Source organism: Cyprinus carpio, chromosome A1, assembly GCF_018340385.1.
Source record: "Cyprinus carpio isolate SPL01 chromosome A1, ASM1834038v1, whole genome shotgun sequence".
NCBI classification, from domain to species: Eukaryota; Metazoa; Chordata; class Actinopteri; order Cypriniformes; family Cyprinidae; genus Cyprinus; species Cyprinus carpio.
This window is the reverse complement of record NC_056572.1, coordinates 5258772-5390085: the sequence shown is the minus strand read 5'-3', so window position 1 is coordinate 5390085 and position 131314 is coordinate 5258772. Positions and strand designations below refer to the sequence as shown.

The 131314-nt window shown below is 36.0% G+C and overlaps 10 protein-coding genes and 1 pseudogene across 26 annotated transcripts; 9 read left to right on the top strand and 2 right to left on the bottom strand.

The window, feature by feature from the left end:
- The first annotated feature begins 9749 nt into the window (after nt 1-9749).
- On the top strand, nt 9750-21963 carry LOC109068102 (dihydropyrimidinase-related protein 1-like). 3 transcript variants are annotated; one of them, XM_042722521.1, is made up of 15 exons: nt 10371-10548; nt 12965-13026; nt 13134-13222; nt 14289-14473; nt 15117-15281; nt 16140-16201; nt 16310-16391; nt 16479-16546; nt 16661-16781; nt 17334-17490; nt 18647-18788; nt 18857-19027; nt 19288-19467; nt 20135-20300; nt 20435-21963. In XM_042722521.1, exons 1-15 carry the CDS (start codon nt 10524-10526, stop codon nt 20524-20526), a joined length of 1767 nt encoding a protein of 588 aa, XP_042578455.1. In that variant the 5' UTR covers nt 10371-10523; the 3' UTR covers nt 20527-21963. The 3 variants fall into 3 exon arrangements, with proteins under 3 accessions (XP_042578412.1, XP_042578455.1, XP_042578516.1); XM_042722478.1 differs by lacking the exon at nt 12965-13026 and having other exon boundaries at nt 9750-10548; XM_042722582.1 differs by lacking the exons at nt 10371-10548; nt 12965-13026 and adding an exon at nt 11380-12273.
- Nucleotides 21964-22510: 547 nt separating this feature from the next.
- LOC122137050 lies at nt 22511-26828 on the top strand (annotated as a pseudogene).
- Nucleotides 26829-29741: 2913 nt separating this feature from the next.
- LOC109084847 (D(1B) dopamine receptor) lies at nt 29742-31473 on the top strand. Its single transcript, XM_042758691.1, has one exon. The coding sequence runs from the start codon at nt 30157-30159 to the stop codon at nt 31336-31338; it is 1182 nt and encodes a 393-aa protein (XP_042614625.1). The 5' UTR covers nt 29742-30156; the 3' UTR covers nt 31339-31473.
- Nucleotides 31474-35451: 3978 nt separating this feature from the next.
- On the top strand, nt 35452-46857 carry LOC109091060 (pre-mRNA 3'-end-processing factor FIP1-like). Of its 5 annotated transcripts, none has more exons than XM_042722137.1 (17): nt 35452-35752; nt 36023-36080; nt 36703-36796; nt 37769-37875; nt 38849-38913; nt 39038-39145; nt 39225-39355; nt 40065-40180; nt 40360-40413; nt 41705-41804; nt 41909-42056; nt 44114-44140; nt 44306-44357; nt 44770-44825; nt 44987-45167; nt 45421-45567; nt 46517-46857. In XM_042722137.1, the coding sequence occupies exons 1-17, from the start codon at nt 35674-35676 to the stop codon at nt 46656-46658; spliced, it is 1665 nt and encodes a 554-aa protein (XP_042578071.1). In that variant the 5' UTR covers nt 35452-35673; the 3' UTR covers nt 46659-46857. The 5 variants fall into 5 exon arrangements, with proteins under 5 accessions (XP_042578071.1, XP_042577990.1, XP_042577912.1 ...); XM_042722056.1 differs by having other exon boundaries at nt 44767-44825; nt 46520-46857; XM_042721978.1 differs by having other exon boundaries at nt 44767-44825.
- A 759-nt stretch (nt 46858-47616) lies between these two features.
- On the top strand, nt 47617-51905 carry LOC109095415 (cysteine-rich hydrophobic domain-containing protein 2-like). The gene is made up of 6 exons (XM_019109127.2): nt 47617-47914; nt 48822-48876; nt 49226-49381; nt 50194-50250; nt 50334-50393; nt 50506-51905. Exons 1-6 carry the CDS (start codon nt 47781-47783, stop codon nt 50554-50556), a joined length of 513 nt encoding a protein of 170 aa, XP_018964672.1. The 5' UTR covers nt 47617-47780; the 3' UTR covers nt 50557-51905.
- Nucleotides 51906-58447: 6542 nt separating this feature from the next.
- LOC109095406 (recombining binding protein suppressor of hairless) lies at nt 58448-67228 on the top strand. Of its 2 annotated transcripts, none has more exons than XM_019109117.2 (11): nt 58448-58558; nt 59298-59336; nt 59436-59531; nt 60036-60201; nt 60309-60483; nt 60574-60711; nt 61368-61480; nt 61700-61840; nt 62071-62226; nt 62329-62432; nt 63221-67228. In XM_019109117.2, exons 1-11 carry the CDS (start codon nt 58539-58541, stop codon nt 63564-63566), a joined length of 1494 nt encoding a protein of 497 aa, XP_018964662.1. In that variant the 5' UTR covers nt 58448-58538; the 3' UTR covers nt 63567-67228. The 2 variants fall into 2 exon arrangements, with proteins under 2 accessions (XP_018964662.1, XP_042577723.1); XM_042721789.1 differs by lacking the exon at nt 58448-58558 and adding an exon at nt 58564-58617.
- Nucleotides 67229-69546: 2318 nt separating this feature from the next.
- LOC109079371 (stromal interaction molecule 2-like) lies at nt 69547-82924 on the top strand. The gene is made up of 16 exons (XM_042721374.1): nt 69547-70292; nt 70589-70719; nt 72638-72752; nt 72854-72965; nt 73313-73428; nt 73946-74123; nt 74988-75165; nt 75248-75409; nt 75781-75881; nt 76080-76318; nt 77337-77523; nt 77759-81345; nt 81428-81805; nt 82156-82305; nt 82498-82535; nt 82661-82924. The coding sequence occupies exons 1-12, from the start codon at nt 70184-70186 to the stop codon at nt 79065-79067; spliced, it is 2937 nt and encodes a 978-aa protein (XP_042577308.1). The 5' UTR covers nt 69547-70183; the 3' UTR covers nt 79068-81345; nt 81428-81805; nt 82156-82305; nt 82498-82535; nt 82661-82924.
- A 134-nt stretch (nt 82925-83058) lies between these two features.
- Nucleotides 83059-89111, bottom strand: LOC122134481 (piggyBac transposable element-derived protein 4-like). 6 transcript variants are annotated; one of them, XM_042721501.1, is made up of 5 exons: nt 89001-89059; nt 88793-88840; nt 88490-88662; nt 86158-87375; nt 83059-84388 (listed from the first exon to the last, which is right to left on the bottom strand). In XM_042721501.1, exons 3-5 carry the CDS (start codon nt 88642-88644, stop codon nt 83854-83856), a joined length of 1908 nt encoding a protein of 635 aa, XP_042577435.1. In that variant the 5' UTR covers nt 88645-88662; nt 88793-88840; nt 89001-89059; the 3' UTR covers nt 83059-83853. The 6 variants fall into 6 exon arrangements, with proteins under 6 accessions (XP_042577435.1, XP_042577500.1, XP_042577356.1 ...); XM_042721566.1 differs by having other exon boundaries at nt 88490-88659; nt 89001-89052; XM_042721422.1 differs by lacking the exon at nt 88793-88840 and having other exon boundaries at nt 89001-89111.
- Nucleotides 89112-90180: 1069 nt separating this feature from the next.
- Nucleotides 90181-99408, bottom strand: LOC109095492 (piggyBac transposable element-derived protein 4-like). 4 transcript variants are annotated; one of them, XM_042721120.1, is made up of 7 exons: nt 99081-99408; nt 93113-93190; nt 92946-93029; nt 92338-92528; nt 92149-92193; nt 90802-92070; nt 90181-90686 (listed from the first exon to the last, which is right to left on the bottom strand). In XM_042721120.1, the coding sequence occupies exons 1-7, from the start codon at nt 99354-99356 to the stop codon at nt 90455-90457; spliced, it is 2175 nt and encodes a 724-aa protein (XP_042577054.1). In that variant the 5' UTR covers nt 99357-99408; the 3' UTR covers nt 90181-90454. The 4 variants fall into 4 exon arrangements, with proteins under 4 accessions (XP_042577054.1, XP_042577126.1, XP_042577198.1 ...); XM_042721192.1 differs by having other exon boundaries at nt 90802-92043; nt 99081-99407; XM_042721264.1 differs by lacking the exon at nt 92149-92193 and having other exon boundaries at nt 90802-92043.
- Nucleotides 99409-114308: 14900 nt separating this feature from the next.
- On the top strand, nt 114309-116908 carry LOC122145073. 2 transcript variants are annotated; one of them, XM_042757090.1, is made up of 5 exons: nt 114309-114490; nt 114583-114972; nt 115736-115897; nt 116491-116534; nt 116643-116908. In XM_042757090.1, exons 1-5 carry the CDS (start codon nt 114454-114456, stop codon nt 116754-116756), a joined length of 747 nt encoding a protein of 248 aa, XP_042613024.1. In that variant the 5' UTR covers nt 114309-114453; the 3' UTR covers nt 116757-116908. The 2 variants fall into 2 exon arrangements, with proteins under 2 accessions (XP_042613024.1, XP_042613566.1); XM_042757632.1 differs by having other exon boundaries at nt 114311-114490; nt 114586-114972.
- A 3815-nt stretch (nt 116909-120723) lies between these two features.
- On the top strand, nt 120724-123762 carry LOC109108666. Its single transcript, XM_042755253.1, has 5 exons — nt 120724-120779; nt 120882-121268; nt 122143-122298; nt 122536-122576; nt 122875-123762. The coding sequence occupies exons 1-5, from the start codon at nt 120743-120745 to the stop codon at nt 122992-122994; spliced, it is 741 nt and encodes a 246-aa protein (XP_042611187.1). The 5' UTR covers nt 120724-120742; the 3' UTR covers nt 122995-123762.
- The last annotated feature ends 7552 nt before the right edge of the window (nt 123763-131314 follow it).

The window sequence follows — 131314 nt, the reverse complement described above, 5'->3', positions numbered from 1 at the left end:
TGTAACAAACAGTGACATCATCAGAGTGTGACAAAGTGTGAGCTGTTTGTGAGAGTGTATGTAGATTTTTATCAGTGATCTAGGCTCAAAATATTACGTAAAACAAAACAAAAAAAGGTTATTTGAACTAACAAATAATAGATAAGAAGGCTCATGTTCACAGAAACATTTCATTTGATAAATATTTTGAATACTAAACAAGTATTCCATGCTTTCTTATTCATGACAAAAATAAATAAATGTTTGAAACAAAAATGTGAATAAAGATCAGTTGCCCATGGATCGTAATCATAAATGAGTTGTAAAGGTCAGACTGAATTTCTGAAGGTCAGAAACTTCTTAGATCAGATCTGGTGGTTACAGGATCTGGTGGTTTAGGATAAAAAGCAAGGAAGATACTGCATATCGCTTAACTCAAAATGTGAAACGAAACCCTAACAATCTTGGGCACAAGGACAAAAAGGGCCGGTTCACATAGAGCACCTTTTTTTTTTTCACTGTGCTGCTTTTTAATAATTTTTGTGTGTAAACATGCGAGATAGACGTCTTTGATCGTCGGGTCACATCTTAATGCTTTTTCTTGTGTAATTTTCTCCTGTTCGTGAAAGCAGAGAATGTTAATTTGAGCAAAGCTTGCTAAAAAAACAAAACATGGTTAAATATGGAATGAGGGCAATTGAAAAACACTCAATGGATAATACTTAAATTATTCAAATGTAACATTTGTAAAAGATAACAGAAATTAATTTTGGAATACCTATTTCTTTACAGACAGTTTACATTAACTTTTAGCATTTTGTAAATAGAAGTCTCATGAACTGGTCAAAAGTTTAGAATAATTACGAGCCTTTAATCCATTCTTCAGTGTCACATGATAATAACTGACCAACAAATCAGCATATTAGAATGATTTCTGAAAGATCATGTGACTGAAGACTGGAGAAATTATGCTGAAATTTTTTGCCATCACAGGAATAAGGTTAAAAATAATTTATAATATACTGAAATAGAAAACAGTTATTGTAAATGTTAATAATATTTGACAACATAACTGTTTATACTATATTTTTAATCTAACAAATGCAGCATACAGGTGCATCTCAATAAATTAGAATGTTGTGGAAAGTTAATATATTTCAGTAATTCAACTCAAATTGTGAAACTCGTGTATTAAATAAATTCAATGCACACAGACTGAAGTAGTTTACGTCTTTGGTTCTTTTAATTGAGATGATTTTGGCTCATATTTAACAAAAACCCACCAATTCACTATCTCAACAAATTAGAATACTTCATAAGACCAATAAAAAAATATATATTTTTTTTTTAAAAAAACATTTTTAGTGAATTGTTGGCCTTCTGGAAAGTATGTTCATTTACTGTACATGTACTCAATACTTGGTAGGGGCTCCTTTTGCTTTTATTACTGTCTTGCTTGTGCTTGACATGTAGGAGATCAGTTTGTGGCACTGCTGAGGTGGTATGGAAGCCCAGGTTTCTTTGACAGTGACCTTCAGCTCATCTGCATTGGCGTGGTCTCTTGTTTCTCATTTTCCTCTTGACAATACCCCATATATTCTCTGGGGTTCAGGTCTGTGAGTTTGCTGGCAAGTCAAGCACACCAACACCATGGTCATTTAACCAACTTTTGGTGCTTTTGGCAGTGTGAGCAGGTGCCAAATCCTGCTGGAAAATGAAATCAGCATCTTTAAAAAGCTGATCAGCAGAAGGAAGCATGAAGTGCTCAAAAATGTCTTGGTAAACGGGTGCAGTGACTTTGGTTTTCAAAAAACACAATGGACCAACACCAGCAGATCACATTGCACTCCAAATCATCACAGACAGTGGAAACTTAACACTGGACTTCAAGCAACTTGGGCCATGAGCTTCTCCACCCTTCCTCCAGACTCTAGGACCTTGGATTCCAAATTAAATACAACACTTGCTCTCATCTGAAAAGAGGACTTTGGACCACTGGGCAACAGTCCAGTTCTTCTTCTCCTTAGCCCAGGTAATGAGGGCAGCTGTGGCCTAATGGTTAGAGATTTGGACTTGTAACTAGAAGGTCGCAAGTTTGAGTCTCGGTGCTGGCAGGAGTTGTAGGTGGGAGGGAGTGAATGAACAGCGCTCTCTTCCACCCTCAATACCCATGGCTGAAGTGCTTTAGCTGCCCACTGCTCCGGGTGTGTGTTCACTTCTCACTGCTGTGTGTGTGCACTTGGATGGGTTAAATGCAGAGCACCAATTTCGAGTATGGGTTACCACACTTGACAAATGTCACGACTTTCACTTTCACTAATACGCCTCTGATGTTGTCTGTGGTTCAGGAGTGGCTTAACTGTAGCTAAATTCCTTGGCACGTTGGTGTGTGGTGGCTCTTGATGCCTTGACCCCAGCCTCAGTCCATTCCTAGTAAAGTTCACTCAAATTCTTGAATCAGTTTTGCTTGACAATCCTCATAAGGCTGTGGTTCTCTCGGATGGTTGTGCATCTTTTTCTTCCACACTTGTTCCTTCAACTCAACTTTCTGTTAGCATGCTTGGATACAGCACTCTGTGAACACCCAGCTTCTTTGGCAATGAATGTTTGTGGCTTAAGCTCCTTGTGAAGGGTGACAATGATTGTCTTCTGGACAACTGTCAGATCAGCAGTCTTCCCCATGATGTGTAGCCTAAGTGAACCAAACTGAGAGACCATTTTGAATGCTCAGGAAACCTTTGCAGGTCTTTTGAGTTGATTAGCTGACTGGCATGTCACCATATTCTAATTTGTTGAGATGGAATGGTGAATAATTGGATAGTGAATTGGTGGGTTTTTGTTAAATATGAGACAAAATCATCACAATTAAAAGAACCAAAGACTCACTGAATTTATTTAATACACGAGTTTCACAATTTGAGTTGAATTACTGAAATAAATGAACTTTCTAATTTATTGAGATGCACCTGTACATGTGTGCTGTCCTACAAATCCTTTGGTAGGAGATTTTTTGAATGTAATTGATTCTTTTAATCTTATACAGCATGTGCATAAACCCACTCATGATCATGGTCATATTTTAGACTTGGTTTTGTCTTTTGGTCTATCTACTGATGATGTTGAAACATCAGATCAAGTTTTTCACTTGATGCATTATATTCCATATGTTTGCCTTTTTTGGACTCAGTTGCTCCACTGCAGGTTAAAAAAGGTAGATCCAGACCTGAGCCCTGGCTAAATGACGTGACTTGGGGGTTGAGGAAAACTTGTAGAAAATTTTAACGAAAATGGAATAAAGACAGGTTACAGATATCTTTTGAAATGTTACAGGAGTCTTTAGCCAACTATCAGAATGCTGTTAAGATGGCTAAGAAAAATTATTTTGCAGAAAAAAATACAAAAAACAGTGGTAAGCCGCAAGTTCTATTTAATGTAATAAATTCTGCACTTAATCCAAAATCTGATTTGTTTTCTGACCCTCCAATTATTACTTGTGGGGCCTTTTTGGATTATTTTGTTCAAAAGATTTCCAATATCAGATCTTCGATCAAACCTGGTTTATTTTACCCTTCAGTTGTTCGCCTACCATCTGTTGGTTTTGACCATTTTGAACTTATTTCTCTGAAATCGTTAGCTAACCTAATCAGCCAGCTGAAACCAACTGATTGTGCACTTGATATCATTCCAGCAAGGTTAGTGAAACAGGCATTTGATGTTCTTGGCCCCAGTATTTTATCTATAATAATAGCCTTTTAACAGGAGTAGTCCCTAATCAGTTTAAACATGCTGTTGTTCAGCCACTTTTTAAAAAAAAAAAACACATTTGGATCCTGCTGTTGTATCAAATTATCGGCCAATCTCAAAGTTACCTGTTCTATCAAAGGTTTTAGAGAAGGTGGCTTTTAATCAGTTACATACTTTTTTGCTACAAAAAGACATTTAGGGCTCACCATAGTACTGAGTCGACTTTGATCAGGGTTTTAAGCGATTTATTGACTGCAGTTGACTCAGGGTCCTCAGCAGTTCTTGTTTTATTAGATCTTAGTGCCGCATTCGATACTATTGACCATGAGATTTAACTCTCACGGCCTGAGAAGGTGGTGGGAATCCATGGTATAGTGCTTAAATGGTTTAAGACCTTTCTTTCAAACTGATCTTTTTCTGTAAATGTTGGTCAAGATTATTCACAACCTGTTCCTTTACTTTGTGGGGTTCCACAGGGGTCCATTCTCGGCCCGATTCTGTTTTCTTCGTATGTTACCCCTTGGATCAATTTTTCATAAGCATGGAATCTCATTTCACTTCTATGCAGATGACATGCAAGTGTATCTTCCTTTGCAAAAGAATAGTAAAAAGCAAATAGAATCTTTGCTGGACTGTTTACAAGAAATTAAGCTATGGCTGTCCTTACATTTTTTTAATCTGAATGAAGACAAAACTGAAGTTGTGTGGTTTGGAGCTCCAAATAATTTATCTGATTCGAGCAGTTTAGCCCCTTTTTGTAAGTCAGCAGTGCAAATTTTAGGAGTTCTTTTTTGATAGTGATCTCAAGTTTGAGAAACATATTCTTGTTTTTATCACTTGAGATTAATAGCCAAGGTGAAACTATTTTTGTCCATAACTCATGCCTTTATGTTCACAAGGTTAGATTACTGCAACTCATTATATGTTGGCATAAATAAATCATTGCTTAACCGCTTACAGCTGGTCCAAAATGCTGCAGCGAGGCTTTTGACAGGTTCTCGTAAGAGAGATCATACTACTCCTGTTCTGAGTTCTTTACAATGGTTACTGATCCCCTATAGAATTAATTTTAAAATTTTGTTTTTTGTCTATAAATCATTGCATAGTAGGGCTCCACTGTACTTGGTGGAACTGATTAAGAAATATGAGCCAAAACAGTCTCTAAGGTCAGCTGACCAGCTGACCCATGATTCCTAGAACTAAACGGCGAAGTGGAGATTGAGCTTTTGTAGCGATAGCTCCAAAACTCTGGAATGAATTATAATTTTCTCTCAGATCAGCTCACATATTAAGTGTTTTTAAACACAAAAATTTCCTTGCATTAGCATTTAATGCGGTATAGACATTTCTCTGTATATTCAAATTGTGGAGTTTATTTCACTGTCATTTTATTGTGGTGTATGTTTTTGAGACTTATGTGTTTACTTATTGTACAGCACTTCAGTCAATGGTCTGTTGTGTAAAAGTGACCAATAAATAAATAAAAAGAAAAGAAAAGAAAGGCGAACAGGGAGAGGAAATAGGTCACACAAGTGCGGATAAGGCCAATGGTGGTGGAGTATGCAGAAGAACCATGGAGAACTCGCACCACACAAAGCAAACCAGGTACGTCACCAGGAAGCAGTATGTCCCTTTAAATCCCCTCACGTGTGCCATACTAGAAATTTCAAAAAAGAGGTCTGGTTAGTCATATTAAAACACCGATATCAAAATATATAATAATATATAGTAATTTGGTTGCGATATTGGCTTCTGCTAGATAAAATTATCTTTAAGCCATCTCTTGGTTTTGTCGAAATTTCAAGAATTAATTGTCATAGTCCTGATGTCTTTTAAGATTTCTTTTGGTTTTGTCTTGGTTTTGTGGATTTTTTGTCATAGTCCTGATAGCATTAGCAAGATTTGAAAATTACTGTTTGAAGAAGATTTGGCCACTGTTTCTCCTATTTGTTTTTTTTTTTTTTTTTTAATTTTTTGTTTTTTTTTTAATTGTGTGTGTTTTATTTGGACATTTTTCTTTGTACAATTTTTTATTTTTTTTTTAAATGTGTGTGAAATTCTCCGCTAATCCTTTACATTCCATAAAAATAAATACATGTACATTATAAAATTTAAGCCTATGCGATTAATATAGAATAATTATCCATTATCATTATTTAAATTAGCATAAAACCATGTAAATGTATTTACTTATGCTTTTCCTTAATAAGTCAATCTGGGTTGTGTGCTATTCTACGCTGCGTGCTCCAGTTTGGGAGTATTTATATACCTTATTATTGTACCCTCCTTAAATTATAGAATTTTTATTGCATTTGAAATAAACATAAAGTATTTACACTTATGTTCATGAAACATGGTCTAAATTGAATAAATAAAAACTGTTACGCCCCATAACAAATAAGCTTTCACCTGTTAAAATGAGTTAAAAATTAAATGAAACTATTAGCAACATTAAAAAATGTTTATATAATATATATAATATATATATAATAGCCCTATTTACCTGAAGAACAAGTAGATAATATAGATAGATAGAGCACACACAATATATTGCATCTCCTCGAGGGACATTTGATCAAAATATGTCCCTTGTTTCAGTGGCCATCACCCAAGAATCGAAAAATACTGCTGGTGCAAAAACATAAAGATTAAAGCCAAAGAAATGAATGCCCTTCGTGAGTAAGCTGACCTGGCTGACATTCTCCAGCATCTCAGACATGGCTATTTTCTTCTTTCTGTCAGGATTGAGTTTCCAATACATCGACATGGCTGCTCTCCTCACTGCCTGTTCGAATGTAGTTTCTGAGGATAGCCTTCTCACTTCCTGTGCATTCTCTGGTGTGATGCCAGCCAGTAGTGAATTAGAGAAGAATCCATTTGGGATTATTATGAACAATTTATAAATTACCATTAAAACAAATCTTCAGATTACATTGACATAATTTGCATTTAAAAGGGCATTCTCATAACTTCACTAGAGTTCCTTGTTTTCTTAACTTCCCCTCACCTTTCTTTTGGATCCAGCATTTCTGAAGCAGTTTGGCTGCATCCCTCTGACATTGTTTTGCTGCCTTCATGAACCATTACAGCTGTACGGTCATTTGTCTCTGTGTCTTTTTCTTCTGCCAGTTTAAGGCATTGTTTACCATACAGCAAACATTAACAATACACATTAAAATAATAAACCACAAGATGTTTTCATTCTGTCCTTTTCATGAGCTTTACATTTCTGAAATTTCTCAAATGACATTTATAAATACCCCAAAATCATAAATCTTGTGCATAATACTACATGAAATCTACATTGCCCATCAGCCCCTGCATCATTTTGACGAATATTAGGCATCTGGGATGCCTAATATCCCAGAGGCTCAAAGCCAGACTGAGTTTCATATAACCATATCTAATCTTAGCCCGAACGCTAAACCCTGATTATTAAACCATGGTAAGAGGTTTACAGTTTGCCTTTAACAACACAATAACAGATTAGTGCAAAATAATTAACAGAAAGTGAACTGTGCTGAGATCTCCATTCTCTGTAATGCTTTATTTACTTGAGGCTAATTTTAACAGAAAGTGATTTTTGATGAGATGTAAGTTGTATTTATTGATTTATTTTCTTGGGTCGTATTTTAATGTATGTCTCTACAGGATGTATGTCAACTGAGTCCAAATATGCAGACGCATTTGTTCTGACTGTGAGTGTATTTGTGAGAATATGTACATGCAGAAGCAATTGAGTTATACTGCCAGAAAACTGAAAATAGACACTCAAAGCCTTGCCAAAAAGGACACACTTTTAAGGTAGACAGAAACACTAGAATTTAATCTGTATATAATGAAGATTTTTTTTGTTTTAAATCTTATAGCTACATTATAAACACTTGTGTTATTATATAGGTAGAGGGAGGATTGATTCAGAGAGAGTGAATTCAATATAGTTTAAGTTCCAAATTCACAACCATAATGTTCAGTCAAGGCCTTTGAAGAAAGCAATCCAATTGCAGAACAAGATTCAGTCCACTTTTATATTTTACATAAGGTATGAGATATAATATCTTTGCTTGTTATTAGTTTATATGGTCATAATTAGTTATAAATTATATTTTTTCATAATAAATTGTCAACATTTTATAACCATTTTTACATTGCTGTATCATTTCATACTATGACAATATTCATAATTTTAATATTATTTCAAATATTACATATATGTTTTCATGCACTCACTCTGCTTTTTGCTCTAGGGTCTCCAGCTTCAGCTTTCTCCAGAAGCTCCTCAAAAGGTTGATCTTCATCCATATCATCTAGGAGAGTTACAGTCATAATTATGTTAGCACTGTCACAAAGTCTCTTCAATGAATCATGGTGAATCATGTGGTCCTAGTAGTTTGATCATAATTAATGTTGATTAAAGGAAACAGCAGCTTGAGTGTGCTTGTATCTAACAAGATATTTTAATTAACATATATAGATTCCTGCCAACTGGGTTGTTAACTTGATTCTTTGTCATTGATTTAATTTTATGGCCTCGATATAGTCAGTAGGTTCTTAATTGCACCTGAATGAATCTTCAGAGTTGATGTCTTCCATTACCTTCTGACGCTATTGGCCGAAACCAAGCCACAAAAGCAAAACCAGACCATGAGTAAATAAATATGCCTTATATTTTTGAATGAAGATGGGCTCCTCAGAAGCACATTGGTTTGTGATAAAAATAGGATTTATGCTCTTGGTGAAAATAAAGCTAGCACACACTAGCATGTGTCACTAGCCCGGACTGAATGTATATCAAGAAATTACAATTTAATATGGTACTATCAAAAATATCAAACATAATAAGGTCAAATTAAATTAGTATCTTGAGTTGTAGAAGGGGTGGATTTAGGTGGTTGGTCTGGGCTGCCAGAACTGGAGAGAGGCGGACCAGCCGTCTCAGTTTCTGGATTGGATCTGGTTGATGGAATAGGAGGGTTGAGATGTTTGTGAGTTACACTATTCTCCTTGAGAGTCTAAGGAGATGGTGATGGGTTGGCACTAAAGTCCATCTCACCTAAAAGATAGCAAACATAAAGTGCATAGACATAATGTCTACAGGGAGCACCAGTTTTTCTTCACTTATTCTCATTTATATGTTCTTTATGTGATATAATTATGTGTTCTTTAACAATTGGTTAACCTACTTCATAGCATGGTTTTGAAATCTAAACTGTACTACATACACCACGCAATTTTATAGAGTATACAGTGCATATATACCTTCCAGTGAAAAACTTGATTTCTAACTCATACATATGTATGCTTTCTAACACATTTAATTAACCTATATAAATAACCAAATTCATAACATGGTTTTGACATGTTAACTGTATTTTTGTATACATTTTAATAACCTACTACATATACCAAATAAATGTGTGTACACAATATGAACAATATGTTTTGACAGACTCAAGAGATTTGCAATTGTTAAAACCCACCTACCGCCAGAGAACGGAGCTTCCATTGGATAATTTATGTGCCAATCAAAGAAATCTGCTCTCTGATTGGATACAAATCGACCAGTGAATGGTATTGCTCAAAGGATTGTCATCATCGCACTTAATTTGGATTCGCATGACAAAACACATAAGTCTTGCATTGGCGAAAGAAAAGCGGGTAAACTTAGAATACAGCAAAATAATTTCGGTCCTTTTTCTTTATCATGATAAAATCATGAAGGAGTTGCAGTTGAATATTGTTCCAGTTGAATAAGCTGAATAATAATAGCTTTTTGCTCGCTCAGTGGTGTAGGCCTGCTCACAGAAGACGCAGTTTGCAGTGTTGTTGCGGGACGCTCGTGCAGTTCTGAAAAACAGCTCCATATGTTCATTATAACAATTTATACCCCGTGCTATTTGTGAGACAGAAGGAGACAGCATAGGAACCAACGCTAGACTGAACATTCCAGTAGTGCGCATTTTGATTCGTCTCAGTGACTCGAATCTTTTGAATCTATTCTGTTTACTAAAGATTCGTTCACTGAGTGGCAGGAACATGTTGTACTTGGTTCACCAAGTTCCATGCGTTTACCCAGACTGATAGTTTTATGCAAGTCGGTGCAGCTGACTGCAGTGTTTTTGCGCATCTTTCGGATGGTGGATGGCAGGCACTTCATTGCCCAAATACACAGAGTAAACAGAAAAAAACATTTGATATAGGACTAAATTAAAACAAGTAACTAAATTGGCTTTTACCAGTGTTGAAAGGTAACTGGATATGAGGATGCAATATTATTCGGACTAGCTCATAATAAAGCGCGTATTAGGCTATATCACTGCCCTCCTGTCTGGAAAGTAGATCGCAGCATCATTTGCATTATCAGTCTGCAAGCTGCGACCCTCGCATCCCCAGGCAAACCAAGGCTGACCTGGATTTCTGCACTGGCATCTCGTTACATCATTGTATTAGAGCATCGTTTCCGTCCTGTGAGTGATGTCGGACTGTAGGCGACAGTGGAACCGGGAGGATGAGCTCCCTGTGTACCTGGCTAAACCCATCTCGACTGGACCCAGCCAGCGTCACAAGTCTCACGGAATGTTCAGCTCCGTCGAGGGCGCGTATGATAGCAAGACTATCGATTTCGACCAGTACGCCGTAGGGAGGAAGGAGAACAGGAGCTCACGCAGCAGTAGCAGGGAACGCATTGTGGATGGGGATTTTGAAGCCTATGAGATCAGCGGCGGGACCTTCATCAGCTCCCCGGGTGAGAGAGACGACGGGCGTCCGGGTGTCGAAATTACGGATCAGACTGAAAAGGAATGTGGTTATCAAAACAACGGGAAGGTGGGCTTGAATTTTATGCTTGACGATACAGGAATTTTTCAGCGGATTTGAACCTTAAACAATGCAAGCACAAGGTTTTAATTTGCTTATAAAAGATAAACAACATAGATTTTATGTTAAGCATAAAATAAACACTGCATGGTAGGCTATTGGTTACTAATTTTATATAAAATAGGCTACGAAATTAAAAACCGTATGTATGGTAAAATGAGGTAAAGTAAGTTACCTTACTATATAGATGGGAAAAAATATAAAATTTAACATGAAATCCAGTGCTGTAGCCCTAATTGTACTATAGCCTAATAAGAAAACAAACAAACAAACAAAACAAATCAAACTTTAACGTATTGTAAAATGTGAAAATAAAAAACATATATCCTAGTTAACTGTAGGTTGCCTTTATGGTAATATATATTTATGTATATATATATATTATATATATATATATATATATATATATATATATATATATATATATATATATATATATATATTTATATATATATATATATATATATATATATATATATATATATATATATATATATAAAATCCAATAATGTATTTTTTCTATAATAAGAAAACAAACAACAAAAAACCTTAGATTTAGCTAAAGCAGTAAAAATTTCGAATTATCTACTTCATAGAGAGAAAAATGTAAAATGTTACATTAATGTTTTTCTAAGTAAAAAGTTACAAATTATGTTATAATTTATGGGCCATTCCCATTTCAGAGTTTCCCGTAGACCATCAAATTTTTCTTTCTTTTTTTCCACGCATAAATAGCATTTTCTGATATTTATTCAATGACTATAGCATTATTTTACTGTATTTTACATTGTTTTCACGTTTGTCTCTTCAACGATATTTTGGCCAGTTTTTTTATTAACTTTCGGATATAGTGTGACTTTTTATTGGCTTATTATTAAAAGTTAATTTCACAAACAGATAATATCAGCTCACTCAAATAGGTTGGTTTATACCCAGTTAACAAATTTATGAAAAAAGTAAGAACATTTAAAAAAAGAAAAAAAAAAAGAAAAAGTTTTCCAGGTTGTGGTAGGGGTTTGTTGGAATGTTCTAAAAGCGAGATAATTTCCTTTTTTAGTGGAACGCTATTTTAAGGTTAGCTATAACTACAACGTTTCTGCAACGTTTTCAACTTAATTTTTTTTATTAATTTAACATTATTGATAACCAATAATGCAAAAGTGTCTACTTTCCTTAATGTTAATAGAACGGTATTTATTATTTTTTTAGAATTTAGAAATTGGAATTTTGAAACGACCATTCAGACTTTAAATTAAATATAGCCTATCGTAGAAGAAAAGCAAATTTAACGAAACTATTAGTAAACCATTCTTAACCCATAACACCGACATTCTCGTCACCGATTTTCGCCCGTTCTCCCTCTCTCTGTTCCATGTGAGGGGGGCGCTCCAACAAACACAAATCACGTCTTCGAACAGGCGAACAGATACACACTCAGTACTCACATACACTCAAACACACACACACACACACACACACACACACACACACACACACACACACACACCCCTCGGGAGAGGCGCTCGCTTGTGCAGCACTAACGGAGCGCTAGCTCGTTAAGTTGGTTGGTGGCACAAAGAAGCGGATGACTGCTCATTTTTCATCTCCTCAAATTATAAAGGAGAGATGTCTGGGACGGGCTACCAAGGGAAGAAGAACATCCCGCATTTGACGGTAAGATACCGGCTGCGAGTCGACCCTGCTGCTACCCGGTAAATCCTGCGCATGGGGGAAAAGAGAAGGGATTAAATTCTTAGCAAGCCAACAAAGCAGAGGCCGCTTAGAAGAGCACTGAAATCAGCCGACGGAAAGTTGCTACAATGTGGCAAAGCCTCATTGCTACAATGCTGCTATATTGTGGCAAAGCCAGGCACACATCCCTGCTGTGCATCAAGCGACGAATGCTCCAATTGCATTTAAAATAGATACGGGAATAAATAATAAATCAATGCATGAATACAGTAGCTTTGATTGGCGCGTTTCATTTGACCAAAGGCGAGTGCATCCGTGGCGGACGAGACGCAACAGTGTCTGTCGCCAAGAGCAGAAATTTGAATAAAGAGACTTTTTAAATGCCAGTGTACACATTAAGACAAAGAACAGGAGGAATATGTTCCCTATGTGCTGTATTTTTGCGTGTAGTTATGAGTAATGGATTAGAACGATCCTAATCCTTGATCTGTGTCTGGTTGACATCTAGGGATAGCGCATATATTGAGGTTTTTTTATTTGAATATGCAGCCTAAACCAGCTGAGGAAAGCGCCGTGGTACAGTATGTGCCTTCCTGACAACTGGATGATGTGAGGTTACCATGGGAACCTAACATCTTTCCACATTACCACATGTGCTCTTCTCTGTTCATAGAACCCCACCCATTCACAGAGTGTGAGGCTGAAACTGTGCAGAAGGCTCTTTTATCAGTGGTTGTAAGAGCACTTCACTGAATTGTAAATATAGTAGGTAAAATAAGGTTGAAACTGGTGTTGGAATCACTTATTTTCTTGCTCTCTCTCTTTCTCTTTCTCGTCCTCAGAATGAACGGCTGGTGATTAAAGGTGGAAGAGTGGTTAATGATGATCAGTCACAATATGCTGACGTTTATGTTGAAGATGGAATTATTAAGTAAGACATCATGCACAAGCAAATGCACAATTTTTCCAAAGCACAATGCACTTTTTCATTAGCAATTGCATATCGTTAATATAAATATGAATGATGCATGCATGAAACCTGCTCATCGATCACAGTCACATATAAAAAAAATCTTAAATGGCTCTATGCAGCATCTTATAAAATATATAAATTTATCTTAATGGTGGTGGGATGTTATTTTAAGGTTAGCACAATGTATCTGAAACTTAATTTTATTAACAACTCACCATCCTAAAAATGTTAATATGAGACATTCCAATAATGTAAAAATGTCTAGTTTGCTGAATGTTAAAGGAATATTATTTTCAAAGAATTAATTAATAATTAGAAATCAGAAATAATTGTGTGTTTAGTACATAGTATTACTTTAGTAACATTGGTTTTTTTTATACTGTATTTATATATATATATATATATATATATATATCAGTATATGTTGACATTTATGTTGATTTAATTAAGATTGACTTAATATTATGCACAAGCAAGTGAACATATTATTTTTCAAAGCACAGTGCAATTTTTCACTAGCAATGGCATATCATTAATATGAATATCAATGATACATGAAAAAAATAATTGATATATATACCTTATGATTGGAGTTTTGAGACTTTCTGATTCCAAGGACCCCCAAATATCATGATTGCCAGGGACCCTTTTATAAATGCAGCTATATGTTTTCTTGCACAAATAACCATTAATACTGATTAGATAATTAGTTTGAAGTAAAAAATAAAAAAAAAGGTTAAAAAAATAAAATAAAATAAAATAAAACTGTGTCTTGTCAGTAGAATGTAATAATGTGTAATTGCATTGTATTTCATAACATAGTTTATTTGGCAAAATATGACATTCTCCTGTGGCATCAGGCCTTAAAAATCTCTTTATAACTCTTTATGATGTTTTAATTAAAAACCTACATTTTAATCTTTTGTGTAATATAGTACATTTGTAGTATGTATTTGGTCCCATGAATATTTTTTCCTTCCTTGGCCCTCTCTGCGCTTTATTGAACCCTCTCTCTCTCCTACAGACAGGTTGGGGAGAACCTGATTGTGCCGGGAGGAGTGAAGGTGATTGAGGCTAATGGGTGTATGGTGATTCCTGGAGGTATTGATGTGAACACCTGTCTTCATAAGCCTTACCTAGGCACTCCACCTGTGGATGACTTCTACCAGGGCACCAAAGCTGCTCTGGCAGGAGGAACTACTATGATCAGTAAGTCTGGAGGAATTGTTATTCAAAAAAATAAAAGTTTAGGAAGTTTTTTCTAAAAAAAAAAAAAGGACATAAAATTACATTTGATCTCAAGATTGTCTCATTTGGGCAAAGATTCAAGTATGCAACCTTATTTTACCTACTATATTTGCAAGTATGTTGAATATTTAGGATGCAGTGCCAGCTTCCCTAGCAAGGAGGACAAATAGGCTGGACTAGGACTCACTTGCATCTCCCTTCGAGAGCAAAGCAGTGTCCCAAATATGTCTGTTGTTGCTACAAGGACGTGCCCTAGGAATGCATTTCCTGCATGTCAGCTACAGTCAGATTTTGTTTCTTCTAGTAGTCTGAGACAATAGGTTTTTATGGTTACAGTAGTTAATTTTCTTTAAACAATGAATCAGAACTATTAGCTGTTGTGAGTGACATAATTTCCACCCACAAAGAGTGAAAGGAGTTTTTGTGCATGTGAAAAAGTCTTTGAGGAACACACAGAGATTAATGAGTAATCAAAGACTAAAGCAGCATGCAAACTAACAGCATCTTCAATAGAAAATAATAGAAATGACTTAACAGAGTCTTCAAAAACCAACCAAAAAAACTCAAAACCAGTTTGAGCAGAATCCGACATCTTCTATTTCAGTTGACCATGTGACTCCACAGCCTGGTGAGAGTCTATTAGAGGCCTTTGAGAAGTGGCAGGAAGTGGCTGATAAGAAGTCCTGCTGTGATTATTCACTTCATTTGGATATCCCACATTGGCATGAAGGTGTGAAGGAGGAGCTGGAACAACTGGTACAGGAAAAAGGTGAACACATATTTAAATTTGTAATCACATATTTGAAATTCACTTGAAGTGCTAATGGTTAATACACTTATTGCTCAAACGTTTGGGGTCAGTGAGTAAATAAAAAAATAATAATACTTGTATTCAGTAAGGACACATTAAACTAGCCGAAGTGTCAGTAAAGCCATTTATAAAGTTATACAAATTATTTACATTTAGTCATTTAGCAGACACTTTTATCCAAAGCGACTTACAAATGGAAGCAATCAAAATCAACAAGAGAGCAATGATATGCAAGTGCTATAACAAGTCTCAGTTAGCTTAATGCAGTACACGTAGCAAGGGTTCTTTTGAACTTTTTATTTATCAAAGAGTCCTGAAAAATGTATCAGTTGTTTCTGGAAAAAACATTAAGCAGTACAACTGTTTTCAACATTGATATGATAATAATGTTTCTTGAGCACCAAATCAGCATATTAGAATGCTTTCTGAAGGATCATGTGACATTGAAGACTGGAGTGATGGCTGCTGAAAATTCAGCTTTGCCATCACAGAAATAAATTGCATTTTAAATTCTATTGAAAATGGAAAACAGTTATTTTAATTTGTATGTCACAATATTACAGTTTTACTATATTTTTGATCAAATAAATGCAGCATTGGTGAGCAGAAGAGACTTCTTTCAAAAACATGAAAAATCATACCGAACCCAAACTTTTTAATAGTAGTTTATATATACAGAAAAGCTAACTAAGACTGAGTGAAGGTCAGTAAAATAATCAATGGATTAAGAGTCATTGAAAATTTTACCAATCCCAAACTTTTGAACGGTACTGTATATCTTTGGAAATACATGTTAATGTTCTCTTCTTTCGGCAGGAATCAACTCTTTCCAAGTGTACATGGCTTACAAAGGGTTATTTCAAATGCCTGACTCTCAGGTTAGTTGATGTTGCCATTTGCAACATTGCAATCTACTGTATGCTTCCATCTATAGAAAGTTCTGTACTATAATATCATAAAATCTGATCTCTCTTTCTCCCCTATAGTTGTATGAAGCATTCTCATTCCTTAAGGAGCTGGGGGCAGTGGTTCTGGTTCATGCAGAGAATGGAGACCTGATAGCACAGGTTGACTAATGAGCAAATGCCATACAGTATTCCAAAATATTTAGGTGCCATTTACTGTTTTTTCATGTTCACAAAATTTGTGTTCAAGAACAAAGCAAAATCTTGGGAATGGGTATCACCGGTCCAGAGGGCCACCCACTGAGCCGTCCAGAGGAGGTGGGATCAATAAACAAACTGGCGAATTAATTACAAGTTTAACTGAGTAACTGTTTCTCTGGCCACTTTCAATGGCGTGAGGTGTCCTGATGTAATTGGTTGTCTGTTTCACAGCTGGAGGCAGAGGCTGTTTTCCGTGCCATCACCCTTGGCAACCGAGTCAACTGCCCTGTCTACATCACCAAAGTGATGAGTAAAAGTGCAGCTGATACTGTGGCCACTGCACGGAAGAAAGGTGATTACAAATTGTGAAATATTGTTGAATGCTGAGTTAATATTTTAATATTTTTTAAAGAAGCCTCATATGTTCACCCAGGCTGCATATACTTAATCAAAAATACAGTAAAAACAGTAAAATTGTGAAATATTATTATTATTATTCTATTTTAATATATTCTTAATATATAATTTATTGCTGTGATGGTAAAGCTGAATATTCTGCGTCATTACTTCAGTCTTCAGTCTCACATGATCAAAAATCATTCTAATATGATTTGCAGCTCAAGAATATTTTTTTTTTAATTAGCAATGTATGTTCTTATATTATTAATAATGATTTTTTTTAGCATTCTAGAAAGTTGAGAATAACATAATTTATTTTATTAAATTTTTTAATGTAAGTCTTTACTGTTACTTTTGGACAATTTAATGCATTCTTGCTGAAAAAAAGTATTAACTTCTTTAAAAAAAAAAATCTTACTGACCTTAAACTTTTGAATGGTAGTATACATTTTTTTTAAATTAATCCATAAATTTGTACGGATTCTTTTCATTGCACTGGCTTTAGGCTCTGTTGTTTTTGGGGAGCCAATCACAGCCAGCTTGGCAACAGATGGATCACACTATTGGAGCAAAAACTGGGCAAAAGCAGCAGCCTATGTGACCTCTCCACCCCTCAGCCCTGACCCGACGACACCTGACCACCTTCACTCTCTACTGTCCTGGTAAGAAATGTTGAGTTATTTCTACATTTTTAGACATCTGTGACATTGGCATCATTCGTGTAGATGCAGTGTAACAGTGGAGACTTTGGGAAAGTGGCACTATCTACCCATTTTTTATCTACTCTCTCAATTACTTTGGCTCTCTGCTACGCCCAGACCACAGACACACCTTTTCCTGGCCCCATTTCTAAAAATAGATCAGGCTTTCATCTCATGTTGCCATGGTTACAGAGCACCCTCGTCCTCTCTCCCCCCACACACAAACAAACACACACACACACACACACACACACACACACACACACACACACACACACACACACACACACACACACACACACACACACACACACACACACACACACACACACACACACACACATAACTTGTAGATCTGCATGCTGTTAGAGTATGAGAGAGATGTCATTATGTTGACATCCACAGCCACACATACTTCGACATGCACACACACACTCACAGGCATAGGGATTTACACACACACACACACACACTGTCGCACAGAGGCAGACTGACACAGCTGGAGAGAGGACATTTATTTTTAGCTTAGATACATTAGATGGGTCCAAAGGATGAGAGGAAATTCTAGAAAAAGATCAAAGATCAAGTATTAGATTATATGCATTACGTGAAGACAAATAACAGTCACACATATCCATAAGGATTATAGATGCATACATCCATTTGGATTGCACATATTTAATTGAAGCTGACAAATTCAGTTGGGCCTGGTTGTATGGTTAACCCACATGAAGAAACCATTTCAGTTTCACAGAAACCACTGTACACTGATGAAAGTCACATGATGAATCAAAGCTCATCACAAGTATTTACCTCATTACAAAGCTGACGAGGTAAATACTAATATGTAAAATGTTCACAGTGTCATTCAAACAAATACTAAACACCATCATGGCAACATGCATGACACTAAAATAATGTAATAAACACTAATTTAATGTTTAATGCCTCTAATGCCTCAGACTTTTGAACAGTGTACAGTTCTATGACACATTATGCAACTCATAAAGAAAAGTAAGATCACACAGAACATCACAGCTAGCTCTATAGGGCAGATCATGTTCTGTTTGGAGCTGCTACACCTGTAGTTACATTTCTCTTAATCTTCTATCTTCAGTGGGGATCTGCAGGTCGTGGGTAGTGGACATTGTGCTTATAGCACCTCTCAAAAGGCCATAGGGAAGGACAACTTTACTCTTATACCAGAGGGAACCAATGGAGTGGAGGAGAGAATGGGTTTCGTTTGGGACAAAGCTGTGGTAAGTGCATCTGCATGTATGCTTATATGGACTGAGGTACAAGTTACCACTCAATTTGTTCCCTACAGGCTATGGGGAAGATGGATGAAAACCAGTTTGTTGCAGTTACAAGCACTAATGCAGCCAAAATCTTCAACCTGTACCCTCGTAAGGGTCGGATAGCAGTGGGTTCAGATGCTGACATTGTTATCTGGGACCCTGACAAGATCAAGACCATCACAGCCAAAGCACAGCAGTCGGTGAGGATTACAAAGCTCTGCAAGATACTCTGGGTGGCTGTTATTTAGTTATACATACATTTAATACTGCATTTATACATCTGTAATAGGTTGTTGAATTGTTCTGATCTTTTTCTAAAAAAAATAATACATTTGCAAAACTACATTTTTCCTAAATCTTAAAAGCTTTCAAAATTTTAATGGTGATTTTGTTTATACTTGAAAAAACACTGGAAAATTGGTTTTCTTCTAGTAGTACATCTCTCTTCTTCTATTTCTAGGCTCTGGAGTATAATATTTTTGAGGGGATGGAGTGTCACGGTGGTCCAGTGTATGTGGTCAGTCAGGGTAGGATTGTGTTTGAGGAAGGGAAGCTCCAGGTTCAGCAGGGGACTGGACGTTTCATCTCCCGCAAACCCTTCCCTGACGTCGCCTACCAGCGCATTAAGTACCGCAACAAGGTATGACTCTTAATCCACTGATTATTTTACTGACCTCCACTCAGTCTTAGTAAGCTTTTCTGTATAAATAAATTACTATTAAAAAGTTTGGGTTCGGTATGATTTTCTCTTATGCTCACCAAGGCTGCATTTATTTGATCCAAAACACTGTAAAAATAGTAAAATTTTCTGTTTTAATATACTTTCAAATGTAATTTAGCCTGTGATGGCAAAGCTGAATTTTCAGCATCATTTGGCCAGTCTTCAGTGTCACATGATCCTGCAGAAATCATTTTTAATATGGTGATAATGTTCTTTAAGAAACATTTTTTATTATTAATATCAATTTTGAAAACCATTGTGCTGCTTCATATTTTTGTGGAAACAGTGATACGTTTTATTTTCAGGATTTTTGCTAAATAGGAAGTTCAAAAGAACAGCATTTATTTGAAACAGAAATCATATTATAAATGTCTTTATGGACTTTTAATCAATTTAATGCATTCTTGCTAAATAAAAGTATACATTTCTTTGTTTTTTTTAATCAATGTAGTAGCATATTGGCTCAGTATTTGCATTCTAAGCATTCATCTGATAAATGATAATGTCATAATGAACTAGATGTGTTGTGATATGGTGTAAAGACTGTTATAAAAAAAAGCACCTGTCCTGTAACTGTTTTTGGCAGATGATGTGCAAGCAGGGAGTTTCTCGTGGGATGTATGATGGTCCAGTATATGATGTCCCAGCAACACCCAAATACATAACCCCAGCACCCTCCGCCAAGACCTCGCCCACTACACACCAGCCTCCACCAATCAGAAACTTGCATCAGTCTAACTTCAGCCTATCAGGTAAGATGGGATCAGACTATTAGAACGTAATATATTCCCTAAGAAAATAATATTCAGGAATTCCTTTGAATAATGTATCATGTTATTAGTATTTTACAGCAAGTATATTTTTATGATTATTTCAATACTATTAGGGGCTCAAATCGACGACAACATTCCTCGGCGCTCTGGCCACCGCATTGTAGCACCCCCTGGTGGTCGTTCCAACATCACCAGCCTTGGTTAAGCCTCTGCAGCTCCCATGTGATTTTGAGAGAGAGAGAGAGAGAGTGTTTGTGTGAGTGTGTGTGTGTGTGTGTGTGTGTGTGTGTGTGCGTGTGTATTATTATAGTTCTATCTGTTGACAAATCATCAGTATTCTCCTCTCATAGGGCCATGCTATTAACAGATTTTTGTGAAACGCATGCATGTCAAAATATCACTGTACCTTACCTGTGCAGTAAATGTCCCATCCACAGTGAATATTACTGTGTGCATTGTGCACACTAGTCTCACTACTAAAACATACCTATATAAATATCTATAGATAGCTAGACAATCACTAGAAAATACTTTATATCTGTAACAAATTTTAGAAAATGTAGCATTTAAACAATGCTAATATAACTACTCAGATTTTTGAGTTATTATACCCTTATTCTGCTGATGTGACCCAAGTGTTTGTGACAATGTTGAAAACGTCCTACTTTGAAGCCCTGTGAAACCAGTCACTGGTCATTCCAAAAACAAAAAATGGTGCTCCTCATGCTGGACAATTTACAGAACTAAAGATAACTTATGTTAGTGATGATAAGGGACAAGTGCTAGAATGCAGGTCTGAGATCAGTTTTGGCATAGATGTACCACTAATAAGTACATTTTAATGCTGAGTGACGACCTGCTCTCACAAGCACTCTCATGTTCTCTGTGCAATGAAATGTTTTTAATTCTGTGTTATCAGTCTGTTTGTGGTTAAGAATGGGGGTGGATTGCATGATCTCACTTTTAGATGTTGGTGTTATTCACATCTGACCTTTTGATTCTTATTCTCTCTTTATACTTTAAGGATAATTTTATCTAATTAAAATGTGCTTTACAAGAAAACTTTGTTATATCACTTTTTGTTTTAATTCTGCATTTAGTAAAATGGCTTCATTGCATTTTAGCTCCTCCATGCTCTTGACTGAGTAGATTTTGCTTATTACAAAATAAGATGTTGACTAGAGATGGTTTTCATATTACCTCAGTAGCACAAATGCAAAATCAAAGAATGCAATTATATGCAAGCTGCAAGATTTGTTTATTTGTCTGCAACACCCTCATATGTGACACAAGATGCATTCAGAAAGAGCTGAAGATTTTTAATTTCATCTGCCTGTTTTTTTCCTTCTATTGTGAGATTTTTACAGTATTGCTCCACACTAGCCTAGTCACTGTGTACGATAAAAGTCTTAATACTAAACTTCCACTGGATAAATGGTAATCGCTCTTGTTTTGGACCAATACAAGGGCAATTCCAAGCCTGCTGTGTTATTTCCCATACCCCATTGTGATTGCCTATGGTATATATAGTGTTTATGAACAATGCCATTTTTGTTTTTGTAGGCTGATATCCACTAATGCACTTAGCGACTGTTGACAATGATGTTCACTTTGCTATGCTGAAATAAAGTTCATAAATTGATGTCACTGTTTGTTTCACTTGTGTGAGATTGCCTTTTTCTGAATTAACCATATCTGACAGACATGAACAAAGAAACCTGGGGTTGATTTATTTCTCACAATATTTTGTATTTTAGTCAGTTTCTGGAGACACGTCTTGCCAACAAATAAATATTGAAAATTTCACCAGTACTGTCCAGAAAATAAAAATGCAACTTCACCACCTGTAAAAACAAAGCTTGCTTGGATGGAGACAGACAGAGCAAAAGTCACATCTGGAAAAAAAAATAAAAATAAAATAATAAAATGGATAAAAAGATGAAAAAAGACAAAGACTAAAGACAACCAAGTGAGATTCTAATGAAGATACAAAAAAATAAGCAAACAGTATTCCACCACCTGCAAAGCGAAAAAAAAAAAAGGATTGTGTTGCAGAGGGACTATTTGCGGTGTAGGCCGGGGTGAAACCCGGAATGTTTGTTTTTTATTTTGCTTCCCCCCGGTCCTAGTTAAGTTGTTGCACACCGGATGTTTTGGTATGTGTTGTTGCCGTTTTGCAAGCCAGTTTCTGTTTTTGCTGCTGAGTTTAGTAAAGACGATAAACAGCAATGTCTGCGTGCATCTTTAAATACTCGGGTTATCACACTGGCGACGAGGATTAAAACCGATAATAACCAAGCCAATGTTCCAGTAAGTCAGCCGGTTCTACAGCGAAGAAGTTGGCAAATAATTAAACACAAGCTATGGCTGCTACTGTCGGCTCGCTCAGTGAGTTTTCCGAGAAGGATGGTGACTGGGTGGAATATGTCGAGAGACTGGAGCACTTTTTCCTGGCTAATGACATTGTGGATGAGGAGAAACAACGATCAATCCTCCTGAGTGTGTGCGGGGCTAAAACGTACAGATTGATCCGAAATCTTGCAACGCCGCAGAAACCGGGAGAGATAGGGTTCAAAGAAATTGTGGAGATGGTGCAAAATCACCTCAATCCCAAGCCCTCGGTGATTGTGCAGCGCTTCAAGTTTCACACGCATTCACGCAAGTCAGGAGTGACAGTGGCGGAGTTTGTGGCGGAACTGAGGCAGCTATCTGAGCACTGTGAGTTCAGGGCAGTGCTGGAGGACATGTTGCGGGACAGGTTAGTCTGTGGAATTAACGATGACGTCATTCAGCGCCGCTTATTGGGTGAAGCCACACTGACTTTTAAAAAGGCTTTGGACATTGCCCTAGCCATGGAGACGGCGGCAAACAACACGATGGACATAAAAAATGCAGGGGGAGGGACGCTATCAGATACTGCCCATTTTGTAGCAAAAGAAAGCAAAAGTAGTTCAGGAAGACCCACAGAGTGTTATCGTTGTGGGGGTCCGCATTTTGCGAATGACTGTGGCTTTAAAGACGCTGTTTGCCATAATTGCCAGAAAAGGGGGCATATTGCAAAAAAGTGCAGGGGTGCTAAAAATAAACAGACAAAAGGATGGGGGAAAAGCACCTAAGCCCAACACACATCACCTGCAGAGTGAGGATTTTGAGGAGCAGTGCTCATTCAACATGTTTAATATCCGTGGCCAGCCCCGGGCTCAGCCCATCTATGCAACAGTTAAGGTGAATGGCAAAGAGCTGAACATGGAAGTGGACACTGGGGCCTCAGCTTCAGTAATCAGTCAAACCACATTCAACAGGTTGTGGAGCTCAGGGGGTGCACCTGCAATGGAAGAGACAAGTATTAGGCTCAGAACGTACACGGGTGAGTGCATCCCACTCGCGGGGGCTATCAAGGTGGACATTGTATATCAAGAACAGCAGGCCGCGGTGACACTGCTTGTGGTCGAGGGGGAGGGACCGAGCTTGTTGGGGCGGGATCTCCTCCAGAAAATTCACCTGAATTGGGGACAGATCTGGGGTGAAATCAAACATACCACTGTGGTACAGGACATCATAGGGAAATATGCTGATGTCTTTAAAGAGGAATTGGGTACCCTCCGAGGGACCACAGTTAAACTGTGTGTGGAACCCAAAGCACAACCGCGTTTCTTCAAACCACGAACAGTACCATATGCCATGAAAGCTAAGGTTGAGGCGGAGTTGGAAAGGCTACAAAGGGCAGGGGTGATTGAGCCTGTGGAGTTTTCTGACTGGGCAGCCCCAATAGTGCCAGTGGTGAAGGAGGACGGGGAAGTGCGCATATGTGGGGATTACAAAATGACCATTAATCAGGCCTCACAGCTCGACACCTACCCCCTACCGCGAGTGGAGGACCTATTTGCTACACTAGCAGGTGGAAAAACATTCACTAAACTAGACATGAGTCACGCATATCAACAACTTTTGCTAGATGAAGACTCTAAGCAATATGTGACTATAAACACTCACAAGGGCCTATTCAAGTATAACCGCCTGGTGTTTGGCGTTGCCTCAAGCCCGGCTATTTTCCAACGCACCATGGACAATCTGTTTCAGAACATTCCCCAGGTTGCCGTCTACCTGGATGACATTCTCGTCACAGGTAAAACAGAAGAGGAACACTTGCAAAACCTTGACCTGGTGTTAAAGAGAATGTCTGAGGCTGGGCTGCGTCTGAAATGCAGTAAGTGTGTTTTTCAAGCTCCAAGTGTCACATATCTGGGCCATCGGATTTCAGCTCAGGGCTTGTCTCCAGTCGAAGACAAAGTGAGAGCAATTAAGGAAGCCCCAACACCAAAGGACATTGCAGAGCTTAGGTCGTTTCTGGGTCTAGTGAACTATTATGGGAAGTTTTTACCAGACCTCTCGAGCGTGCTGGCCCCACTCTACCAGCTGCTACACAAAGGCTGTGTGTGGAGATGGCAGCAGGATCAGGACAACGCTTTCCAGCACGTAAAGGGACTGTTACACTCAACACGACTGCTGGTACATTTTGACCCAGACAAGGAGGTCATTCTATCGTGTGATGCCTCCCCGTATGGACTGGGGGCAGTTCTTTCGCACCGCATGGAGGATGGAAGTGAAAAGCCTATCAGCTATGTGTCACGTACTCTTACTGCAGCAGAAAAGGGGTACTCGCAATTAGAGAAGGAGGGCCTGGCGGTTGTTTTTGCAGTAAAGCGTTTCCACCACTACCTGTTTTGGTCGCCCTTTTACCATCTTCACAGACCATAAGCCTCGAATGGGTCTGTTCAGTGAGACAAAGGGCATTCCACCCATGGCCTCAGCAAGAATACAGCGCTGGGCATTAACCCTGTCAGCATACCAGTATAGCATAGAGTACAAGGCGGGTAGGGACAATGCAAATGCTGATGCTTTTAGCCGTCTGCCTCTCCCAGACACACCACACCACACAGGCTTTCCCCCAGAGACTGTTTTTTTCTGATGGACAGACTGTCACAGGCTCCAGTGACAGCAAAGCAAATAAAGCTGTGGACTGAAAGAGACCCAGTGTTGTCGCAGGTGAAGAGGTGGGTGATGCAGGGGTGGCCTGACACTGTGGAACAGGAGGGGTTCAAACCTTACGTCAAGCGCAAACTTGAATTAAGTGTCCTTGATGGCTGTCTCCTCTGGGGTTCCAGAGTGATTGTCCCACCTCCAGGGCGGGCTCAAGTGATGACGACGAGCTACATGAAGCCCACCCCGGGGTTTCCCGTATGAAAAGTCTCGCCAGATCATTTGTGTGGTGGCCTGGGATGGACTGTGCTTTAGAAGAGAAAAGGTGAAGGTATGTTCTCAGTGTCAAAGCAACCTGAAGATGCCAGCGGCAGCGCCACTACACCCATGGCAGTGGCCCAGCTGTCCGTGGTCCAGACTTCACCTGGATTTTGCTGGCCCATTTATGGGTCGGATGTTTTTAGTGCTAGTGGATGCACACTCCAAGTGGCTCGAGGCACATATCATGTCAAATATTACTGCACCTACTACTACAGACACACTGAGAAGCATTTTCGCAACACATGGACTGCCAGACACAATTGTGACAGACAACGGGGCCCACTTTCACCAGTGAGGTTTTCAAGGAGTTTATGGATAGAAACGGGATTCGTCATGTCTGCACGGCCCCCTATCATCCCGCGTCCAACGGCTTGGCAGAGCGGGCTGTGGAGACTTTCAAAGAGGGGCTGTGGAAGAGATGTCAGGACAATCGCTGGAAACCAAGCTCGCACGCTTCCTGTTTCAATACAGGATTACTCCACACACAACTACGGGAGTGTCTCCAGCTGAGATGTTGCTGGGGAGGAGACCAAAGTCTCATCTGGACCTCCTCCAGCCAGACATCAGAGCGAGGGGTTGCCAGGTATCAGGAGGAGCAAAAAGCAAGGCGGGACCAACATGCCAAGGAGAGACATTTTCACCCAGGGGACAGAGTGTATGTCAAGAACTTTGCCATAGGTTCACCCTGGTTGCCAGGGGTAATCCACCGCCAGACAGGGCCAAGTATCTTTTGTTGTGGAATTATGTGATGGTAGGCAGGTGCGCAGGGCACCAAGATCACTTGCGGGTCCGCCATGATGGGGGAGGGAAGAGTTCTCACGGGGTTTCATGCAAAGTCAGTGGGGGCGGCTCTGCAGAGGCCGTGCCAATAGCTCCAGGGCACGCGGAAGTGTCACATGAGGGCCTGTCTGAGCCCTCAGAGGAGGCACCTGATGAATTGTCGGAGCGGGCAGCTACGGCTGACCCTGCTCAGAGCCTACCTGGGGGACCAGAGCCTGCCTCCAGTGCGGAGGACACCATTCCTGAGCTTAGGAGATCTAAGAGACAACACAAGCCTCCAAACAGACTGACATGTTGAGCTACAGATACACAAAGATTAAATATACCATATAAAAGAGTGTTGTTTGTTTAACAAAAATTTGATGTTCATATTGCTACCAATGTTTCTCCTGGTAAAGAGGCACTTATCTTACAGTGTGTGTATTAATGTTTTATGTTTTGCACTTTAAGAGGGAGAAGTGCTGCAGAGGGACTATTTGTGGTGTAGGCCGGGGTGAAACCCGGAATGTTTGTTTGTTATTTTGCTTCCCCCCGGTCCTAGTTAAGTTGTTGCACACCGGATGTTTTGGTATGTGTTGTTGCCGTTTTGCAAGCCAGTTTCTGTATTTGCTGCTGAGTTTAGTAAAGACGATAAACAGCAATGTCTGCGTGCATCTTTAAATACTCGGGTTATCACAGATTGTAAAGGAGCCCGCATGCAGCGACAAAATCATTCGGCAGTCCTCTGTTAGTCAGCTGGAAAGGGACCTTTCCTGTCCCTTCCAAAAAACAGGGCCAAAAAGACTGACAGACTAACTAACTTTCATCTGACTAGCTGTTCAAAGTAAAACTTTCACTCGACTTTTTTCACCTGTAGCTACATGTGTTCACCACTAGATGTCCTACTAGCACTAGTAACTATTATATGCTTGTCGGAAGATTACCATTTAAAGGCTTTGGGTTGGTTTTTAAGGTAACACTTTATTTTAAAGACCAAATCTCATTACTAGTTAGTTGCTTATTAGTATGCATATTAACATATTGGCTGTTTATTACTACTCATTAGACACATATTAATGACTTATTCTTCATGACCATATTCTAGATCCTTTAACCGGACCCCACCTAGGTATTTTGAACTAGGTATGAACTTATTGCAGTCCAAATTCAAAATACTGGAGAGGGTTTTTTTAGAATGTTTTTTTTTAGACTTTTTTGACTCATAGTCAGGTTTGAAGATTGATGGTTGTAAGATTGATGAGAGTAATTGGAGATGGATGATTTGTAGTTTGATGTGTTTTAATGTAACTGGCAACCCGGGGTGCCGAAATACAATTGGGTAGACTGGCAGTGGGCGGGTTTCACAAACCAAAACAATGACAGACGTTCCGGCCTGGAACACACATTTTCAAAGGTGAATAAATGACTGTAGCTTGTTTTTCAGATAAACAAGTATGTTAACTTAGCATGTTTCTTAAATATCTGCAAACATATTATGGTATTTTTATGCTTTAGTAGAGTTAAAAACTTACATACAGCACCTTTAATATTACATTCAATACAATCAATATTACATTATTACATTCAGTACAATACTGGTTATTTCCTTCATCCCTTAGCAATTTTATTTGTAGGCCTACATTATGCTGGCAATTGGCCACCCAACTCTTTACTAAAACATTCACTTTGTTGTTTTGCCGTGTGAAAAAGTCCACATAAATGCATTGATTCAGGGTTTGCAGGATGACTAATGATTATTCTAATTAATATATTATTATTATTATTATTAATACAATTTATAATAGTATAATTATTAATAAAATAATAAAAGTTATTTAAAATTGTAAAAAAAAAAAAAATGAAAAAAATATATTTATTGCTATAATTATAGTAAAAAATATTGGTGGAAATATCTTATATGAGCCAAAAAGACTAGAACCACTGCTCTACACAGATGTTATTTAAATAGTAATATTGTGGTTTATATTACATGAATTGGTTTAAAATATCAAATACTGTTAAGGAGAATTAATGTTAATTAATTTCGTCCCCTTTTAATCCTTCAGGCCCTGCACAGGTGTGGCATAAGTCAATGCACATAGCAAAAAATTAATTAAATTTGTACAAAATTTTTAGTAGATTCAAAGTTAGTTCCTCTCAAGTTCTGACAGCTCTCCTGAGTAACAGGGGCAGTCACATTTACCTTTGCTCAACGAAATTTCACAGGCGAAATCCAGTTCCCCACACAGTTCCCCAGGCAGATTCACTCATGTCACAAATTCGCCACGCTGATCAACAAAAAGCTGCTTGGTTTGAAAGTGTCTTCTGTGTGATTAGAGCTTCATACATCGCTATGCTATTGAAAATGGAAAACTGGCCTTTTTTGCATGTGAAATTTTGCTGAAATATCCCTAATGTGACACTTAATGGGTGTACTGTAGGTCATCACCTTTAAGGAACAGTTCACCTAAAAATGAAAATGTACTCACCTTCAGGCCGTCCAAGATGAAGATGAGTTTGTTTGTTCCTCAGAACAGACTTGGAGAAATTTAGCATTACATCAGTTTCTCACCAGAGGATCATCTGCTGTGAATGGATGCCTTGTTTGAAAGAAGCAAAAACATTAAGGTGTTTTAACTTAAATCTGTTGCTTCTGGACAAAATATTAATCCATTATCCATAATAACGCTTCTACCAGTGAAAAAGTCCATCCCCTGTTGTCAATGCTGGGTAGTAACATAATGTTACGTAATCAGATTCCAAAAATGTAGAACTTGTAATTAAATTATACCAAATGTTCATAATCAGATTAGTTACTTTTTTATGACATGATTACATATCTGATATCATGATGCCAGGATTCACAAACTTTTTTGTCATTCAAACCCTTTGACCTAAAATATTTACTGAGATTTAATGTTAATATGTCAACACATTTGCTTGTTTACAGTTTTATGTCATTTAATGGTCACATTGGCATGCAGGTACACAAAATATTTCAAATGTAAAAATGTAGGTAATAAATTTGAAGGTCATTTAATTAAGGTAATCTAAAAGTAATCCAAAATAGTCAGAATACATGACCTAAAATGAGTAATCTAAATTACATTACTGACTACAATTTTCATCATGCAATTTGTAAACAATAACAGACTACAATGTGTAAGTAATACCCAGCACTGCCTGTTGTCCACCGACATATTTGTTTGAGACTGTTTTGGACTGTTTTTGCTTTGTGGATTACTGTGATGTGATGTGTGGTCTATCATTCTGACGGCACCCATTCACTGTAGAGGATCCATTGGTGAGCAAGTGATGAAAAACTAAATTTCTCCAAATGTGCTCCCGTGAAGAAACAGACTCATCTTCATCTTAGATAGATTAAATTCTCAGCAAAATTTTCATTTTTGGTTGAACAATGGCTTTAATTGAAATCATGTTCCAATAATATTTGACAACCAAAACATGTATTGTCTGTGTAATGTTGTATTTAGATGGCATTAACGCATTTTCAAGTGTCAAATACGTTTTGGGGACACTGTATGTCTACTGAGTAAAATGGGCAAAAGAGGGCGTTTCTACAGCAGTGTGAATGTGACCTGCAAAGGAACCTGACACGAGACGCTTCAGATTGTCGTTCAATCATGTGAACATCTCAGCGAGGGTCTTAAGAAACAACGAGGGCAACTATAAGATCAAGTAGAGGGGATTGCTTTGGGAGGAAGTATGGACGGACTATACAGTATTTTGGCATGTTTTTGTGACACTTAAAGACATGTACAACTTCACATCCCTGAGCGCTCATGGAGAGCCAGCGGTTCGCATTTTCCTGGGTTTCGCTCTTTCTCTCCTCGTGCTGTGGACGTTATTGGGGAATTTCACTGTTTGCGCAGCGGTTTTGCGGTTCCGTCACCTGAGAGGAAAAGTCACCAATATCTTTATCGTGTCTCTGGCGATGTCGGACTTGTTGGTGGCTGTCCTCGTGATGCCGTGGAAAGCGGCCACGGAGGTGACCGGACACTGGGCGTTTGGCTCTTTCTGCGAGTGCTGGGTGGCTTTTGACATTATGTGCTCCACAGCTTCCATCCTCAACCTGTGCGTAATCAGCCTGGATCGATACTGGGCTATTTCAAACCCGTTTCAATACGAGAGGAAGATGAACCGTAGACTCGCCCTCGTTATGGTCAGCGTAACGTGGATCGTATCGGTGGCTATATCATTCGTGCCCGTGCAGCTGAACTGGCACAGGGCAGACCTGGGCACGGTAACCACAAATAACTGGACCACCAGGGAAATGTGTGACTCGAGTCTAAGCAGAACGTATGCCGTTTCCTCCTCTCTAATAAGTTTTTACATTCCCGTAGCAGTGATGCTGATCACATACACGCGCATCTACCGCATTGCTCAGGTTCAAATCAAGAGCATCTCTTCGCTGGAGCGCGCAGCGGAGCGCGCACAGAACTGCAGGGCAGGTGCGCGCACCTGTCCTCTCCAACACCGCGCGATCAGAGAAACCAAACTGTTCAAAACTCTGTCCGTGATTATGGGGGTGTTTGTGTGCTGCTGGTTTCCGTTCTTCGTCCTCAACTGTGCGATTCCTTTCTGCCACGAGCCAAATTGTGTCAGTGAAGCAACTTTTAACGTGTTCGTGTGGTTCGGCTGGTGCAATTCATCGCTCAACCCGATCATATATGCTTTTAACTCTGATTTCAGAGATGCTTTTGCTCGACTTCTGTGCTGCCATGGCCTGTGCACCAAAACACCTCTTGATATTCAGTGCAAGGATCCAGTGTCCACCAATAATCAGGGCAGCTCTGTTAACACTATGGAGATCGGTTATGTCAGTTTGGAAAGGGTGGACAACGAAATGCAACGTCCACTGGTGGAGATACATATGTTTGGAGATGAGAGCAAGGTTCAGCACACAAACTCAGAAGAAGCATGTCAGAATAAATGACTTTAGTGTTAATCTTAAGAGTAGAGGAGACTGGGATAGTTATCACAATTAATATTTCTCTAAGGTTTTATTTTGAAAGTCAATTTCTGTGTACCTTAATGTTTTATCAAGCTTAGGAAACAAGATACAGTTCCAGTTTCTATGGAGGCATGTTGTGACAATAAGAACCTACTGTTTATTGACCGATTTGAAGGAAATGTCTTAGTTTAAAATGTCTAAATAAAAATGTTATTTTCAAATTTCAACATATATTTAAACTAAAATGACTTTATTTGTTTAGCAATTTGTAAACATTACAACAATCCAACACTCTTGTAACATGTAAAATTATAAGAAGATCATTTTTAGCTAATAGGCATTCACATTTAGTGATTTTATGAAAGTAAAATTTATAAAGAACATGGGACAATTTGCCCCAACCTTCTGTTGAACGTAATTCAGCAACAATGAATGAAAAATGTAATTTTTTTGATGGTTGTTAAACTTAAATTAAATTAAAACTTATTGCTTACTCTCATGTTGTTCCAAACCTCTGTGGAACATAAAAGACAACGAAATGTCTCTATTTTGTTTCCCCAATCACTGGAAGTCAATGGCAACCAACTGTTTGGTAACCAGTATTCTTTAAAATAGAGGTTGAGTTAAAGATGACAAAATATTCATTTTTGGGTGAACTACCCCATTAAGATGTATTTATATCAATGCTTTTTGACATTGTTAAAAGAAAAGAAGCGAAAAGGGTGGCTTGTACCTTGTGTGTTTATGAACACACCAGAATAACCTCTTGAAACTATGTTTCACCGACTTACATGAAAAATGGAAGAAGATGATTTCATTGTGTTCACTTTTTACAGTTATAGTTTGGAGGATAGAATACATATAAAGATATATATACATATAAGATTAAATTATAAAATTAGCTGCCTGAAACCAATGGGATTTCAACATCAAAACCTTCAAGTTGCTTAGCTATAAACCTTGTGACAACTTCCCATGTCTCCTCACAGCCTAAAGTTTTGTTTACTTATTTGCATACATTTGAAGATGATTCTAAAGTATCAATGTTTATATGTGTCACAGGGTTATATCTGAGGTTTTATTAGATTTGATGTTTTAATGGTTTGGGTGTCAATTAGCTTGACGACCATTAGGCACGAGTGCACATGGTTACTTCCTCTCATAAATAATTAGTTGGCTGCAATCTCCACTCAAGGAATGTTACATTTCAGTATGCAAGGGCTTTCGGACTATGTATGGCATGGTATACTTGATGCGGAGTGCAGAGGGTGCAGAGGGTTTTGCGTGTTGATTCATGTCACCTTCATCAGGGTCTGGTAGATAAAGATTATAGAAAAGTGCACAACAATCATGTATAATAGGTTGATCATCTTGACTTTGTTATAGGTTTGTTAAATTTTTCCTCCAATGAAACATACTACTCATGATTCTTCTTTATTTTTTTTTTACAATTATTAATTGCAAGCAAATTGTAAGCACCAAAAGTCATCTAACACAGGTTTTTCTAGTAAAACTTCCACACAGCAACATTTCCTGGAAGTTGGGAGTCTTTTAATAAGGACACATTGGGCTGGAGTGTATTCACAACAGGCGTGTTACGTATGTAATTAATTCACAATGAGAGGTTTCAGTTGGCTCACAGCAATGAATAAAACATGGGAAGGCAATCCCTAATCCCTTAAGAACCTTAAACAAACTAAAAAAAAGTATTTTCACAGATGTAATTTTTATTGATACAAATGGCAAATGGCAAGTGCTGAATTACTAATATTTATAAGCTGATGCAAACTAGTGTAAATATATTATTTGTTTGTAAAATCCCTGCTCAGATTTGTCGCTGATTGAAGAGGTGTTTAAAATTGATGGCCCTTGTAACTAAAAATACTTAGCAGCATGTCCTTGAAGTCTTCATTCTTGAAGCACATCCAGCCCCTGAGGCTTGCTTTAATTTTGGAATCCACAGGGATGTTTGACTATTGAAATTGTTAAAATGAGCTATGATATAGCTGCTAAGAACAAGTACATTCCTCTTTTTACCTCAACTCAGATCTTCTTAATTTCTTTCTGTGGCTGGGGAGTCTGATGGGTAAATGTGCCAGTGGGTGTAACATTTAAAATCCTGATAAAATCCCACATTCACAGAGGTCCCAAATATTTGGACACTTAAGTCACACTTGAAATGTATAAATGTCATTGCAACAGATAAGGTGAGCATACATCCCAGACATGTCCTGAGCAGGATGTCTAAACTGCCTAAAATGTCTTATAAGATTTGGGTTTGTCATGCTCTCTACAATCCTTATACATTATGTATATGCATTCGATTATGTACAATATCTGCGCACAGTTGTTTGAACCTTTCAATCATTACATTCAGCAATTATGAAAACAATAGAAAAACAAAGCATAAACCCAAACATTTTAGGCAAGTTAGAAATTCTAGCTAGGATCTGTCCAGGAAAAAAGAGCACATAATAAATTATGTAAATAAATAAATAATATTAGAAAGAAAAATGGCACAACCACAATTTAACAAGTGAAATATTTTGCACAAAGGATTTTGATATGTTTATATAATGAAACAACAGATTTACTAATTAAGATAAAAATATTTGGACACTTTCTGGTTATCAAAGATTAGTGGATCATGTTCATAGTTAATGTGATGAGCTACACCTGTGTGAACTTTAGGAGAGCTGACTTCATTTATCACTATAAATAACCCTGGGACAAACTTGTTAATATAATTTAAAAAATGGCTAAGTAAAGCAGTTAGTTCTGAGAAAAACTCTAGCATTATTTGCTTGCAGAGGTTGATTTTATAAGCAAGTCTAGCCTAAATATACAAATACTTCTTGAGGCCATTGCATATGCTTACTTAATGAAGAAGAAATAGTATCTTTCTGTCCGTGTGCTTGGTCATCAAACACTCACAGTAATGCTAGCCTGCACACAGAGTTTCCTGTAACTGGTCAAAGTGGTTAATGTGCACACATTGTGTTAGGAGAGCAGTCACCGAGGGACGAAACTAACAACACAGGAATTAATGAAGTGTGCATTGCTAAATATATATATATATATATATATATATATATATATATATATATATATATATATATATATATATATATATATATATATATATATAGTTAAAATGAAGTAAAGGTAATATTAATCAATTATGCAGACAATTAAGACTTGAGCCAAGTAAATAAATATTAGTTTTGTTTTGTAATAATTTGCAAACACAAATAACATTAATTATAGTTTAATTAAAATAGACTAGGTTTCATCAGTGTGTAACATTTTCTTTTATTTTTATATTTATACTTAAATGCTAATTTAAAGGCAAGAGAGTGTGTAAAAGAAGACTAGTTAAATATTTTCTAATTTGGCAGTTAGAATGTGTATGTGTGTGTGTGTGTGTGTGTGTGTGTGTGTGTGTGTGTGAGAGAGAGAGAGAGAGAGAGAGAGAGAGAGAGAAATTTGGATATTCCATTGTTGTTTATTGAAAACACACATGACCTAAATTGTACAAGGAATTTGTTGAAATAAAACTATTGCTGAAAATGCATTTGATCTGAAAATGTTATTTTACGAATCTGTACATCAGGATTAATATGGTATAATGGCAGGTTAAAGAATCACGCTGTGTAAGCCATCTGTTGACATCTAGCGGCTGACGTGCACAAAAAGCCTATATTAGACTATTTACGTGTATCTTTAGCATGTGTTTATGGGAGATATATGCATATGTAATAACTTTTATTCAATAACTTTGTACTTGGACCAAGGTGCCAGACCAAAATTTGATTAATATCAATAATTCATACATAATTATTAATTTATTTTATCAGTTAACGTCTGGACACAAGAATCAATGTATTATTATTATTATTATTATTATTATTATTATTATTATTATTAGAAATTAAAACAATAACCCTTTGTCTAGATTCCAGTTCTGCACACATTTCGAAGATTCGGTTTTAATTCCAGGCATCTGAGCATAAGAATAAAATAATAACAACAATAATAATAATAATTTTCAAACCACATGTACGACAAAGTGAAAGACTTTTAATTTGTATAGCCATGAACCGGAACTGATGTCCTCAAGTCTGCAAGAACATCCTACAGAGGTTGTAGGAAGTGTGGATTTCTCCGTAAACATCATTCAATAAGTTTGTTTTCTATATTCGTATGTGTGTTTGTGGTTTCCCACCGAAATATCCGTGCGCTCTTTCGAGGTTGGTGGGTTTTAATCTGACCGTGTCTTTGGCTGCTTGGAGCGCATTGTAGAGCCCAGAGGAGAAGATGTCTTCGGAGGAGGCGGATAAACCCACCGCCGCTGATGCGAGTGCGGGAGACGAGGAGGAGGAATGGCTGTACGGGGGTCAGTGAGCGCCAAATCTATTCTGCGCTACTGTACTTTACTAATGAACACTAACGACTCGGGAGAAATGCGCTTATTAATGTACAGCACTATATATTGGTGTGATGAATAATGAATGGGCCTTTATCCTGCAGTGTAATGCAAATATAAAATAACAATATTTTGTCATCAGCAGTATTTTGCGAACAGCCCCTTTTAACAAATTTCATAACAATAGAAATTGGGTACTCATAATCAGTTTGTCACCAATGCATAATGTATTTGTTACAGATGAAGGTGAAAGTAAAGAAACTGAAGAAGAAGAGGCCAAACTGACAGCAGCCATCAGGTGAGAAGTCAAGTTTTTACTGTTAGTGGTGTAGACCAGGAGTTATCAGTTTTTTAGACGCTACAGACCCCCAGATATGATGAAACTTGTACGACAGACCTGAAGCTTAAAATTTAAAAGGCGTCTATATAGTTTCTTGTATAAAGACCACAATTATACTAGCATTTATAGTATGTTAAGATATTATTTTGAAGATGCTTAGTTTCTATTTTTTCTGTTAGTTATCATACTGTACCGCAGATGTATTTATTTATTCACTCATTTACTTATTTTAATCGAATTGTATTTATGAATATAAAACTTATTTATTCATTTTTCCCTATTATTTTTCTCTAAACATTTGATGTGAAGTATTGAATAAAAGTTCCAAATTAAAAGATTACCGAATGACCACACACACTGCTATGTTGCTTCCTAATGTTTTCACTGAATAATATTTGGTAGTCGATTTTATGACAGACTATTAGATTGCAAAATCACATTTGCTTAAGGAACATTATATAGTATTTTTATAGCATGTCCTGTAAACCTGCCAACGCTAAGGTTTGCCTTTTTAAGCTGACTAAGGAGTTAATTTGCATTTGTTTTCATCATTCTGATGCTAATCCATCTGTATCTGCAGTGCGACTTCTACTCCTTCTGTTACCGAGGAGGTCACCCCGACCACCGACAACACCACCACCACCACCACTACTGGAAATGGTGTGGCCAGTCAGGTAACAAACAACCACTGTAGCAGCCCCATTCAGTTTGGATGGAGTTGATGTAAGGTCAGCTTTGATTGCTGTTTTGCTTAATGTAAATATCAATATTACACTTATACATTACACTGCAATGTGTGTCAGTTTTGCATGGCAAAAGCTGCAGATTCATTTATTTAATGAATTTTTAATAGCTTAGTTGGGTGTTTTTCTTAGTGATGGGATTTATGGCTCTTTGAGGGGATCCGGATCTTCGCGATCCGTTCCTTTCAAAGAGCCGTTCAAAAGAATATTGATTATTACCTCATTTGTCATGTGTGGACTATATTCCATAGGGTTGCACAAATCCCTCTGCTTAGACAGTGACATCACTATTTTGGATTTACCTTTAGTTCAAAGTGTGTGTGTAAAGCTACGTTGACTTATGTTATTCATACAATACCTACTCACAAATAAACATCAAAAACAAAGCCGGCTGCAATGAATTTCTGTGCAAACAGCTTTTACTACAAACACTTCCACACAAGAATATTGTTATCACACAAGAACATTTTGATAGAAAACAAAAAATATTGACAGAGGCACGCAGGGTTTTTTTCCACTGGAGTACTCACGTGAAGGATGCGTGCACAACTAATAACTAATATCATCACGCTATAAAGGGTTGGCCTGCGCTGGGTGCGCCCCTCCCCCTATAACTGTTCTGTCTCGCGGAGGAGCTCATTTGTGTGCATCTGTGTGAAACACGCATAGGAAAAAAGAACGATAGAAAGAACGGCTCCCCTCCAGCCGCGACTCGGCTCCCATCGTTCATGTTTATGAGCCGTTCAAAAGAATCGGTTCGTTCGCGAACGTCACAACTCTAGTTTTTCTGTTCTTTTTTTCTATGATGCTTCTTGTAATTAAACGTTGGCACATTTTAGATTAAGCTTGCCATCTGTAACATGTATGTTTATTAATTAAAGATACTCTTTTTGTTTGTCTTAGGAGGAAGCACCTGGAGAAGATGAAGACAGTGAGAGCGATAGCGATGATGACGATGATGATGTCCGTGTCACCATTGGAGATATCAAAACAGGAGCACCACAGTACACGTAAGCGTCCAGTGACTGTGCTCCCAACCTGGAGATTGCAAGGTTCACACTGGGTGTTTGATAGATAATCTGACACTGCCTGCAACTCAAGGTGGTAGAAGTGGACTTTACATGTTGACATCAGATGATGGACAAAAAACAAAGCAGCGGATCGTTCTGGTTTAACTCACTTGGATCGTGTACTTTAAAGAAAGAGTTCACCCAAAAATGAAAAAGCAGTCATCATTTACTCACTCCTATTTTGTTCCAAAACCATAAAACTTTGGGTAATCTTCGAAACACAAAATTAGATATTTTTAAAGAAGCCTGAGATGTTTCTGTTGCTCTATTGAAAGTACAAGTAATCAGGAACCGATTTAATTTAGGCTTTTATTTACATACAAAAACACATGGAGCGAATCACATATGGTAAACATGGAAGCTTGTGCATTTGAGTGTCCGTATTTACCATATGTGATATGCTTTATGTATGCATGTCGATCAATGTTTATATGTAAATAAAGGCCTAGATTCAAACACATCATAAAGTAATCATATCTCTTCACATGATTAAACTGCTTGATACATATGAATTAATTTTATGATGCCTGCATGACCATTTTGGATCTTCTTTTGGAGCTTTCTAACCTAGAAGGTTTCATTAAAAATAAATACATTAATTTGTTTTTTGAAAATTAACTAAAGTCTTATGGGTTTGTAACCAGATGGGGGTGAGTGGATGATGACAGAAGTTTTATTTTTATCCTTTTTATGTTTTTTATCTTTTTTTTGTTTGTGGTTCTGGATTTATTTGGTAGTTTATGTGTTTTTGGTTTATTATTGGTTTTGTGGATTAATTTGTTGAGTAAAAAATACATTTGAAATAATTGCACTTCAAGACAATGTCATTTGTTATGTAGTATGGGGCCTTTTTGATACTCTATAACTGAAATGGACTGTAGAACTGGTATATTTATGATGTTTTATTGTGCAGGGCATATGGGGGAACTCCAGTGAATCTGAACATAAAGTCAGCAGGCAGCAGAGCATATGGAGCAGGTGAGTGAATCCATATATGTTCCACTGTCTCACAAAGTACATCAGTTTGCTTACAGTTGCGTTTTCATACAAAGCAAAGCAACATTTGTCAGCTCCTGACTTAATATAAGTGTGTATTCAATAGGTAGCAAAGTGAAAGGCATAGACCTCGAAGCTCCAGGCAGCATCAATGGAGTTCCAGTCTTGGAAGTGGACATGGAGTCCTTTGAGGAGAAACCATGGAGGAAGCCAGGTGTGTATTAATTTAGGAACTGGCGTGATGGCCCTTTTGTGGCATCTGCATATTGTTTAGCATATGTGTGTGTTTACAGGTGCGGACTTGTCTGACTATTTTAACTATGGTTTTAATGAGGACACGTGGAAAGCGTACTGTGAAAAGCAGAAGAGGTTACGCATGGGCCTCGACGTTCACAACATTGGATCCACCACCAGCAAGATCTCAGTAAGCATAATCAGCTGTTACTAGAGATGGAAATTGTAAAGAATTGAACAATTCTTCTTATTATTCCACGATTCTGGTTCCTTTGATTTGATTTGTAATGTTTGGAAAACAACTATTTTGCATGAATTTCTCTCAGATAATTTCATAACTTTTTATAGTTTAATAATTTAAAATGCAAATTATTCCTGTGATGGCAAAGCTGAATTTTCAGCAGCCGCTACTCCAGTCTTCAGCGTCACATGATCCCAGAAATCTACTAATGTACTAATTTGGTGCTCAGGAAGCATGTCAGTGTTGAAAATAGTTGAAAATAGGGAAACTGTGGTACATTTTTTTTTTTTTAAGATTCTTTAATGAAAAAAAAAAAAAAAATTAAATAGTTTGTAACATTATACATCTTTACTGTCACTTTTGAAGAATTTATTGCATCCTTGCTGAAAAAAGTAAAAGAAAAAAAAGTACTGATCCCCAGTTTTGAATGGTAAGTGTATATTTGCATATTTTTATACCATCCGCACAAGTGGAAGTACCCAAACTATTTGCAAAAATGGAATCAGTTTTTGATTCCCAACCCTAACTATTACATTCCAGTCTGATAATGTCATGATTGTAGTAATTAAATTAGTAATCATTAGTAACATGTGAATGTTGATATATGCATAATTAACATTTTACCCTTTCCACCTCTTTCTCTCCTTCTTTCTTTCAGGTTCAGCAGGGTCGCACAGGTAACAGTGAGTATTTGATGTTAGTTGGGGTTCATGTAGCTAAAGCAGACTTTTCCTCTCCATCTAACCTGTATAAAGCAGGTCTCAACCCAGCGAGGTAAACATGTTCTCTCACACATCCACTGGGGGAGTTCATTCATTTCAGTTTCCACACTCCAGTTTCAGAGTCTTCATGTTTTAGGAAATGCGTGTACAGTGTTTGTCCCACATCTGTCATGTGGGAGAGGGGATCAGTAACTCATTTTTGCCTGTCTCCCCTTACTCATGCCCTCATAGGATATCCCCTCCACATTGGGCAGGGCCTGCCTCTCAAGAAATGTCCTATTATACGTAAGTGGGAGGTGACATGGGCGTGTTTTGTTTTACAAGGCCTAACTAGACATTTAAATATGAAATAAAATGGGCTTCATTTATTGTGTGTGTTTTTTTTTTTTTTGTATTGATGACCACAGTTCATTTTTGTTGGTGATGTTTTAATCTACAAAAGACTATGCAAAAATCTGCTGCTATGACAACGGACTCAGCAATCTGGACCATTTTTCTTTGCAGAACTGTATAGTCATTAGAAGAGTATTTTATATTAGGTTTTTATGTGTGTGTTGGGCATGACATTCTTGGTAGGGATAGGCGATATGACCATTATTTTATATCACGGTATAGTCATTTTGTTTAACAATTATTTTAGCTGGTTTATATTTTAAATAACCTTGCTGTAATTAAACAATATAGCAAAAATGCTTTCCAGAATCAGAACGTGTGCTGATATTTGGAATGAGAGCATAATTTGTGTGATATTGCTTACATTTAACTTACATTTTAGAAGCAATATTGCCAATCTGTTTTTGCTTTGCCGATGAAAATGGTTTTAAGCAAAGCCAAAGCAGGAACTAAATATTTAATTTGAATGATTTTCTCTGTTGATTTGGAACTTGATGGATGCAATCCACACCATTTGTAATAAATGTACAACACAGTGGAGCTGCACAAACACACTTCACCTTTGAAAAAAATAAATATTTAATTTTATTCTAATATAAAATTAACATAAATTTCATTCTAAATAATAAATATACATAAGTTGGTTTATTAATAAATGTTGCAAGTCACAAAGTTTACTGCAGTGATGTTAGTGAACTAAAGCTTTAAAACTTAAAACAAAACACTGAAATTTAAATTTAAATAAAAGTATTTGCCAAGCACATAACTAAATTACTAAAATCTAAATTAAAATTAATACAGAAAACATAAAAATAAATGCCAATTCAAACTATTAATAAATACTATCATAGATTATAAATAATATTAAAATAACACTGGTTGCATGGCAACTGTAACCAGTAAACTCATGTTACACCCTTAATGACATGTTTTTCCACATTTGGACTTGTTGTGACACGTCCTGCACTGTATTTCTGAGTTCAAACATGTTCCTTCATTACCCTGTTAAGTAAATGACAAAGCAGTTTTGATGCACAAATATGTCGTCTGTGGTATACAGTCATATCGCCCAGCCCTACTATGAGCTGTGAGTTTGTTATGCATCTGGAAGACAGAGTGGAAAAACATGGTAATGCATGTACAATCCCGTAAAGCTGTTTGTGTATGTTTGTATTTGTTGCAGAAAGACACCTGGGACCATAGATGTGATTGGCAGACAGACTGCCACCATTAGCAGGGTGGAAGGACGACGTCGCCACAATCTGGAGGGCAATAACATCCAGGTTACATACGTGACATGCTCTCACTCTCTCCTCAATCTCCACTGTAAAACTAACATGCCGGCAACATGTCTGGGAACTGAATCATTTGACTTTAACACTTGTAGGTGATCTCGGAACATACCAGCTCTGAGGCTGAACCTGCCAAGATGCCGCCTCCTTTCTTTCCCCCAGGACCACTGCCTCCAAACATCCCACCTCCTCCATTCCTCCCTCCTCCTGTCAGTCAGGCTCCACCTCTAATCCCGCCTCCACGTAAGTCTGTGGAATTGTATTTTATTTTTTACATTTATTATATATATATATATATATATATATATATATATATATATATATATATATATATAGGGCCCTATGTATATTTAAGCGATGTGGAAAACAGACCGGAATCGCGGATAATATATATGTATGTTTATATAAAATGGAATTTATTATGTGTATATACGTATGGATATGTATACGGAATTGTCAATGTAGTTTGAATGATTATATATCAAAGTATGTATATCTATACACTATGTAATAAGGACATAAATACATGTATAATACAATATCTCCAGAACTGCCCTGAGTGTCACTTCTGAGCATTTATATAATATATATATAATATGTATATATCTATATATATTGAGTATAAATATATATTGTTATATATATGTATGTATATATATATCATATATACACAGAAGAGTAAAAGTATTCACTGCAACTCGTCATAATAAATTGTATATATATATATTCAATAATTAGACATGCTTAAAACAGAATATTAGGGCCCTATGATTTAATGCAGAAAACACAGAACATGATGGGAAAAAAAATAAAAATGTTCTCATTCAAAAAGGGCCCTAAATAATTAAATCATGATTTGACTATTAACCTCTAAGCTATATATGAATGATGTTCTCTGTTGAATTATAAGTTTCATGATTTTAATCATACATGCCGTTTTGATTAAGGACACAAACATTAATATCTCTAACTCTTTCACTTCTGAGCATTATCAGTAATTTAAATATAATAAAAAAATTGTAAAAAATTGTATGCGTTCATGGAATGCTTAAAAACAGAAAACAAATAAAAAAACGGATTCATATGGCCCTATATAAAAATATATAATATAAGTTTTCATGATATATATGCATTCTTTATAATTATAAAATTTAAAATTAATAAAATACCATAATAATATTAAATAAAAAATGGAGATCGGAAAAAAATTGGAAAAAAAAAAAGAAACAGAATTTAGAAAAAAAATATATAAGGCCCAATACTTGATTTTTTCTGAAATAATACTTGATTCATAAGGCCCAATATATATATAATATAAATTATATTATTTAGCTGTTTTAGTAATGTGTTTGACAAAATATCCAACGCATTGAAAATAATAATAATAATAATATTTTGTGGAAAACAGTGATCAAGATTGGTGAAGAGTAACCACTGTAGCAAGGGAGGGTTACAGTAGTCAGAAATTTGTAGGAAGTGTAGAGGCCCTAGTATATAGTTTGGTAACTCTTCTGGGTTTCTTAGCCATAAATTTGTCACCAAGTTTTTTCCAGAGATTTTCAATCGGGTTTAGATCAGGACTTTTGGCTTATTTTTCTTACGTGAACGACCAGCCTTTTTAGGGCACTTGAATGAGTTAGTGTCATTGTAAAGATGTAGTATTTGAGAAATCACAGATTTGGAATGACCAGCTTCTCTTGCAGTGGCCTTCATCTGGACTGCCTCCTGTTGCAGGGCTTCAGTCACCTCAGAGTGGCCCGCCATCTTGCAATCTCTGTGAAAATTAGAGGAATGCTGCCAGTTAAATAGTGTTTGTCAAATAATTAAGGAAATTAGCACCAGGTGCCAGATTAACATTATTAACTTGGAGGCATCTGTAAGTGTTCTCTAATTTTGAGTTCTTTTTCAAATATCTCATTTAAGTTTTTATACTGTGCTTCAGAATACAATTAATTTATGAAATATGCTTAAAAAAAACTCTACTCCTGTTAGGATAACTTCAAATAGGACTAAGCAGTGACCACGAAATTTAGGAAATTATAGGTTGTGTTCTAATTTTGATCTCCACTCTCTGTGTATGCGTGTGTGTGTGTGTGTATATATATATATGTATATTATATATATGTATATATATAGCACATATATATACACACTCAAAGACACATTTCAATATCACTTGCAACACCACTGACACTGTGGTTTCTGTGTGTTTTTATATTTTTGTCATATTCTGTGCAGTTATGGAAATGATTTTTCCTCACTTTCTTATCTTTTTTTTTTTATTTATTTTTTTTATACAGGGATTCCCATCACTGTTCCTCCACCCAGTAAGTAGAGTGCACAATAAAATAACAAACATAGCAAAAGTAACTTATGATAAAGCACCTGTCTACTGAAATTTCTAATTTTATAACTGATTGTGAATAAATAATTAACAATTCCTGTGTTTTTACTGTGTTTCTGTCTAAATCTTGTTTCTGTTTGTGTTGTAGATTTCCCCCCTCCCACTGGAGGACCTCCTCCTTCACTTATTAATTTAGACAAGTAGGTGTAGCTTCTGCACACAACTGATACGTTTATAAACATTAGTGTACATGGACTGGTTCAAATGAATTCTTTTATTCATCAAGGATTCATTAAATTGATCAAACGTGTCAAAACAACGGCTGACAAAATAAGTAATGGCTGCTGAAAATTCAGCTTTGCTGTCTTTGACATCAAATACATTTTTAAATTAAAATATAATAAAATAGAAAAGAAATATTATTAGAGATTGAAGGTATTTTGAATTGATAATTATTTAATAATATATTTGTTTATATAATAACATAGTTTATTTTTAGGGTTCTGTATTTAGATTTAAATACATGCCATTTTTGAAGTGTAATTTTCAGTGTTAGCATTTAAAATTTGCACTTTAATGTTTCATTAATTGCCTGTGTGCTGTATTCAGCAGTGGGCACCCGGGAGGATATGATGGACGTCCTGTTGCTCCGTACCCTTTTCCTACAGGTAAGTCTGGGACTATCTCCCCAGTCTATTCTACTTATCTGAAAAACTAATTTAATTTATATCTCAGTACAGGTCACAAGTACTTAAATCTATTCCAGGCTTTATTAACCTCAATTAAGAATCATCTGCATTGGGGATTGTTCTTATGGTTTCGTTTTCAGGTGGGTTTCCTCCACCCATGCAAGGAGCTGTTAACCCCTGGCCTGGTTTGATGGACAACTCGAAGCAGTGGGACTACTACCCTCGGCGAGACAAAGAGAGGGAAAAAGAGCGAGAGAGGGAGAGGCCGAGGGAACGTGGCCATGAGAGAGACCATAGTCCCTCCTCTGTAGCTTATAACAGGTGATAGATGCCAAGCCACTCATTCACTACACAGATGTACTCTTATTTTTTTAGTTTAGAATTGATGATATCCTGACAAACTTAGATGTTAAGTTGCATTCTTATTGTGCATGATTCATCAGTAAATGTTATTCCAAAGGGAAAAAAAAGTCATCTTTGACTTTTTAACTCTCTTAAGGTTTAAATTATTTTGTCCTAGTTTCTCTGGTTCCTATTTTTAAGCATTTAATTGATTAAACTTGCTCTTTTGCAGTGATGAAGAACGGTTTCGTTCTTACCGTGACTACGGAGACAGAGGGTATGAGAGGCATAGGGAGCGATCGAGCCGCGAGAAGGAGGAGCGTCACAGAGAAAGGAGGCACAGAGAGAAAGAGGAAGGGAGGCACAAGTCATCACGGAGGTAACACACAAATGTTGGAAATTAAAGAAGGCTTGGGGCAAAAACGACACCAAAAAAATGACCCTTGAAATTTAGAGATATATTTATAACACATGAGATAGTTACGTAATATCACACAAGAAAGACTGTTGCACATCTCCGGAGGCACAGCAGTGTTTTGTTACTGAATTAAACCGATAGTTCACTCAAAAACGAAACTATGGAAGTACTGAGTAGATACTTCTTCTGAATAAGTAATTTGTGGATGTTAAAAAAAAAAATTTCTATACGTTAAAGTATGTTCTGTGAAGTATGTCGGATTAAATTCATATTATATTCGCCATCTTGTTATTGTCACATGACCTGCAAGTGTCAGTTGCATCGCTTTACTCCTCTCCTGAGATTGTAAAGTGTCCATCAGATGCTCGCTTCAGAATCTCGCTGGAAGTAGTAGGTCATCTGGGAGCCCTCTGTTTTGTAAATATTCAGAATTTGGACATGCTACTCTTTTTACTTATTTTTTATTTTTTTTGCCTACTATATAGTAGGGATGTATGCAATTTCGGATGCAGCCGTTGACTTGCTGCCACCTACTGGCAGTTTTAGTTTAATTAATCATATTGTTCGTATCATTATCATTAAAAAATGTTCTCCCATAATTTCACACTTCTATATGAAACTTGTTATATTTAAAACATTAATCTTATTATTTATGCAATTGTAATTGCAATGTACATATAATAATGTTACAAAAAGGTTATGAAGGTAAATATATACCTCTGTAAATTAATTTAAAGAGGTTCCGAAATAGGAAAGGTTATATACCTCTGTAAATTAATTTAAAGAGGCACACACACACACATCGCGCGCACACACTGACACAGGTTCCGAAATAGGAAAGGTATCTGAAGTTCTCTGTTCTCTTTAAGAAGCTGTTTGTTTTCTCTGCCCCTCCCCTGTTCTGTCACAGCAGTAGCAGACGGAGACATGACAGCGAGGAGGGTGACAGTCACCGGCGCCATAAGCACAAGAAGTCCAAGAGGAGCAAAGAGGGCAAGGAGCCCAGCGAGGAGCGTTCTGCTGACCAGGAGAACCAGGAGGCCATGGAGTAACCCCTGTCTCTCTTCTCCGCTCTCCTTCCTCCTCATCATCAGAGCGCTGGTTGTCAACCAGATCATGCTTAATGAAACCATAATCCAGCTTACCTGCCTTGTTTTTCATGTTTCCCTTTTTTTGTTTTGTTGTTTATTCCAGTGCAGTTGTACCATGTAGATGTTGATTTGTTGGATTAAAAAAAAAAGCATTTGGTAACGTTTGTTGTGTCTTTCATATATTGTGTATTAGCTGTTTTTCACATATTGTGAACAATATATGTACATAGATTTTTGCAAGAAGTCTCTTATGCTCACCAAGGCTGCATTTATTTGATCAAAAATACAGTAAAAAAAAACTGAAATATTGTGAAGTATTACTGCAAATTAAAAAAACTGTTTTCTATTTTAATATGTAATTTATTCCTGTTATTGCAACGCTGAATTTTCAGCATCATTACTCCAGTCTTCAGTATCACATGATCCTTCAGAAATCACAGTAATATGCTGATTTGGTGCTCAAGAAACCTTTATCATTTTCCAAAAAGAAAGAAAAATCTTGTTAAATAAAAGTATTAGTTCCTTGGCAAGTTGTATACTAAATATTAAAAATGGCAAATATCTAGAAACTCTAGGATACAATGTATATACAGGCAATATTTCTTCAGCTCTTTATTTGTTTAATAAAATTATATTTAATCATTTAAATAAAAAGCTTGTTAGATTATATTATATTTATACACTAGATAATACAATGTTTTAATGTACCTCGTAACTAGCAAACGCAAACTAACGGGGAAACATGTTTTGAATCGTGATACTAAAACGAAATAATACAATAATAAGTGGGGGATATGTGAACTAGCACTTGATTTTACTAGTTATAAAGAATGCAGGTCGCACCCGATAAATTGAAAGAGCCCCAAACATTCTGAATGCAATTAACATACTCTCGCGATGTATCCCGAGATCAACCCGCACGAGATTTTCGGCGGATGTTGATATTTTGATCCGGATTTCGGTGCCGTCGTTGCTCTTCTCGGCCGTGCTTTTAGCGTTACTGCAAATATTTGCGTAACGTGTACGAAACACGGTCTTTCTCGGCGCTTCTCTCGGGAAGCATAGAGGCCGAGGCAGGGGGAGATGATGGAGGACTTTGATGAGATTTACGAGGAGGAGGAAGAGGAAGAAGAGGACGAGGACAGGGCCGCGGAGGAGCAGCTGCTCAAATACGCTCCTGACCCGGTGATAGTGCGCGGATCCGGACACGTCACTGTGTAAGACACCCGGCAGCCCTGGATCTGTTCGTATATAGATTATCAATCACTAGTGAGCAAACCAAAGCCATTAGGAGCACGGTGCTCATTTAGAGACACAGGAGACACGCGAAGGATCACTACAGCAGCTAAGACTAGTCCGAAAACCTAGTTTAACAGCCTAGAAAGCATTTTAAATGTTCGGATGCGCTTTCAATGCTCAAAATGCTACAGCTATATATATACTGCACATTTAAAGGCATAGTTCACTCAAAAACTAAATTCCTGTGGTCATTTGTGATCGTCCTCTAATTGTTACAAACCTATGTGACTTTCTTTCTCACAGCCTCAGTCGTCGTTTACATCTTTTTTCCATACTATGAATGGAAATGGTGACTGAGGTTGTCAATTTTTTTTTTTTTTTTTTTTGATTGTTTGTTTGTTAAAGTTATTGGGATTATTGTGAGTGATAAAGTTATTAAAATGCATGGGAATATCATAAGAGAGTAATATTTTTGCGTACCATGTCTAGTATAAATATAAATCTTCATGCTAGGGACCTCAAAAGGCATCTGTAGTTTCTTGTATAAAGACCCAATCTTAAAGTTATTAAAATGCATGGGAATATCATAAGAGAGTAATATGATGATACTGTGAAAAATTATTTTTAATTTTTTTTAATTATTATTTTATTTTATACAATTTTATTATAAATTCTTTTACACTGTTTTTCTCTAAACTTTTCAACGGACCCTCTAGCATGCCCAGGATGAAAACCCTTGGTCTAGTATTTAAAATTAACAATATACTTAAGTGCATAGAGTATTACAGTAGATATACAGTAAATCTTGTGTCTTTGCTGACATTTGAGAAATCGATATCACAAAACTTTATTTATTTATTTATTTATTTTTCTTCTTTCCTGTAGGTTTGGACTGAGCAATAAATTTGAGTCTGAGTTTCCCTCGGCCCTTACAGGAAAGGTAAGTGTCATTTCAGCGGGTTTTTCTCAAAGAAATATTACATGCAAAATTGTATATTACTAATCCTCAGTGAGAAGAAATGAAAAGCCTCAAAGTCTGTTGTTACTGGTATTCAGAAATGAAAAGGAATGGTGTACCACTGTTACATTTATATAATGCTTAAAGCAATTGTTTAGCCCAAAATTGTTGTGGGACACCAAATAAGAAGTTTAGCAGAATGTTCACTTGCACAGTTGCACTTTTCAATAGTGACTGATTGTCAAGCTCCAAAAAAAGTGTATATTTTACAAAGTGTCCCACTTAATTCTGAGGTCTGACATTGGTTCTTGCTTTATTTGTTGATTTACAGGTCGCACCAGAGGAGTTCAAAGCCAGCATAAACCATGTGAACAGCTGTCTGAGGAAGGCTCTCCCAGTGAATGTGCGCTGGCTGCTGTGCGGCTGTCTGTGCTGTTGCTGTACCCTGGGCTTTAGTCTGTGGCCGGTCATCTGTCTGAGCAAGAGGGTGAGTTTGTTCAGTCACTTCAAGGGATGTTCCTGGTTTAACAGAAGTTTAGTTTTATTGAAAGCATTTGCGGTATGTTGTCAATTCCCAGGGGGAAGGAGTTAAACTTACCTCTCAGTTTATAAAAACACAAATATCGGGTGCATAGAAACTCATCTGCTAAATAAATATATGGGTTAGGGATGTGGTGTAATATTTCACCACATCGTGTAATATTGTAAAGTTTTAATAATAAAAAAAAAGCTTTACCTTTCTACTTTTAAATATTCATAGACTTCGCAATTCATTTTTGTTTTGTTTTTTTTGTTTTTAAGGCAACAAGTGGGACAGTATTTTCTGGGAGAATTGACAGCACTTTTTTTTAAATAAATGAATGCTTTATTAAACAAGGAAATGTATAATGTTACAAAAGATTTATTTTATTTAAAATAATGCCGATGGTTTGAACTTTAAATATTCCAAAAAATATTAAGCAGCACAACTGGTTTCAGCATTGATAATAATAAGAAATGTTCAACAAATCAGTGCATTAGAATTATTATTTTTTTAATTATGTGACACTGAAATTCAGTTTTGCCATCACAAGAGTAAATTATATTTTTAAAAAGAAAACTTTTATTTTTAATTGTAATAATATTTCAACATATTTACTTATTTTTTTTTTTTAATCAAATAAATGCAGCCTTGGTGAACACGAGACTTACAGACTCCAAACTTTTCAACAGTAATGTACATTATAGGACATAAACAGCAAGCTCTTTTAAAGTTATTACACCTTTTGAATGCTGAATAATGTCTTTTTTCACCTAAAGACACGCAGATCCATAGAGAAGTTACTGGAGTGGGAAAACAACAGATTGTATCACAAGGTATGCTTAAGGTTTCTTGCTTGTTTGCTGTTTGTATTTTCCTGTCTGGTGCTAATTTTACTACGTGCCCTCTGTTCATTTAGCTATGTTTGCATTGGAGGCTCAGCAAAAGGAAGTGTGAAACCAACAACATGATGGAATATGTAAGCCAACAACAAACACTGCCAAATCTAATTGCACAGTGCCTGTTTCAAATAAAATAAATAGTGAAACGTGTAACTTTACAATCCTCATGTCTCTCTGTCCTATTTATAGGTCATCCTGATAGAGTTTCTACCCAAGATTCCCATCTTCAGGCCGGATTAGCAGTGCTCGTCCCTCCGGCGTGGTCTTCCTGAGGTGCCTTTCTCCGGTACTGTCATGGGTTTTATCATGTGGCCTCGTCCCTTTTCCCTCCACGCTCTGAGCAAGCGACTCACCTCACGTCCGAGCGCCACTCACAGCACTCCTCACCGAGAAAGCACTGTTTACAACCCACATACACACATACGCACGGACCGATTCTGGTTTTGCGAGTGCATGAATACATACAGAGTGACCTTTACTGTCACATGGCTACACAGAGCCAGCGAGGAGGCCACGGAAAGTCACTTCTAAATCTCCAAACCAGAACGTCTACTATACCTTAATTAAATCACACACAGTCTGCGTACTAGCTAAGTGACTTTCTTTTGCCGACAACAACCATCACTGTGGAACGGATCAGTGAGGAATGGCTTGAGGAGGTGGCAACTGTAGAATTAAACTCTTTTACTGTATTAACAATATGGATGTTAGGCTTAGCTGAGAGCCAAATGGACACAGTCAATGCACAATACATAGTTCCCCATCTCTCCTTCTCACAAATTATCATCCATATACAAAGACAATCAAACACTGACTGTGCCACGCAGCATCTAGACTCTGACAGGACTTTTGAGTCTAGTTGAAGTCACTGACCTGATGCGGTCCAGGTGCACCTGTGGGTAGTGATGCAGCACAGATTAGATTTGTTTGCGTTTTTTTTTTTTTAGTTTTTTTTTTAATCCTTGTTTACTTGCTCAGTTTAAAAAGACGAGCAGCAAATATTTGTCTCTTGATTTGTGTGTGTGTGTGGGTATGGGTGATTATTTCTGTCTGTCCCTGAGATATTTTGTTTGTAATTTTTGTTCACAAGTGATACAAAACATTTATAGGTTTGGTGGGTCACTGAAAAAGTTAATTCATTACAGGAAATTACTGGAGGTCAAACAAAAAAGAAAAAGTTATGATTTTTAAAATATCTGAGTTTCTCCAGGGTGGAAAGGCTTTTTTTGTTTAAATATTTTTCACTTAATTTGTTTGTTTTTTCATCATTGTTTCAATCCTGGGTCAGGAGTCCTATGCAGACATTTTCTCGTAGTGAGCTATATTTGTGTAAATGTATCCAGTTGTAGGTTAATAAAACACTTATGTCCCAATACTCAATAAAACAATTGGTTATTAGATCTTAAAACTTGAAATTTATGAGGTGTGTGTATGTGTGTACGATTACCAATATTATTACTGAAATTACAATTTCCTATCTCTCGTCTGATGTCATCCCAAATCCCAGGGACATCGTCTTTATTTTTCAAAAATAATTTCAGCGTATTTATGTACAATGTGTGTACAGAAATAAAATATGCCCAACTTGATTTTTGTTTAATTTTTCCATTTAATGCTGAATATAAGCATATATTGTGATGCCTGTTTGAATTCAAAGAGTGTAATATTGAATTGAGCACAATTATTGTGATTTAGTATTTCTTAAAACTGTATCAGCTGATAATTGCTCATACTTCAGATAAGGGTTTTATGAGTCTCATATATTAAACAATGACATGTAACTCACCCCTGAATCAAATGTACTAGAGACCTTAATTCGTGCAATTGTGCTGATGAAAGGAGTGGTGGAAAAAAAATCGACTTGTTAACGATAATCAACTTAATTTTGTGCTACGAACTCTCAAAAGTACAATAGCAACTGGACCACAATACTAAAGGAACTGTGGGGAATTTTTAAAAGTGTATGAAATTTTATTAAATTGTAAAAGAATTTAACAATATTGCCATTTGCCTTGGCATAATACACTATCAAACAAATTCAATTGACAGAGCTCAGTTATAAGTATTTATTTAGTATACTCAACCTGTGTCTCAACCTGACACTTATGTCAAAAGTAGTAGCTTTTTATTACTCCATGTACATTTGGGTTTTTAAGTTAGGAAGTTGGTTATTGTCAGGTCTCACCTCTCTTGGCAGGGTTGGTCTCGGCCGAAGGCTTCAACAATGTCTCTGGTTTTGGAGTCGTAACTTCATAGTTTTCCCTGTTCTTCCTCCGCAGCTCCTCATACAGCATGTGTTTCTTCTGTTCATCCTCCTCAATGTAAGTTGGTTCTGATGGATTAGAGGGATTTTTTAAATTTCACTCTATGATGTAAATGACATCAGTTTAATTTTAAAGTGAACTACTCTTATAAGATTCTAAGAAATTAGATCTGCAGCAAATGTTAGGTGGGTTATAATTAGGGATATAACGATTAACCGCAAGCTGGTTGAAAATCGATTCAAATATGTGACGATTCAAATTGGTTGAGATGCCAAACAAATCGCGATTAAATTAGGGGTAGGACTTTATATGAATGTATGTCTGAGGGGAACTTACTATCTTTAGAAAAGTTTAGATGGTATTTTTTTATTTTCATCTTGCCTCTGTATAATGCATATTAAAGTTCATAAGTGCAGCGCTGCTTTGTTTACAGCGGTAACCGGGAAACGCTTTAAGCGCCACCTGCTGGCAGAGAGGGAATCTGCTTCTAGTTCAGCTCTGCTGTTTCTGTTTCATGCAGATATTTTTTATGTATAGTTTCATAAAACTGAGGTCAAACCATTCTGTTTTTGTTTCAAATTTTGAAATTATACAATCTAATTTCGATTAAAAACTGCTCATGCTGCATGTATGCAGCTTCTTTGTTTGGATCATGATTAAAATGCAGTGGTTGCCTCTCATTTTAAATGGAAAGAGCACAGACAAAGCCTTATTTTGTTTATATGAAGTGATTTATTTGTGTTATTTATTTGGTTTGGGGCTTGTTTTAAAATTTAAATTTAGTTTTGTTATTTACATTTACATTATATTTAAATTTTGTCATTTAGCAGACGATTTTATCTAAAGGGACTTACAAATGAGGAAAACAGAAGCAATCAAAACCAACAAAAGAGCAATAATATGCAATTGCTAAATAAGTATATTATTATAGTTTTATATTTCAGTTTCACAAAGAAATGTGCAGCATTTCGTCCAAGCAATAATAAAAGGACACATTTCATTTATAATTTGTCTTAAATCTCATTTTGTAAAAAAAAAAAAAAAAAAAAAAAAAAAAGTGAATCAAATTGTCAAATCAAAATCGTGAATCGAATTGAATCGTGAGTTGACATGAATCTCGACCATATTGTTTGTGATTGTGGCTCTGTGCTACAAAGTCTGTTCATTGCGTTAATGGTGGAGAAAAAAAGTAATTTAGTAATTAATATTAGTTTAGAATTAATTTTAGGAATTTGACTGTCAGCTTTTGAGAGAAGCTTCTTAGGGTTTTATCACTTAATAATAGATAATGCATTAATGTTTTTGTTAAATATGGTAAATTAGAAAACTAGATGAGGTAAAATAAACCCTGCATTTGTTGATGTTCTCTTGATTTGTGCTTAAGTACAATAATTCTGATGAAATGTAAAAAGAAATGAGAGCAATCGTGATTAAATTGAGCAAAATAATTGTGATTATCAGTTTCACCATTATCGTGCTGCCCTCTACAGCAGTTTTGAATGCAAACAGATGAAGCCACTTTAACCTACCCATAATTTGGGCGTCAGAGTGAGTTGCTGAGGACATGGGGTCACTGTAAGTGAAATCACTCAAATAGGAGAAGGGCTGATTCCTCTGATCATCAAGTTGAAAGGCTGGATCAAGTTCAGCTTTGTTTGGATCACTCAGTTCCTCAGGTGCTTATGGGTAAACCTGAAATACATTAAAATAAACTATAGACCATTTTAACCATTGTTTGGAGAAAAAAAATCTAAATTTCTCTAAATATCTTCTTTTATGTTCCACAAAAGACAGAAAGCATGTAGTCTGAGTGTTTAGGAATCCTTTGAGAATTTAGTGATGCTAGTGGCACAGAAATCACACGCCACCCCTTTAAATTTTGGTTCAAATGTCTGTGCATGTTGTTGCTCACACTGGTGGTTGGTGGCGCTGTCTCTGTCTCAGTGCCTCCCCCAGTGGCGAATTCTCCAAGCTCCTAAATTTCTCCTGGCATGTCTTCATTTATGACATCTTCCCTCCGAGGTACCCAAAAACACCAGCAACTAACACATAATAAACACATACCTGTATTTAATATTCAGTCTATCAATAAGTCATCTCAGTTATAGTAAATTTACTCACAAGCTGCTTTGGGCAAAGATCCAAATCTACCGGAGGCCATAAGAGCACCTGAAACAAACATAGTTACACTACTGTTTAAAAGATTTTTTAATGCTTTTGATGAAGTCTAATATGCTCACTAAGGCTGCATTTATTTGATCAGTTATATAGAAAAACAGTAATATTGTGAAATATATCATCACAATTTAAAATAACTGTTATTGTATTTTAATTTTGCCTTCAGTGTCATATGATTCTTCAGAAATCATTATAATATACTGATTTAATGCTCAAGAAACAGCATTTGTGCAGCTGCTTTTTTTTTCAGGATATTTTTATATAGGCTATAGAATGTTCCAAAGAACAACATTTATTTTTTCACTTTTTTATTTCACTTTTGATCACTTTAATGCACCCTTGGTAATTTAAAGTATTAATCTCAATTTAAAAGAAAAAAACTTAATTGAGCAAAAATTTAGAATATTATATTATATCAGTACATAACTAATAGTTGACATTAACATATAACAATCTAACATCACATGTTATCCTATGCATAAAATATAAACCCACCTCTAGAGATGAGGAGCTGAGTGAAGCCCATGCTGATGACAGATATGGGAAGAGCTGAATGTACGTAAAAACAGAAGCATAATTCACTTATGATATCAATAAAACCACAAGCATAATAATGATTTAAAAAACTGGATTTCCACTCACATCTGTACCAGAAGCTTTCCTGGTTGCACTCCCTGAACACCCTCCTCTCCTCCTCTGTGTTCCTGTGGGACCCTACATATACACATTAAACATATTATTATTATTAGAGCACTTAGGTGAAACACCACCTAGACATTTCATTTTAAACCCCACAAAATATCAAAACGACAAAAACGTGGTATTACAGTAGTAAGACAGAAGAGATCTAGCATGCATTCATGCACAAGCAGGATTACTGTATATGTGAGACTATAGAGACCAACTACAATCAGTGCATAACCTGTCAACATCACTCATTTTCTGGCATTTTAGATGATGTTTGTTACCAAACACACAAAGACTGCATTTCCTGGCCGTTCAGGGTCGGCTGGAGACTGCTGGGACATTGTACATCCGATGTCTTTGGCTGCAGTACTCGAGTATACCACTTAGTCTCCAGCCCCAATCACGCTTACAAATGTCAAAGCCAAGGAACCTTCTTCCTCGTCTGTGCTACTGTAAGAGTTCATGGGTGACCAGGTTTCAGTGCCACCATACATGGAATAGCAACACTGACTCTACCACTTCGTTGACCATTTTTCAAAGTGGTCATAAAACATAAATAAACATTTTAAAGTCCTAAACTATATACTAACAAATTCATAAGCATACATTTTTAAATGAAAGTACTTATCAAACTACATTAACATGTAACTATAAGAACACATGAGATAGACCCAGCTCATTTACTTTCTGACAGTCTGTTACTCTACTATGATCAAATATTTGATTATGAATTAATTAATTATTACAGGATTGTTCCAAGTTGATTTTCAGCCCTATTTGTTGAATTGTCTATTAAAACTTATACAGTGTTGACAAAACTATTTTGCATATCCCTTATTTAAGTGAGTAGCTATTTTATTTTTTCTTTGGGTGATTGAGTTGACATATTGTGATGCAGAAAATATAAGCACATTACTTAATAAACTATTTAAAAAATAGTTTTTGGTAATTGAAATAACGTTGAAATAAAATAAAATATTAAAATTAGATTTAAAACAAAAAAAAGTTTGAAGTTTAATTTAAAGTATTAAATTACTAAAACTAAATCTGAAATAAAAGGAATTAAAGCTACAAATATATTAAAAAAAACTTATATAACTGACAAACATGAAACATGAATGAAAACTGAAAATATAAAAATAAAATCTAACTCAAAATATTAATAAATAATATAATATACATGTAAATACTACTAAAATAGCACTGATTATAAGTAACATTAGTTATTTTTCACATGTGAATATCTATGCATAAGAGAAAAGGTGAGAAAGATCTTAATGCATCTATAATATTAGTATGCTTTTCCTTTACATCTTTTGACAACTTGTGTTCCCTAATGCAAATCATAGCTGAGCATGAATAGAAAAATCATAGAAAGCATGGAGTTAAACTGTGACATTGATTATGCAGAAGTCAAACTGAACGTTCATGCTATATCAAAAGAAGAGAAACTCAATAAAAAATGATTTCTTAAATCTATGTGTGAACCTTGTGATGGACTAGCCTTTCATGCAGGGATTTTCCTCGCCTGTGGCTCAAGACGCCGGGTTAGGATCCAGCTCCCCACTACCTTAATAAGGACATATACTGTAGGTTTGGATAACAAAATGGATGGATGGATGGATGTCTTCTGAAAAGTTTTATTTAAAGATACAGTTCACAACTTTGAAAACTAAAATGTTTAAAAATTTCTGAACAAAATAAAGTTGAAATTAAAGAATAAAAAAAAAAAAAAAAAAAAAAAAAAAAAAAAAAAAAAAAAACTGACTGCAGTTGACCTTACAGAACTGGGCTAATAGTACTCAATATCCCACTTATAAATGTTGCAAAAAAATACAGTTTCATAAAACTTCAAAGGCCAATTTTCATAAACAAGGCCAATATAAAATTAGCAGAACAAAATCAAGTTCAAAACAAAGAACAAAATAAAAAAATGTTTGGTCTAAAATTAGTGAAATATTATGTGAATCACAGTAAAATTATACTTTATAATAATAAGAAGGGGTGAGCCACTGGCTCAACTTACCCCAAGACAAACCAACCTTGTATCCATTAGTTTAGAGCTAACATCATTCAAACAGTATAGCCTCATATTATAACTTCATAAAGCACAAACACTTGCGTGCTATTTTTTCAGATTTGTCTGTAATTGTTCAGACACATAAGTCCTTGAGAAAAAAAAAAAAAAATTTTTTTTGAACATAAATATAGTTACAAATTATTCCATGGGCCTCTCTCCATCACAGGGTCAGTAAATCGGTTAACTCTTCAAATATGTGTGGTCATATCACCAGTTATGTTTAAGGTTGTCTGGAAACATGAGGTGGCTCAAATCACCACGCTCTCCAATATATGTAATGAAAATATAATCAAGTAATGAAATTAAATGTGTTACTTGTCGTTTCAATTGTCGTTATTTGTAAGATTTACTAGCAATTTCTGAGTAAAAAATTGTTTCGCACTAAATATTCTAAGCATTTTTCTCCAGTGTGTGGTATAATGCATTTTCATAGTGAAACAATACTGCCATCTGCTGATGTGAAGTACTTCAGATGGTATCACAGATCTATCGCATTAACTAGTCCACGAGTAATGTGTGGTTTTACATTAATTTATACGCGCTTTCATAATGATTACTGGAACGTATGCTATTGAAAGAGGTGAAAACTTAAACTTATTATTATACTCTTCACTTTTAAAGACTTTTAATAACAACATCCTTTTTTAACTGCCCCAGGTTAGATCACTATTTCCTGGTGCAGTTGCTCTAGTCTCCTGGCTTCCTTCCTTCTAGAAATCTTTTTCTCACGGCCCGCGCTCAAAAGGTGCGGTCTCTCTTCCCATCGTGAGAACTTTCACACGGGTTTGGCTGGCAGCCGTCTGCAACCCACTCTCGCGATAACAAGGGACCCGTTCTCATACGCTCCCATAGTAAGCGAGAGTGAATTCTCGCGTGACTTCAGAACTTTCCCACGCCTGTGCCTCTCCTCCCCTTCCTGCATTATTTCTCACCCTGCCCCTCCCCCTCGTCTAAATGCAGTGTGGTGCTGGAAATCTCGCGATTGTTGGCGTTATTAGAGAGAGTTGGTGAAGATGGCGCCTGTTGTGACAGGGTAAGCAGCGAAATGATCAACGGACGGGGCATGGAAAAGTCATAGCGAAAACAAGTTTTGTCTGTTTAGTCAAGATAACTTGCTTTGGTTTATTTCTTTACACCATGTCCGCTTGTCTTTGCGCAGGTGGCCCGTTTCGGCGTACTTCTGTGTGGTTTTTGAGATTTTCAACGATGGGCTCTTTTATTCACCTAGCCGCTTAGCTTTTAGTTAGCTGATAGATTTTCAGCAGTTTTCCATAAACACTGAATACCGTGGAGAACAAATCTTTAACTATAAACACAATAAAGTTCTATTGACGGCGTGTTTTGAAACTTTAACTTACTTTAATCTTAAAAAACATTTATAAAAATTGAGCCAACTTGTGAGTTGGTGTATTAGACAGAGAGGGGGCAGGTTAGCAGATGCTAGCCAGCCAAGTTAGCTAGTCTAGTGAGTCCATAACAGAAACTGGAGCTTTCAAGAGGATTTAAAACGTTCTCTTTGTTTCATCTCAGACTTTTTAGTTAAACTACTTTTAGCTTTAGAATTGTGTATTTGTTGCATCCCGTCATTAATATGTAACATGGTATTATGTATTTTAACTTTTAGGTTTATTTTGGCTGTCTCAAAACCCAGTGAGCTGTCTTAATAGACAGCAGACTGGGTCTTCTTGTTTTCCAGCATTATTGCTGTTTTGTGGTGTAAATCAGAGTGATGTTTGAAGTGTGTCTTGACTGTGTCTTATTTCGTTTTGTAGGAAATTTGGGGAGCTCCCTCAGCCGAAGCGTTTAACAAGGTAAGTGCACAGTAAAGTTCATGTGTAATTCTTAAGCATTTATTAGGAAACTACAGCTTAAATATTTTTTTTTTTTTATTGTATTGTGTGGTTTTGCAGAGAGGCAATGCGCAACTACTTGAAGGAGAGAGGAGATCAGACAGTACTCATACTGCATGCAAAAGTCGCACAGAAATCATACGGCAATGAAAAAAGGTGAGTGATGAATTTTAGCCGTGAATGTGTATGCTTGACTGTTTATGTGTGTTGTGGACAGTAAAGTAAGTCAACATGAAAACACAGTTGAGCCTATCAAGGTGGTTAATAGACATTTTTGGTCTAACTGTGGATAACGCAGGATGCATTTGTTACATGCATTTCTGATTACTGACGAATATTACCATTTTTTACATTTTTTTTTGATTAGTGACGAATATTAGATGTTGTTTGGGTTTTTAATTTAATAGACCCAAATAGAGATGTTAATGGGGTCATAAAGATAGCTGTGTTGTGTTTTCTGTTTTACTTGGGTATATGGCACGTTTCAAAGTTAAACGGATTGAGTTTTATGTTGACTATGAATCAAGTTTTTGGGAAGTCCAGTTAACACATAACTCGTGCACATTCCATGTAAGGTGGGCTGTGTAAAATCAAATTTCTTATACAAGCATGCAGGTGAATTGTTCTTTAATCAGTTCAGATTCTCTTTGATTCCGTTAGATTCTTCTGTCCTCCACCGTGTGTGTACCTGATGGGTTGTGGCTGGAAGAAAAAGAAGGAGCAGATGGAGAGAGAGGGCTGTTCGGAGCAGGAGTCTCAGCCTTGTGCCTTTATCGGCATTGGAAACAGTGAACAAGAGATGCAGCAGCTCAACTTGGAGGGCAAGGTGCTTTATGGATTTTCTTTATTGCTACACATATCGAAACTGCCTTTCTAAAATAACTTCGGAAATCCTTTTTCTGGCATCATAGCTTTTGTGCTTTGCTTCTGCAGAATTTTTGCACGGCAAAAACATTGTACATTTCTGACTCGGACAAACGGAAGCACTTCATGCTTACAGTGAAAATGTTCTACGGGAACAGCGCGGATATCGGTGTCTTCCTCAGCAAACGAATCAAGGTCATCTCCAAACCTTCCAAAAAGAAACAGTCGCTGAAGAATGCAGACCGTGAGTCAAATTAATTTCTTGTTTGTGTCACTAAATGTGTCATAATTTTTTGCAATGTTCGCTTGTCTAATTTTTTAATGTCTCTTATAGTGTGCATAGCTTCTGGGACAAAGGTGGCTCTTTTTAACCGCTTGCGGTCTCAGACTGTCAGTACGCGGTACCTTCATGTGGAAGGGGGAAACTTCCATGCTAGTTCACAACAGTGGGGAGCCTTCTACATTCATCTATGTAAGTATTTTATCACAAACGTTTATTAAACACAATATGTGCCCCATGGACCACAAAACCAGTCATATGGGTCAATTTTTTGAAATTGAGATCTATACATCATCTGAAAGACGAATGAGCTTTCCATTGATGTATGGTTTGTTAGGATTGGACAATATTTGGTCGAGATATTTTAATATTTGAATATATGGAATCTGAGGGGTGTAAAAAAAATCAAAATATTGAGAAAATTACCTTTAAATTTGTCCAAATGATGTCATTAACAATGCATATTACTAATGATTATACATTTTTGATATATTTACAGTAGGAAATTTACAAAATATATTAATGGAACATGATCTTTACTTAATATCCTGATGATTTTTGGCATAAAAGAAAAATCGATAATTTTGACCGATTCAATGTATTTTTTTGCTATTGCAACAAATATACCAGTACTACTTATTACTGGTTTTGTGGTCACATACAGTATGTTAACCAGCACCAAGACTTGACATTAATCCCTAGTGCATCTGGAAGGACACAAGCAAAGTTTATTACATCTAATGAAGAAATGTGTAAAAATGATGGATCTGTCTTTTCATTTTTTTTTAAATGTGCACTTTTTCCAGTTTATTTATGGATTGGTAATAATGTGTCATTTTGAATTCCAGTGGATGATGATGAGTCAGAGGGAGAAGAGTTTACAGTCAGAGACGGTTATATCCATTACGGTCAGACAGTGAAGCTGGTGTGCTCTGTGACAGGCATGGCTCTTCCACGACTGGTAAGCTATTATTCACTTTAACATTCATTGGTCAGAATGACTGTGATTGTTCAGTATTAAAAGGCTTGGGATAAGAATTGGTGTCCTGTTCAATCAAAGAATGATGTATATCTGTGACTCTGAATTGACGTCCTATATTTTCTTTGTGCAAATATGTTTGTGTAACAATTTACATAGCAAGGATTTTTAGGATGTGAAATGTTGTGTGTCTATGTGTAGGTCATTCGTAAAGTGGACAAGCAAACAGCACTAATGGAAGCTGACGATCCTGTGTCCCAACTACATAAATGTGCCTTCTACCTTAAAGATACAGAGAGGATGTACCTCTGCCTGTCACAAGAGAGGATCATTCAGTTCCAGGTTAGTCCATTGGTACTTCTAGAAATTTAAATGGATAATTTTTTTAATCTTTGACTTTTGGTTGATTTTTTTTAATTTTTAATTTTGGTTGCATAGATTTGAAATAATGCACTATAATTGATGAAAACATCTCTGAAAAAAAAATTATGTTTGAATTCACTCACCATCTTAATCATTTTGAGGAATCTTTTTAATGGTACACAATTAAACTATTTTCCTACTACTCTCAGGCCACACCCTGTCCCAAAGAAACAAACAAAGAAATGATCAATGATGGGGCGTCATGGACAATCATCAGCACAGACAAAGCAGAGTACACTTTCTATGAGGGGATGGGCCCTGTACCCTCACCTGTCACACCCGTGCCTGTTGTTGAAAGTTTACAGGTATTGCATAACTACATATTACATCAAACTTTTACTTTAAAAGAGCATAGAAATCTGTCATATTATTTGTAAGAAAGTAACCTTGAACCCTTTGTGTTGTAGCTGAATGGAGGAGGAGATGTTGCCATGCTGGAACTGACAGGACAGAACTTCACGCCTAACCTCAGAGTCTGGTTTGGAGATGTAGAGGCAGACACTATGTACAGGTGAAGCCAACAAACCAGTTACAGTGTTGTGCAGTTCAGCAAATAGAAAAACAGCTGGCAGTAGTAAATCATAGACATTTCAAAATAAGAGTTCTGGTGCATGTTGGGCTTGTTTATACTTAAAAATTTTGCATTATGCATATAATCCTTTTGTGGTTATTATTGTTATTTTGGTTGCAAAAACTGTATCTGGCATTTTGTTCAACATAAACTCTTGTAGATAATCTTTGTGCAACCCCGTCACAGGAAGGAAAGACTAAGAAGCTTATTAAACACATTCAGTGTATAGTTTTACTAGTATCTGCACAATAATCTGTTTATTGCCTTTCTTTGAACACATTATTGTGTCTCATAAGACTTGACATACTAGTTTTAGTATATCTGTATATATTTAATAAAACATGTTTGGAGTATTTTAAACTTGCAGTTACCCTGTTTCTCGGATAAACAGTATTAAGTGATGTTCCATATAAACACGATGCACCGACTCACCTTCTTTCAAGCGAACAGAGTAGAAGGGAAATAACATGTTAATATTAAGTCTTCATTGAATGTGTGCCGCAGCCTGTATAATTTAATTAAGTTAAAGAATCTGCTCCCGCACTACTCTCCATTTTAAATGAATGACTTCCAGTTTATGGCTTGTCAATTGCCAGAGATAGTGGAAAGGTGGCTTTAACTTTGCAGATACCCTGTGATGTATTGATCTCAAAATCGTTGCAGATATATTGAGAATATCCATTACATGATTGTGAGCAATTCATGCTTACACATTCTTTTTCCTGCAGATGTGGCGAAAGTGTGCTCTGCGTGGTTCCCGACATCTCTGCATTCCGTGAGGGGTGGCGTTGGGTTCGGCAGCCAGTGCAGGTTCCTGTGACCTTGGTCCGTAATGATGGCATCATCTACTCCACAGCTTTGACATTTACCTACACGCCGGAGCCAGGACCGCGTCCTCACTGCAGCGCCGCGGGAGCCATACTGCGGGTCAACAGCAACTCCTCCACCTCACCATCTTCATCCTCCTCATCCTCCAGCCTACTGCTGCAGTCAGCTGTCGACAGCCAGACAGGATACGTGGCAGCAGGGAGCGTGTCTTCATCTTCCTCTTCCTCGGCTATGTCTGTCTCCTAACCTGGGAGTCTCAATGTGCGTTTGCGTGTGTGAGTAAGTGAGCCTTTGTGAGAGATGGTGATTCGTCCACACATAGACTTTCCTAGATTCATGGGATACAGATCACAAAAACGGATAATGGTGCAAGAGAGAGAGAAGAATGAGAGACAAGACTTCACACAAAGACTGGACAAGACAAATGAAGATGTCTCTCTTCTGTTCTCTCTCTCTGTGTCTCTCTTTGTTGCAGTTCTTTTTCAATCTGTTTCCTCATGTCGGAGGAAGTGGCAACTGAAGTGATGTGTGCCGTGGATCAAGACGCCACAGGATCAATGCATAAGCCTTACATGAAATCAAAAAAAAAAAAAAAAAATACTGTCTCTTCAAAACAAAGCCTTTTCGAAGTAAGTGCAAGCTGGAAATTGCTTTGAGAGATGTTGTTTTCTACTAAAGGGCTTAATGCACTGTTTTGCCAGGCTTGGAAGAAAAGTTATAGTAATATAGTTTTTAAGGACCAAGGAATATTATTATTATTATTATTATTATTATTTTTATTGATACATAATTTTATAAGCTTTAGCTAAGGTACATTTTTCACCTTTTTCAGTTTTATAACATATAGTAAACTTTTGTTACCAAATAGTTTTGTATATTTCTTGTGAGTGTTTGGGCTCAGAAGGAAATGGTTCACGCGTTTTAAAAGCCTGAACTTATAGCTGCCTTTACTCGTCTTGGCTAATGCCTAAAGTCTTCTGGAGTTTCACCAGACCATTTCTCTTTTGTAATAATATTTTTATGTCATGTATATTGGTCTTTTTCCCATTCTTTTTTTCTCTCCACTAAACTGATATGTAATATTGATGCCGTTTTTGTGTATTTGGGAGAAGGTGACTCTTCTGCTTTGTTTAACTTTTTTCTCATATGAAGTCTTTAACACAAAAGCTTTAACTGACTTTGCCGGTTGGCCGTGTGTGCCATATCGTACTCATCAGATACACATAGCCATTGATCTGGCCCTTTTTCATTGGCTATAGATATTCAAGCTGCCAACATAACAGTAACCTTAAAAATATCCCACAGTTAATGGCTTACATTTAATTGAACATAAGTGCACAAAATTCTTTTAATGGGTCTGCGATTTCGAATGAATTGGTTGACTCAAATCCTGTGGTAGGAAAGGACTGTACAGGTCTCATTTGCATATCATTTACGCTTTCAGTGTCATGATTACTGTTAGTATCAGACTAAAATCAGCATGTAGGAAAATTGCTGCTTTGATGTCATGTGGTTTAACCATATAGAGAAGGGAGTGTGGTGATTCTGTTAGTACAGTCATGTTACAAGCATGAATGAAAGTTTGAATTATCTCAGTGTTTTTTAGATAGGGATGTGGAACATTTTCAGAATCAACCAATTTAGGGTCAGATTTACTAACAGCTTGCACCAGTGTAAACCCTCTTTTGGCGTTAAGAAGCTACTGTCAGAATTTAATAAGGCAGTGAAAAATTAGTGATGAAAAGGAATGGACACGGTTAATTAATTTATTAATTATTAAATGCGTATTAATTTGTAGGAGTTTCCCTTTAAGACACCAAATTTATGTGAGGAGAGTATTTAAATGAATCATGCAATGAGATTTACTAAGGTTTGCAGCAGTTTGCGCCGTTAATTAATATGCAAAAAAAAACATGTCTAACCCATTTTGCACTTGAGATGCCTGCGATAGTTGCTAATTTGTGCTCCTCTTGCTAGATTGCGTTGGTCATTGGAAATGATCAGGCTGCGTCTGTATACATTAATTTGCACATCGTCAGTAGATCACCCGCAAAACTTTCCACTCCTATCAACGTTTTTAACTTTTTATGTGATTGTGGTCTCACGCTAATATGCCCTGTTCAGTAAATCTGGCCCTTAGTGGGTGGCCTGACCAGCTAGTTCACTAATCAGTCTTCTAGTTAGTTGAATGTTTTTAATTAAACATGGCATCTTGTACTGAGATACTCAGATGGATGTTTGAATGTGTAATGATTGTACTAAAAATCTAGATAAACTAGTCAGCCTCACTAATTGACTAGCTTGTTTTTGGACCCATCCCTGCTTGTAGTCAACTAGCATAGCAGTGTCAAGCTGAATGGAAAGAACCGGAAAAAAGCACTTGTTCTCGCATTGCTGCGTTTGTAGATTACAGGAAATGAAATCTTATCCTTCCTTTTATATGTTTTGATTCATGAAACTGCAGAAGTGGCACAGCCTTCACGAGCATCACTGCTACGTCAAAATGTGCCCTTTTAAGCTGATGTCACATGGATTTTTTTTTTTTTTTTTATGAAAATTGTTTAGTACCAAATGTTCAATTTTGTAATTGCTATTGTCTAAAGCAACTAGAAATGAGGCCTTAAACCACTACTGCTTAATAACAGGATCTGTTGGTAGAATATTACACTACAACCTTTTGTGAAAAGGACATTGGTATTTGTTTATACCTTTTTCAGTATGAAAATGTCATCTCATGTCTGCTCTTTCTGTGGATCTTTGTTTCTTTTGCTGTTCTTTTGTACACCCCCCCCCCCCCCCCCCCCCACCCAACTCTACATGCATCGTCTGATCAGAGAGAAATAGACACTTATGGTATGGACTGCATTCTGTTACTTTTTGGGATTTATATAGGAACAGCAGAAGTAGTTCCTCAGTGGTTTTGGTTCTTTTAATTTATCCATTTCTGTCATGGTTAATATTAATATATGAGTCTAAATGTTATATTGATTATTTTATACAACATAATTGCTGTATTACAGTCTGAAATATTCTTTTAATGTTAATATTTCTAAACATTTCTTCCATGATTGAGGGAAAATTACTATGAAACTTCTTTTGTATATCATATATTTTTTTAAATAGTCAGGCCTTGTTTGGTCTGCATTAGAAACTTGCTTTGGAAGAAATAAAAGCCAAAACCCAGTAATTCTTGCAAAGCCATTAACTAGTATCTACTGTGAGCTTTTTTCATTGAGTTCCTCAATCAGGGAAGAATATTAACGCATACCATGTGCAAGTGCCGAAATGAAAACTCCCAAATCTAAAGGTCAAATTGTGAAGGTCACGCATAACTTTTCCATTTATGCTTTCAGTGTTATTTTCCTCTTGTATCCAGTTGTCTTCCAGAGTGTTCGAATCAGAGGACCTGATTGGTTAATTTCAAGACTAACCATCTTGAGTTTCATCATTTCTGTCACACAAGTTAGTTAGTTTGCCTATCACCTGTGTCACTGTGCTTGCATTGAACAGAAACTAGTGTATTAGATCACTGTTATCTTGTCTGTAGAAAAAAAAAAAAAGGGTGAGAATTGATTTCTCAAGCGTTTCAATGGTTGTTTTACATTTTGGAAGTTACCAGCCTTTGCCAAATGGCTGCCAGCTGTTCTGGTTTTGAGTGCATGTTCTCGAGCAGATTTGAACTGTATTGGTGCTGTCTAACTCCTAAAGGGCCAGTGTATCTGTTGCTTTTGGAATGGATCACTAAACACTGTAATAGATTCAAAAAAGTGTCAAGTTTTTCATTTATTTTTGTCATTGCGGTGCTAAATTAAAATCATCAAGGAAGTGTGGTATGGAGATTGCAATACTGACCACTGTGTGCGTAAAAAAAGCATAGTTCAGACAAAAATTAAAATGTCATGAACTGTGTGATTTTAGTTTTTTCTATGGAACACTGTTATATATATTTTAAAGAAAGTTTTGGTTGTTTTTGCCAATACAATGAAAGTCTGTGTGATCTGAAAAATGCTGGACCATATTGACTTTTATTGTATGGACTAAAAAATAAATGAACATAAATGGCATACATGTGTAAAAAGTGTTCACACACAGTAGCTGTCAAAAAGTTTTTTTTAAATACAAAACAAACAAAAAAAGTAATGTGAAATGTTACAAATGTAAAGAACTGTTTTCTATTTGAATATTTTTTTCATGTGCACAGCCATTACTTCAGTCTTCCGTGTCACATGATCCTTCAGAAATCATTCTATTATGCTGATTTGGTCAATTTTTAATTATGGATAATCAGTGTCTTGCTAATATTCCACAATAATTCATAAGAACAGCATTCATTTCGAATTAAAAATCTTTTGTAACTTTATGTATATACTGTCACTTTTGATGTATATTGATACATGTAGGAATAATTTCTGAAGGATCATGAGACATTAAAGACTGGAGTAATGACTGCTGGAAATTCAGCTTTATCATCACGGAAATAAGTTACATTTTGAAATATATTAAAATGCAACAGTTAATTTGTAATATTTCACACTGTTGCTGTTTTTAATGTATTATGAAATAACTAAAAGAAAAAAAAAACATAAAAATAAAATTATAATTATAATTATTTGACTGCCATGGTTATCCTTTGCCTTTTTAATCTAGTTTTGAGTATAAATGTCCTAACTCTCAGATGAATGCTAAAAGTAGCAGTTTAATGTTGCTTCATGTATACGTACAATTTTCATATGGTTCACAGTATAAATAACCTCACACTACAAAAAGTGTTTCCTAGAGAATTGCTTTTTGCTGTGGGGGGACCTCAGTTTAGTCATGCAGCGCCGTTGAGCATCCATGCACGAAACACTTAGTATGGTGGTATACCATTCTGAACACACCCACGGTTTACCACTCTGAGTGGTTGCAATGTAAACTGAGATGCAAATCTTTACAGTGGGGGAGTGGATTGACTTGCATTGTGGTGTGCCAACAACAAACTGGACCTCAATACCACTAAGACTCTTGAAATGATAACTGATCTAAACAAAGCTCTGTTCTAGCTCTACTGGTTATGAGGGCTTCTGCAATTAATCCCATAAATGATTCTTCAAACATCTCCACACTAACCAATAGGACAGAAACATCAAATTGTCAGATTTAGACACATATACAAATAAACCCATGTTTTAAAGTCAACATCTCATATGAGAAGCATCATTATAGATTGATGACATCTGGCCACCAGGGGCAGAAATGAGATGGTGAAGTGAGTTTGCCCTGAATTACAATGACAGACACCTGTCACTTGTACATGTTTCAAGGGCCAAGTGTTTCCCCCACTGCTTGGCATCCACTCGCTCATGCCCCAGATTTTATTTTTAGACCATATGGTGTTGTTGAGGTGTAACTTGAATCTTTCTTTCTGTTGCCGTTTCTGAGTGTAGGAGTCTTCGAACATGTTCACCTGATAGGGATCTAAATTTGATCCTGAGACCAGGATTGTGTGTGTACATTGTGTGTGTGTGTGTGTGTGTGTGTGTGTGTGTGTGTGTGTGTGTACATGTGGACCTATATGAAAGAGCAAACGTGTTGTTTTACTGTGAAAGCCCCCCAAATGGAAGATTCTTGAATAGGATGCTTATTAATAATAAAGTTTGCCTAATATTGTCTAACTAAATTGTCATAATTCTCCAGTTGGGTGTAGAGATGCTCCCAAATTTTAAAATTGTAATTCCTTAATTTATTCCATCATGTCCTTCCAAACATGCAGCGGTTCCTTCTTCTATAAAACAAAACGATATCTTGAAGGTATATATTTTAGTGCATACAATTAAAGTCAAAACATTAGACTTTAGACTAGATAAAGTAAATAAACAACAGCAATAACACATATATACAACTATTTTAGTCAACATTTCTAAAGACATTTGTTACTTTAAGAATACAAATTAAGTCACAAAGCTGTTCATACATTAAGTATATTCATGTAATATTTGTATGAAAACGAAATTATTTAGTTTTGAACAAAATCCCTGCAGAACAAGCGTCATTTACCCGTTATTGAATATTTGATCGTTTAATTAATTTTGATTCATTAATACTGACATTTCTTACTAAAGTTCAATCCAATCACGTAACCTAATTAATATTCATTACCCCACGTCAACGTCTACTTCTCAGCAAACCAATGTCGGCTGCTTAGCAGCGGCACGCAATCTAATTAATATTCATTAGTAAATTCGCTTTTGGCGTTGGAAGCGCAGACGCACGCAAAATGCGAGCACACAAAGTTTGGTGACATTTAGTAACTGGAACACTTTCATGTATACGCATTATCCAAACATTTCTACAGAGAAGTACTATCGCTTCATAAGGATCTTCGTTCATAAGGAACCTGGCTTTCAGAAGGAATTCTATTCTTTTTCATCGTGTTTTTATTTTTGACTCCGTGTTTTGAAGGTGGAAGAGTTCTTTCGTTAAACATGTTTATTATTCTGTTTACTTTGTTCCTCTGTTGCTTTGGGATGTAACAAGGAAGATTTTTTATTTTTTTTATTTGCCATAAAATACAGTTTTTGTTGTTGTTGTTGTGTGTGTGGTTTTTTTTTCTTTCTCTCTTTTTATTTTTATTTTTTATTTATTTTTTTTGATGTCTTTTTAAATGGTATGATTTATCCTTTGAGTTTCCAAACAAACATTTTTAACAGTCAGGCTTTTTTTATGTATTTTTTTTGTGAAATCACACTGTTGCTTTTCTACCCGGCGCCCCAAAGCTTTTCTTGGAGCTGGAGTTGTTTATAGCATCAATATCACGTAACGCTGCATATGGATGCACATGTGTTTTTTAAATCATAGACAGTAAGTGGCACTTGAACCCTGCGATGCACAAGTCCTGCCTCACCGTACTTCTGGTGCTGCGCGGACTCATCATCTGCGTCTGTTCCAGCGATGAGCACCCTGGACTGTACAAGGACACAACTGTGATCTCAGGCACGTGTGCACGACCAAATAGGCTATAAAAATGTTAGTATTCATGTTTGTATTCACTAATCCTCAGCATGCCCCTTCGCATTCTGCCATGCAATTTGCAATCAAATGGATAAGAGCAGAGCAGTTAAAACAGTTGATTAAATATTATGTAGCTGAAGTAGAAAACTGGAAAAATGTATGTAGTCAAAATGTATTATTAATACATTTATTATAACACAATTGCCCACTGTCATGACACAGATTGGTGAAATTGCTGTAGTGAAATGTCGAACTCCTCTGTCCACTTTTCATAACAGATCCATGTCTGAAAGTGAGCCCTCCATGTATGACAGAGGCTGACCGCTTCAGCCTGGAGGCTCTTCAGCACATCCACAGAGAGATGGATGATGATCAGGATGGAGGCATTGAGGTGGAGGAGAGTGTTGAGGTAATCAACATTCACAGATGTTACAATCACAAGTCAGAAAGAAATTTCCTCACACCCTAATGTGAATCCTGCAGGGTTTCCACACCTGGCCAAGGCATTTTTGTGTAACAGTCAAATGATAAAAAAAGAGCAGTTTAAACAACTAATGAAATATTTTATTGCTGATCTTAACTAGAAAATTTAAGAATAACTGTAAAAATTTATAGAATGTTCAATTACTTTTCAAAACCATTAAACTAATTGAAATAGACTAAAATTGCATTATAGCTTAGTGTGTTTATTAAAGGTTGCAATTCAGTTAACTAAATGCATGTGCTGCATGTTTCAATGTGAAGCCTGATATTAAACATTTGAAAATGAAGAAATTAAGACAGCCATAAATATCAGTATTGCAATTTTACAGTTGTATTGTAAAATACAATTATTATATTATTTTTCATAGTGAAATATTACAAGAATAATATTTCTTATTTTGGATTTTATTTAGTATAGGCAAATTTGTATATTTTATTTAGTAGCAATAATAACAACAACAACAACAAGATTCTTATTATTATTTAATAGGTAGGTAAAACTGATAAATAATCACTAAATTTGATCCAAATTGTGAAGCCCCCAAAACAAACACAGCATACCAGGAATTTCACTGTGAATATTGAAACATACAATATACAACACAACTGCTTCTAAAATGCAAACTTTAGAAATCCAGCATACCAGGAATTTCACTGTGAATATACAAAAATAAATCATCTGTTTACTGTTATAAATGTGAAATTTCAAACCGCTAGAATTTAGTAATAAATAATTTATGTTTTACGTTAAACTTTAGAAATCCATAAAAAATCCTTTACGTTCTATTTGCGTGTGAACAAACCACACAATTTCTGCCCGTTTCTTGAATTTGTGATAATTACGAATGTATTTTAATAGACTGAATCTAATGCAGTGAACGAGGCACTGGAATGCATGCGCACCGCGCTTTGGACTACACGTAATGCGTGCACTCTGTAGTCATGGTTTTTTTTTTTTTTTTTTTTTTTGACATCGTGAAGATCGTTGAGCAACAGTATAATATATAATAAATCATTTATGTGTGCTGTCACGCTCATTTTTGACAGTCTCTCACAAAAACATCACAGCATATGTAATGTTTCTGAAATTGTGACGCAGCTGTCAGATGATTGTAAACCCTACTGTGAAATCATATCCGAATTACATTTTTTTTTTCCACTTGGAAAATTAGACATTTTTATTAAGGACCCGCGGACACCCATGACATATACAACACAACTGCTTCTTGCAAATTAGCCTCCTTTACGTTCTCTTTTAGTTAAACTCTTTAGATCATTTTTTTTTTTTGGTGGTGGTGGAATTTTGACAGCACAGATGTAGTATACTTTTTTTTCCAAGTCTAAGGACTAATTAAGCTCAGCTTAACTAGTTTCTGGTATCATAACTATTGGTAGCACAGATGTAGTAGTTGTGAAGTCTAAGGACTAACAAGCTCAGCTTAACTATTTTGGTATATTGGTCAATTTAGAAACACATGTTTACATCCAGCACCTCAGACAAACTGTTCAGGCTTGGCACTGGGAGAACATAGCAGAGGGGGATGAGTTGCCATCTAATGTCCTGAAGTATGTCCGTGTCTCTGGTATTGGGTTTCTTTTCCTTGTTGCTCTAGATATGGTTTAGATGGATCGAAGCAGCGAAGAATCCTGGAATCACATGGTGCATCTGATTACAGCAGAGACAGATACCAAAATACATTTACAGACACTTGAGCTCTTTTGATCTTGAATGTTTACTCAGCTGTTGTTTTAAGTGTGTGTCACTGCATTTAGATTTGGGTATCTGAAGTTAATTTCAAACAATTTCTCATGCATCTGCAACTCTTCTTTGCTTCTTACTGTAGTTCATCATTGAAGATATGCAGCAGCAACAACAGGCAAACAAGCACAGTAAACTCCATCAAGAGGACCAGCATATCACTTTGGAGGAGCTTTGGAAAGGCTGGAAATCTTCTGAGGGTATGGTCTCCATAATGATTGAGTCTTAGTATGTTCGTAATGTAAAATAGTCACTTTCTGCCCCTCTTTTGTTTTTTCACTGCTTTCTTTTCCTCTGTCAGTTCATAACTGGACTCAGGAGGATGTCTTGAGGTGGCTAAGAGAGTTTGTTGAGTTGACTCAATATGAAAAGGGCTTCAAAGAGCTGCATGTCAATGGGAACACCTTGCCCAGGTGAGGCAAATCAAGACTGAACCGAATGGAAATTCAACAATTCTCAACAGTTAAAACCATAAAATGCATATAAATCTACAGTATATAGCAAAAATACAGTAAAAGCAGTAAAATATTAATATGATTTAAAAGAATTGTATCTATTTTAATACATTTAAAAAATGCAATTTTAATTTTCTCAGGATTTTTGAATAGAAAGTTCAAAAGAACAGTATTTATTTAAAATAGAGATCTTTTGTAACATATATGTCTTTACAGTTAATGTATTTAGTTAATTAAATTGATTAAAAACAATAAACAGCTATGTGAAATGACACAGCTAATAGTTTCTTGTTTTGCATTTACAGAATTGCTGCCAATGAGCCATCATTTATGAGCACTTATCTGAAGATCCAGGACCAGCAACACAAACAAAAACTCAAGCTCAAAGCTCTGGATGTAGTGCTGTTTGGCCCACCTACACGTATGTATCAACTTTACATATATTGACATAAAATGTAGGCTAATTATTTTTAAATAGCCATTTTCCAAACTTCCTCAGAATATGAACACTTCAATCTCTGATCAACATAAGCTATTGTGAAAATTAATTATGAAGTTAAATTGATGCACTAAAAAAAATCCTAAATTTGGTCTTTTTGCAGCCTGGTGGCAGTGATTCAGTCCATTGATTGAATCATATGCACTATATGCTTCAATTGGAAATCAGATCATTAAATGGCTGAAGCCACGGTATACTGAATTCTGATCAAACAGCCGTGGCTTTTTAAATGTCATTATTAAATATAGTTCTGACTGATGTGTAACATTTGAGCACATGCGAAATCAAATATCCACATGCACGACTGTTGAGAACACACTAGAATGACTCTCTCACAGTGTAAAATATTCAGCAGATATCCAGTCAGCAGGCAAAATAAACACACAGACGTCACACAATATATTTATTGGCAGTCTGACTAATATTCCCTTATCTCCAGGACCCCCACACAACTGGATGAAAGACCTGGTTCTGATAGTGTCAGTAGTAATGGGTGTTGGTGGATGCTGGTTTGCAAAAGTACAGAATAAAGCATCTAAGGTACATATTACAAAGATGATGAAGGACCTGGAGAGCTTGCAGAGAGCTGAACAAAGCCTCAGAGACTTACAGGAGCAGTGAGTACATCTTCTAGATTCCCGAATCTCCACATTCAGCATCAATTTGAATCATATGATTATTCCCCAAAATGAATACAGCTATTTTATTTGCACTTGATTCAACAAGTCATAGTGTAACAATTTATATTTTTATATTTATCTTTTTATTTTTCAGGTACATGGCGAACATTCAAATAAAACTTTAATTGCAAAATAAACCCAAAAAAACAACAAACCCAAACAAAAACCAAACAAAATAAAACCCAGGCCTGGTCCTCTCTCGTCCTTCACTGTCGTCGCTCCTCTTTTGTATCCTCCTAATCTCCTCCGTGTGACTCGAGACCGGTGAGTGGAGCAGGTGTTGCTCATTTCCCAATCACTCCACCGGCCTCGCTCCGTTCCCACCGCTCTCGGCCCCGCCCCACTCGTCACACATAGTTTATAATTTTTCTTAATTCAGACTAGTAGTAGTTTTTGCTGGTCTTACCTTATATTATATTATATAAAAATTCAAAAATATTACCGAACCTAAACTTTTGAACAGTGGTGTGTATGTATGGTATATATATACAGTATATTTTCAAAATCTAAAAAAAATTCTGGCACTTAAATAATGAGGTCCTTGATTATGAAACCTCATTAACCATCAACATTACATTTACACTAAACAGCACAAAAAATATAATACAATATTCTAAATAAAAATATAATTATTTATTCTAAATACATAGTTCATTTTTAAACCAGTTTATTTAAATCATAAGGAATCAATTCACTAAATTTAGACTTCCCAACATAACATACAAGAGAGGGTGACATTGGAGAGCATTTTTTTCAGGATCTTAAAGCACAAACACCGCATTTTGTATGTGTTTTGAAAAGGTTGGAAAAGGCCCAGGAAGAGAAGCGCACCGTGGCAGTAGAGAAGAAGAATCTAGAGGAAAAGATGAGGAATGAGATTCAGGGCGCTCAGGAAGAGGCCAACCGCCTGCACAAACTCCGAGATGGAGCAGTGAGTGAACTCAGCCGTCTTTGGTATGCAGAAGAAGAGCTCGGACAGGTTAGGATCTGCATTTCTCACTGTTAAACATCTTCCAACAAGACTCCACTATACCCCATGGTTCTCTGTGCTACTCCTAAAGGTGCGTAATGCATTGAAGAGGGCCGAAAAAGACATGCAGTCCCTCTGGTCAGTTCCTGAAACTTTGCAGCTGTGGCTACAGCTCACCTATGAGGTGGAGGTCCAGTACTACAATGTCAAGAAGCAAAGTGCAGAACAACAACTCGTTACAGCTAAAGATGAGGTATATTAGAGATGAATGAGTCTCAGATGTATTACCCATCGGATCAGTCTGAATCATATTTTCAGGTTTCAATTGTTTAGCCTTTGGAATTAAAGCAATTGTTCACCCCAAAATGATAATTTGCTGAAGATTTACTCACTCACAGGCCATACAAGCTGTAGATGAGTTGGTTTCTTCATCGGAACAGATTTGGAGAAATTTAGCATTACATCACTTGCTCACCAGTAAATCGTCTGCAGAAGAAACAAACTCATCTACATCTTGGATGGGCTGAGGGTAAGTAAATTCTCAGTGAATTTTCATTTTTTTGTAAACTGTTCCTTTAATATTTACAATCTATAATTATTTAATCACTCTTTGTTTTTGCACAGGCTGAGAAGATCAAGAAAAAAATGAGCTCTGTGTTGGGTACACTACTTGTTGCTCACAGCTCCTCATTGGATCAAGTGGATCAGAGAATTCTGGAGGCCAAGTAATTAGTTTGATCACGTTTAAAAGCCATTCTGAGAAAAAAAAAAAATAATGCAATGAAGTTTATAAAATTGTCAATGTCCAAAACATATTGGGGAGCTATTGTTTCTATGCTAAGTTTCATATTTCAAAAGGGAATGTTTGAAGCATAAGTACACTTAGTATGGGCTTACATTGACCTGCATGTATTTTGTTAAAGGAATGCACTAGCAGAGGTGACTGCTTGTCTACGGGAGCGTCTGCATCGATGGCAGCAGATTGAGAGCTTGTGTGGTTTTCCTGTGATGAAAAATGCAGGCCTACCCAGTCTCTCTGCTTCACTCTACCCAGACCCCAACTGGATGCTAATGCCCCGGGCTGTAATTCAGTCCTATCAAGTGCCTGTTTCGGTGGAGGACATGGAGAAAGAAATGCCGCAGATTATACCTAAGATTCCTGGTTGGTACTTTTGTTTTTTCTTTCTTACTTTATTACAGTTTCTTATTTTTATATATATATAATTATATATATATATATATTATATATATATATATATATATAATATATATATATATATATATATAATATATATAATATATATATATAATATTAGCTGAGTGAATTGAATTAAATATGTCAACCAATGAAAACATTAAAAAGAGTAAAAAGCTGTGAGAGTTTTCTGACTGATTAAAAAAGGTGCATTGCTCATCTGGCTGCAGTCCCAAAACCCAGAAATGCACTTGTGGTTCTGTTGTCATGAAGTCAAGAGTTTTTTGAAAATGCCTGAAAAAAGCTTGACGTGTTTTCTAGTTTTATTCTCCAACATAATATAGTAATACCTCAGTCAGGGTTTTCTTGTAAGGTTTTAGGCATCTTGAAAAAGCTGGTTGCTAAGAAGTGGCTAAATAAGCCTAGAGAGTTTGTCATGGACATTAACCATCATCAATTGCGGGGCAGTCATGGCCTAATGGTTAAAGAGTCGGACTTGTAACCCAAAGGTCACGGGTTAGAGTCTCATGGGAGTAAATGACCAGCACTCTCTTCCACCCTCAATACGACAACTGAGGTGAGACCCTCGAGCAAGGCACTGAGCCCCCGATTGCTCCCCGTGTGCGCTTGGATGGGTTAATGAAGAGCATAAATTCAGAGAATGGCTTGGCCACACATCGTGTCACTTTCATCAAGATTAAAAGATTTGTCAGAAGCTTAGTGGTGGTGACATTGATGTCATGTTTAGTTTAGTTTATAACTTATTGCTTCTGCAGATTGTATTTAGGCTTTACAATTCATACAAATTGTGCTAATTTGTGAAGATCTTATATGAATATCTTTGATGAACAAAATGTGTAAGAATTTCTTTTGTTTTACTGCTTTCCATCAGGTAGAAAAAAGTTTCTAACATATTGCAGCTCATTTAAATAATTTTAACTGTTAGATTATTAAAACAGGCATTAATTATTTATATACTTTTCAGGAACAGTTTCACCTCTGAAATGTTCCCCACGATCTCTGGTATGCTCTCGCCGATCTGGGCATATTGTGCCATCACCTGTCATCGTATCTCCTGACCCAGACCTCCTGATTCCCATACGAACTCCAGTACGCCGATATGGAGATGAAGAAGAAGAAGAGCATATCAAATTCTCCCCCCTTGTGAGACAGTATGTCAGCCAGAAATTTTGTTCTTTGATTTTGCATTGCATCGAAAAGAGCAGCTCAAAGATTGTTAAAAATACTGGTACTTTTCAGTAAGGTTCTATTCATTAACATTAACATTAACTAATGCATTAGGTATTATCAACTAACAATTTTTACAGCAATTAATAATCCAGGTAATGTTAATTTATGAATATCTTCTTTGTGTGAACATTTGCTAAGTGTCCTTCTTTCTGACAGAGACTCTATGGAAACATCTTCAGATCCGGATTCTATCGGGTCCTCCATCAACAGAATGTACAGCACCCTTGATGTTTCTACTCGAAGAAAATACATTTTCTCTGACAAAATGCCCCGAAAGATCTCCCTGGATGAACAAGAGGACATCCCCTCCCGCAAGATCTCGGAGGAAGAGATGGATGAATCTTTGGTGAACACTTTAAGGAAAGTTTCACGAGACGAACTGGACATCAATACTCCATCAAGAAAGACATCTAGAGATGAACTAGAGGCCACTGTGGACCATCCTAAACAATTAGGTAGAGGAGAAATTGAAGCTAGCATCGATTCAAGGAAATCACCCAGGGATCTACCTCTGGATTCCACAATGAGGTACTACTCTACAGAAAAGATGTGTCCAGCGTTCAGCATGGATACTCAGAGACAACGATCGCTCAGAAAAGATCATATGGACAGCATTTCAAGAGTGATACCAAAAGCAGAGCTCAATAAAGATACCACAAGATATTCAGATGCCTTAATGAACACTTCCATTAAACGCAAAGAAAACCTGGATTTTCCAACCAATATCCAGCGAGGAAGAGTGTTTAGGGAAAACTCCTTTGATGCCACCTTTGATAGTTCAGTGGAAAGCTCTAAACAATTAAAAATGGTAGGCAAAACATATTCATCCAAAGACATCCCTTCACGAATGACGGCACAAGATGAATTTGATGTGCCCACGGATTTCGAAAGACAGAAAATAAGAGATATTTCAATGGATATGGCTACAAAAAACATACTGAAAGAGGAGTTTGAGAGAAGCAAATCCTTTAAAGAGAACAGAGAAATCCCCTCAAAAAAAATCTCTCGAGATGAGCAAGATATAGCAATGGAGACACAACGAATACAACGCAAGATAGACAGCTCTGTGGAAACTCCCATTGGTAAAATACAGAGGGAGATGGTGGGTCTATCTGTGGAGGCTCCAAGGTGTAAGATATCTCAGGAAGAATTCCTGGTTACAAACCCGCCTGACCTTACCGTTTGTTCCGTGATGCTCTGGAAACCAGCCTCAGACTCGCTCAGCACACTGGTGTATGACGGCATTCTAGACAAGTCCAACGAAAACCCTCTCATGCCTAGTCCTGGCGATCTCAGTCATGCGTCTTCAGTGTCTTGCTCTTCCCAAAGCCTTCTCGGAAATGAAGGTCAATCTGCAAATTTGTCTTCTTCAGAATCTTGTGGTAGAGACAAGGGCAAGAAATCTTCAAAGCTCAAGAATATATTCAAAAAGATAAAGGGAAAGGAAAAAGATAAAGACTCATAAAGGTCAACGACAAGTAGGAATTCAGACACTTTTTAAAAAGGCTCTTATAAAATGTAGAAAGCTGCCTTGTAAACTAGAACATAAGCATAGCTAAACATGCTGAATGAAGTAACCTTGGATTTTCTTGCAAAAGGTTTTTCTTCGATAAGCAGGGCCCTCAGCTAAATGGATGCAATCTTGTGAAACAAAGAGCAGAACTGCACTTTTGCAACTTGGATTCAGAGATACTGTATTACATAAGGCGTTATGTCCAGAGATATTAATTGCACATTTTTCTTTCTTTATTGTGGATCTATTCATCATTTTAAATAATTTGCAATGACATGGACATGTGGGGTTTTTGCTCAGATGAACTGAGATTTTTGCATATTAACAAATCATGTAGCATTGAAGACACAATCACAACATGCTCAACTTATTTATTATTTATTTGATTTACCAACCAAATAACTACTAAAGGTTTCCTAAGATACTGTATTTACAACAGGACTAGCAACATGTGTATATAAAAATATGAGCCTATTATTCATAAATGTGTTTCAGTGTATTGGGTTTGATCCTAAATGGAACAAACCTCAGAGTCACCTTTCAAAAGAGACCAAAACCATGCATATACTCCAAATGGTTCAAGAACAGCACACAGTTTACTTTGGGTATGCCTTTTAGGCAAATTTTACAGGAATGCTAAGGGGTTAATCAAAATGTTGATTAAACCTTGCTTGAAATGTGCATTATAGCAGTCTGGGGTTTACAGATTTTAATCACCTTGAAATTAGCCATACAAAATGTCTAGGCTGCTACAATGAACACTTCAGAGGCAAAGTTAGTGTCTGGATTTGTCCAAATTTGCATGACTAAAATGACAATATCTGTGAATATTTTAGATAAAGAATTTGATTGAAAATGTTTCAAACATATGATCTGAAGCAACAGCAAATAAACAAGATATTCACAAACAAAGCAGTAGGCCTATTTGTGTCCAGAGATATAGGTGGAAGTTTTAACCACAACATATACTCAGATTTTTTTTTTTTTTTTCTCAGTTGTCTGTCATTATTTTTATGGAGCAATCGCTTTTTTTTTGCTAATCTAAGTAGAGGTTGAATTAAAAAGCTCGTAGTCAAAAGTTTTTTCTTACCAATTTTAGAAATTTTTGATGTTATCAAAACGGGGTTTTCCAGTATCTTTTGACGATTTGGTGCTGCAGGTTCTTGTAAAGTGGTAAATCATTTGATGTTGAACCACAAATGTTTCCAGTGGTTTTTACTGTTTTGTTTATTTTTATTTTTTTGGAGAATTTTCTGTTTAATTTTATATGTGTGTGTGTGTGTGTGTGTGTTAATATATAGCTGTATTGACTTCATTATTATTATTATTATTATTATAAACAATTGCATATTTGAGGTCAAAATTTTTAACCTGCGGACACTGTTTTTTGAAACTACGAATTCAAGTAAGCATGTTCAATTGTTTCCAACCAACCGGAAAACCACAACTTTCAAATCTCACTTCACTAGTGCATTTAGAGCTTGCTTTGTTTAAATGACAAACCTGAATATGTGGGTAGAGGCTATGGTTATGGAAACAAGCAATCGTACGTGTCATCAGGCTGCAGAGCAATACACATCACAAGCAAAAACATTCTCATAAAAACACATACAAAACATGCTCACATTCAACTAATTCAGATATTTAGCGGCCAAAGCAAACGTTCTGATCTTCACTGAAGAAAGAATTATCACTAAAGTTCAGAGAGTTTTAGGAAGTGACTGGTATAACAGGATGTAACAGTAGGCTTCCTGTTATGGCCTGCTTTAATGTTACCACTGAAATTCTGCTAAGGGCTTTTATAAAAAATTAAATCTCAACATGTTGTCACTAGTTACAGTATATTAATTCAGCTTCAGTTAGACATGAACTGATTTGCACAAATGTGATGTGCTGACAACAATATAACATTTGATGCATTTTAAAAATTGTAAAGATCACTTAATATTAGAATGAAAGTGTATTTTTTTTACTTTAAGAGTTTTTTAAAATTAAACTTTCTTTGAGTTTAACAACCAGATGTGTACTAATTCAAATACTAATAAATTTGATAAAACTCACAATATAAGCAAAAGAAAAAATCCCCAACCTTTAAAGATTTCAAAGCCCTTTATCAGAAATCCCTCCCACCACAGTCAGCCAGGCGACATTTACATTGAAGACCCTTTGCTTTTATCTTATCAGTCACCCAAGATGGAGCGAGCAATAGTTATTGTCGTTGCACTTGTATGTAAGTTCGTTTTTTTGTTGCATTCTTTTGATTTGATTGACAGTCTTCTTTCATGTATTTGAACTTGTATTTGCTTTTGCAGGTGTTTTGTTCTGTGAACAGCAGAGAGTCTTTGGGGCAGAAGTGAACATGAGAGTTAAAGCAGGAGACAGCATCACTCTCTACTCAGACTGTGTCATACCATTAGGATCGCACATTTTTTGGTGGAGAAACTGCTCACATGAGCATCAACCATCTCTGTTAATAGAGGCTGACAACCTGTTCCAGGGGACATTTCCACGTTTTAGTTTTGTGCTCAACAGCTCCAGTAACTCCTATGATCTACATATTACAAACATCAGCATCTCTGACGAGGGACTGTATTATTGTGCAATAAAAGAAAGGAAAGTACATGATATACACAACATCGTAGGATCTGAGTACCAGTATGGAAACAGAAAGACTCGTCTTTCTCTCTTGGGTAAGAAAATATCTTGGTGTTTAAGTTGTTTATGCTGATAATATACTTTTGAAAATTTTTATGCTGATAATATACTTTTTAAAGATTTTTTCTTTATTTTTTGCATGAAATGAAAAAAAAAAAGTTAAACAGAAGAAAAAAAACTAGTGTTTGTTGTGTTTGTAAACATTTATCTACACTTTCACAAAAGGAAATACCCCTATTTTTTCAAGTGATGATGTGTGTGAAAGATAGATATATAGCAACACAGAAAAACATCCTTTATTTATATGCCATAAATATAAAATACATGAAACTAAGAATACGTCTATACAAAAATGTGAACTTACTTTCACTTATGTTCCATTTAGAGACAGCGTCTCCTCATGCTGAGAGGTTTAACAGCACCTCCACACCTCCTGTATCAGACCATTGCTGGAATCCACTGTTCAGTGTGTGTCCGGTGTGTGTTCTCCTCTGCTCTGTCTGTGTTTTCTGCCTCTGTCGGAGGAAAGCTACAGGTGATCATTCATTCCTGAACTCATTTATGATGTGCCAGACAGCAGCTTTGATCATTCTGATGTTGCACGATTTGCTTTACATTATAATCATATCAAATTAACAGAATAAAATGTCACAATTGTAGAGGTTTGTTTACAATGAAATACATTTTAAAATGTTATTTAATCTAAATTAAGCTATTTTAATTATAGTTGCTGCAGCAACACAGACTGAGAACAGATATTATGAGGTACTGCATCACATGCACATCCTGACATCCCAGTATAACATTTATTTTTTTCTCATCAAACATTCTACAGTTTATATTTTGTATACCGATATTAAGTACAATAACAAAATACTGTTTTTTCACAGAGTGAAGATGAAGTGTGCTATGCCTCATTGAACACACTTTCCATGCTGAAGAAAAAGACATTGCAGAATTCTGATTTGTGTACTTACACTGAGGTCCAAACCAAAAGAACATAGAGGATTCTAGAACTCACTAAGGCTTGAAATATTTAACCCTCGGTTGTTCTAAACCCTGGAAAACGCAATCATGGCTCCTTGCTTCACATTTCACACTTTTCATTATAATTAACCTGGGGATAATTAATCCTGGGTATTCAGAAACAGAAACCCTGGGTTAATATTCTTATTTGCATATTTGCAGTGTCAGTGTCATTGATTAGACGAATGCAGCACTTGACCTAACTCTAGCATTGCGCATCCTCAAACTTTATATTTCAGACTTGCTGTCAAGCAATGTAAGAATGAAATGGGCTCTTCTTTATTTCTTCCCTGTGTTTTTCCATTTGATATTGATTTTTCTCTGTTGGGCAGAGATTTCGGCCACCTGAGCAAAAACACTTTTTTCTTTTTAAATATTTTTATAAGCAAAAAACTGTAACCAACATGAGATAACAAAATACACATATTTACACACACAGACCCAAAAAGAAAAAAAAAACGGACTGCCTAAATTAACAAATATATATAACAGTGTTCACAATTGTTTTATAATAGCAAAAACATTCTTTAAACCAGACCTGTACAGCACACGCACAAAAAATTGTAACTTTTAACTTCAGTGTGCTATTTATATTTCATTTGACCCTTGATGTAACTACACGATGCACATTTTAGGTTACCTGAGTTTGGCAAAAAAAAAAATAAAAAAAATAAAAAAAAATTAAATAACCAGAATGGAACATCTTGGCAAAAGAGTGTTAAATGTGCCTGCATGCTGCTGATGCAGTGACTTAATTATATTAGAATGATTTCTGAAGGGTTATGCAACACTGAAGAATGTACTGTTTTATAGTATTTTTTTAATCAAATAAATGCAGCCTCTGTGAAAAATGATCAGCCCCAAACGTTTGAAAGGTAGTGTAGCACTGACAATTCCACAAGACCTTTATGTCCTCCATTGATTCTTCTACATATTCTGTGGCAAAAGTAGATGAGTTAGCAGATGATATTGGAAATACTACCCATACCCATACAAACTTTTACTTAAATATTCAAATTAGTGTCAGGAAATGAAGCAGGGTCAACTTCAAACATATTTACGTAGATTCAAAGTTAAACCCATCACGAATAAAAACCTTGTGTTCATGCCACTGATTAAAACAGTCACGCTTGGGTTGAAAGCACAATGGCACTTCACAAGTCACACACACGACTGGAGTTTTCAGGTGGCAGAGCTTGCACTTGCGCCTACCGAGAGCACTGTCCGGCATGAAGTGCTTGGGCCTGTGGGTTCCTTCAGGAAGTGATGATTCAGGAGATGGAGGAGCTGAGACAGGAGCAGAAGGAGAAGACGAGTTGAGAGCCGCAGGATTAGCCGAGGAAACCGATGCAGCTTCAAACCTGTTCTCGCCATCCATTTCTATAAGCTCTAAAACAAGCATCTCGAGGAATGTCTTCCGTGTCAGAGCTTTTTGTTTTTTTCTTTTGGCCACCAGTTTATGCAAAATGAAAGCATTATCTACGGCAATGTCCAAAAGGTGATAAAAAACACACTGATACCACTTTTTTGGTTTATGTAGAACTCTGTAATGTCCAGTGATGAAACTGGATGGCTCCACTGTCCCCACAATCCTGGGTGGAAAGAAAAAAGCCAACATTTTAAAGTTAAACGTTAACTTTAAACTTATAATTTAATTTTTTTTTAATATAGGTTCAAAAAGAACTTAAAAGGAAACAAGATTCATTATATATATATTATATTATATATATATATATCTATATATAAATATTCTAAAGCATTTAACACATATTTATATTAATTTAAAGGAATTGAATATTGTTAATAGTGGGTATTTATAATATCACATTTTTGATGAAGTGGGGTGAAGTTTTTGTTTAGTTTTTGTTTTTTATGATGTCCGAGTGAAAGATATAACGGTAACCTCTAAGAAAACAAAAACAGATTCACGGAGTTGGAAAAAGTATCACACCCCTTTTTTTAGGATTTTTTTTGAACTTTTTGTTTTAATTACAGCCTTTAGTTTGTTGGGATATGTCTCTACTAACTTTGCACCCTTCTTGCAACACTGCTCAAATTCAGTTAAATTTGATGGTGACCATTTGTGGACTGCAGCCTTTGCAACGATTTTCCTTCATTAGATTTTTTTTTAGGTTTAAGTCTGGGCTCTAACTGGTCCACGCAAGGACATTCATCTTTTTCTCCTTAGGACATTGTTTTTTTTGTTTTTCAACCACAGTGTGCTCCGTTTTGCCTGACAACTTTCTGGCAGAGGGCAGCAGATTGAGAATTTGATGGTATTTTGCCCCATCCATTTTACCTTTTTTCCTGACAAGTGCTCCAGTCCCTGCTGCAGAGAAACACCCCATAACAGGATATGACCACCTCCATGCTTTACTGTAGGAATGCTGTTATTTGGATGGTGAACTGTATTGGATTTTCACCAGCCATATCATTTGGTTTTGAGTTTATAATTCAATTTAAGTCTCATCTGCCGTAGAACCTTCACAGTGTGTTTTGGCAAAGCTCAGTCGTGACTGCATGTGGCCTTTCTTGAGGAGTGGCTAATTTGGTTTTGGTTTTATATTTCTATGGAGAATTTGTGGTATTGTTGTCATGCACACAATGACCACTCTTTGTCATAAATTCCTGCAACTGCTTCAGAGTTGCTGTAGGCCTCTTGGTAGCCTCTCTGACCAGTTTCCTCCAGTCTCTTTCATCCAGTTTGGAGTGACGTCCTGATCCAGGAAGGGTCTGTGTTGTACCAAATACCTTCCACTTCTTAATAATAGACTTCACTGTGCTTCTAGGCATTGAAAGCCTTTGACATTTTTTTTTGTATCCATCTCCTGACTTGTGCCTGTCCACGACTTTATCCTGGAGATCTTTTGATAGTGCCTTGCCACCTGATTGTTTTCTTCAGTTGCACTACCAGGGACAGAATGCTCCAGGAAAGCTCTTTTCATGGTGAGCTAATCAAAATGACCACAGCTGATCACAGGTGAACGTCAAATGGCTTTGTGTGCCATTGAGAAGGTGATCAGCTACACCTGATAGGTTGTTTTTAGGAGGTGGTTTTTATTTTTGGGTGTTAGTTTTTTCTGTTTTTTGATTTTGTTTTTTGTTTTGTTTTTTTTATTGTTTGTGTTGTATGTTCCAATTTGCACTGAGTAAATACAGCTGGATAAAACAGCATCTTCATTTCAGGCTTCAAAGTAACAAAATTTGATTATTTTTAAAGGGGGGTAATTTTCTATACCAATACACCAATCCATCATCTTGACCCCCCCCCCCCCCCCCCAAAAAAAAAAAATACACTCACTGTTACCTGGAACTGGTTCCATGAAACAGGCCAAAGGACCATCACTGAAATTCTACTAACCTGTTGTAGTCCAGCACCACAGCTGGAATGGGAACCTCCACAAGGGTCCGATGTGTATCGCTTTTCACCTTTCTCTGCACAGTATCACCTTCAAAGGCTTTATGGAAGGTGGAGCACATCTGCACTACCTGTGAGTCTTTCCACTCAACAAACAGAAGACTGTCATCCCTGATCCAGCGCATGGTGCCGCGTGGAGCGTTCTTTGACAATCTGTTCACAACTGTTTTTGGGAAACCTGTCCTGTTTGTCCAAATGGGGCCACAAGCCCAGATCTTTTTATACAAGAGGTCCCTGAAGAGTGTGGGGCTGGTGTAAAATTTATCCACAAACAGTTTGTACCCAGAGCCCAACGTATTTTCATCCAACAATGCCATAACGGACTCATAGCTCAGGCCCACATTCTGTGATGCACATGACTTCCCCTCGTAAATAAAGAAGTCCCACGTATAGCCACAGGTGCAGTCTGTCAGAGCAAAGAGTTTGTATCCTCTATCTGTAGATTTGTCTTCCATGGATTGTTTGAGTCCAGTTCTAGGCTGTGCTGCCAATATTCTTTCATCAATGGTGATGTTCTGAAAGGGATGAAAATGGGTCTTGCACGCCTCTCGAATGAGTTGATATAGAGGCAGAATTTTACCTAACTGTTCATAGGCTGCTGTTCCCTTCTTCAAGTAATTTTTCTCATCTTCAATGGTATCGCTGAAATGAAGAGTATTGGCAATTGTCACAAATTTTTGGTAAGACATGACATGTGCAGGAAAGGATGGACTGAAGTACTGGGACTTCCTCCAATATTCTGTCAGTAAAGAGCACTTCAAAAGACCTGTGTAAATTACTAGTCCTATGTACGACTTCAAGTCTTTCAGAGAAAGGTAGAGCCAAGGATTACCCACATCCTTGCACTTGCTCCCATAGACATTTGTGTGCCCTACAATAGACTGCATCGTTTTTTTTGGAAAGAACAACTGAAAAAACTGCAGAGGACTGCTACAATTGCTTGGTAAAAACTTTGGTCCAGGTTCTTGGACGGGTGTGAAGTCGAGCTGAAGCGGTTCAACATCTGTTTCATCTAAGCTGCGCCACCTTTCTGTTGATACGCCATCATTTTCACTCTCCCTGCCATCTGCTCCAGCAGCAGAACATGTGGAAGACCGACGGGATCTCTTTCTCTGCTGTAGGTCACAGTCCTCATCTGGTGAGTAAATATCAGGTGAAGGCCTATTCCATGGGACAAGAAGAAGAAAAAAAACGATTAGCAAGGTTCTTCACAACTGTGTTGATTAAGTGCCTGTGTTCACACCAACACAAATGTTCAGTCTGTTTTTGCATGCGATTTGTTGGTTCAGACAAATGCATAAAATTGGCAGATGGGCTGAATGAACACAGAAATTCACTGACAGTAGGTTCCACTCCTAGAAGAGCAGAAATACAGCAGTTACACCAGTACACAACGCAGCACTGCACAATTTTGTTCCTAACCTGCTTGTCACAGAGAACTACTCAAACATTATTAACATGTTTTTAAACAGCCATTCATATTTTTGTTTTTGCTATGGTGTTCATAAGACGGCAAATACAAGAGTACAGAAACAAGAGAGTCAGTTTTGAATTCCTCCTTAGCTATTTACAGTCACTTAGCAAAATAGTCTGTTCGTGAGCGCCACAAAGTTGTAGTTTTATATAACAGTAGTGGCTCTGGGCATGTGACCAAAAGCATGAATCATATTGGTTAGCCTGTTTTCTTAGATGAAAAAGAGATAAGAACACCAGTACACAAGGGGGAAAAATCTGTCACGTCATGCAAATGACACATTAACTGCTGTTCATTCAAATATTCATCTTCATACTCATATGTACACAGGACTTTAAGACTTTATGTTTAACAATTTCACAAGTACAAAGTCTGATGCTCTTCCATTAAAAAAAAAAAAAAAAAAAAGTAGTTTATATTCTTACTTGTTAATATGTGATTTATAGACACAGTAACACATTGTAGACCTCTGGAGTGAAAGGTATTTTATTTTTATACTTAATTGTGTCAGAAGGCCCCTAGTGGCATGTTGTTGCTGGTGTTTTACTATACATACATAAATAAAAGCATAGTCCTTTGCTATTATAGGTATGGATTTTAAGATTATAAAAATTTAATTATTTGCTATGGATCTTCAATGATTCCATTGAATCCCCATTCCAACTTGCTGTTATGACGAATTCCATACAATAACATTTATTTGCGTCAAACATAATATTTAACCCACATTATAAATGCGAGTGCTAAAACGTTGTTAAAAGAAAATAAATGTGTCTCAAGAAAACGTGTAGAAAAACTCACCAATCTAGAACAGGATCAAGACCATTCCTTAACATTTCCTCTGCTGCGCTGTCCACACTGCTGGCCACACTGTACTGGTCACAAACATAAAGATCTTCATCATTGCTGGCTATGCTGGCCTCCACGCCATTCTCAGTACTTTTCTTTGGATCCATCGATGCGAATGTATCCTGCTGAATGTAAGGCGAGTAAACATTGAATTAGTGGCCTCTGCGTGTTTTAGGGAGTACTAACAAACCACATGCCACTATAATCTCAAATTCGTATATTATTTTTATTTCAGTGTTCTATATAATGCCATACCGTTTAGCACGCAGATCAAGCAAGTCGTTGTTTGTGCGCCGTTGTTGACTACAGATAAGAATTTAAACTCAGTCTCTTTAAACGAACAAGACACGCGCTCATAGTAAACTATACTTAAACTTAAAACCTGGTGAGTAAGCTGACAGACCCGCAAATAATATATAGTGTTAACTGTTTCGAAGATTAGCCAAAAACCTAAACAACTCACCTGCTAGAGATGTAAGCAACAATCACATAAGTTCACTTGCTCTCCGCGCGGGAGTTCACAGGAAGTGACGTAATTAGTGAAGGGGTGTATTTCCCGCGAATCGATTCTTTGTATTTATTTATTCTTATTGCAAATTCAAAAATGACATTAATGAGATACAACTTAGCATACATTACATAAAATGTATTAACAATACATCCAAAGTCATCTGAACTAATGGAAGAGAAGAGAGAGAGAGCGAGAGAAAAAAAGGAGGAACAGAACGAGTAAAGAGGATTATAAAAATAAATAATAATAATAATAATAAAAAGACACAAAAACACATTAAACCAAGTATTAATCACGATACATGAAAGGTACATATCTCCTCAAAAAAGAAATATTTTTTTTTCGTTATTAATTAATCTTAGTGGTTTAATTAAATGTTCTACTTCACATAAGAAATCTATAAAACTTCTATAAAAGTAGGTATTTTCTTAAGAAATAAAGTTAACAGTTAATTCTTAAGATTTGTTTGGGTTTTCCCGCGAATCGATTCATTTTAAACGGCCAGGGGCAGTATGACAGAACCATTCGAACCCAGAATCCCACCCTGTTTCGTAACCATGGTAATTTCAGTACAAAAAAAAAAAAAAAAAAAAAAAGTTCAGTTTGTTTCAGCACATTAAAACAAAGCCATTTAGAACTTAAATACAGCCTTCAGCCATACATTAAACAGTGCTAAAATGAATTTACATATCTTCGCAGAAAATGTTTTGACTGTTTTAATGCATCTTGACTGAAGTGTCATTTAATGAGGTCGTAAATACATTTCCAGAATGTTTTATTTGTAACACGAGCAGGTAATGTGTGAGAAGTTAAACTTTCCTCTTGCGATGAAACTCACTGACGGACTCTCAATATAGTAGCTCTATATCTATTTATCTGTCTGTCAACACAGAAAGAGTAACTGACAGTCATTACAAGATCTCTGTATAAATGTTTTTGCAGGATAGCAGATGCATAATTCTAAAATAATCTCTTTTCTGTAAAGAAAATAAATAAAGAATCTGTGGCAGATAAAATGTAGCCAATAACCACTGCATTACCTCAAAATAACCTACAAAATGAGTGTGGAACCACGTTGATTTGACCAAATGTTTTCTCATGTATAAACCAAACAAACACATAAAACGCAGAATTTAATTCCATTCAAAACCATTTATTCCACTTTACAATGTAAATTATATTTAATTTACATATTCTGATGTTTTTTTGAATGAATGCACCATGGTGACACTGTTACATACTGAAGCCATAAATCAGAAGCACATCAGGTCATAAGTCTCACACGTGGCTAGTGTTTTCTGGCTGCAGAGCCTGCCAGCGCTGTCCGCTGTTATATGCTTTGCCTTGTGGAACACAGAAGGAACTGCCGAGGAGGATCTAAAAGAGCGAACTGAGGGAACCGGAGCTTAGTCTTGAGGACACAATTCTGTAAGCTCTAAAATAAGCATCTCCAAGAATGCCTTTCTGGTCAAAGGCTTCTTGTTCTTTCCCTTGGCCATTAGTTCCTGCATGATGAATGCGTTCTCTACAATGATGTCCAAAAAGTGGTAAAACACACATTGATACCACTTTCGCGGTTTGAGCAGAGCTCGGTAATGTCCAGTAATGCGATCCGACAAATCAACTACTTCCATGTTCCTGTGTGGAAATATAAAATGCATATTTCAAACTCTAAAAAGATCAAGGCATTTAATGCATTAAAGGCACAGGTACAATAAATAAAAACAAGGAACACCAAATAAATTCTCCTAACCTGTTGTAGTCCAGCACCACAGCTGGAATGGGAACCTCCACAATGGTCCGATGTGTATCGCTTTTCACCTTTCTCTGCACAGTATCACCTTCAAAGGCTTTATGGAAGGTGGAGCACATCTGCACTTCCTGTGAGTCTTTCCACTCAACAAACAGAAGACTGTCATCCCTGATCCAGCGCATGGTGCCGCGTGGAGCGTTCTTCGACAATCTGTTCACAACTGTTTTTGGGAAACCTGTCCTGTTTGTCCAAATGGGGCCACAAGCCCAGATCTTTTTATACAAGAGGTCTCTGAAGAGTGTGGGGCTGGTGTAAAATTTGTCCACAAACAGTTTGTACCCAGAGCCCAACGTATTTTCATCCACCAATGCCATAACAGACTCATAGCTGAGGCCCACATTCTGTGACGCACATGACTTGCCCTCGTAAATAAAGAAGTCCCACGTATAGCCACAGGTGCAGTCTGTCAGAGCAAAGAGTTTGTACCCCATATTTGGGGATTTGTTTTTCACACAGCGCTTCAGTACAGTTTTCTCCTGCGATGTGACCATTCTTTCAACGATGGTGATGTTCTGAAAAGGATGAAAAAAGGTCTTGCAGGCCTCCCTAATGACTTGATACAGAGGTTGAATTTTACCTAACCGTTCATAGGCTGCCGTTCCCTTCCTAAAGCTGTTCTTCTCATCCTCCTTGCTATCACTTAGATGAAGGGCTTTGGAGATTGACAGAAATTTCTTGTAAGACATGAGTTTTGCTGGAAAGGACAGACTGAAGTGCTCAGACACACTCCAATAGTCTGTCAATGAAGAGCACCTAAACATACTCATGTAAATTACCAGTGCTATGTATGACTTCAAGTCTTTTTGACAAATGTAGTCCCACACTTTGCCCTTTTTCTCATGGCACTTTGCTCCATAGTCATTAGTGTGGACTACAATGGTCTGCCACATTTTTTTTGGAAACAGCAGTTGAAAAAATTGCAGAGGACTAGTGCACCTATTTGGTAAAATCTGTGGCCCAGGTTCTTGGACAGGTGTGAAGTCTAGATGGGGTGGCTTAATATCTGCATCATCTGAGCTATGCCACTTTTCATTTGATGTTCCAGATGAACCATCGTTTTCATCTTCCCTGACATCTCTTCCAGTAGTAGAACATGTGTAAGACAGACGTGATCTCTTTCTATGCTGTGGGCTGGCCACTGAATCACAGTCCTCCTCTGGTGAGTAAATGTTATGTGAAGGCCTATGGCATGGCACAAGAAGTAAAAAACAGATTTACCAATTAATATTTAAATACTCCACAATCTAAATGAACAGGCTGGCAATAAAATGACCACTCAAAGCATACTCTGAATCGCAATCCTCCTCTGGTGAGTAAATGTCATGTGAAGGCCTATGGCATGGCACAAGAAGTAAAAAACAGAATTAGCAATTAATATTTAAATACTCCACAATCTAAATGAACAGGCTGACAATAAAATGACCAATCAAAGCATACTTGCATTGTTATTTAGTACTAAATAAAAAAGAAACTTACCCATCTAGAACAGGGTCAAGACCATCAATAAACATCTCCTCTGCTGCGCTGTCCACACTGCTGGCCACACTGTCCAGGTCACATATATCAAGATCTTCGTCACAACTGGCTGTAATATCTTCCAGGACATTTGTAGTAATTCTCTTGGGACCCGCAGCAGTATGCCGAAGATCATATGTTGCAGATGTTTGCTGTTGCATTTTAGATGGGTAAACAATGAGTTAGTGATTTTTTTCTTTCTTTCTGGAAGCCAAATTATACAACATAAACCAAAATTCAGTTTTGTTTTATTCATTTATTCACAAACCCAACAGTTTTTTTCTTAAAGTGCCCCTATTATGCTATTTTGATGTTTCATAATTTTGTTTTGGAGGTCTCCTACAATATGTTTTCATGCTTCAAAAAAAAAAAAAAAAAAAAAAAAAAAAAAAAAAACCTTACATTTTTAAAAATTTCATTATATACATTGCAGCATCACTTCTTTTCATCACTGTGCCTGAAACCATTTGTTCAAGGATCTGATCTCTCTAAACCTCTCCTTTCTAAATAGCCTAGTCTGCTATGATTGGTCAGATAGCCCAGTCTGTTGTGGTTGGTCTGGCACTTACAGCATGTGTTGGAAACAAACTAAAGCACACTGCAGCAGTGGGTTTCCCACTCACACCGTCACATGACTCTGGACACTTGGAATCCTAAGGCAGAGGAAATAAACCTTGCCACTTAACAATACCACCACAACAAAATTCAGTAAAGATGCGTTTATTAATTTGCATACTTTTAAACTGTCCCATGTTTTGGGGGGTCTTGCAACAGTGTCACTTTTCCCAGCGAGCCCATTTTTTCCAGAATTGTCCTGAAAAAAAACAAAAAAACAAAACACAATTATGAAATATGTTAACACAGAGATGCAAATGCAGATTAGAAAAGATAATGACATTGCAGGGCAGTCACAAAATCCCCAAATATCATATTTGTATCCCAAAATTAATTTTTAATTGGTTAAAATATGAAAGCCTTGCAAAGCCTGCACAAAGCACTTAAAAAAATGTGGTGCCACATTCAACAATAAAGAACTTCAATGCAACATTTGCTGGAAGAATGAAGAAAGAACTTGTAACAAAATTATCATGAACCATGTCGCATTTCAAAGAATATTGTATATGCATTTATTTGGATGTTCTTTCACTACCTTAAATGCAGCTTTGCTTTTCATTTCAAGTACTTGGCCAATTTTGAGTGGATATGTTAACAGGGTCATGAACTGAGAAAACAATTATTTTGATCTTTTGACATATAAAAGGTCACTGTAGTGATGAAGTAAACAGAATGCTTTATATTTTCACATTTAGATTAAATATGCTGCTCTTATGAATTAAGTTAAGCACACAAATTACATGATACAGTTATCAAGAAGTTAAATTATTAGAAGTTAAAAATCGTAAAAAGTAAAAAACCCTCTCTGGAATAGATATACTGTTTGTATTATAAGACAGCGAGGCAGGTACATCACTTATACCCCTTTTCCACCAGCATGAACTTGGTGCTAGTTCAGAGCCAGTGCTATTGCCGGTTCCGAGTTGGTTCAACGGGCGAGCCTTCTCACAGGCTAGAGAGCTACCACAGAGCCAGGTCTTATATCACTGAATATGTCTCATCTTTCCCAGTAACGCTAGTGTGGCAGCGCTAAACACAACAGGCTTGTTCGAGATGCATCGGCACCATGCAGGCCGATCGGCACACTACACCAAAGCATCACGAAAGCGATCCAAAAGCATAAAGAGAGTCGTCTGCTTTCCAATCACTCCTGCGGCACACCGACCGGTCTGCACAGCACCAAACGAACCTAAACACACAATCAACAGTGGTTTCTTTTTTAATAAATGTGCAAAAGGGATAACAATATTGTGTTTTTCTGTCAATATGGGGTGCTGTGTGTACATTAATGAGGAAAAAAAAATGAATTTAAATGATTTTAGCAAACGGCTGCAATATAACAAAGAGTGAAAAATTTAAGGGGGTTTGAATACTTTCCGTACCCACTGTATATATTTTTTCAAAGGCTTTCAAAAAGTGGTGGGGATGCAAAAAGCGATGTAGAGAAACATCCAAGACAAGTTTTCCAAAGCCATGAAAAGAATGAAAGGAAAGAGGAAAGATATAAGGTAGCAAGTACCAAAAACTTTCAAATAGATGTTACACCATGCTGCTGCTGTTGTCCTTTCAATAAGCAAATTTAAAGGGTATACAATAAACGAAATGCCAAACAAATATACAATAATAAACCTTTGTTTTAATCAAAAGTAAATCATGACACCACATAAAATATAAAAAGGTGAAGCAATTTATCCAGTTTAATAAAATAAATGAACACTAATAAAATAAAGTAACAAACTGACTCCAATATTATTTTCCACATCATGCTAAAGTTTTCAGACTATGAGCCACTTCCCATAAAGGACTTATTATAAAAATGATATGGTTCTTTTGTATTGCAAACATAATACTTGACTCTGAACTGCTTGTAATCATTATTCTTTTGTCTATAATATTCTGACCATTGGGGCGCATCTCCCACCTAGATTGCCTACAGTTCTTGAACTGCTTGTAAAGCCGGTTCCGTGATTACGGTTGTTTTGTTTAGACTGACAAGATATGTTCACAAGCGATTTTTTTATATATTATAGCTGGGACAGGGTAATTTCTGCCGCTCCGTTTTTTATTGTTTAATTTGAGACAATGTATGCGATTAATGTAGCCCTAGTTTTAAATGTAATGTAATTGAAATGCATGCGATTAATCGTGCAGCCCTAGTTTAATTTAAATGTAATGTAATGTTTTACCATGTTAAGGTGGAAAAAATTATCCAACCATATGATGGTGTACCATATTAACCACTCACAACAAATTTGAATTGCCTTGACTTTGAGTTGACCCCTAAAACTGAAAGTCTACATTTCAGCTAAGAAATATTTAGCATTTTCTTATTTCATATTACTTTTGAATATGTATGATACGTTTAAGACAAGTTTGTACAATATTTGCCTGCAGCTGATAGCCACTGACATTCATAATATTTTTTCCTCACCAAGTTTTAAGAAGCAGCCGTCAGAACACAACAAAAGGTTATTGGAGATATACTGATGTGGTGTCACTGTAAAAATTTATTTTAACCACTGACTCTTCACTTCCTCGTGCTTTGGGAGTAAATGCAAAGAGGATTTGCTTTCGCAGCGCAGAAAACAGCGCCTTCTAGACATTGTAACAACACAAACCAAACTCTTCCGGGCCTCCCTCAGCTTGAGGGCGGGTCAAAGCAAACGTTGCTCGCGGACAGCCAATGAAAACCAAAGGCGGGCATTATGCAAATTTGATAGACGTACGCAGGCTTGCGTGAAGAGCTTTTCTGCATGAAGCAAGGCAGGGATTCGGCTCGTTTCATGCAGTTCAGAATCGCTTTTTTGTTTTGGGAGACAATATTGTAAACGATACGCCCTTTGTTCCGTGTTTTGAACGCTCTATGCATCTATTATTTATCATACTTACAGGATGTGATTCAGTGGAGCCAGCTGGTCCAAATAAATTGTGTTTTGAGGATTTTATTCAGAGCAAGCGTTTTGTGAATCTCGCCTTGAACTCCCCGAGATTAGAAAAGCAGTCATCAGTAAAATGACGGGAACACAAACCAAGATTGGGGTTGTACTGCTGTGGTACAGTGGAGAAAATGAATCTTAACCACTGATTCTTTGCAGCCTCGTCTTTCGGAAGTGAAAATAAAACGAATTTACTTTCACAGCGTAGGACACAGCGTCTTCTTGACATGATGTTAACCACAGGAACGAGCCACAGTGTTGTTTGAGGACGCTCGACGCAAACTAGGCAGGCATTATGCAAATGTTTTACGTGTAGCCGTCACGGAAGTGGGATTCGGATTACTGACGACTCGTTTTAGGCTCTTCAGAGTCGATTCTTTCTTTAGGGAAACAATAACTATTTATATCGCGAGCTTTCGGCGCTAACAAACACAAACATTCGTTTGTCGGATAAGTATGAATTCGCATTTAGCTAGTGATGGCAAACTGAAGCGTTCTTTCAACACGATTGTATCTGAAAAAAGGTTTATTACTCGAAGCTTCTTAAAACGGTTTATTCTGCTGTCATCTAGTGGTCATAAAAATGACTAATTACTTCCAAAGTGTTGCTGGTTCTACAATTGATTCTTTGTTTTATTATATTTTATATAAATAATGTTTATTGTCAAAGTCATTCATTTGTGTCTGTGTACTGGCACTAAAATAAACAAAACATAAATTAATAAATTAAATATATGATCTGTTTATTTTAACACTGCCTCAGTCCTTAGACTGTCATTTAATGGCCAAAGTTAATTTTGAGCTCAATATGTAGATTTAGATAAAATAAAAAAAAATAAGAAGAAATTAGCAGTATCTACCTAAAGCAAACATGAATTGCAAAGTGTGTGTCAGTGTGAAGAAGAAAAAAAAAAAAAAAAAAGGCTACTTTGGCTTGATTTTACTCTGCTGATTTTATCATCTCATGCTTGTACAACCAGCTCTGGTGCCTCCTCTTCCCTGGACATAAAGTTTCATCAGTTCGTGACTCCTGCTTTTCATTTTACATAGGCCTACTGGTCTCTTGCCAGACTACTTGTGTTTCCGACCGTAGAAAGCATGTTATGAGCAGTGCAGGATTCAAAGCCAAACTCTTTAATACTGGATGTGATGAATACAGGAAGGCATTTTTTCCACAGTTTGTATGAGTGATATATGTATGGCATGTTTACATGCTGTAGGATCTTTCTTACTGACTTGTAGGTTCTTTTTCTAGTTTCATTACTGTCTTTTATATGAAAGTCCTGTGACAATCAATCAGCAGCCACAACTTTTTCATGACTGACATAGGCAGAAAATTTGATACTGTGATGATGAATTATTACATATATGGCTAATATTGCAGAAGACAGTACACATCACTAACCTCATAATCATTTGGCATCTCACACGAATATGATACCTCTCTCCCAAACATTAATTAGAACATGAAAAGCTTCATTATTTACTCTATTGCAGACTTCTTGAACTGAAAATATGACAAAAAGTCTGTCAGTTTCATATATAATGAGTGTGGGCGTCTTTATATGTAATATAACTTTGAATTATGACAGTTATTTTCATTTCAGTGGTAACAACCTCACGATTATTTGGATTCAGCCTTTTTGAAGATTTTAGATGACCCTAACACCTGCGAAGAGATGACAACAACCCCTGCAAGGACTTCAGATGATCCCAACTCTGAATCAACATGCAAAACTGCAAAATTATATTTATATTGTAATCGCTGCTACCACAATATGTAAATCATTGTCTTAAAATGTTTGTGCTTAACTGAATGATGTTAACTAACCAGATCCAGTCTGTATCCAGACCAGATGGTGGATCAGTACCTAGAGACGACAACAACTGCTCTGAATGTCAGCGGAGACCAGGACAACTAGATGAGCCCCAGAGACAGATCCCCTGCAAACCACAACTGAACTGAGCAGGAGGATGGCATCACTAAATCAAAAATGAATTGACTTTAACTGAGAAACTTACCATTGACTATTGTCCTCATTTTAGAGCTGCTTTACAGCAGAATTGAATTTTGTTTGCATTATTGACACACTATTTCCGTATTTAACACTGTGAAGCTCCTTTGACACAATCAGTGTTGTATAAAGCACTATATAAATAAAGGTGACCTCGATTGACTTGACAGACCTCTATTATAAAACTACATTTTTGCAATATGCACATTACATCAACAGTCATTTCTGACAACAGATTTCTCTTCATAAAAGAAACATGCATTTTATGTAAAGCTGCTTTGAAGCTATGTATTGTTGTTTATTTGATTCAACACCTTGTGTGTCACTAATTCGAAATTATATGCATAATTTAAAACTATCGCTTGTTTATCACTAATTCTTTAGCAATATAAAAAAAGAAAATAAAATGCTTGACAGGTCCCTTTAACCACAGCAATATTGCTGCTCAAATTACATTGACACAAATTTAAGGAATATTTTTGAACAACTGCCTACACACGCGTTGCAAAGGAAACTGCTTATTTAATGCATTTACAATTGTCATTAGAAAAAAAATCCACTGAAACGAATGTAGCATGAACAAAATAATCTGAGCGTGGTCTGTGAGACGCGATATGAAAACGCATTAAACCTTCCCTTAAACGGCGTCTGCTACATTGGGACATCGACAGAGGAAACAACAGAGTCCAGTAATGATGCAAACATTCACAAATAATGTAGAAAGCTTTGAAATTCGTTGAAAATTCCCAGCGACGAATCTGTGGAGGTCTAACATCTGCTGGAAACTCAGGTTAAACTATTTGCGTGCACGCGCATGCCCCCAGTTGATCCATAACAACGGCAAGATTCGCTTTGTTTGAACCGGATACTGAAGCAGACACGTGGTTTTCAGGCGAATGAAGCTTCGGACGTAATAGATCACGTGCTTTTCTCAAAACGAATCGAGCTCCGATACACTGCTTCCATGTGAAAGGCGTTCGGAGCTTCTGTGAGCTTCTGTGTTGAATGTAACATTACTACATTTAGCTAACTGGCTAGCGGAGCCAAACAGCTTTGTCCCTTGTTTACGTCCTTGCTACAACATGAATATAATGATAGAAACTATTAATGGAAAACACAAAGAATAAAACATACTTACAGGTTGTGGCCCATAAACAACAGTTTCTCCTCTTAAAGTGGGAACTGCTCCATCTTTCATGACAAGCTTTTGTGCGAATCCGGCATTGAACTCGCGTACATTAAGGAAGCTGTCATCCGTAAAATGTGCAGCACAGAGCGCTATATAGGAGTTATACTTTTCAGGAACTGTTTTAAAAATAAAAGTTAACCACTGTTCCCTAAGTCCAGCATTCCTAGGAAGGCCGAATACAGAGGACCTGCAATCAGGGTGAAAATAACAGCGTTTCGAAGGCATGGCAACAACACTCTACTACAATTCTTTCTCTTCCTCTTCCTCTTCTATGGCCCCACCCCCTTTGTTGCGTGTTCCAGGGGGCAGGGTTTATGTTAATTTTATGATGTCACCATCCCAGGAAGAAGCTTGTTGTAGTCCCTACCAGCTAGGTGTTGTAAGCCTAAAAACAGCAAATTTTGTAAAATAAATCATCTCCCTTTGCATTGAACTTTGAGCGTCTTAACTTTGCAGATGTTGTTTGTTTAAACAGTAACATTACACATTAACTAAAGTTAAAATAGTGAAATATTAATCAAGGACCCCTTTAAACAGGCAACATGCACCACACGATACATATTCTTTAGTTTCTTTTAGGAGGCATGAGAAAATTTTTTTCATCCAATACTGTTATCATTTTCATAGCTGAGGTTGTTTGGTGTATGAGGGCCACATTACTTGGTTCAAATTTTCTGTGCTTGTTTTGTTAGTTTGACCTAAAGCCAACATGTTTACCCACGGGGCTGGACTTTCAGACAAGACATATTAATCATACTTTTTTCAGAAAAAAAGCAGTACAACTGTTAGTTTAATTTGTGAACATTGTCATAAGATGTTGAAAGTCATATGTTGTTCATGCTGTTATCACATTTTGAAATATCTGTTGCCAGATTAGGGTATATAAAAAAAAGATTATCCTCAATATTGACAATGAGATGTGTCGCAAGGTTAACTATGCCCCCTGTACTGGTTATTGCATCATTGTGCATTCTGGGGCAATGTGTGGGGGCGCCTTTGGGTCCCTGTACACAGTCCCCTTTCTATTTATTTTGAGTAAAAAAATTGTGCAAATTGTAGGGTGTCACACAGCTAATTTTAGGGTAGAACAGGGGTGTCCTGTTTCTGCGGGCTACCGTTCTGCAGATTTCAGCTCCAACCCTGATCAAACACACCTTGAAAATCTAACCAAAATCTTCAGGATTACATAAAAATACATGTTGGTGGTAAAGCCCTCTGATTTAAAGTGGTCATGAATTTTTTCTTTCTGTTTTAGATATTAAGTTTCTGGTAGAGTGCTTATGAAGTTAGCAAAGCTTTCTGCACCAAAAACTTTAAATATTTGCAAAAATTAACATTTTCTGTCCTCATTTTCACTCATAGTCAGAAACACCTCTTTCAGAAATGACATTTTAGTGCTTCTTCACCGATCAATGTCCATGAGTTAATGTAGTATGTCCAATACGACACCTTTTATACACAATTTGGTCATGCCTGGATTTAAAAGAATAAATATATCTTGTTCCTATACAACAGAATGTATTTCAGAAAGTTTGAACACACTCAGGAAAAATATCATCTAATTTTCGTTATCAAAATTTAAAGCAGCTGTCACTGCTGAATCTTACGTGAAAGTCCTGAAAGTGTGTATGTGGCCAAAATGTTAAAAGGCCATGAAAAATATCTGATGAAATATATTTATTTTCAGATTTTTTAAAAAGTATTTTCAGAAATAGACAAAATTGTAATGTTTTAGGTCAATCAAGCTACATTTAAAAATTGAAACAAGGTTTGAATGAGAAGTAAATTATGAAATATATTTATTTTTAGTTTTTTAGGTCAATCAAGCTACATTTAAAAATTGAAACAAGGTAATGCAGTTATGGCCTGATTTATAACGCTTCCAAAATGGTTCTATTTGAAAATTAAGTTATGGACTTTTTATAAGCTTCAAAAGCTAAACTGATCCGAAAATGCATTTCAAAAAATTTATGCCATTTTTTTAATGAATTGACTTGAGTGCTGAGAGCTGTTGATTCGATAACGAATCGTTCAGACTGGTTGTGAATAGGTTCAAACAAGAAGATCCGACTCAAAAGGGCAATTTGTTCACAAATCCCACATGACTATTTCGTATCATATCCATGAATAAATTATATATATGTATATATTATGAAAATTAAATATATATTTATTTATTTTTGTAAATTGATTTATTTATTTATAGTGTTGGTATTTTGCTAGTGGAAGTCTTCCAAGTCTAGTCTACAAACAGTTTGTAGACCTAATTAAATGTTAATCATATTTGCGTAATCTATCGCAGTTTTGAGTTGCGTTTCCATGGTACACTGCTCTGTTTTCTCTCAAAAGAGGAATTTTCATTTTTCATTATTACTCTTTATGTGAATTTAGGTGATGTGCGTTCATGTTTAGCCTAGAGGTCAAGCTGGTTGCAAATAAATGTACAATTATCACTCTGTTTCAATTCAACGACAGGTACAATCAAACAATCAATTTACATACTTTCTTCTTCTTCTGTGGGATAACGGGTTGCGGTTGCACCCAAACATGTGCATATCGCCTTCTTATGTGCTGGAGTTCGAGAACAGGCCTAACTAGGATACAGCTTTTTTCCTTAGAATTTCACTCTTGGGGTTAATTCACTCTTGTTATAATAGTTGGTGCTGATGGATGGTGCAGTGTGATATTTTTTTTACGGAGAGAGTTAGTTGGTAGGTGAATGAACTTTTTTTTTTTGTTTTTTTATAGCTATGACAAAAACAGCTGTGGATTGGGGTCAAGCTACCTCTTGTGCAAATGCATGCATTCTTAATCAGCACAGAAAACCACATATAGGTATATAAGCTAATGGAAACACTTGCATTGGGGATCAGTGATTAACTAGAAGGTTTAAACTGAGAGCTCAGATAATGAGTTCATCTGCATTCAAAGTAGACCGAAAAGGTTGTGGGTTTCCTGTTTTGTCATGTTTAGTTCTTTGTGAGACCTGCAACTATTAATCAAAGAATTTAATGAGTTTGACTCTGGGGGTGATTCTCAATCTGTTCTTCATTTGTTAATGTGTTCTTATAATCGATTCATCTCATTAGAGAAGCTCCTTTGCTTGAAATTTGTTTGGAAATTTTGATTCGCAAGGCCAGTTTATATTGTCCACCATAAATGCTCTTCTGGAATAAAAGTATGAGTAGTTGCTTACTAAAACTAAATTTAAGTATACTAGTGACTGGTTGACATAGCTTATTTTTCATATCTAATTCCAAACCGCTTTGTTTCAAGGCAATGAAACCTTCCATTGACGTGAACCAATCAGATAAGAGCAGACATCTGCATTAAGACCCTCACCAGTGTCAGTTATTCACAGTCACTCACTAAGATGGAGATGTCAAGAGTTGCTTTCACTGTGCTTTTATGTAAGAAAGATTAAACTATTTTTATGTTTAGATCAACTTTTTTATGGTAGTTTATAATGCATTTTTAAATGCTTTATAAATTTTTTTGCACTATTACAGGTGTTTTGGTGTTCAGTCAGACTAATGGAAAAGAAGTGGAGATGAAAGTCAGACCAGGAGACAACATCACTCTGTACTGTGATCGCTCTTTGACTTACGGTTCCCTCATTGTATGGATAAGAAACTGCTCTCACATAAATCAACCCTCCCTCATAATAGGTTTCAAGCAATGGGGCCTGGAGACATATCAGCATTTCAGCTTTATCCACAACCTCTACAATAATTCTTATGATCTGCATATTACTAACATCAGTGTCTCTGATCTGGGACTCTACTACTGTGTGGAAGAACAGAATACGCTACACGAAGATGAACAAGGCATCCTCTACTCATCTAAGGTATACTATAATGGAAACCGAACAATTCGTCTCTCTCTGGAAGGTAAGAAAGTACTTCTGCTGACTGTTGCTTTATTATTATTATTATTAGGGGCCAAGCACCGAAGGTGCGTAGGCACCTATTGAAATCGTTGGCGTTATTCTTCTTCTTCTTTTTCTTCTTCTTCCGCGCAAGTCTATGGCAGCCCATAGAACCGATTGCAGGAAAGTTGTATAATTTGGCACACTGATAGAGGACAGTCCCAGCATTAAATATAGCAAATTTGAAGTCTCTATCTTCTACTCTCTAGCGCCACCACTTGTCCAAAATTTCAAATATTTTATGCTCATAACTTTTGAACCGTAAGCCACAAGATGAAAATTCTTTTTTCCTCTGAATCATTGGCTCATGCCAAGTCGAATGAACCCCGAAATTCAAAAAATCGCTAGGTTTAGTTTTTTCGCTATTTTCAATTGTTCGAAAAACCTACTTTTTCGAACTCGTCCTAGACGGTTAGTCCGATTTTCACGAAAATTGGCTCAGATCATCTGCAGACGATGACGGCAAAAAGTTATGGAATTCAAGTTGATTCGTCCAACCGTTCTGGAATACCACGCGAAAAAATTCTACGAAAAGCACGCAAAAGTGCTTGTGAGGCTATAACTCTGCAACGGTTGGGCGTATTGAGACAAAACTTGGTGTGTGTTATAACAAGCATGACTTGAGAATACCTGCAGTGTTTCGACGCAGCGCCACCTAGTGGTCAGGAGATATGAAAAATGCATATTTTTGCTTATAACTTCTGAATGGTTTGGGCCAAAAATAACAAAACTGGTCTCTTTAGATTCGGTGGGTCATGCCGAGTCTAATGATGCTAAATCCAATTTTCATGTGTCGGCCCATTTTAGGTGTCGGCCATTTTGAATTATGTTCAAAATGCTTTATTTTTTGAACGCATTATCCTATCGCTACGAAAATAATTACAAAAATGTTTGGCTCCATGCCCTGAAGCTACTCAAAAAGTTTGGTGGCAGCGCCACCTTGTGGTCAAAAGTTATAATGAAATATCTTAAAAATGCTAATAACTTTTGAAAAAATTAGACTATTCCAATGAAAATCATGTCTATATATTCTTTGGGTCATGCCGAGAACATCGATACCAATTATTCCAAAATTGGCCATACTTCCTGTCCGCCATTTTTATTAAAGTTGAAAACCTACTTTTTCGAACTCCTCCTAGACCGTTAGTCCGATTTACACCAAATTTGGTTCGGATCATCTTCAGACCAACCTGATAAAAAGTTATGGAATTCATGTTGATATACAAAACGGTTTTCCTTTAGCGCATCAACGAATTTGTTCGTAAGATGCCAAAACACATCTGAGGCTGTATCTCGGCAAAGCTTTGACATATTTGCACCAAACTTTGTATGTGCCATTGTCACCTCACAATGACCACGCCACATTAATTTTGTAACAGCGCCACCTATTGGTCAAGAATAATAAACCATTCATTAACCATTAATAATTACATTTATAAAAATGCTTATAACTTTACATTGCATTAGCCTATTGCAATGAAACTGGTCTCAAAATATTCCTTGGCTTAGGCCGACATCATAGATACCAAATATGCCAGAGTTCGCTGAACTTCCTGTCCGCCATTTTGATTTATGTTGAAAACTTACTTTTTCGAACTCCTCATCAACCGTTGGTCCGATTTTCACTAAAATTGAATCACATTATCTTCAGACTGTGCTGACAAAGTGTTATGAATTTTGTTACGATAGACAAAACCGTTTTCGCATACCACAGCGACGAATTTCAGGCATGATGCCAAAATGACACTTCAGCCTGTATCTCTGCAATGCTTTGGCATACTGACACCAAACTTTGTGTGTGCCATTGTGACCTCACACAGAACACACCACAATGATTTGATTACAGCGCCACCTGTTGGTCAAAAGTGATAAGCCATTTAATCATAATACTTGTGCTTGTATTTATGATTTTTCCGCCATTTCAATTACAGTCATCCTAAAATGGCTTCAATTACTCATTTCTGCATTTGGGCTGATGCTCCATTCCATGCTTAGCTCCTCAGTTTGTCTCTGGAGTGCTTGGCCCCGTAATTGCTGCTTGCAGCTATATTTATTATTATTATTGGTAGTAGTAGTAGTAGTAGTAGTAGTATTCATTTGCATAGTGTTGTTTACTATACACTCTGTTTCAAAGCAGCGTTACACAGAATTGTATATTGTTTATATATTGTTTGTATACAAATACTTATATTTACTTAAATATCCAAATTTATATTTAAGTATGGTTAAGTATTTAAGTAAGTATAAGTTTTATACTTTATTTACACTTAATTATTATTATTACTGTTATTTTTACGTTCCGAAGAGCTTTGCTTTTGTTTTTGAATAAACAGCGTGACAGTGTGTGTTCATTTAGAATCACCCTCTGCACCTCCTGACTGTGTGCTCTGCTGGACGCTGCTGTTCAGTGTGTGTCCTGTGTGTGTTCTCCTCTCTTCACTCCTGTCCTCCATCTGTGTGTTCTGCTTCTGTCGGGCTCAAACTACAGGTAACTCATTCACTGTTTATTTCCTTGACACCTTTTTTACTTAATTTTTCAAATTTATTGCAAATTATTGAAAATAATGCTGTTATTTTTCTTTTGTATACACACTGTTTGTGCATTTTCAGATGTCAGTGTTCTGTCAGAAAATAATCTATATGCCCAGTCTTGATTTTTTAGAATTCACATTTATGTACATTTGTACACATGTGGGCTGAAGTTCCTGTGTTCAGACCTGCATTATTTTCTCATTGTACTGGCATATATTCATATGATATTTAGGTTCTGAGTGGAATGCAGAGATAATCACAGCGGATGTTAATATGGTATCTATATTATTATTTGTTTTTAGTACATTTCCAAGCTTTGCAATGTCAAAGACAGTAGTTTGGTTTGTCTCATGTGCATCTCCTATTCAGGGGGATTCTATGGAGAATCATCAGTGTGAGACGAGTAAGACGGGAAAGATCTGCCTCCACACTGAAGTCTCTTATAGACTACTGCCATCTGCACATCCCTATGCCAAGATGTGATTCTGCCTGCTCAATTTATACAGTTTACTGCAAAATTACTGCACTCAGCAATGTCATATTTGATATCTGAACTTGCTTTTTTCTCAAACATGCTTTAACTACATTTAGTACGCATGCACACACATGCAACATAAACCCATTTTATATCCAATGATACATTTACATGTGAATTTATGCACAATACACAACACATTCAACAATAAAAGTTTAATTCAAATTAAATGTAAATGATTTGAATAAAATAAAAATATATATTTTTAAGTGTTGAAATACAATTCTAAATAGAAAAAGCTTCTGTATTTACTGTATTGTATCAAATATTATTCACACATTTAAAATAACTTCAGTTTGGTTTAATTTACTGGATTAAAATCAATCAGTCAGTCACTCAACCTAGAAACCAACTAATTGAGGAACAGCAGCTTAATGCTGATCTCTTAAGTATCTTAGTAGCCCTAAATCACAATTACTTTATTTGTTGTTCAAGCACCCTGAAAAACTCTGTTTTCTGGGTTATTACACCTATGAAAACAACAAGCATAGCCATTAACATGATGGGCATCTTTGCTGCAACAAAATGAAGAGTTGTTGATCAACAGGATGTTAAAATGGTTTCTTGTGTGTTTGTCCACCGTTTGTTCACTCGCTCTCTTACTCTTTCTCTCTTTTCTTGTCTCTCTCACATTGGTGGTGGATTAAGTAACAACAAGTCAACAGAACAGGAAATAATTATAAAGGAAAGCAAAACTCAGTGGCTTCATTTAGTATATAGCTTATGTTCAGAAGCTGTTCTTTCAGGTACACTCAGTAATTTCTCCTTATTAAAAAAATTAAGAAATTAAGAAATTTTCATACAAAGTACAAAAACATGAGATAACAGTGATATCAATTGCATAAAAGCTGTTTTATTTTACATGTAACAGGTCACCACATGGGGGCAGAAATGTTGAAATTAGCAGTCTGTCCAGGTATCCACTTGTGGTCTTTTTTCTTGATCACTTGTCTACTTACATGATGTATTTCGTGTTTTTAGTTTTTTATATATATGTATATGTATATATATATATATATATATATATATATATATATATATATATATATATATATATATCACAGTATACATTTTTTTCTGTTAATGTACTTGTTGGTACAAGCTGTACTTAAATCATCAACCCCTATTTTTCCTGCCTGTCATTAAAACAGTAATGTTAGAATGCAAAAATTGCAAATGCATATTTTATAACTTTTAGGTTAGTCTATGTCTGTGCCTTTTGTTTCAGTATAACATAAAAAGTTATCACTTGATCTTTTTTGGTGGTGTATATATGGAACTAGCACTCATTTATGTAAGAATTTGGCTGTATATTGCAAGTTGCAAACACTGTAAAAATAAAAACCTCTCCAACTCAATATTTTCTAGTGACTGGTCACATCTAAATTTTTCAATTGGCCTAATTAAATTTACGAAATTCAATTCACACAAATTCAGTTTGGCCATTTGAAAAATTTAGATGTGATCAGTCCATAGAAAATTTTGAGTTGGAGAGGTCTGAAATTTTTTACAGTGAAGGTTCTGTCACATATCATTTGTTGAGAAAGTCAATAAAGAAAACACAGTGATCAATATGCATATTCAGAGGGATATTTTACTGAGCATATTCATGAAGAAATTACATGGAGGCTTGTTAACATTATAAAGTGGTCTTGAGGGGCCACAGGATGTAAGAAGTCATTTGTTGCGTAATGTGTGAATTCAGTCTTGTTGGGTGCACAGGTTACATTTCCAGTAAAGAGATTCCGGCCTTCTCTAGAAGTCCAAACCACAAATGTGTCCAGTGGTGTTTGCGACTGTCCTCATGTAAATTACTTTATTGAATGTATTATGATTATTGAGATCATGATTATGATTGTTATTATTACTGCTAACCATATTTTTAACAAGTAAGGTAAGCTCTTCTCTCAGCTGGTAACAAAGACAGGAAGCCACAACCTTGTGAATATGTATGTGCATTATTATGTGCAGTGCTTGAGCTGCTTGCATAAAGCACACAAGTGTAATGGATTTACAAACACACACACACACACACACACACACACACACACACACACACACACACACACACACACACACACACAAATTATATACAGTATATAAATATATAAAAATATTATATATTTTTAAAAATATAACCTCGTTATTAGTAACTAAAACAGTGAACAATCTAAACAAAAGAAAACAATTCCAGCCCTTAAGTTTGTCAAAACCCTTTAGCAGAAATACCTCCCACCACAGCCAACCAAATAAGAGCTGACATCTGCACTGAAGACTCTCACAGTTTTCTGTCACTGAGATGGAGCGAGCAAGAGTAACAGTCATCATACTACTGTGTAAGTCCTCTTTTGTGCATGTTTTTTTAATGTTATGTTTCATGCCATGACATTGATTTGATTGACAGTCCTCTTTCATGTATTTGCTTTAGCAGGTATTTTTTCCGGTGAACAGCAGAGAGTCTTTGGGGCAGAAGTGGACATGAGAGTTAAAGCAGGAGACAGCATCACTCTCTACTCTGACTGTGTCATACCATTAGGATCATTCATTGTTTGGTGGAGAAACTGATAAACTGCTCACATGAGCATCAACCATCTCTGTTCTTCAGATTTTTTAAAGGTGTTGTTTGTGAGTTTTAGTTTCGTGCTCAACAGCTCCAGAAACTCTTATGATCTATATATTACAAACGTAAGTGTCTCTGACGACGGAATGTACTACTGTGCGAAAAGAGAAAGTATAATAAGTAAAGATGTAAACGGCATCAAAAATGAAAAATTGGAGTACGAGTATGGAAACAAGACAACTCGTCTATCTGTCTTGGGTGAGAAAACATTTTTCCTGTTGTTCATGTTAATTTGTTTTGTGTTAACCAACTAATTTCATTTATTTTCATTCTATTTTTAATATAGTTAATGAAAAGTCTTGCAGATATACAATACTTATGCCGAAACAATCCTACAGTCAAACTTAAAACTGCAGGAAACCATCTATTATGTATAAAAATTTCAGTAACACTACAATACGGGTGCACTAATGTGCATTAATTCATTCTTAACTAATGCTTAATAATTAACTAATGCTCAGATAATCCTGAGTTAAACCATTTATTAATGATTACTACATCAGCAACTAATAAAGAGTCTATCTGATTAATAGTATTATTAAGTATCAAGTAATATTTAAGTTGCTATTAATTAAATGTGTCATCATGTATTACAGTAATTCCTTAACAACATATAGTATTAACTAATAGGTTAAATTTATTTGTTAATTACCACAATGGATCAAAGCTATGCATTTCAACTTCTAGCTGTCTGCTTTAATTAATCATTGGCAAATGATTTACAAATCTGTCATTACGTTATGACTTTACTTGTTGAGGCACATGACTGTTAGCTCATTTGGAAGTTGAAATGCATAGCTTTGACCCACTGTGGTAATGAACACGTTAATTTACACTATTAGTTAATATTATACATTAACTCATGTGTGCATTAGTTAATATATGTTTGTATGAATGTTTGTTAACAAAAGGTTTATGCATACTTAATTTATATTTTTATTATTTTAACATTAATAAACAACAAACATATTACAATATATTTTCATATATAAAATGCTGATACTGATTTGTTAGGCATTATGCTTGGCAAATGGAAAATATATGCAATATTAAAGATATTTTTAATGGTAATTTTTAATTTTGATAGGATGATAAAATACAATGTACACATTAATTGAATATTAAAATAAAACATATATCTTAACCGAATAGTGTGAGAATGTTTAAAAATTGCTTTATGTTTGATTTAGAGCCAGTGTCTCCGGGTTCTGAGCGGTTCAGCACCTCCTCCACACCTCCTGTATCAGACTGTGTGCTCTGCTGGACGCTGCTGTTCAGTGTGTGTCCTGTGTGTGTTCTCCTCTCTTCACTCCTGTCCTCCATCTGTGTGTTCTGCTTCTGTCATGCTCAAACTACGGGTAACCCATTCACTGTTCATTGTTCAAAAATATGTCAAATCTGTTTTAAAAGCAAGTTATTGAAAAGAATGCTGTTATTTTTCTTTTGTATACACAATATTTGTGCATTTGCAGATGTCAGTGTTCTGTCAGAAAATAATCTTTATGCCTAGTCTTGCTTTTTTAGAATTCACATTTATGTAAATTTAAATTAAAGTTATGTTTCTTCAGTTTAATGATTGATATTGTGTAGCTGCCATAATATGATTTTTTTTGAGAAGGAGTATGAAGCTGAACGTGAAATAAAAGATCTTTCAATATTTAATGTTGTTTATATGATCAAAAATGACTGCTTATAAAGAAAGCTGTTTATCAGTTATATAATATTTATGTTTTAAGATGGTACTTACATTTTTATGTGTTTAAGAGCACATGTGGGCTGAAGTTCCTGTGTTCAGACCTGCATTATTTTCTCATTGTACTGGCATATATTCATATGATATTTAGGTTCTGAGTGGAATGCAGAGATAATCACAGCGGATGTTAATAAGGTATCTATATTATTATTTGTTTTTAGCACATTTTCAAGCTTTGCAATGTCAAAGACAGTAGTTTGGTTTGTCTCATGTGCATCTCCTATTTCAGGGGGATTCTATGGAGAATCATCAGTGTGAGACGAGTAAGACGGGAAAGATCTGCCTCCACACTGAAGTCTCTTATAGACTACTGCCTTCTGCACATCCCTATGCCAAGAAGTGATTCTGCCTGCTCAATTTATACAGTTTACTGCAAAATTACTGCACTCAGCAATGTCATTGGAACACTTTTGTTTTTGCCTCCATTTTTCATGAGCTGAACTCAAAGATCGAAGACTTTTTCTATGTACACAAAAGGCCTATTTCGCTCAAATATTGTTCACAAATCTGTCAAAATCTGTGTTAGTGAGCACTTCTCCTTTGCCGAGATAATCCATCCACCTCACAGGTGTGGCATATCAAGATTCTGATTAGACAGCGTGATTATTGCACAGGTGTGCCTTAGGCTGGCCATAATAAAAGGCCACTCTAAAATGTGAAGTTTTATCACACAGCACAATGCCACAGATGTCGCAAGTTTTGAGGAAGCGTGCAATTGGCATGCTGACTGCAGGAATGTCCACCAGAGCGGTTGCCCGTGAATTGAATGTTCATTTCTCTATCATAAGCCGTCTCCAAAGGCATTTCAGAGAATTTGGCAGTACATCCAACCGGCCTCACAACTGCAGACCACGTGTAACCACACCAGCCCAGGACCTACACATCCAGCATCTTCACCTCCAAGATCGTCCGAGACCAGCCACCCGGACAGCTGCTGCAACAATCGGTTTGCATAACCAAAGAATTTCTGCACAAACTGTCAGAAACCAAAATGAGGGAAGCTCATCTGCATGCTCGTCGTCCTCATCGGGGTTTTGACCTGACTGCAGTTCATCATCGTAAAAGTATTTAGTGGGGGGATGGTAGTATTAACTTTTGATTTAAAATTTTGTTTTGTGTTTTCTTTGTGGTTGTATTGGGGTTTTTCACTGTACAGGGCAGATGGCAGACAGCGTATATGGCATTGTGTGGGTGAGCGGTTTGCTGATGTCAATGTTGTGGATCGAGTGGCCCATGGTGGCGGTGGGGTTATGGTATGGGCAGGTGTTTGTTATGGACAATGAACACAGTTGCATTTTATTGATGGCATTTTGAATGCACAGAGATACCGTGACGAGATCCTGAGGCACATTGTTGTGCCATTCATCCACGACCATCACCTCATGTTGCAGCATGATAATTCACGGCCCCATGTTGCAAAGATCTGTACACAATTCCTGGAAGCTGAAAACATCCCAGTTCTTGCATGGCCAGCATACTCACCGGACATGTCACCCATTGAACATGTGACATTTGTATATTGAGTATACGACAGCATGTTCCAGTTCCTGCCAATATCTAGCAACTTCACACAGCCATTGAAGAGGAGTGGACCAATATTCCACAGGCCACAATCAACAACCTGATCAACTCTATGCGAAGGAGATGTGTTGCACTGCATGAGGCAAATGGTGGTCACACCAGATACTGACTGGTTTTCGGACCACCCCGGACCCCCCAATACAGTAAAACTGCACATTTTAGAGTGGACTTTAGTGTGGCCAGCCTAAGGCGCACCTGTGCAATAATCATGCTGTCTAATTATTGGATGGATTACCTCGGCAAAGGAGAAGTGCTTACTAACACAGATTTAGACAGATTTGTGAACAATATTTGAGAGAAATAGGCCTTTTGTGTACTAAGATCTTTGAGTTCAGTTCATGAAAAATGGGGGCAAAAACAAAAGTTTTGCATTAATAATTTTGTTCAGTGTACATTTAGTACACATGTACACACATGCAACATAAACCCATTTTATATCCAATGATACATTTACATATGTATTTATGCACATTACACAACACATTCAACAATAAAATTTCAATTTAAATTAAATTGAAACCATTTTGAATAAAAATATATATATATTTTTGGGTGTTGAAATAAAATACTAAATAGAAAAAGCTTCTGTATTTACGGTATTGTATCAAATATTATTCACACATTTAAAATAACTTTAATTTGGTTTAATTTACTGGATTAAAATCAATCAGTCAGTCACTCAACCAAGCAACCAACCAACTGTGGAACAGCAGCTTAATGCTGGTCTCTTAAGTATCTTAGCAGCCCTAAATCACAATTACTTTATTTGTTGTTCAAGCACCCTGAAAAACTCTGTTTTCTGGGTTATTACACCAACAGAACAGGAAATAATTATAAAGGAAAGCAAAACTCATGGGCTTCATTTATAGCTTATGTTCAGAAGCTGTTCTTTCAGGTACACTCAGAAATTTCTCCTTGTTAAAAAATTAAGAAATTAAGAAATCTTCATACAAAGTACAAAAACATGAGATAACAGTCATATCAATTGCATAAAAGCTGTTTTATTTTACATGTAACAGGTCACCACATGGGGGCAGAAATGTTGAAATTAGCAGTCTGTCCAGATATCCACATGTGGTCTTTTCTCTTGATCACTTGTCTACTTACATGATGTAATTCCTGTTTTTAGTTGTGTGTGTGTGTGTGTGTGTGTTTTTATATATATATATATATATATATCTATATATATATATATATATATATATATATATACCAATAAGACTTTCATTGACATTTTTTCCTGTTTAATGTACCTCGTTGGTACAAGCTGTACTTAAATCATCAACCCCTTTTTTTCCTGCCTGTCATTAAAACAGTAATGTTAGAATGCAAAAATGGCAAATGTATATTTTATAACTTTTAGGTTAGTCTATGTCTGTGCCTTTTGTTTCAGTATAACATAAAAACTTATTACTTTATTTTTTTTTGGTGGTGTATATATGGAACTAGCAGTCATTTATGTAAGAATTTGGCTGCAGCAAACACTGTAAAAAATAAAAACCTCTCCAACTCAATATTTTCTAGTGACTGGTCACATCTAAATTTTTCAATTGGCCTAGTTATATTTATGAAATTCAATTCACACACAGATTCAGTTTGGCGATTTGAAAAATTTAGATGTAATCAGTCCATATAAAATTTTGAGTTGGAGAGGTCTGAAATTTTTTTACAGTGAAGGTTCTGTCACATATCATTTGTTGAGAAAGTCAATAAAGAAAACACAGTGATCAAGATGGATATTCAGAGGGATATTTTACTTAGCATATTCGTGAAGAAATTACATGGAGGCTTGTAAACATTATAAAGTGGTCTTGAGGGGCCACAGGATGTAAGAAGTCATTTGTTGCGTAATGTGTGAATTCAGTCTTGTTGGGTGCACAGGTTACATTTCCAGTAAAGAGATTCCGGCCTTCTCTAGAAGTCCAAACCACAAATGTGTCCAGTGGTCTTTGCGACTGTCCTCATGTAAAATATTTTATTGCATGTAATATTGAGATTATGATTATGATTGTTATTATTATTGCTAACCATATTTTTAAGCTCTCCTCTCAGCTGGTAACAAAGACAGGAAGCCACAACCTTGTGAATATGTATGTGCATTATTATGTGCAGTGTTTGAGCTGCTTGCATAGAGCGCACAAGTGTAATGGAACACACACACACACACACACACACACACACACACACACACACACACACGCACACACACACACACACAAAAATTATATACAGTATATAAATATATATCTTTTTAAAAATATAACCTCGTTTTTACTAAGGTACTAACCCTTTAGCAGAAATACCTCACACCACAGCCAATCAAATAAGAGCTGACATCTGCACTGAAGACTCTCACAGTTTTCTGTCACTGAGATGGAGCGAGCAAGAGTAACAGTCATCATACTTCTGTGTAAGTCCTCTTTTGTGCATGTTTTTTTAATGTTATGTTTTATGCCATGACATTGATTTGATTGACAGTCCTCTTTCATGTATTTGCTTTAGCAGGTGTTTTGTTCTGTGAACAGCAGAGAGTCTTTGGGGCAGAAGTGGACATGAGAGTTAAAGCAGGAGACAGCATCACTCTCTACCCTGACTGTGTCATACCATTAGGATCGCACATTGTTTGGTGGAGAAACTGCTCACATGAGCATCAACCATCTCTGTTCATAGATTCTTCAAAAATATTCAAGGCGAACTTTCCACGTTTTAGTTTCGTGCTCAACAGCTTCAGAAACTCTTATGATCTATATATTACAAACGTAAGTGTCTCTGATGAGGGAGTGTACTATTGTGCGAAAAGAGAAAAGAAAGTAATTAAAGATGTAAAAGGCATCATAAATGAAAAATTTGAGTATGAGTATGGAAACAAGACAACGCGTTTATCTGTCTTGGGTAAGAAAACATTTTCCTGTTGTTTTTAACAATATTTTTCTTGTTGTTCATGTTAATTTGTTTTGTGTTAACAAACTTATTTAATTTATTTTCATTATATTAGTTAATGAAAAGTCTTGCACATACTTATGCTGACAATCCTGCAGTCAAACGTAAAACTAAAAGTAAATAGATCTATTTTTCGCATTTTTATTCTTCAGTCACTATGTATGTGTGTGTGTGTGTCAGTGTGTTAATGAAAGGTGATAAAAAATTTATGTTTTTTTTTGTTTTTTTTTTTTTTTGTTTTTTATATTTTAAAAATATGAGTATCTGTAGAGGGAATATACTACTGGGCTAAAAGAGAAAAGAAAATATGTACAGATGTAGCCTACACGGCATCATAAACCCAAAATCTGAGTAAACTCATATATTATGTTTGTGTTATTAGGCATATTGGTCAATTCTGAGCAGAAAGTAGAAAAAATCCATAATCTTAAAAAAAACTTTAATGAAAATCTATGTTGTGATTAATTTACAGCAATTTTCACCTCAGTCTGTTTTCACAAAATTAAAAGAATATTAATAATGACTAAAAACTGATTACACTATGTTAAATAATATGCCAAAGGATCTTCAAAGAGGAAAGAAGGAGAGTTGCTCTATACTTCATATAAAGCTTGCAATTAATGCAAAATAATATAACGTATACATGTCCTCTAAAGTGTACTGTGGTAATAAGCAAAAACAAAACAAAAAAACAACTCTTTTTTGTTTAATTTAGAGGCAGTATCTATGCATGACTCCACCACCACTGCCACACCTCCTGTATCAGACTGTGTGCTCTGCTGGACGCTGCTGTTCAGTGTGTGTCCTGTGTGTGTTCTCCTCTCTTCACTCCTGTCCTCCATCTGTGTGTTCTTCTTTTGTCGGGCTCAAACTACAGGTAACCCATTCACATATTAGAAAAATAGTTCACACAAAAAAGAAAATGTGCTGAAAATTTACTTATCCTCAGGATGATATAGATGTAGATGAGGTTTTGTCTTCATAGTGGAGAAATTTAGCATTACATCACTTGCTCACCAATAGTTCCTCTGCAGTGAATGACCGCCGTCAGAATGAGAGTCCAAACATTACACATAAAAACATTACAATAATTCACAAGTAATCCACGTGACTCCAGTTCATCAGTTAACAACTTGTGAAGTGAAAATCTGTGTTTTGTAAGAACATTTTTTATCATTATGATTCTATCCATAATATTGTAAATTTTTGGGTGAACTATTCCTTTTACATTAATTTTATAGAAAATGAATGTGTTAAAGCATCTCATTGAAAATTTAAATTATTAAATTAAGGAGTAGCTGTGCTGAAATATGCTAGAAAGCATATTAAACTATGTATTTGTTAAAAGTTGTGAAAGTGGTTCAATGTAGGCCTGTTAAAAAGCACATGCTTGAAGTTTCAGTATCGACCTGCATTGATTGTCAACAGCCAGAATTCTACTTTTTTTAGACTTTCATTGCATTTTTTTAGGTCCTGACCTGAATGCTGAGATACTCAAAGCAAATGTTTTTAGGGTAACTATTCTTTATTGTCAGTAAGCTTCACTATTTCAAAAATGTACTGTAGGTTGAGGTTGATTTTTGTTTAGGCTGTCCTCTCTCCCTCCCTCTCAATCATTACAGGTCGGTCTTCTGGAGAATCATCAGTGTAAGACGAGTAAGACTGGAAAGATCTGTCTCCACACTGAAGTCTCTTATAGACTACTGACATCTGCACATCCCTACAACAAGATGTGATTCTGCCTCCTCATTTCAAATACATATGCTGTGGCTAGTCTATTCATTTTTTATGCTCTGCTATTTCAGCTATTATTTTAGTGTGCTGTCTCCTCACGCATATATTAATTAATGTATACTTTTTTTGGCACAAAACAATAAAATAAATAAGTATAATTACTTTATATGAGTGATACATGTTAGTGTGTGTTATGATTTACATAATCTATTAATATAATTTTTTTAATGCATTTAAGCCCCTATTTAATCCAATGATACTTTAGGGTTTAAAATTTTATTTATTTGATAATTTTAACGTAAATTACTTTTCATAAATATTAAGGTTTTGCAGAACATAATGAATATATGAATATATATAGAATATAATGAATTCGTTTGTTACATGTTCTGCGTTGAATTAAAAGCTTCTTGATATCAGCCTGACTATCAATCAGATGTCCCAAACAAGTCTAAAGTAAAATCATAAGGTTGTGTGTCTGTGTTTATCTGTAGAAAATATGACTATACACTCACTGGCCACTTTATTAGGTACACCTTGCTAGTACCGGGTTGGACCCCCTTTTGCCTTCAGAACTGCCTTAATTCTTCATAGCATAGATTTAACAAGGTGTTGGAAACATTCCTCAGAGATTTTGGTCCATATTGACATGATAGCATCACGCAGTTGTTGCAGATTTGTCGGCTGCACATCCATGATGTGAATCTCCCGTTCCACCACATCCCATAGCTGCTCTATTGGATTGAGATCTGGTGACTGTGGATTCCATTTGAGTAAAGTGAACTAATTTTTATATTCAAGAAACCAGTCTGAGATGATTTGAGCTTTGTGACATGGTGCATTATCCTGCTGGAAGTAGCCATCAGAAGATTGGTACACTGTAGTCATAAAGGGATGGACATAGTCAGCAACAATACTCAGGTAGGCTGTGGCATTTAAATGATGCTCAATTGGTACTAAAGGGCCCAAAGTGTGCCAAGAAAATATCTCCCACACCATTACACCACCACCACCAGTCTGTACCGTTGAGACAAGGCAGGATGCATCCATGCTTTTATGTTCTTTACGCCAATTTCTGACTCTACCATCTGAATGTCACAGCAGAAATCGAGACGCAACGTTTTTCCAATCTTCTATTGTCCAATTTTGCTGAGCCTTGGCGAATTGTAGCCTCCGTTTCCTGTTCTTAGCTGACAGGAGCGGCACCCAGTGTGGTCTTCTGCTGCTGTAGCCCATCTGCTTCAGGGTTTGACGTGTTGTGCGTTCAGAGATGCTATTCTGCATACTTTGGTTGTAATGAGTGGTTATTTGAGTTACTGTTGCCTTTCTATTATCTCTAACCAGTCTGCGCATTCTCCTCTGACCTCTGATATCAACAAGACATTTTCATCCACACAACTGCTGCTCACTGGATATTTTCTGTTTTTCGGACCATTCTCTGTAAACCCTAGAGATGATTGTGCGTGAAAATCCCAGTAGATCAGAAGTTTTAGACCAGCCTCTCTGGCACCAACAACCATTCCACGTTCAAAGTAATTTAAATCCCCTTTTCTCCCCATTCTGATGCTCGGTTTGAACTTCAGCAAGTTGTCTTCAGATGCCTAAATGCATTGAGTTGCTGCCATGTGACTGGCTGATTAGGAATTTGAGTTACCAAGCAATTGAACAGGAGTACCTAATAAAGTGGCCAGTGAGTGTTTATCTCAAAATACATTTTGATGTAATTGGTCAAATTCTTGCTGTTTAATCAGTAATAAGCACATGCTTTCGAATGTTTACATTGAAAAATGTATATAGTTTCTATGAGTTATGGGAGTGTCTGTGAACATGAATACAGCGCAAAAGAGTAAAAAAGTATGATCACTCAATGGCTCCATCTAGTGGCTAATAGTCCAAACTAGTCTGGTCTTCCTTACAATTACAGACAATGACGTCAAAATCACTTACCCACAAACCATTTCATCAGGACCGATTCTTGACCAGAACACAGAAGTCCATAAACGCTTTTATGAAATGTGACTGAATGATAGAATGAAATAAATTGAATCATTGTGCACAAATTAAGTGTTTTTTCTTCTTTTTTTTTCTTACTATATTCAAGTTACACAGTGAGAAGAGAGAATTAGGCTATTTGTAATTAAAAACGTAAATAGTGCAATTTATTACTGAGTAGTATATTTTACTGATTATTTACAGATAGTATATGTCTGTATCTATATTGTTTAGCAAATGATGACCTCCTGCATTACATCCATGGCCCTCTGGGGGGCTTTGACCCACAGGCTACAAAACAACTGTGTTACAGAAATAACTAAACAGACTTACATTACAGGGTCAGGAAGACAGAGAGGCCTCTTTTTGGATGAACTGTCATAATCTTATAATAATAAAATCTTATTGGCCTGGTATTCAATGGCAGGGCAGAGACAGCATTTGCTGGAGCAGACTGATATAGGTATATACCGTGAACACTGCATGCAGGTGTTATATTACAAAATGCAACAGTGGCTTTTTGTTGTTTGGGTATGTATGGTGTGGTTTTCGTGTAGGCTTTTTGATGTTAAGTGATGTTTGAAGTTTTTTATGGAGTCCAATCATCTCTTTTTTTTCTAAGGTAAAGTTTAAACCACAGATGTTTCCAGTGGTCTTTGTGATAGTCCTCTTGCAAACGTTTACTTCCTTTTTGGTCATTTTAACAATCTGTATATAAATCTGTTTATTTTACAGGTAAACATTTTTTTGTCATGTTCAAATAATTTTTTTATATTGACTCATTTTTCATTGTCAAATTTTGTATTTCTAATTTAGGAAATATATAAAATAAATATGAATTTTATTGTATCATGTAAAATCCATGTTGATCTAATTATATATGAATAATTTGAATTATTCTATATATTATCTTACACACACTACATATTGCTAAATTAAACTGACATTCAATGAAGAACATTAAGGATTATATTTAGAACAATAAGGATTGCAATCTCATTAATATAAAGACATGACAATGTTTGTCTCTGCAGCACCATCTAATTTTCCTCAAATACAGTGAACAGTATCAGCTGCATGTTTATTTATGGCTATTACCATGCTGTTCATTGTCTCTGGTGCTGAAACTCTTTTATTCTATTTAAATATTTTCTTCACTCGTAATACAGTCTAGTGCTGCAAAGAATTTATGGCTGCATTTCTATAAAGTGGAGTAAGTCCTTCTACCATTTTTGAGAGCTGAAACACAATTTAGACATGCTAAAACAGGAAACCACAACCTTGTGATTACGCACACTAGTAAGTGAATGGAACATTTTGTGGTTACCGCCAGAAACAAAAGTAGGTTTCTAACAACAATGAACATCTTCAAGTAAATGCATCCTTATACAAATAAACAAACACACCTACAGGTACATTAATTCTGGGGGGTTTAGAGACCAATGAAAACAATAGCCATGTAGTTGAAATATGCAATACAGGAAACCCATAATGACGATCAGCACATCAGCACATAGGTCATCTCCATTGTCACATTAAACATAATTATACTATCAAAAAAGAAAGAAAAAAAAAAAGCAAAAAAAAAAGTAAAAGATATGTCATGTTTGACGTCAATTTGATGTTATTGTTTGTTTGAATTTATGGCCTCTCGGCCTCTTTTAAGGTCTTACACAGTTGTATTTAAAAATTGAGCACTTTACCATATTGAAACATATACAAACTATTCAACATTCGGTTACATTGAAATGTGTAGTAATTCAAAATGAAGTATGAAGTTGACTAAGAAGTTATTTAATTGATGGTGAAAACCTAAAAGAGCTTTTTACGCATTTAAAAAAAAAGAAAAAAAGGAAAGAAAAGAAATGAGTAGGACAAGACCAGAATAATATAACCCTCACTTAAAAAAAAAAAAAAAAAAAACCTCCCACCCCCCTCCCACCACTATGAACCAGACCATTCACACTAAAGGTCCTCATCCTTATCAGTCACTGAGATGGAGCGAGCAAGAATTACAGTCATCATACTTGTGTGTACGTCCATATTTGTGTTTTTAAATTGTATATTTTATGCCATTGTATTGATTTGATTGACAGTCTTCTTTCATGTATATGAACTTGTATTTGCTTTAGCAGGTGTTTTGTTCTGTGAACAGCAGAGAGTCTTTGGGGCAGAAGTGAACATGAGAGTTAAAGCAGGAGACAGCATCACTCTCTACTGTGACTGTGTCATACCATTAGGATCACTCATTGTTTGGTTGAGAAACTGCTCACATGAGCATCAACCATCTCTGCTCATAGATTCTTCAGAAATACTCAAGGAGAAGTTTCCAAGATTTCATTTTGTGCTCAACAGCTCCAGAAACTCTTATGATCTACATATTACAAACGTCAGTGTCTCTGATGAGGGAATGTACTACTGTGCAAAAAGAGAACGTTTAATAAGTAAAGATGTAAACGGCATCATACATGAAAAATCTGAGTACAAGTATGGAAACAAGACAACTCGTCTATCTGTCTTGGGTGAGATAACATTTTCACTGTTGTTCATGTGTTTTGTTTTAACAAACTAATTTCTTTTATTTTCATTATATTTTTAATATAGTTAACGGAAAGTCTTGCACATATACAGTACTTATTCTAATACAACCCTGCAGTCAAACTTAAAACAGCTGGAAACTGCATCTATTACGTATAAAAATTTCAGTAACACTACAATACGGGTGCACTAATGTGCATTAATTCATTCTTAACTAATGCTTAATAATTAACTAATGCACAGATAATCCTGAGCTAAAACCATTCATTAATGATTACTACATCAGCAACTAATAAGGAGTCTATCTGATTAATAGTATTATCAAGTATCAAGTAATATATGGATTGCTATTAATTAAATGTGTCATCATTTATTAATTCCTTAACATCATATAGTATTAGCTAATAGGTTAAATTTATGTGTTAATTACCGCAATGGATCAAAGCTATGTATATTATATATAATATATTAATATAAGCTATATAATATATTTAAACTTCCAGCTGTCTTCTTTAATTAATCATTAGCAAATAATTTACAAATCTGTCATTACGTTACGTTCTTAGTTAATACTATACATTAACTCATGTGTGCATTAGTTAGTGTGAATATTTGTTAATAAAAGGTTTATGCATTCTAAATTTATATTTGTATTATTTTAACATTCAATACTGATTTGTTAGGCATTATGCTTTGCAAATGGAAAATATATGCAATATTAAAGATATTTTTAATGGTAATTTAAAATTTTCATAGGATGATAAAATACAATGTACACATTAATTGAATATTAAAATAAAACATATATCTTAACCGAATAGTGTGAGAATGTTTAAAAATGGCTTATGTTTGATTTAGAGCCAGTGTCTCCTGGTTCTGAGCGGTTCAACACGTCCTCCACACCTCCTGTATCAGACTGTGTGCTCTGCTGGACGCTGCTGTTCAGTGTGTGTCCAGTGTGTGTTCTCCTCTTCTCCATCTGTGTGTACTGCTTCTGTCAGAGGAAAACTACAGGTGATCATTCACTCCTGAACTCAATTCCATCACAGCTATGATGTGCCAGATGTTATTACAGCTCTAGATTTGCTTTCATACAGTATCACATAATAACTGTAAAATGTCACAGTCAGAGTAATGAAAACTTTATGCAATGCCTTTGATCAGTCAGTTGAGCTTTTGAATTACAATTTTAAATTTTACTTAATTTGATCAGAACAAAGTTGATTATTTTGTTATTTTAATTTCCTGTAGGTTCTGGCACTGAAACACAGACTGAGAACAGACATGTTGAGGTATTGTATTATGTTCACAACCTGAAAAAGGTTTAAAATACAATTTACACTTGCTAGACAGTTTAAATCTATATAAATTATATCTATATAATACATAACACATTACATATTACATTATAAATAATATAATATAATATAATATAATATAATATAATATAATATAATATAATATAATATAATATAATATAATATAATATAATATAATAGTGTTTTATATACAGTATTATTTTTATTCACAATGAAGTAAATAGATAATAAAAATATATTAATATATTAATAAAAACGCATGTTTTTCCAGGGTGGTGATGGAGTATGTTATGCTTCATTGGACATGCCTTCCATACGGCAGAAAAAGCTGAAAAAAAAACAGCGTTCAGACTTTAGTGTTTATTCTGAGGTCAGAACCAAAAAAATATGAATTACAGTTTAAAAAAGGAAATGTTGTTCAGTAGTAATTTACACCAGATGGTTTTAAGAATAATGAGACAAATTATATCCTTTGTGGCATTTTCTCCTATGGCATCCAATTTGGTTTTATTCACCCAAACGGGGAACCTTATTTTTAAGAGTGTATTGTTGTTTGTTTTGATGTTTGATGTATCACATGTTATGTTCCAGACAAAGAACAAACTATTTAATGGATTCTCAGAATGTGTTTATGCTTAAATTAAAATAAGAAGTATTCTTACATTTTTCTGAATTTCTTATTTTGTTTTCATTCATGTAAACAAGACACAATCATTAATTTTATAGTGTAAATGTATTGTGATATAATGAACAGCATTCTTTTTTTTTTTTAAACTTGATTCGCCTCAAAAATGGTTACTAAGCAGTAGTTAGTTTAATATGTCAGCATTAGGGTAAGCAATGTGTTTTTTTTTTCTTTGTGGTGCTGACTCATGTTGTACTGTTTGTGAAAATGAAGGTGAGAGTACAAACCACAAATGTTTCCACTTGAGCATGCAACAGTGAACATCATGAAAGTGTTTGTGTTTAACCTGGTGTTTGGCTGCATGCTGGACATGCACATGAATGTAAGTGTGAAAAAAGACACAAACAGAAAGAAGCATGTTGGAAAAAGTTAACTGCAAGGTGTTAATAAATGTAAGTGTACTGCATATACTTCCTCAATCAGGTAATCAGGAAATTCTTCAGATACTAAAAAAATTAGACACAGACCACAGATGTACTTCTTAATTAGGTAATCAGGAAATTCTTCAGATACTAACAGCCCACTGTTCTAGTTTGTTTTATTACTGCAAATGCAATGGTATTAGATGTCACTTAAACCTCTGAATATAATCAGGCTTTTGTATTTTAAAGCAGCAGTCATCCAAACAGCATAACTGATTTGGTCAATAAGTTTTCAATCCCAAAAATTACAATTTCAGTTATTTTTGAGTTGTATCACTTTAATTTGTCATGTAGTTATAGGCATTTTCAGGTTACAGCGCCACCTTTGGGCTAAACTTCCCCTTGTTTTTCTTTTTTTATTTATTGTTTTTTTTGATTTTGTGTTCTTGATTAATGATTAGAGAACTAATTGAAATTACAGGCATACTGAGATGAGCTTTAAGGACTAGTTAATTAAAAAAGTTAATTCACAAAAAAGAAAAACGATTGACATGAATTTTTTTTTAGACAAAATTGCTCAATAAACTTGGATTTTCTGTTAAAACATGTTGAAAATGTCTACAGTGTGGTAAAATTAGAAGTATTGCAAAAAAAAAAAAAAAAAAAAAAAAAGATAAATGTAATGTCATTACCACCTTTACCATTTTTCTATATGCAGTTTTATTGACAAGGACATCTAATGGATTTTCTCATTTACTGGATTACTTGTTTAAGTATTTTAAGTACTTGTTTAATGTATTTTAGAAATTTGCATTATTTTGTCATATCACACACTGTCTTTACAACTTTGAAATATAGTGAATTTAATTAAGTAGAACTTCAGCACATTGGACAGCTCCAAGTGCTGAACATGTGAGACATGAATTACTGTAACTTCTATCTTACTTTGAATGTAATGGGTACTTTTCTGAAATAAGTCTCAGTGACTTACTATATGCAGCTGACAAGTGCACCCTCCAGATAGAGAATCCTTACCAAATGAGACCGAGACTGCAGACTTTTTTGAAGAGTTCACCCAAAAATTTGCTGAAAATTTACTCACCCTTAGGTCTTCCAAAATGTTTTGCTTCTTTGTAAATTTATGTAAATTTAGCATGACAAAATAAGAGTTTAACACCTTTATAAAGCACAAGTAATGCACATGACTCCAGTCCATCAATGAACATCTTTTGAAGTGAAAAGATGCATGTTTGCATCCATTATAAAGATGTTTTTTTTTTTTTTTTTTTTTTACTTATTCCTAGCTGTTGCTTCTAAAATATAAGACCTTGGTCCATAATATTGCTTTGTCCATAGAAAGGTGGAGAAATGTGCACAGATCAAGCACTGCGTACAAGTGAAAACAGTCCAAAACAGCTCTAAACATGAAGGTATATAAGGAAACATTTGGTGAGCAATGAAGTTTGATGACGTGTAAAAGCAGCAAATGTGAGGAGGTTGTAAGTGGTCTGAATGAGGCCTGTGGGTTTCTTTCAGTATCTTTCAGACTGGTGCATAATTGATTATTTAGTACATTTAAAATCAATTTGAAATGAAGTAGACAAATTACTTGAAGTTTTTCTTTTGAACCCTCAATTGTTCTTCAAAAGATCTTTACTGTCTTTGTTTACTCTCTCAAAAAAAAAAAAGTTGTTGTCTCATTCTCATGTACAAAGATAACCATCCTAACCACAAATGTTTCCATTCAGTTTACTGATTGTGTGCATATGAGACAGAAGTAGAAAGGACAGAGATTGGTTTGTGTCTGGAAATACTTATGCAGTGAGTTTGTGGTGAATTTAGTTTGTATGCAATGTCTGCAAAGGCTTGATTTGCAACTGCAGACTTCCCATATACCCTTTGATGGATGAGTATTTATCAATTACAGCACACTGGACAGCTCCCAGTGCTGAACACACTGAAAAACAGACATCTGCATCATCGTATATTTGGTTGTGCTTCCTGTTTATTTGAAGACATATTAAGAGAAGCCACATCTGTATTAGGACCTCGCAGACATATTTAACAATTTGCACCATATTCAGTCAAATCATGTTCAGATTTGAATATTATTTTTAATCATTTTAAAATATTTATAAACATTTCCAAAGATTTAGCAAATATTATCTCTGGACTAGGATTTTAGACCCACATATTTATTAACTAATTAACTACTGGTAAAAAAAAACTGAGTAAATTTAATATATTTTGTATTTTGTTTTTTTTGTTTTTGTGGTTTTGTGAAAAATTGTTGGTGTGGTTTTGTTGCTTTGGTATTTTTTGTGTGGAGCAAGTTTTTTAATAAAAAGAATGGGGCATATTTTGGTTGTTCTTTATTCTTTTTTTTTTTTAAAAATGTTGTTTTTTTATACTGCCATAAATCTATTTGACCCATAAGGACCATGCAGTAAGTCTTGCTAACGGTCATGATCTCCAGCTGGAGTGCCCATGAACTCCACTAGATGGCACTCCACCCCTGACTCTTGCCATTCTACCCTGGACTACATGTACCATAACCCTTTGCCCTGTCTCAGCAGCCATTGCAATCACCTGTATCTCATTACCCCATCAGTCTCATCCTGTTTAAAGCCTGTTTTTTCACTCATTTATTACTTAGTCTTGAAAGTGTCTCTCTGTTGTTCTGGTTCCTTTGTTGTGGTTAATATATTTGCCTGGTTTCCTGGTCATCCTTATTGCATAAAGTTTTTGACTGACTACCCTGTTTATGACCTTATGCCTGTTTATGGATTATGGCTTTGGATTACTCCTGAAATAAACTGCATTTGGACCCTCAATCTTCATTTCTCTGCAGATTGTGACACTAACATTGAACTTTTCTTTATATTTTGTAATTGGACATGATTTATTGATCTTCACTTGTATTTTGTTATGAAATGACACTGTCTTACACAAAAGAATGTCTCAAATGTTTCTGTCTCATAATTTGATGTAGCTAATTTCAGCTTGATTTCAGCAGTTTAACCATAGAGCATTAGCAGAAGTTATTTGAGCAAGTACTTCTCTCCTTCAAATATGTGAAACCTACACTCAAAACCACACAAAGGAAATTACATTTGTGCCTGCTGACCAATGATCAACTAAGAGATGTGAAGAGAGTCCTGTGACGTGTTGCAAATGTGAAGCAAATGTGAAGTGTTTGTAAGCGGTCTGAATGAAAAACTTGTGGGTTTCCTGTTTTGACATGTTTAGATGTTGTTTTGTAGGTGAACTTTGATTCAAAATACTAGACAGTCATGATAAGCATGAACTGACTGACTGATTGCATATGAAATGTAAAGTACAAAGTGTTGTAAATAAGGATGTTAATCTGCATGTCTGAACCATAGATATTGCTGAACATATCTATCAGATAATCTAAAGTAATCTTTAACATTTCAGTTTTTATGAACCAATCAGGTGGTTGATCGCAATGCCAAATCAGAGCCAAAAAGTCTATAACTGTAACTGGTGAGTGGTTAAAACTGCGCTCATGCTTCTTACATCCAAACAACAACTAAATTTACTGCCAACCTCTCATGAAGAAAGCCATTTTAGGTCAAATTTTCCATTGACGTGAACCAATCAGATGAGAGCTGATGTCTGCATTAAGACCCTCACCAGTGTCAGTTATTTACAATCGCTCACTGAGATGGAGAGGTCAAGCGTTGCTCTCATCATGCTCATGTGTAAGAAAAAATATACTTTTTTAGCATTTTTTGAGAGTTTTTTTCAATGAAGGTTTTTTTGATGTTTTTTTTTTTGTATGTTTGTATAATTTGTATTTTTTTGTATAATTGTATAACTGATATTGCAGCGTTTCAGCTCTATCTACAACCGCTACAGTAATTCTCATGGCATTCTGGGACTGTACTAATGTGCAAATCTAGAGAATAAGGTAATCGAAGATGAAAAAGGCATCATCTCCTCATCAGAAGTGTACTATTATGGAAACCGAACAGCTCGTCTCTCTCTGGAAGGTAAGAAAATACTTCTGTAAGTTATTATTACATTGTGTAATTCTAAAGAACTTTCTCTGTGAAAAAACAAGATGAACAGAACAAAAATATGTTTATTTATCTTGAACAGATAGTAGTGGTCGCTGTGGCCGCTGTGCACTGTTTTCCTGATGGCACTGTTTGTTTTGTCTTTGGTTTGTGGCAATGGTGTGCCCGATTGAAGCTATATTTGGATTTTAAAACATTGGAATGCATCACACATTTAATATGAACTGACTGATATTTTAAATTGTCATTTGGAGTGACATAAGGATGCGTAACAGATGGAATTTTTTTACTACAACGTTTTCAATTTCTATTTCTCGTCATATTTACTCACATAGATTTTTTTTTTTAAAAGAGATTCAGCACACTGGACAGCTCCCAGTGCTGAACGCCCTGAACAACAGACATCCGCGTCATTTCTGATACATGAAGTAGGCCTATATATGGTTGTGCTTCTGTTTGTTGAGGAGTATTAAGAAAGTCACATTTATTAGCACCTTGTGAAATTTTGGGCAATTTACACCACATGTTCATTAAAATCACGTATCAAATATTTGAAAGCAGCACCTTGTGAAATATCGAGCATTTTTTAGACAATAAGAAGTATGGGACATATGGTTCTTCACTCCTTTTCAATATTAAAAAAAATTATTTTCATGCTGCCATATAGACCTGTGTTACCCATAAGGACCAGTTAGTCTTGCTAACATTACACTTTTCTTATATTTTGTAGTTGGAAATGACTTTTTTGATCTTGAATGTGTTAGTGAGTTGCATTGTCTCCTCATATTAAGTAACTGATTACTGCTTGCATGGAGCCGTCAGTGTCTGGTTTAAACCACAATAGAGAGCATTAGACACAGTGATTTTAGCAAGCTTCCCTTTGTGCAAATACTGCACTTAAGCAACCAACAAAAACCACACTAAGTAATGGAAACATTTGTGCCTGCTGACCAATGATCAACTAAGAGAAGTGAAGAGAGAGTCTCATGACGTTTTGCAAATGTGAAGTGTTTGTAAGCAGTCAGAATACAAAGGCTTGTGGGTTTCCTGTTTTTTTACATGTTGAGAACTGAAGGCGGCCTTAAATTGTAGATGTTGAGATGTTGACCTAGATTACAACACAAAAAAACAAAATAATTAATTTTGCAGGTGAACTTTAATTTAAAAGACACTCATGACAGGCATGAACTGACTGACTGATTGAATGTAAAATGTAAAGCACCTTATTTAAATTTGTATTTCATTTTGATGCTTATCTGCAAGTTTGAATCAAAGATATTGCTAAAAATATCTATCAGATAAACTAATCTTGAACATTTCCACTTTGAACCTTTGAATCAGGGGCCTGATCAACAAACAACTGGGAAAAAGAATGTTTATAAGATAACTGGTGACTGGTTAAAACTGCTCTCTCTCTTTGTTCGTCCAAACAACAACTCAGTCTACTGCCAACCCCTCATGACGCAGGCCGCTTAAGGTAAAACTTTCCGCTGAGTGTACCAATCAGATGAGATCTGACGTCTACATTGAGACCCTCAGCAATGTCAGTTATTCACAATCACTCACTAAGATGGAGTGGTCCAGAGGTTGCTCTCATGCGCTTATGTGTAAGAAAAAATATACTTTTTTAGCATTTTTTGAGAGTTTTTTTTAAATACAGTGTCACTACTGTGAGTATTTTTGTATAATAGTACAATTTGAAGTGTTTTTTTAAAGTTGTTTTGTTCTTTTACAGTTTTACTGTTCCATCAGACAAGAATCTATGGAGAAGAAGTGGAGATGAAAGTCAGACCAGGAGACAACATCACTCTCTACTGTGATTGCTCTATAACTTCTGGTTCCCGCATTGTATGGATAAGAAACTGCTCTCATGAAAATCAACCCTCTCTCATAATAGATATTTGGCAATGGGAACTGAAGATATTGCAGCGTTTCAGCTCTATCTACAACCGCTACAGTAATTCTCATGATCTACATATTACAAACATCAGTGTCTCTGATCTGGGACTGTACTACTGTGCAAATCTAGAGAATAAGGTAAATAAAGATGAAAAAGGCATCATCTCCTCATCAGAAGTGTACTATTATGGAAACCGAACAACTCGTCTCTCTCTGGAAGGTAAGAAAACACTTCTGTAAGTTATTATTACATTGTGTAATTCTGAAGAACTTTAACTTTCTCTGTGAAAAATCAAGATGAACAGAACAAAAAATATGTTTGTTTTATTTACATTAATTTATTTGTTTTTGTTTTTATTGAGTGAGTTACTTTTTTTTATGATCTGTATGTACTTACTGTGTGTTTTGTTTGATGGTGGTTTTTGTTGTGTGTGTTTTGTGTGTTTTTTTCTCTTCACTCCTGTCCTCCATCTGTGTGTTCTGCTTCTGTCGGGCTCAAACTACAGGTAACTCATTCACTGTTCATTTCCTTGACACCTTTTTCTAATATAAAACCTAATGTTTTTGCACTGAAAAAATGGTAACCTAAAAATAAGGATAAGAAATATGAATTAAAGGAAATCTAAGGAAAGCTGAATTATACAGCAATATTTATGCATTTAGATGGCACTGACATTCTTATGTATTTAAGAGCACATGTGCGCTGAAGTTCTTGTGTTTAGACCTGCATTATATTCTCATTTTATTTGCATATATTCATATGATATTTAGGATCTGATTGGAGTGAAGAGATACTCACAGCGGCTGTTAATAAGGTATCTATATTATTATTTGTTTTCTGTAAATTTTCAAGCTTTCCATAGTGAAAAATAAATATATTAAAATGTATTTGAAATACATTTATTTCATGCCAAGTATACTACAAATACATTTACATTTTAATATACTAAAATAAAATACCCTGCAGTTGTACTTTTGGTATAGTAAACTGGTATACTTAAAGTCTGTTAAATTGGAACAACTAATTTTGTGCTTAATACACTTTAATTGTGTGTAAAAAAGAAATTTTAGGCTTAATATTAAATATGCATTGTGCACAAGTAGTACTCCAAATAAAATTTTAATTATAATTATTATATCAGTAAGTCTCGAGCGATATGTCAGTAAATATGTTAAAGGGTTACTCCACCACAAAATGAAAATTTTGTCATTACTTACTTACTCCCATGTTGTTCCAAACCCGTAAAAGCTTTGTTCGTCTTCGGAACACAATTTAAGATATTTTGGATGAAACAAACACAGAAGAGACACAGAAGGGCATACACCTGCGTACTGCTCAGATTTGTCAAAATGGCGCTACCCTGATTTGGAGAAACACAGAGGAGAGGAATTGTTGAATAAAGTTGTTATTTTTGTTTTCTTTCGTGTACAAAAAGTATTCTCGTCGCTTCATAATGTTACGGTTGAATCACTGATGGCAGATGGACTATTCTGATGATGTTTTTTATACTTTCCTGGACCTTGACAGTGTAACTTACTTGGCAGTCTATGGGACAGTCTTAAGCCTACCGGTTTTCATCCAAAATATCTTAAATTGTGTTCCGAAGACAAAGTTTTATGGGTTTGGAATGACATGGGGTAAGTGAATAATGACAAAATTTTCATTTTGGGATGGAGTATCCCTTTAATAGATTTGAACTATACTTAGTATGAAATAAATGT

Excerpts from the sequence above, each read along its gene's own strand:
- LOC109068102 (XM_042722478.1), top strand. The coding sequence starts at position 10,198 with ATGTCGGACTGTAGGCGACAGTGGAACCGGGAGGATGAGCTCCCTGTG. Across the intron at positions 16,782-17,333 it reads GGCCACTGCACGGAAGAAAG|GCTCTGTTGTTTTTGGGGAG; the intron begins GTGATTACAAAT and ends CACTGGCTTTAG. Across the intron at positions 19,468-20,134 it reads GCATTAAGTACCGCAACAAG|ATGATGTGCAAGCAGGGAGT; the intron begins GTATGACTCTTA and ends TGTTTTTGGCAG.
- LOC109084847 (XM_042758691.1), top strand. The coding sequence starts at position 30,157 with ATGTACAACTTCACATCCCTGAGCGCTCATGGAGAGCCAGCGGTTCGC.
- LOC109091060 (XM_042721978.1), top strand. The coding sequence starts at position 35,674 with ATGTCTTCGGAGGAGGCGGATAAACCCACCGCCGCTGATGCGAGTGCG. Across the intron at positions 36,081-36,702 it reads AAACTGACAGCAGCCATCAG|TGCGACTTCTACTCCTTCTG; the intron begins GTGAGAAGTCAA and ends CTGTATCTGCAG. Across the intron at positions 45,568-46,516 it reads AGGCACAAGTCATCACGGAG|CAGTAGCAGACGGAGACATG; the intron begins GTAACACACAAA and ends GTTCTGTCACAG.
- LOC109095415 (XM_019109127.2), top strand. The coding sequence starts at position 47,781 with ATGATGGAGGACTTTGATGAGATTTACGAGGAGGAGGAAGAGGAAGAA. Across the intron at positions 47,915-48,821 it reads GGATCCGGACACGTCACTGT|GTTTGGACTGAGCAATAAAT; the intron begins GTAAGACACCCG and ends TCTTTCCTGTAG. Across the intron at positions 50,251-50,333 it reads ACAACAGATTGTATCACAAG|CTATGTTTGCATTGGAGGCT; the intron begins GTATGCTTAAGG and ends CTGTTCATTTAG.
- LOC109095406 (XM_019109117.2), top strand. The coding sequence starts at position 58,539 with ATGGCGCCTGTTGTGACAGG. Across the intron at positions 59,337-59,435 it reads CAGCCGAAGCGTTTAACAAG|AGAGGCAATGCGCAACTACT; the intron begins GTAAGTGCACAG and ends GTGGTTTTGCAG. Across the intron at positions 60,484-60,573 it reads GTCGCTGAAGAATGCAGACC|TGTGCATAGCTTCTGGGACA; the intron begins GTGAGTCAAATT and ends TGTCTCTTATAG.
- LOC109079371 (XM_042721374.1), top strand. The coding sequence starts at position 70,184 with ATGCACAAGTCCTGCCTCACCGTACTTCTGGTGCTGCGCGGACTCATC. Across the intron at positions 75,166-75,247 it reads CAGAAGAAGAGCTCGGACAG|GTGCGTAATGCATTGAAGAG; the intron begins GTTAGGATCTGC and ends CTACTCCTAAAG. Across the intron at positions 75,410-75,780 it reads TCGTTACAGCTAAAGATGAG|GCTGAGAAGATCAAGAAAAA; the intron begins GTATATTAGAGA and ends GTTTTTGCACAG.
- LOC122134481 (XM_042721422.1), bottom strand. The coding sequence starts at position 88,644 with ATGGATCCAAAGAAAAGTACTGAGAATGGCGTGGAGGCCAGCATAGCC. Across the intron at positions 87,376-88,489 it reads CTTGATCCTGTTCTAGATTG|GCCTTCACCTGATATTTACT; the intron begins GTGAGTTTTTCT and ends CCCATGGAATAG. Across the intron at positions 84,389-86,157 it reads GTGGTGCTGGACTACAACAG|GATTGTGGGGACAGTGGAGC; the intron begins GTTAGTAGAATT and ends CTTTCCACCCAG.
- LOC109095492 (XM_042721120.1), bottom strand. The coding sequence starts at position 99,356 with ATGCCTTCGAAACGCTGTTATTTTCACCCTGATTGCAGGTCCTCTGTA. Across the intron at positions 93,030-93,112 it reads AAACATGGGACAGTTTAAAA|GATTCCAAGTGTCCAGAGTC; the intron begins GTATGCAAATTA and ends CCTCTGCCTTAG. Across the intron at positions 90,687-90,801 it reads GTGGTGCTGGACTACAACAG|GAACATGGAAGTAGTTGATT; the intron begins GTTAGGAGAATT and ends ATTTCCACACAG.
- LOC122145073 (XM_042757090.1), top strand. The coding sequence starts at position 114,454 with ATGGAGCGAGCAAGAGTAACAGTCATCATACTTCTGT. Across the intron at positions 114,491-114,582 it reads AACAGTCATCATACTTCTGT|CAGGTGTTTTGTTCTGTGAA; the intron begins GTAAGTCCTCTT and ends TATTTGCTTTAG. Across the intron at positions 115,898-116,490 it reads TTGTCGGGCTCAAACTACAG|GTCCTGACCTGAATGCTGAG; the intron begins GTAACCCATTCA and ends GCATTTTTTTAG.
- LOC109108666 (XM_042755253.1), top strand. The coding sequence starts at position 120,743 with ATGGAGCGAGCAAGAATTACAGTCATCATACTTGTGT. Across the intron at positions 120,780-120,881 it reads TACAGTCATCATACTTGTGT|GTGTTTTGTTCTGTGAACAG; the intron begins GTACGTCCATAT and ends TTGCTTTAGCAG. Across the intron at positions 122,577-122,874 it reads CTGAGAACAGACATGTTGAG|GGTGGTGATGGAGTATGTTA; the intron begins GTATTGTATTAT and ends ATGTTTTTCCAG.